This window comes from Eleutherodactylus coqui, chromosome 4 (assembly GCF_035609145.1).
Source record: "Eleutherodactylus coqui strain aEleCoq1 chromosome 4, aEleCoq1.hap1, whole genome shotgun sequence".
Lineage (NCBI taxonomy): Eukaryota > Metazoa > Chordata > Amphibia > Anura > Eleutherodactylidae > Eleutherodactylus > Eleutherodactylus coqui.
This window is the reverse complement of record NC_089840.1, coordinates 34,692,566-34,829,328: the sequence shown is the minus strand read 5'-3', so window position 1 is coordinate 34,829,328 and position 136,763 is coordinate 34,692,566. Positions and strand designations below refer to the sequence as shown.

At 45.7% G+C, this 136,763-nt stretch overlaps 1 protein-coding gene across 3 annotated transcripts; it reads left to right on the top strand.

The window, feature by feature from the left end:
- Nucleotides 1-24,403: 24,403 nt before the first annotated feature.
- LOC136625193 (uncharacterized) lies at nucleotides 24,404-103,072 on the top strand. 3 transcript variants are annotated; one of them, XM_066599211.1, is made up of 14 exons: nucleotides 24,404-24,523; nucleotides 52,376-52,660; nucleotides 55,669-55,923; nucleotides 57,979-58,029; nucleotides 64,418-64,468; nucleotides 65,494-65,544; nucleotides 76,025-76,120; nucleotides 83,833-83,901; nucleotides 86,928-87,179; nucleotides 88,421-88,471; nucleotides 93,174-93,431; nucleotides 94,158-94,220; nucleotides 98,796-99,071; nucleotides 101,088-103,072. In XM_066599211.1, exons 1-14 carry the CDS (start codon nucleotides 24,469-24,471, stop codon nucleotides 101,093-101,095), a joined length of 1,821 nt encoding a protein of 606 aa, XP_066455308.1. In that variant the 5' UTR covers nucleotides 24,404-24,468; the 3' UTR covers nucleotides 101,096-103,072. The 3 variants fall into 3 exon arrangements, with proteins under 3 accessions (XP_066455308.1, XP_066455310.1, XP_066455309.1); XM_066599213.1 differs by lacking the exon at nucleotides 64,418-64,468; XM_066599212.1 differs by lacking the exon at nucleotides 65,494-65,544.
- The last annotated feature ends 33,691 nt before the right edge of the window (nucleotides 103,073-136,763 follow it).

Below are 136,763 nucleotides of genomic sequence, written 5' to 3'. Positions count from 1 at the left end.
CAAGGGAATGCACAAACTGAGACATTTTCATGTTAATAAATCTCCTGCTTTTTTCTATCGCCTCCATGTTCTTTGCTCCTCTCCAGTGCCTGCGGGCTACGATGTCCGACCAAACAATAGTCACCGTGTGGAAACATTCCTGGAAACGCAAAATGTCCTGCTTCATTAAGACCAGAAGGTCCCGGGTCTTCAAACTGCCCAGGTCGTTACCCCCCGCGTGGACGACCAAAACCACTCTCCCGGGGTTACGCCTCCCAATGTCCGCTACCAGTCTTAGCATGTCCGGCCATTTTAGCCCCCGGACTCCGTGCCAGGTTACGGACGTTCCGGTAAGGCCCAAGTCCAATCCCATTGGCCGTACCGCTGCCCTCTTCTGGGCCCAATATACGTATGAGTGGCCCACGATGTGCACCTTCCATGGCTCCATAACTGAGAAAACAAAAACAGTTCCAAGGGCAACGATCTCTTCTTGAGCAAAACCAAAAATTTTTAAAAAAACGCTAACACAACTAACCATGAACGTTCCCAACCATTAGATCCGGCCTAACGTAGGACTTATACGCCTGAGACTTCCACCTCCCCAGTCTCTTTAACCCTTCTTCGCTCATACCGCCCGCATCGGCCGATGTGGCTGCGCCAATTCTAAAAGAGTGCGTACCGAAATCAGCCGCGTCGAAACCTGCTGCCCGTAGGGACCTGCGCAAAACTGCCGAAACCTGAAAACGTGTAAGGGGAAAACCCGACGCGTGGACCAAAAACCGCTCGCCCGGAGGCCTGGACGCCATATAACGTGTTACTGTCGCGACTGGGCACCAACGCGCGCCCAGCGGGCTGATGGACACCCACTCACCTCTGCCGTACACGTCCGTTTTCGACTTTCTTATCCGTACTCGTAGCGCCCCTTCTACTATCATCACGTCGTTGTCGAGTAGCCCTCCCGCCTTGAATCTACTGGCGGGAACGAGCTCGCCTATTCTCAAGGCTGCAAAAAACGCCAGCAAAAATGCAGATCTGAATAGTAACGCTTCCGCCAAGTCCGTGCAAATGCCTTCCAACACCTCCAATAACCTACACAAAACTGGGTAAGTTATAGGACGGCGGGTGTCCACCCGGGCCTTTTCTTTTTTCCACCCCCGAACAATCTGCCGGAAAACGAATTCCTTTGTAACGTCTACCAGGCTGTGGAGTTTTAATAAAAAAGCAACACCAGCAAGATGTTTCTTAACCACGTCGACCGACGCCTTGCTTTTCCGCAACGCCGCTAACATGTCCAGCGTCGCCGCGCACGCCCTTTCACCCTGTACCATGCGGCCCCCCGCACAACTCAACCACTTCTGCCAAACCGCATTGTACTGCTTCCACGTTCCCGCCGCTACGGATGTCTCAACTAGCTTCAGCAACTCTGCTCGGCCAGCTTCCACAAGAAAGGCGGGCAGCGTCCGCCCTCGGCGTCCGCCTGTGGATGCCGCTCCCTGAAACGCTCCATCTGCGAACGAGAGAGTGCGTCAGCTGCCATGTTCTTGTAACCCGGTACATGCTTTGCGCGTAGATATATGTTCCGCTGCAAACATCTCAAAACCACGTGTCTCAACAGTACCAGTACCGGCAGGGAAGCCGCGGACTGCCTGTTAATTATCTCCACCACCGCCGCATTGTCGGACCAAAAACACAACTTATGATCCTGGAGCTCTTCGCCCCATAATTCCAACGCTACCACCAGCGGAAAAAACTCCAAGAGCGTAATGTTTCTGTTCCAACTTTTCTCCAGCCAGGATACTGGCCAGGGTTCCCTGCACCAGTGGTTCCGGAAAATCACCCCAAAACCCACCGATCCTGCTGCATCCGCAAACAAGCAGAGGTCAGGGCCCAACCACTCCTCCTTAGGGCACACCACTTGCCCGTTAAAGGATTCCAGGAAAACTCTCCAAATATGGAGATCCCTTTTGATTCCTTGCGAGATCCTTATGAAGTGATGGGGCTCTTTAATGCCTACCGTTGCAAGGGAAAGACGCCTGGAAAAAACGCGGCCCATGGGAATCACTTTGCAAGCAAAGTTTAATAAACCCAATAAGACCTGCACTTGGCGTAACGTGGCCTTCTTACAGCTCGCAATCTCGTTTACCGTCTGCCGAAGCCGCGCGATTTTTTCCAGTGGTACCCTGAAAACCATTTCCTCGGTATCGATCTCGATCCCCAGGAAAATCAATCTGTTGACTGGGCCCATTGTCTTCTCTTCAGACAACGGGACCCCCGCGAGCGACATCAATTTTCGGAACGTGTTTAACAACAAGGAGCACGCGCCGGATGTTTCCGTACCTATGAATAAAAAATCATCCAGGTAATGCATCACCGATGAGATGCCCGTTTCATACTTAAGCATCCACTCCAGGAAGGAGCTGAACAGCTCGAAGTAGTAACATGAAATTGAGCAGCCCATCGGCAAACACATGTCAAAGAAAAATTGATTGTCCACTTTGCATCCGAGTAAATGAAAACAATCTGGATGTATCGGGAGGAGGCGGAAGGCGGATTCGATATCAGCTTTTGCTAATTGCGCCCGCCTTCCCGCTTTTCTTACCAGCGCTACTGCTTGGTCAAAAGAAGCGTAAACTACCGACGCTTCCTCCTTCGATATCCCATCATTTACCGACTCCCCTTTTGGGAAGGATAAATGATGTATCAAACGAAATTTTCCGGGCTCCTTCTTGGGGACAAGCCCCAATGGGGAGACCCGCAAATTGGGGAAAGGCAGTTCAGCAAAGGGGCCTGCCATGCGGCCCGCTGCTACTTCTTTCAGTACCTTTTCTTTGACTAATTCTAAATTATCCGTCGCTGATTTTAGGTTCGGACACCACGTGGACGCGGGCTGAAACGTAAACGGTATCCCGAAGCCTTCTGCAAAACCCTGTCTAAGGATTCTTGCTTCCTCCTTCCTGTGATATTTGTCTAGCCACAGGGAGAGGTACTGGCTTTTCACCGGTGTTCGGCGCTCCGCTGGCGCCAGCTCCGGCGCCTGCTGCTCTTTGCTTCCTAAAGCATCGCACCGCCGCGTGTTGGCCCCCACAGACAGAACACTCGTGTCTGAACTTGCAGGTGGCATAGAACCTGCAATGGCCCTCATTGTAGAGCCAACAAGTGCCATTGGGTCTTGAGGAGGCCGCAGGAGGCTGTTGCCCACCCCCCACGGCTCCTCCCTGAAATGTCATTTTTTGAGGGCGCTGTGCTAGAATGAGTTGTATCCAGACATCCGTCGCTTTTGACGCCCAACTTATGTGATTAATGCCCGAAACCCTCCGACGAAAATCCTCGTCGTAACGCCACCACGCAGCGCCGCCATGTAACTTATATGCACTAAAAATTGTGTTTAGGTACACCAACATCTCAGGGCCTTTTTTAGGCTGTTGTTGGCATACTACGTACGCCAACACTGTATAGGCCTGTAACCAGTTGGCGAACGTTTTAGCCACTTTCGGCTTCCTGTCCGAACCACGCTCCGTAACCCTTTCCTTGTCAACCATCACGTGGTCCGCCGACAGCAAGGACCATATATCCACGTATATACCTTTACGTATTTTTTCCACCACATCATCCGACAAACCGACCCCCAAAGGGGCGACACCACAAAACAGCGAGTCCGCATATCTCAAACCCTCCATAGGGTCCACATCACCACCGGCTGTTGAGCTACTACCTTCCTGCCCCACCGGCGGGCCCGCGCCCCCTGGGGAACCACAGGACTCTGACACACCATCCTTATTATCCACTCTGCTCAACAGCGATCTCAATACCGTAACTAAATCACATTTCTCCGCCACCCTGGCGGGATCCAACACATTATTCCACGCATTTAAGTAGTTGGACTCACCGGCATGCCTGTCCTCCGGCGTCGCCAAGGGCATGGACCTTGCCGGGCTTCCTACTGGGCTTCTGCCCCCGAGGGCTGCTGATTGCCGCGAATTCACGTGCGGAGCCCTGCGAGCCCTCGTTTCCTGTGTTGTACCAAGGTGGCCCTGCTCCGGCCGCTCCTGCGTAACATCCCGCCTCCTGTGGCGTATGCAATCCCTGCTGCTCTGAGTCTTTGGCAAGATGTCCGCCTGGCGGTAAGTTTCCGGCTGGTGCCGCTGCTCAGGACCGCGGAACCCTTCGCCTACGGTCTCTCTACCTGTTCTTGCCCTAATGCCGCTGGCCTCCGCAGCTAGCCTGGCCTGCTCGCTATCGCGCCTGCGCTGATACCTCTCCCTTCTAGCTCTCTCCCTCTAACGTAGCTATATGATGACTCTCCTCCACCTGAAGAGAGAGCCTCCACGAAACATGGGTTAACGTAGCAGAACCTCTGCGATGTTGGGCGTGCGCAATCATGCTGCTGCTGTGGGGGCGGGTTACTATGCGCCCCGTAACTGTCACGACTACACGCCGCGGCACCGCGTGGGAACGCAGTGGCCGCAACTTGATGCCGCGAGAGTTGTCTGCCGTAGCCTTGCGAGGGTGGGAGATCTGTGTAGCCCCCAGGCGTAGGGCCCTGTGGTGGGCTATCCGAAAACAAACTACCGCTCACATCCGTTTCGAAGCCCCTGCCCCCGCTACCCTGCCTGCTACCTCTCCTGCTATCCGCGCTGCTAACTGCACTAGAAGACGTGCTATAACTCTCCCTCCCCCTCCCCTCTACTCTGATCCTGCTGTGGTCTGCTACCTCGTTGCCTCCCCCCCCTCGCTCCCTTGCACCTCTCATACCCGCCCCTGTCTGTCCTACCTGCGCCTGCTGAACGCTCGCGCCGCCATCTTGTTTTCTCCTGCGATCCTGCGGGGCACCGCCGCGCGCCGCTCTCCTTCCTTGATGACTCTGTCCCAAGTTATGCTCCACTGCCGTGCGCCCTGCCACGCGCTGGTCCCTCGGGCCGGGGCACCCCGACGATGCCGCCGTTTGTAATCCAGATCCCAGCGGACTGCCACTCGGCAGTGACCGCTGCTCGGCCGCGGGCGTTCCTCCCGCCGCGCGATTTGACTTTGGCGCCTTTTTCTGTGTGGCGCGAACTGTCCCTGCTGTCTTCTCGCAGCCTCGGCTGCTCCTCCGGCCGCTCCTCTTTGCCGCGGTGCTCGGGCTGAGCCTCGCCGGGGGATTCTTCTGTGATAGACATGATGATTATTTATAAAATGTCTATCGATTAATATAACCCAAATGTATTTTGTTATTGTAATGACTTTTAGCTCAAGAGTTTAAAGGACACACACACAATCTAATCATGGTATTTGCTAGCCAATGGATGGGTGATGTATTTGCTCTAAGTACATAGGGATTGCACAAGAGACCTCTAAGAGTTAAGGGCCATAGTGTCGTGTATATCCTGTGTTTAATACTGAGTGTTTACTTAGGCCCCCTTCCACTCTCATCCTGAAGCTAGGTAAACAATGATTCATCACTACACGGAGATGACTTCAGCTAGAGGACGAAGTCCATGCTGCCTCAACACTTGGAAGGGGGTGGGCAGAGAGGTGGGGGATTCTATATGATCCGACAAATGAGAATCTTATATGTTACTGATGTAATCTGTTGCACGCCCATTAAAGGGCGGTTGTCATGTGTTATAATAAAAGGCCTGAGCCTCTACACATTGTAGAGACTCTCCCAGTTTTAGACCAGCATTGGTGTCTGATTCTGGTCGACGATGTGTGCACACGATACTCAATTCGGAAAGCGACAAAATACCCCAAAGCCTGCTGGAGAAATCATAATCCAGATCAGTGGAGTCCCTGGGTGAGCGAGTGGATCTGTGAGGTCACAGCCTGGAACGTACAGAGATCGGCAGATGGCACGCAGAACTCAGGGGCCCGAAAATCTACAGAACACGGTAAGATTGCTTTATGTAAATCTACCGATGTGAGCTGGGTTCTGACTGCTTTTCTGCCTGTTCCTGATCCAGACTGGACCTTCACTGAAAGACAGGTCTGTCCACTCGGAAAAACCACCGTTTTTACCTGTCTAGGGGTATTTTGTACGCTGTGTATGCTGTTGTGTCTGAGACGGTTAAAAATTGTTTATGCAAGACCAAGAGATAAATTCTGTGAGGGTTAATGTGTCGGGAGGGCGGACTCGGCTGTTTAAGTCTGAGGGAACACGCCAGTGACACGTGCTCCTAGGTAAAACTAGTGTGAGGTTAGGAAGATTTATGATACGTATACTTAACTTTATGATTGAGCGTGTTATGTTCTCATATGTGGAAAGGTATATACGTATGAAGTATAGTCGTGCTTTGTGACGGCTAATTTCTCCAGAATATTATTGAGGTTTTGGTCATTGAAAATAATCGTCAGTCTCTGTGTATAGCTAAATGTCCTGTCTAGATCGTGTACAAGGAGTGCTCTTGGGGATTACTAGTAGAGGTTGGTTGATATAAAGGTGGATGAGATATATATATACCTTGAGCCGTTGTGGGTATTCTCCAGTAATCCCGTCTGTCTGGTATTATAGAAAGAATGTGCAGTGTTTATTGTTGGGGGGAGGGCTGCTGGTAAGAGAGTGAACTGAAAGCTTTTTCAATTAACCCTTTCTGTTTCCTTTGTCTTTTCTGAGTGGGAAAGAGAGGTTATATGGGAAGGATTTGAAGAAAGCAGATTTTAGAAGAGGAACACTATTGTGTCCAGAAACTTCGAATAGGCTAGAATAAGCAGGTAGCATAGAGTTGAGCAAAGTGAGCAAGGACAAAGGTCATAGAGCTTGTGATTTGGTTGCTGATGGGAAAGGATCAGGAAAAGTTGCAGAAAGAAATGTTAGGTCATGGACAGATAAGCAGAAATGAGTATGGACAGGTAAGATAGACTGTAGAAAGTTTTCAGAAGATGAGCAGGAAGCCTAGCAGAAAGAAAGGTGTTTTTAGATTGCTAGGAGGAGGTATAACGTAGTTGAGAGATTGAAGAGGGGAAAGCATGTAGTGGGGTATGTGTATTGCTAATGAACAATGTAATGTCTTTGTGTTGACTACAGCCCCTCCCTGTAATGGCGGCCGTGCTTGCAATGTTTACAATCCAACATAGTGTGACTCTGCAGTAAATGTAGTGAGGCCTGCCCCCACCCTGAAGTTACTTCCCCCCATGTGCTCACTTTCAGGGTGTGTGATGTTACTTCCGGTCCCTCCCCATCCGGGACAGGACCTGGCCCCGCCCCTTCCTCCTCCAGCGGCCATCTTGCCTCACCTGGAAGTGCTGCTGCCCCTGGCCCCGCCCGGTCCTCCGGCAGCCATTTTGCCTCACCTGGGAGATTTGTAGCCCCGCCCCTTTCTGCCTCTGGCGGCCATTTTGCTGCACTTGGGAGGCCTATATTCCCCAATGCCACTGTATCCAGTGCTAACATCATGATTGTCTGAAGTAAGGTCTTGTTTGACCGGACTTTGTTACACTCCAAGATGTGGCCACTTTGGATGTGTGATAAGTTCAGGGAAACAAACCTTTGTGGAGATGCAGCTTGGGACATAGTAGATGACTAAGCTGGTTTATAGTGCATGGAAGAATGGAGTTGATGCATGGGGGGCAGAGACCAGGAATACATGACAGGGGACGCTCTCTCATGTTTCCAGGGGCTCTGTTTTCCACTGCCCGCTTCTCCAATGGATGCTCAGACAGATGATGTTATGGAAGGCTCCTACAGATGGAATAATTTCCCTATAGTCACCCAGCAAACTTTTTCATGCAATTTGATGAAGTAATTTTACTTTTAATGTGAAGAAAGAGGGACTGAATTGCCCAGAGTAGGATGTTAAGTCATCCGTATTCTTTAGTTTTTCTTTAAGTCTTTTGTATATTCTAGTGTCAGTCTACACTGAAGCTATAATTATATTCCGACAGGAGAGTAAAAGCTAAACGCTGGCCATACCCTGAAATACTATTACACTGGGTGACGTAAAATTTGAATTGTGTGGCGCCCCCTTGTGTTAAAAAATACTAACTGCGACCTGAAAGGGAAAGAAAAAAACAAAAAAACCCAAACATTTTTTTTGTAAGGAGATTTTTGCTCAGACTTCGCTGCATACAATGTCACCTTGACCTACAAAGTGCTTGTTTTTGTGCCTCTTGGTTTACTAGTTTGAACGCAATGACTCTTTTTCCATTGAGTATTCCGCTTCAAAAGGGGGGAGGCATAGGTGATCTGGGCCATAGATGATCTGGGTGTTGTAGATCAGCTATTGGGTTTGAAAAAAATAAAAATAAATGGAATAAGATAACAAGATTCTGAGCCATGTGAAATAGAACATCAGCACGATTATTTAGTACTAATACAGTAAGAAACTGCAGATATGCAAACAGTAACCAGAACCTCTGTTGATAATGCATATGTTGAGCTTTTTGCAGATGGTATCAGGGTGAGGATTGATGACTCCACATCGGATATGCAGTGGTCACACAACAAGATGTCCTAGAAGCAGAAGCTCTGCCTCCGCATGTCACAGTACAAGAAGCGGAATTGAAGGCCCTCACTGAGGCGTGTAGAGTGGCGAGAGGTAAGACGGCAACCCTTTACACTGACTCCTGGTATGCATTTGGCATAGCTCATGATTACGGCCCAATATGGAAGGCCAGACAGTTTTTACCTCAACAGGACAACCAATTGAGAATGGTGCAGCGGTACAGAGTCGCATGGAGGCCCTGCTTCTACCTGACAGAGTTGAGAGTTCGCACCGATTCCTACACTGGAGAGGCGAGAGACGACACCCTCGCTGACAGCGCAGCAAAGGCAGCGGCCCTCAAGCCGTGGAAGAAAGAAGAAAGATACTGACAGCATGAGTCAGTGGTAAAAAACTTTGGACATTTACAAAAATTTGGACTTTGATATGCTAAAAGACTTTTACAGTTACAAGCCAGCAAGGAAGAAAAGAATAAATGGACTAATATGGGAGCAGCAGAAACAGGACAGCGTGTGGTGAACGGTCAACAGCACTTGCCCACCACAGTTCCTGTATCCCATGATGGCCCAGCTGATGGACGCAAAGACCCACCTAGTAAAGCAGCACTGACGACGACGCTTGAAAGAGGTTGGGCGACTTCTGGGTTCTCTGTAGCTGCTGCATCATTTGTCCGGTTTAGCATGATCTATGCCATAGGTGAGTCAGGGCAGAAGTAAATTTGCCACATCACACTTGCCGGGACCACTCTACCCATTTCAGGGATTGCAAATTGACTACGTTCAGCTCCCACTTGTTGGGAAGTATGAATACGTGCTTGTTGTTGTTGATGTCTTTGCAGGTTGGAGGCCGACCCTGTTACCAAGGCAAACAAGTAGGTAACCGCAAAGAAGCTCATGAATGAGGTAAACTGTGAATATGGGGTACCAGAAGTGATTCAGAGTCAGACAGAGGTATAAACTTCACAGGTGAATGTAACATGTCATGTCTGCTCTGGGTGTATCCCAGGTCTTTTACATACTGTACCACCTTTAGTGTAGTGGAAAGGTGGAGAGACGTAGTGGCACGCTAAAAAGTAAGATACTTAAAAATAATGCCACTTTGGAAAGACTGTCATCCAATAGCCTTATACAGTGTTAGATATGAACCTAGGGGGGAATATACATTATCTCCCTACGAGATTGTTTGGGCTAGCCCCAAGGCTAGGTCTTTACTATCCTCAGTAGTTACAATTACAATCTGATGTGTTGACTAAGTATGTGATTTCCGTTGTTAAAGAACTAACCAAAGCCTATGCACAGGTGTTCTCTTCCAGACTCAGAGGCAGACACTGGGACACATATCTTGCAGCCTGGGGATTGGGTGTGCGTCAAGAAGTTCCTCAGGAAGCACCCTCTTGAGCCCCGATTTGATGGCCCCTACCAGGTGCTTCTGACTACTGCCACAGCTGTGAAACTAGCCGAAAGACTTACATGGATCCATGCTTCATACTGTAAGAAAGCTTCAGATCCGGGAGACCAGTCTTAGTTGTGCCAAAGACGTTACTCTGGTTAGGGCTAGTGAGAGAGGAGGGTGGCAACTGGAATCCTTAGTCGGAAGAATATGAGGGTATGGTTACCTTCTAGTATAACTCGTCCAATGCTCAAGTAGCCGCATATTCCTTCGACTATTGTACTGTGGTCCCGTGTCTAGGCGCAAGATCCCACCGCAGGCCAGATTTAGCCCAGTCCGGCTGGTTATATGACTTATATACCCGGGGAATACAATATGTTTGCGCCACTGATAACGTCTGGGGAGAAGACTGCCGTTATTGGGGATTAGTGGGATGGAACGCAGGAACAGACTAGTCCTATAAACCGCGAAGTGCCTTAAATAAGAAAGATAAGAGCGGGAAATCCCTAATTAGTCGTATAACCCTCCTTGAGAATAATAAGGACAGCAGGTATTGGAAGGCTGAACTTAGTATGTTGCTTGGTTTTAATGCGGTTTTTACATTAACCATGGGAGATCCAAGCCCGGGGGACGGGGAGACTTATAGTCTGGGGACATACCGGTACGGGAGGACAGATCCCTTAGGGAAGTTTAAAATAAGGGATATGGTAGATGCAGCCGAATGGAAGCCTTCACTTAGTCCCGTGCCCATAATTAACCCCCTCCGCCGTAAGATAAAGACCTTGACGAACATGATGATCATAGCCGACCCTACTTTTTGAGGACACCTTGACAGTAGCGACTGGCCACTCTGACCAGAATCTCTGGTTGGAGTTGATGAGGTACAATGCTAACAGGAGCAACAAGTCTAACTGTTGCGTGTGCGGTAGTGCCCGACTACACTCGGGGATGGTCCCCCTAAATCTCCCTGTAGATGCTGAAGAGTGGTTTATTAGTCTCTTCACGAACATATCCGCTAATTACACTGTCCGTGAGAAATGGAAGAAGGAATACTCTATAACTACTTAAGTGTTTTGCACCGGAGAGAGTATTACTGACTACCCTGGAAACTACACCTGCCAGGCAAATAGGCAGGGTGGAGGGAGATTTTTGGGGAACTCGCCAACGGGTATTGCTCCTCCTACAGTATGATAGGAGGGGAATAGATGCAGAATCAGGTCCAGTCCTTAGGAGACGTTTACTGGCTTTGTGGAGACATGAGGTAGAGGACCCGCCTGGAGGGTAATTGGACAGGGGAGTGTGCCTTAGTAAAGCCCTTATGCTCCTCCACATCCTGTCAGACACTAACGTTTCCCTTGTTTGAAAAAGATGAAGAGCCAGTTCTGATAATGCCAACCACATACGCTACCAAAGAAAAGGAGAAATGTACTAGTACTGTGCCTGCCCCGATCTCCTAAGATGGATTGTCAGTGGAATTCCCATTTGCCTAGGGATAGTGCAGAAGACCTTAGGTTCCGGCGAGGGCACACCCTGTGGGGTGTTAACTTGTACAGATAGAGGGTATGGATGCCCGGAAATGAGCCCAGGGAATCCATGGCCTCCCTCTGAGGTGAGGTAGGGATCCCCCCCCTCCTAGGAGTAGGGACTTACGGGCAGTGGGAAAACCCTGACGCAAGGGTGAGGCGACTTGGACGTGTTCACCATTAGGACTATCTCCAGGAGGGACATTGGTGTGGGTGAAGATTAGGGAGTCCCACACCGTGCGTGCCTGTGCACACTACTTTATGCTAGAGCGAGAAGAGAGACCCCTGGTGGTAGTTTTGATCTACACGTATAAATTGACGTCATAGGATAGCCAAGGGGGGTACCTGACAAGTTTTAAAAATTAGAGATCAAGTTAAAACTAGATTCGAGTCCATTTTCCTGATCATTATGGTAAATAAACGTTGACTGGATTAATTATGTTTATTATAATTAGCAGTGGTCTATAAATTATACTAGAGACGCCTTATAGGGACTAGTCGACCAATAGGACCTACCTCGACTATGACTTTTTTTAAAAATAGAGTGACCTTAGATATGACTTTAGCTAAAAAGGGGAGTGTCTGTAAGATGATAGGGGAGACTTGTTGTACCTACATCCTAGACGACACGTGACCCGCGGGTAAAGACGCAGTTGTCATTAAGAAGCTGACCGCACTAACTAAAAAGAGCTAACTTTTGGGACCAGCACTCGCCATGGATGAGCGGGTGGTAAAGGATCCTGGCACAGACGGGCGTCGCTGTTGTATGTGAACTGATGGTTACCTTTTCTGTTCTAGTCTGCTGTGTTATCCCCTGTGTCAGAGAGACCTGTGAAACTGATGCTGGAAAAGCCGCTCCCACCATGAGTTTGCTGGATGCATCCCCAGAAGGAGTGGACAAGTCCTACACCCCCTTGAAGACCCTAAAACGAACCTTCAACGCGCTCCAGTTATAGGCTCATGCGCAGAAAACTGTGAAAATTAGATAGAGAATTAGAGGATAGACATTTTAAGGGGGGATTGTGATAGACATGATGATTATTTATAAAATGTCTATCGATTAATATAACCCAAATGTATTTTGTTGTTGTAATGACTTTTAGCTCAAGAGTTTAAAGGACACACACACAATCTAATCATGGTATTTGCTAGCCAATGGATGGGTGATGTATTTGCTCTAAGTACATAGGGATTGCACAAGAGACCTCTAAGAGTTAAGGGCCATAGTGTCGTGTATATCCTGTGTTTAATACTGAGTGTTTACTTAGGCCCCCTTCCACTCTCATCCTGAAGCTAGGTAAACAATGATTCATCACTACACGGAGATGACTTCAGCTAGAGGACGAAGTCCATGCTGCCTCAACACTTGGAAGGGGGTGGGCAGAGAGGTGGGGGATTCTATATGATCCGACAAATGAGAATCTTATATGTTACTGATGTAATCTGTTGCACGCCCATTAAAGGGCGGTTGTCATGTGTTATAATAAAAGGCCTGAGCCTCTACACATTGTAGAGACTCTCCCAGTTTTAGACCAGCATTGGTGTCTGATTCTGGTCGACGATGTGTGCACACGATACTCAATTCGGAAAGCGACAAAATACCCCAAAGCCTGCTGGAGAAATCATAATCCAGATCACTTCCTTCTCTTCGGGCGTCCTCGCCCGGCATCCCCCTCTTGCGCTGCTTTGTCTCCTGCTGCTGGCTCCTGAACTGCTGGCTCCCCCCGCCTTCCGGATTTCGATCCCGACCTGCAGCTGCCTAGGAGTTCCTCCAGCCACCCGGCTCCGTCACGGTCGATAGCCTCCCGGATCATCCTCTGCAAATCCTCCATCTGTCTTGGGACTTCTCTCTCTTCTGCTAACTTACAGCCCTCCGATCGCCTTTCTTTCTTCTTCACCGCTGCACGTCCGATGCTGCAACCGCTTGACTTCTGCTGTGCTGCTTGGCTCTTCACCTGGTCTCTTCCCCGCTCTCGTTCTGCTGCTCTGCTTCTAATCTTTCTTTATCTTCTTTCACTGCCGTCTTCTCCGTTCACAAATCACCTCTTCTCCTCGTGTCTTTCTTCTTCTGCTTCCCTTCTTCTGCTTCCCTTCTTCCGCTCCCTCCTTTCCCACATCCTGTCCTAAGCTCCGCCCCCCTTGGCTCGCTCACTTACTTTCCCTCCCACTCTCCTACCTCCTGTCCCCAGTCACCTGCTGTTTTCTTAAGCAGCTCACAGCATACGATTCTATCAGTAAGTATGGTTGCACAGCGTGTTATTTTCTAATTGAAACGTCCCGCTTTTCCTGTATTTTGCACGTATTCTTGGGCGCACATCTTCATGACAGTTAGTCCTCGGTATAATATATTACTAACCTCAGATCCATGTCACATGTACAGTATAATATAATGTATCCTTTCATGAACTGGGCTGGATTCACCATGCAACTTATAATTGTCCAGCAGTTGGGAAACTACAACCCCTAGCATGTCCTGACGTCCAGTAATATTCTTGGCAGTCATGTCGGTGAATCAATGTACCGTATCAATAAATGTAGTCATGTCCTTCTCCCTCCATAACCCAGACAGACTGTGGAGATGCAACTGAACTAGGGTTGCAACATCACAATTATAACCAGGAGCCTAAGCCAGGCGGTCAGCAGGTCTTCCTTACCAGATCAACAGTGAGTGACTGGCGCCTTCAGATGATCATCTTCTTTAGCCGGGCTCACACAGCCGGACCGGATTCCGCATGTTGGAGGCTCGCAGCGGATTCCAATCTGCGAGCCAGGCGGGCGACCCTGCGTACCTTAGTTTCCTGTAATGCGTATGACCGTGATGGCTCTCCATCGGTCATGTGTAGTAGTTTTTTCTTCAATATTTGTATTTCCTGCGCCATTCCTAAGCAAGGATGTGGGTACCCGCAGCCCATTCTGTATTGCACATAGACAGCATATCAGGCGTGGCCTATACAAATGTTTAGGGCTCACATTGCTACATTCGTAGAGAACTAGAGCATGCTGGGATTTCTTTCTCTTGCATATCAATACGCCGCTTAAATTAAATGATGCTAAAATTAAACTAATTACTTGTTATTAAGGATTCAAATCTTTAATCTATAAGTTAGTATAAATAAATTAAAGTATTTTTGCTAAGCTTTTGCAAAATAAAGACACAATTTGCTTTGCAGTGATACAGATAAACCTCCTCTTTTAGCAGGAAATGCTCTGCGCAAAAACAGACATAAGCCAGACCGAGATCACAAGTTCTATGAGACAAGCGACTGACGCCTCGTTCACATGAGTGCTGCGTTTGCGCATGAGAGGCACGTGAAAAGATCACTTCTAAAAGAACCAATGGTTTCCTATAGAAGCGTTCGCATGACGGAATTTTAGACACACTAAATAATCGCACCTGCCAAAGATAGGACATGCGTAGTCACAATGGCCGCATCTAAGGTCCGTGCTGCAGAAAAGATAGGACCTGACCCATCTTTGGTGCGAGCAGCGCAGGAGTTTCCATTGACTCCTATGAGAGCAGAAGTCTATGCAAACTCCTGTGGCAGGAAAAGAAGATTACAAATCATTAGGAGGATTTCTGCTGCCGGAAGGAATTTCCCAGCAGGACATTTAATAAGTGCTGCCCAGAAGCACATATTAAATTTCCCGCTGTTAACTCCTGTTAGTCCCTGCAGGGTTGAGGGGCTAACAGGAATTTACAGCAGGTCATTTAAAATGTGCTTCTGGGCAGTACGTTTTAAATGCCCCACTGTAAGTAGCTGGGAATTCCATCAGCCCCGCTGCTGGGCAATTCCCCAGCAGTGGGAGGCAGTAGGGGACTCCCTCCACCTATCTTCCCAAGTGATTTCCCTATAGCAGGAAGAGAGGGGCGGGGTTAAAGGGCTTCCCCGAGAGCATGTAAGGAGAGGGTGAGGCTAGAGTGATCCATCCTTTAACCCCACCACCCTCTCTCCTATGGGGAATCCCTGTGAGAAGCCCTATAGCCCGGAGCCCTCTCTAGCCCCGTCCACTCTCTCTGCGCAGAGCAGGGAGAGAGTGGGGCTATGGGGGATTAACCCATAGCAGGGAGTGAGAGAGCGGGACTATGGGTTAATCCCCCATAGTCCCGCTCTCTCTCCCCCTGCTATGGGGAAATCTCTCTGGGCTCCTTCACACTGGCCCTCGGCATCCTTTTTTTCAGCCAGGACTACTGTCCAAGTTGCATCGCACCGCACGAAAATTGGGTTTTCGTTCGATGCAACAGAGAGGAAGGCTCTCTAGTGAAACGTGGGCTACAAAACCTTGCGTGTCCGGGGCATATCGTCGGACCCGCGAGGTTTTTGTGTCAGGAGGTTTCATGCAACAAAACATAGCATGTGTGAAGTAACCCATAGGAAAGCATGAGCTTCCCATACATGCGATTTCACCTATGTGAAGGAGGCCTAAAACTGAGAATCAAATGTGGTGTCTCATAGTTCTGTGAAGTACTTCATTCTATTATGTTAAATGATGTGAAACACCTAAAATATACCTGAGGTGTAGATTTCGCTAACAAGAGTCACAACAACCAGTGATGAAGAGGCAGTGCTTCCCCAACAACAGGTGAATGAAGAGGCAGTGCTTCCCCAGCAACAAGTGACGAGCGACTCTGCGTCTTGTCATTGCTTAGTTTATCCAATGATCTAGCTGTAAACTGGATATTCTGGTTCCCTCCCTCCTGGCAGTTGTCACAGGGTTTAAAAAAAAATGCAATAAGTAGGTCACCCCATAGAGCTGAATAAAAAGTACCAAACTTTATTTATACAAATATAATTAAGATAATTTTAAAACACACACAAGAGGAGATGACATCTGAATGGGCAGAGACAGGATGGCAACTCAATTACAGAGATAAGTCACAGCGTAAATAGTGCATATATTATAATGAGAGATCCGCAATGTCCAAGTAAAGGTTTACATTAAATAATTGAAATATATATAAAAAAAGGCAGTGGGCTCACACAGAAATAATCACAAACTTCCCGTTACCACATATCATCACATTCGGTCACCTGTACCCAAACGCACGTTTCTCGATAGCTTCCTCACTTACTAGATTTTGTGTATTGCTATAGAGCACTTCTGTTTATACAGAGTTATGGCAGACGGTTAAGGCAGCAGAAATGGAATCCCGGATTCTTCCTCACGACTTGAAGGTTGCGGGTTCAATCCCCCGCATGGTTCAGCTAACCGGGTCAAGGTCGATTCAGGCTTCCATCCTTCCAAGGTTGGTAAAATGAGTACCCAGCTTGCTGGGGGGTAAAAGATGACTGGGGAAGGTAATGGCAAACCACCCTGCAAAAACAGACTGCCAAGAAAACTAAAAAACAGAAAAAAAGTCAGTGAAAAAAATATTAAAAATTTAGCCCTATATGTCATGAAAATACAAAAAACGCTGCAAAAATAATTTTGTAGCTGAAGGAAAAAAAAATAGGTCAGATAAAACCACCACGTGGGTAAAATCCCTAAAAAAAAGTGTCTGGTTCTTAAGGTACGAAACAGCATGATAAATTTCCCCAACAAATTTTCAGTTGGAATCATAAACAGAGGGGCACAATTACACACCTCCTAACATTTTGTGGGGGCCAAGAGGGACCCGCGTCATCACCTAGCGACTGCGTGGGAAAAAGAAACATTTAAAAAAAAATCTGTATTATATGTCTGATGGTGTCCGTAATGCAGATGAAGAAGAAAGGAGGCAGGCGCATGCTGGGGGCTCCCACAGAATCAGACCCGTCCGTTTGCTGGCCTAACAGCAGAGCTAACAAGCTTCGCTGATGATTCTGTTCCTCAGCAGGGGTCTACTCGCTGCATTATGGATAGATATCTATGATGCCTTGAGTTTGGGACTGTAGACCCATGGTCATGCTGGGACTCTTGTTTAATACACCTGTGTGAATGCAATTGTAGGTTGGATTAACCCTTTAATGCTACAGAAGGTAAATGTACATCCTGGCTCAGAGGGAACTTAACGCACTAGGATGTAAACGTACCTACTGTGGATGGCCCAGGCTTAGAATTGAGCCCTTGCCATCCTGCAGCGGGAGCCAGCTGTGACTGATAGCTGGCCTCCCACTGCAAAAGCAGGGATCGATGAAAAACGTAATCACTGCTGTTTACCCCCTACATACCACTATCAATGTACATCACAGCATGTTAAAGGGTTCACAGAGTGCTCCCTCTGTGACAACATTGTCCCTTTGTGATTATTGATTGCCATTGCAACCGGACGCCAGGCACTGGTGCCCTGGCCTATAATCACTATTGTGAGCAATAGTGCAGTGCAGTACAGACGTACTGCACTGCACTATCATTGCTTTCATGGTTCAAATTCCCTACATGGACATGAGGAAGAGAGCAGAATGATCCGCACTACCCAACATGGAACAATGCACAAGTGTGAGATAAAAAACTTTACTCACCTGGTGCTAGGCGGAAGCTCTATGGGATAAGGGTAAATCCGTCTGCACCAAAAATCCTGGTTCACCTACAACTAGTACTTGGAGTCTTCTGTAGTCCGGTCAGCAGCAGAAAAAAATGTGACCCCAGAAGGAAAAAGGACTTCCGAGTGGGGAATGGGTGGATATAAAAAAAAAGAAAAATCTGCGCTATTACCGCTGGCTGCAAAAAGGTGGTTCTCCAAGGAGAATAATTAAAGTGCCCAAAGCACGTTTTATTAAAATTGCCAAACTGGCAATTACACAAAAATGAACTGCACAAATTGCAAATTTGGCCGTTACACAAAGAGTACAGCAAACTGCTACGCGTTTCGGCGTCTTAGTACGCCTTTTTCAAGCATGCTTGAAAAATCCAATGCTGTTTCAGTCATGGTTTGCATCATCCATGCAGAAAACTGTATGGGGACGGAACCTGAATGGCGCCAAGGACAGCACGTTTTTGCCCAATGTAAAAGACAGGGACAGGGATATCAAGGTCAAAGAGGTCTCAGTCTCACGTATTCACCTCTATGTTGCCATGCAGTTTCTGTACTGCTTTCTGTCCTCATGCAGTTTTCTAAATGGAGAAAGGAAACCTGGATGAAACTAGCCCTGTGCTCACAGAATGCCAGAAACCAGCCTTACAGACATTTAGTGACCATCTCCCTTTTTGTGTAATGCGAAGAAAGATGACTCTCAGTCTTCAAACTGTCCGTTCAGTTAACCCCAACCACTAAACTCATCAATCAAAAGGAAGAAGAGAGAAGACATACCCTGTTTCTCTGAAAATAACACATACCCTGAAAATAAGACATACCATGATTTTCCATAATTTTTGAAGATGCAAAATGATTTTTCAGGCTTTTTGAGGATGCTTGAAATATAAGCCCTACTCCAAAATTAAGCCCTGCTAACAGTTAATTAAAAAAGTCAATTTAAATAGTGTCCAGGCAGCTATACATGTAGAAAGATTAAACCATTTTAAACAAAAATTAATATAAGACACTGTCTTATTTTCGGGGAAACACGGTAGTAACATAGTATGTAAGGCCGAATGAAGACAATGTCCATCTAGTCCAGCCTGTTTATTCTCCTGTGTTGTTGATCCAGAGGAAGGCAAAAAACCCCAAGAGCAGGAGCCAATTAGCACTTTTGGGGGAAAATTCCTTCCCGACTCCCTAATAGCAATCAGACTGTTCCCTGGATCAACCTCTAATAATTCCTACCTGCCTGTAAACCCGGATTAACAAGTAACCTAAGATTTATATCTTGTAATATCCTTCCCCTCTAGAAAAACATCAAGTCCCCTTTTAAACTCTTCTATGGATTTTGCCATCACCACCTCCTCAGGCAGAGAGTTCCACAGTCTCACTGCTCTTACAGTAAAGAACCCTTTTCTGTGTTGGCGATGAAACCTGCTTTCTTCTGGATGTAGCGGATGCCCTCTTGTTACCGTCGCAGTCCTGGGTATAAGCAGATCCTGGGAGAGATCCTTGTATTGTCCCCTCATGTATTTATACATAGTTATTTGATCAACCCTTAGCCGTCTTTTTTCCAGGGTAAATAATCCCAATTTGGATAGCCTCTCTGGGTATTCCAGTCCCTTCATTCCATGTATTAGTTTAGTTGCCCGTCTTTGAACCCCCTCCAGCACTGTAACATCTTTCCTGAGCACCGGTCACCAGAACTGTATGCAGTATTCCATGTGAGGCCTGACAAGTGCCTTATATAGTGGATGGATAATGTTCTCGTCCTTCGCCCCTATACCTCTTTTAATGCACCCCAAGACTCTATTAGCTTTTGCAGCAGCTGACTGGCATTGGTTACTCGTTTAGTATACAATCCACTAGTACCCCCAGGTCTTTTTCCATCTCACTTTTCCCTAGCAGTACCCCATTTAGTGTATATTGGTGACATCCGTTTCTCCTGCCCATGTGCATAACCTTACATTTATCCACACTGAACTTTATTAACATTTTTCTGCCAAAGAGACATCACTGTTCTGTGGGTCTTAGCAGAGTTATAGCAATACCCACAGTCGTGATCTGACAGTTCTGACCTCTATTATTGCGGCGCTGACAGCGGGCGCCCGCACAGCTGATCGGTCGGGATCCCGAGCAGCGGACCCCAGCCAAGCAACTATGGATGACCTATCCTGAGGATAGGTCATCGAAAGTATTTCCATGGAAAACCCCTTTAAACTGTTGGCGGCTCGTGTGTGGCATCAGAGATTGACTTTGAGATTCACAGTAATTGTGCAGCATCGGTGCGTCACGTGTGTGTATATAGATACAGCATGTATCACTGATGATATACAAGGCAAACTGTGAACAGCCAGAAGTTGTGTTGTTGAAGGTATTTCTCCGTTGAATAGACTCATCGGCAGAGGGTAATCTTACCTGCAAGAAAGGTAGAATCCTTCGTGTTCTCATGCTTTAATATAATAGTTGAAAGCGTATAATCTCTTAAAGATAATTGAATACTTATTGGATGTCAATAAGATAATCATTGCCAACACCTCTAGTGTACTGAGGTTATCTGATATCCCTATACTAACCAAATAATTCCAAATTGAAACATTGTAGCTGTTCTAGGAATAGATCACTCTTCATTTCTACTTTCCTGTTTCGTTTGGAAAACAGGTAAGGGGAATCCTCGTGGCTGAATGGCTCCGTCTCAGGATGCACCCGAACAGCATAGAACGGACCCCATTGATTATGGGGGGGGGGGCCTAACATCACAGCAAGCCAGAGGCAAGTACCTGCGGCTCCTGCAGAACGCCATCGGATCATCCCGAATCTCCTAGATCCCGTCCATAACTTGGGACAAGGAGACAGGATCCCCCTAAAAAGAAAGAGGGGTTTCTTTGGCCTGAAAACTGCCACAGAGGCCCACGACATCTTGAGGCCAGTGCGGCTTATCCAGCCTCGAGCCAAACAACTACTTGAAGCTGCGTTATTGCGGTTGCCGCTACTACTCACCTGCCCGATCGCTCTCTCCCAGTAAACATGGACCTTCCTGACCGCTGCCGATCTGTGGAGCAGGCTCTCCTGCATCCTGAAACCAGCGCTGCCGAATGCAGGATCTAGAGGGGGACTAGTGGGGGAATCGTGGGGCTCCCGCCCATGGTGGCCGGAGTTCACGATTTCCCTGTATCCACGTGGTCTTCCACCTGCAGGAGCCTCCCAGAAAACAGAGAAGAGGTAGCAAGTGGGTAGCAGCATCCATACTACCCAGGAGTGGGTAAGTGTAGTGGACTAGTTCCACTAAGAAGCACTACATAGGACAGGGTTTCCCAACCTTTTCAGCCTTGGGGCACCCGTGAAAATTTTTTTACAGCACGGCATCCACACGGGTTTGTACAGATTGTTTCCACACCATGTGGATGATTTTTTAAAATCTCATCCACTTTGCTGCTACAGCTACTATGGATTCCACAACTAATCCGCCTCGTGTAGTAATAGTGTCCCCCCTCCCCCACCCCCTATATTGGTGGCCTCAGTAGTAATAGCGACCCCCTATATTGGTGGCCCCGGTAGTAAAGGCAACCCCCTGTATTGGTGGCTCAGGTGGTAATGGCGACCCCCCCTATATTGGTGGCCCCGGTGGTAATGGCGACCTCCACAGTGGCCTCGGTAGTAATTATTGCGGCCCTGGCAGTAATAGGTGACCCCCTATTGCGGCCCCAGTAGCAATAGCGACCCCAGTAGTAACAGCGACTCCTCTATTGCGACCCCAGTGGTGATAGCGACCCCCATCGCGGCACCAGTGGTGATAGCGACCCCCATCGCGGCGCCAGTGGTGATAGCGGCCCCCATCGCGGCGCCAGTGGTGATAGCGGCCCCCATCGTGGCGCCAGTGGTGATAGCGGCCCCCATCGCGGCGCCAGTGGTGATAGCGGCCCCCATCGCGGCGCCAGTGGTGATAGCGGCCCCCATCGCGGCGCCAGTGGTGATAGCGGCCCCCATCGCGGCGCCAGTGGTGATAGCGACCAGAAATGAAAGCTGAGCTGTGATTGGTTGCTACTGGCAACAAAAGTTACAGGGGAAGTCTGTGAGTTTTCGATTTTTAATTCTGCCAGTATTCGTCGCCGGGTGCTGAGGAATACTCATGCAAAATATCACTCAAATCGGACCAGAACTGTGGATTTGTATCGGACACAAACAGATAGATTTTGCGTTCTATACATAAGATATGGGTAATATTGTATCTTGTCACCACCAGAAAGTCCTGGTGGAGACAAGAGTGACAGGGCGGTTATGCCCCCCTGTAGCTGATTGGCTACAGAGCAAGCTGGGGTGCATGTCCTGGCAGTCCACTAAGGGTTCTCCCACAGCGGTAGCAGAGGATCCTTAGGGACCTCAGCAAAGCTGGGAGTGGTGGCGGCAGCACCATATGCACAGCCAACTGTGGCAAGTCACAAACTGACATTCCTAATCCCCCTACAACAGCAAGGGTCAGAGCAGATGCGCCAGCGCAGGAGACACCAGAGCCCCTGCCTCACTGCAGGGGGATTGCGGTGGCGGTGGCCTTCAACACCGGAGCAGTGAGTGAGCAGAGCCCCTGCCTCAGTGCTGGGGCATTGGGGGGCCGGCAGGAGACACCGGAGCACTGAGACAGCGGAGTCCCTGCCTTAGTGAAGGGGGATTGCTGCAGATTATTCACTATAAATGCTTCCATGTTACCCCTGTAACATGGAAGTATTTACGGCTATGGATCTAAGCCTAACATGAACACCAACCCCTAACCGTCCAGCCCCGGCAGCAATCTATACAGACACTGCTGCTAGGACCTTACAGAAGTTACCCAATCAGGAGCTAGGGGTGTGACAGGGGAGTTCCTCCATGCAAGCCCTGTCAAACTCCTAGCTTCCAGGTGGTGACAAGATACAATAATACCCAAGATATATTCTTCAATTGTTCTTCAGTGGGATCGGCCCAGACAGACGAGCCTTCACTCCCCATGCACATCAATGAGACTTGGGCGCCCAAGACCCTCTTGTTGCTTCACCGGTCGTCCTTCCTTAGACTACTTTTGGTGGGTACTAACCATTACATGCCGAAAACACCCAACGCATCAAGAACCGTCTCATTACTTGCTGAGATTATATATGGTGAAAGCCCTCACTCACTCACTGACTCGCCACTAATTCTCTAACTTCCCGATGTCATACAAACTTGAAATTTGGCATAACCATTCTTTAGCTCCTAAATAGGAAAATGAAAGGGGTCACAACTCGATTATTCAATGCTAAGTGCAAATGTTAGTGCACCCCTATGTAATGTACCTAATCTAATTCTCTAACTTCCCGATGTCGTACAAACATGAAATTTGGCACAACCATTCTTTAGGTCCTAAATAGGAAAAGCAAAGGGTCACAACTTAATTATTTAATGCTAATTGCAAAGGTAAGTGCACCCCTATGTAATGTAACTTCCCGATGTCATACAAGCGTGAAATTTGGCGCAAGCATTCTTAAGGTCCTAAATGAGTAGGGTGGGAGGGGTGGAACATTCTGCAGTGGGACATCAGTATATGCAGCCTGAGGAGAATCTAATGCTCCTCTATGTCTATACATATTTTATTCCTCGGTCACTCTAAAGTAACCACGACTTCATAACATTTTCTGTGCAAACAACACGTAAACATTTGTATCAAGTTAACTCGGCGAGGCCGGGTATATCAGCTAGTTATATATATATATTACACACACACATATATATCACGCCTCTGCACAGGTGCTACTGTCACCAGATAATGTCATTCACTCCACCGTGGGGCTGCTGCCTGCGCTTTGAGCATGGTGGTGATTTACACACCCATTATACGCCCGTGTGCAGCTCGCCGTGGGCCAGGTTCACCGCAGGGGCAGATCCAGCATAAAATACTAAAAAAGCTTCACTAGCCCCCAGGAAAATGCGGCTGATATGCTGGAAACCATTCTAGTAACCGGTTGTGTCCGGCACACGCCCGATCCGGCACTTCAGTTTTGCCCTTGTTCCACTTCTAGGACAGAGACAACTATAGCAAACATATATCACACCTGTGAAAGGGGCCTGATATATACTGTATACATATATACCAATCTATAGGGTACAGGGGTATAGAATAAGTATCACAAAAGAGGGGATTATAGGGAGGAGGCAGTTGTAATAAATATAATCACAAAAAGAGGATTATAGAGTATAATAAATATATATTATCATACATGGGGATTATAATATACAGGGGTGTAGAATAACTGCAATATCTCACATGAGAGGATTATACAATACAGGAGTGTGTAATAAATGAGGGGATTATAGACTATAATATCAAACATGGGTCGATTATAGGGTGAGGGGGGAGTATAATAAATAATGTCACACATTAGGGGGGGGGGGTTATAAAATACTGGGGTACATCATATTACATAAGAGCATTATAGAGTAACAGGTGTATAACAAGTATATAACATCACACAGCAGGTGGTTAGAGGGTACGGCAGTGTGTAATAAATATATATCACACGAGGGGGATATATAATATGTATATAATATCATACATGAGGTATTCCAGTGTACAGCGGTATATAATAACGGTATAATATCACTCTCGGCCGTTATGCATCCGGTAATTACAAGCTGCGGGTTTCCAGTTTCGTTTTCCCTCAGCGCCACTTCCCCTCCCCGCCCTGCGGCCCCCGGAGCTCGGCTACACGGTGCGGTGATGGAGTCCGCGGCTGTGCTTCTCCTGCTGCTCGTAGTCTTCGGCTGCTGCCGGGGTGAGTGACGGGGTGATACCGGGGAACTGGTGAGAGGAGCGGGGGACGAGGGGCGGCCACACCGGGGAGTTCCGCGGCCATCAGGAGACACGGAGCCGTCACCCCGCGGCCGGAGAGCTGAGCGCCGCTGATAACACGGCGGGAGATTTACCTCACAGCCGCCGGTCATGGCGCCCGCTCCGCACTGTACCGTATGAGGAGCGGCTCCTCGTCGGCCGATCTGGTCGGCTCCTCCCCCGCCGGCTCAGATCTCATCTGTAGTTCATGTTTGAGCGAGACTTTAGTTTTCTTCAGAAAATCTGCCCCGCATTTTACCACAAGACCCGCGGCGGCCATTAGATTACTGCAGGAGATCCGCATGCGGATTACCACATTGTTAGTTATTGGGGCACAACTCAGCATTTTTGCCCAAAATGAGTGGCAACAACAGAAAGCCCCCCGAAGACTCTCCATGCCGCGTCAGCGGGGTGCGGATACCCCCTCACAGCACTGCCACATCCAAAATGGAGGCAAAGTCCACATTTGTTTGGATTTTGACTAGAAATCATCTGCAAATCCGCAGTCAGCAGTCACGGCGCCCCCCCCCCCCCCCCCCCCCCTCATCTCCGAAGTCCTCGGCTGTCAGCGCTGCCCGGCGGTCTGTAGTGAGCGCTGCACTGCTGGCCAGGTGATGCCACCTCTGCGCACCACATGACCAGCTGCGATGATGCCACCTCCGCGCACCACCTGACCTGCTGCGATGATGCCACCTCCGCGCACCACCTGACCTGCTGCGATGATGCCACCTCCGCGCACCACCGAACCAGCTGCGGTGATGCCACCTCCGCGCACCACCTGACCAGCTGCGGTAATGCCACCTCCACGCACCACCCGACCAGCTGCAGTGATGCCACCTCCGCGCACCACCTGACCAGCTGCGGTAATGCCACCTCCACGCACCACCCGACCAGCTGCAGTGATGCCACCTCCGTGCACCACCTGACCAGCTGCAGTAATGCCACCTCCACGCACCACCTGACTAGCTGCAGTGATGCCATCTCCGCGCACCACCTGACCAGCTGCGGTGATGCCAGCCCTGCGCACAACACCTAACCAGCTGCGGTGATGCCAGCCCTGCGCACAACACCTAACCAGCGGCGCTGTGCTTACTACAGACCGCTGAGTATCGGGGAGCGCTGACAGCCGAAGACCTCGGAGGGGAGCGGATACGCAGTCACTTCCGCGCCGCTATAAGGGGTTTTCCTGCTGGTTTACAGTTTTATGTCTGCATTGTTGGGCCGGCTGCACATGGGCCATTCGCATTGCAGAGTCCGCGGTGGGCGCCCGCCTCTGGACTCTGTAGCAGATACCGCCCCATAGCATGCTATTGAAATACAGGATTTCATGTCCACGAACGGAAACCGGTCGCGATTTTCCGCTCGCGGAGAAGAAATTGCGACATGCTGCGATTCTGAGCTGGTTACACACAGATGGCTTCCATTGAAGTCAGTGGAAGCCGTCCATCCTGCGGCATTGCGCAGTGAGTGCTGCAGAAGTACCGCGGATACCCCCGCATCATCCCCCAGCACCGGCGCCTACTGCACACGCACGACGGAGCGCCAGCCGGCACATCCGCAGCACAGGAGGAAGACGCCAGGCAGGTATGCAGGGGTCACCGGCATCGGGTCAAACTGCACTGTGGGAATCATAGAACAAAAATACATGTTTAGTATCGCTGCGTCCATAAAAGTCAGATCTATCAAAATAATGCAGTATTTACCGCGCACGGTGAACGGTGTCCGGAAAAAAAAAATTAAGACGCCAGATATGCGTTTTTTGGTCACTCAGTCTCCAAGAAAAAATGCAATAAAAAGCGATCAAAAGGTCGTATGTATTCCAAAATAGCAGTAATGCAAACTACATGACATCCTGCAAGAAATGCGCCCTCGCACAACTACGTGGACGGAAAAATAAAAAAGATATCGCGGTCAGAAGATGGCGGCCGAAAATAATAAAAAAAATAAGTCGTAACGTAAAATAAACCAACATAAGTTTGGTATCGCAGTAATCGCACCGACCCGTAGAATAGAGTGTTCAGGTTATTTTTGTTGCAGTTTGTGCGCCGTAGAAACAAGACGCACCGAAAGATGGCGGAATTTTTTAATTTTTTTTTTTATTTTACTCCACTTAGCAGTTTTTTAAAGTTTTTTAGTACATTATATGCTACATTAAATAGCACCATTGAAAAACACCACTCGTCCCGCAAAAAACAATCAGCCCTCATACAGCGACGTCGATGGATAAATAAAGGAGTTACGATTTTTTTAAAAACAAAGCAAAAAAATGCTTTGTCACTAAGGGGTTAAATAACTTGCCCACGGGACGTGCCGCTATTATTCAGCGTTACCGGTGGAATCAGCAGGTTTTAGTTTTACAAAAGTTACTTTGTTATGAAAATTTTTTTAAAACGAGTTGCCCGCTGTTATCTGACCGGTGTATTGCATGACCTGTTATTGCATGACCTGTTATCTGCAGGTTTGGTCTGGCGGCCGCATCGCCATATCTGCTTGTTTGCCAGTCACTTATCAGGGACACCAGCCCCTCGCCGACCAGGAAACCACTATGGTTGCTCCACCTTTTCCTCTTTCAGTGTTCACATTATAGCGCGCCCCACGACTGATTACACAGCAGATCTAACACGAAATACACGCATATTCCTCGCCGAAGGCTACGTGAAATCTGTCTACAAACCACCTACCGTTCATGTCAATGGGGAACCCACCTAACTAGTCAGGCAGAGTGTGATTTTGTCACTTAACCCCTTAACGCACAGGCCATAAGTTTACGTCTCTGGCGCATGGTACGTAACACAGCGGGACGTAAACGTACGTCCTGTGGATGGTATGGGCTCAGAAGTAAGTCTGGGCCAGCCCAGCTGGCAGCAAGGATGGATCATGGATCCCCGCTTTTACACTGCTCTTACACATGCAGACAGATGTCACGTCCGAAACCGCAGCGTTTTACAGTGATTTTGCGCAGCGTTTTTGATCACATGTTACAGCCTTTTGACAGCGCTAAAAACGTGAAAATAGCTGGAAAATAGGCGGAGTTAGAAACACCGCATTTGAGCGCTAGTCTGCGAAGCCCCATTTAAATCAATGGTTCTGCATCCAGCTGTTCCCCCGCTCGGAGCGCCCGACTCTTATACAGCCGCGCGCTCCAAGCGGGGTATGAAGAACACAAATGGACCGCTGTGTTCTTCATACCCCGCCTGTGTTCAGGGAGCGGGATACAGCTGAAACAATAGTATCAGCTGTATCCCGCTGTGAACTCCTGATAAGGCTCATCGTTGTCTTACAGCATGCTGAAAGATCAGCGATCAGCGATTGCTTAACGAAAACTGTACGATGTCAGTGCAGATAGACACAACGATTATCGCTCAAAAGATGGCTTTGAGCGATTTATGAGCAAAAATTGTTGTGTCTAAATGGGCCTTTTATGATCAGACCAAATTTTGGAAATCTGATGTGTCATTTGATGTATGCAAAGGTTTTGCATATCCCAGTGATTCTGACATTGTTTTTTCCCCACATGTTGTACTTCATATAATTTGTTAAAATGGACTGATAGAATTTGTGTATATTTATTAAAAGAGCCAAAATTGGGGACATTTTGAAAAAAAATGAATTTTTTCACATTTTCAACTACAATATGTCAAATGTGCGAAACACAGTGTACAAATTTTTGATAAGATATATATTTCCATCTGTTTACTTTATTCTGGAAGCACATTGGAAAAACTTTAGTTTTTTTTCTTTAACCATTTAGGTGACGTACAAATTTAACATTAATTAACATTTAGAGGAACACTTTGTTTTCCTACACCAAGCCAAGATTGCGAAGGCTCGTAGGGATCAGAATGATAGATACCCCCACAAATGACCCTATTTTAAAAACTACACCCCTTAGTATATTCACTGAGGGGGGTCAGGAGTATTTTGACCCCACAGGTTTTTTTCAGGAGTTAATGCAATTTAGAGGAGAAAAAATAAAAATTTCATATTTTTGTTAACATGTCATTTTAACCCTTTCCAATCCATTTATTTTTTCTCACCCATTCTCCCCAGCTCCAAATAAATTGGAGCTGGGGAGAATGGGTGAGAAAAAATACATTTTCCCTGCACCCTCCTGAACTGACAGAGTTCAGGAGGGTGCAGGGAGGGACCTGCTTACCTGTCCGGCGTCTTCATCATTCTCCTTCTGCCTCCCGGCTCGGCGATCATGTGACCGCTGGGGTCAGGTGGCACCTGGCGGTCACATGATCGCCGGGCCGGGAGACAGAAGGAGAATGCGCAAGACGCTGGTCAGGTAAGCAGCCCCCCACGGTGCAGGCTCCCGGCTCGGCGTTCATGTGACCGCTGGGGGTCAGATGACACCGGCGGTCACATGATCGTCGGCCGGAATCTCTGTGCATTACATAGCGCTAATTGAGCGCTATGTAATGTGTAAAGAAGAAGGCAGAAAGGGTTAAAACCCCTTTCTGCCTTCTCCTCGAGGGTCCTTGTTGAGGATCAGTGCAGGAGTGCATCTGCACCCGATGTGTCTGATGATCGGGGGCAGATACACTCCTGCACTGCAGTGTCGGGCCTGCCCCGACATCGGAGCTGTGGAGGAAAATGATGATGTCGGGGCAGGCCTGACATTGGATTGGAAAGGGTTAAAGACAGGTTTTTTTCCTAGGGTGCACATGAAAATGAGGATTTGCACCCCAAAATGGATACTCCAGTTTGTCCTGTGTTCAGAAATACCCATTATGGCCCTAATCTTATGGCTTTATGCACAACGGGGCCCTAACAGAAAGGAGCAGCGGGTGGTTTTCAGAACAGACCTTTTGATTGAAGGTGATTTAGGCCCCATTGCCCACTTGTAGAGCCCTTGAGTGGCCAAAACGACTGAAAACCCCACAAATGAACCTATTTTGAAAACTAGGCCCCTTAACGAGTTCATCTAGGGGTGTATGGCATATTTTCCACCCACAGTTTTTGAATGAATCTAAGCAAAGCAGAAGTAAAAAAGTAATGATTTTCATTTTTTTGGCAATTATGTCATTTTAAAAACTGTTTTTTTTGTACAGCACATATATGGATGACGACTTTCACCACAAAATGGATACCCCTGTTTGTCCCGTGTTCAGGATCATACCCATTGTGGCCCAAATCTACTTGCAAGACAAATGGCTAGGCCTATAATGGAGGGAACACCCATTGGATTGCAGGCACAACTGAATATATTCCAGCCCCCATTGCTCACTTGTGCAGAAAAAAAATTGACTCCCTGAAAAGAACCCTCCCCAATCCCCTTTTTGGCGTTCCCTAAATCTTATATAAGAGTAATAATGTAAACTGTGTGATATGTCTGATAACAGGGGTAATTACGGATGCTGGTTGGGATGGGTACATGGGGCAGTAAAACCGGGTATCCCCCCTCCTCCCATGCTTTTTTGGGGGTATTTCTTGACCTCAGCGGCAGGGATGGGGTGTAAAGTGGCGCTCTGTGAGTCTCCGTAAGCTTGATGAGGTGCAGCGGTCTCACACAGAAGGCGCTCAACAAGCTGCTCCTGGAACTGCAGGAAGGCGAGCGTTCCCGGGGCTTCTTGTAAATTACGGATTACAGGTAGCGGTCTGAATAACACCGAGGTCACACGGCTGTATGTGGGATCCGCTTGCGTAGGCTCGCAGCGGATCCCAGCTGTGAGCCCGATTGTGGCAATGTGTACAGCCACGTAATGTACTGCGCATAACTGCATACTCACACAGGCGGTCATGCGCAGTACAGCTTTTTTTGTTTATATTTTCCCGCGACGGCACTTAGTGATGACACGGGTATCCACAGCCCGTACATAATGTAGTTTTGTATGGGCTACGGGTATATCCGTGACCATGGAGCACAATGGGCTGTATGTTATGGATATCCGCGGTAAAATAGAACCTGCTGCGTTCTGTCTTCTGCAAGTGGATTACGTAATTCCGACCCGCTAATGTGAGCGGAATTGTGTAATCCAATGCAATTGATCTGCGTATTACCGCGGATCAAACGCATGCGGAATCCTCAATTCCTATCCGGTCGTGTGAGACCGGCCTAAGGTAGATCACTACCTTTTTGTCACGTGACCAGGAACTGCTCAACGAGGCCACCGGTCACTGCTCCAGGGTCTCATCTACCTTTGGTAGCCGCGACTAGGGAAATTTTAAATGTCCCAGGCGCTCCCTAGCTCTTGTGCATATGTCCGTCATTTTGCCGGCAGGTGCATGCACAGAAGCCAGGGTAGGTCCATGGAGGATGATCGTGTCGGGGTTCAAATGCGATGGCTGCGATTGGTTCATCGAGCTCTGCAGTGATTGGCTGAGCTGCGACGCTTGAGAACCAATCAAAAGCCAGCGCTTCCTGGAGGAGGGGTTTTACAAGCCTCCTAACCAGGAAGCGCCGGCAGAAGACTGCAAACAAATGTCAGGGACCTGCAGAGGAGAAGTGCGGCGGAGCGGACCGCGCCTGTTAGGTGATGTATTGCTGTTGTTGTTGGGTTTCTTTTAAAGGCACCTAGGGGATATTTTAGGAGAACGGTAGGACTTCCTACTGTAAAAGTTGCATCGCACCACATGAAAACTGCGTCTTCGTGCGATGTGATGCAACACAAAGGAAGGTTCCATAGCAAAACATGAGCTACAAAACATCGTAAATCGCGGCTGTATAGAGCATGCTGCGGTTTTGTATTCTCGCAATGTAGCAGCCTACAAAACATCACTAATGTGGAAGAACCCATTGGAAAGCAGGGGCTTCACATACATGCGATTTGTAGCACTTTCGCATAGCGAGATAATTGCGCAATTTTGTCACCCATATGAAAGCGACCCGACCCAAGACCATCACAGTCAGTAGATGCTTAATACATCTCACACAGCCCCCTGCCAATCAAAGCCCTCCAGACGGCGAGGCTCCTTCAACCAGGCGACCCCCCCCCCCCCCAAATAGGTGTAAAAGTTGACCGCCCGTCACTGGCATCATCCCTCGTACCTTCCACCAATAGTATGCATGAGATGTATAGCGGGCAGAGGATATCCAGCATATTTACATTTATCATCCATCAATGCTTCAAACGAGTGGGCAGCATTACTAGAATGTGTGAGCAAATACAAATGAGTGTCTTCTGTCTCCTCAGATTCCCATCCCTTAACCCTTTCCTATCCAGTGTCGGACGGACATCGTCTGACATTGAGATTCCCCTGCATAGCTCCCATGTCGGTTGTGTTTATAAGGCTTCCTTCACATGGTGACCTACACGTGTGATTTTTGCAACTTGCGGCTTTTAGAACCAATGGTTTCCTATGGGAACGTCCAGATGTTTTTTATCCTTTACCTGAACGTCCCCATGGGAAACAATTGGTTCTAATAGCCGCAAATTTTTTTACATTCATGAATAGCTAAGCGCTGGCTGTAATTGGTTGAGCGCTCAGCCAGTCAGCACAGCCCTTTCAGCAGTGCCGGGGAACCAGCCAGAGGACGCGTCTGAGCGGTGAAGAGGTGAGTAAAGGTTTTTTTTCCAGCTAGGGATGATTTTCAGAGAAGGGCCTATATTTCAAGCCCTTCCTCGAAAATCATGCTGGGGGGGTTGCCACAAAACCACTGCTTTCAATGGGGCCAGCGTCAGCGGCGACCCCATTGAAAGCAATGGGATAGCATGCTTGACTGCTGTCACAGCTGTGATAGTTGTGGCAGAGGATTTCTTCATCCCTGCGGGGATGAAGGAAACTCCTGCCACAGCTGTGGCAGAAGTCCGCAATATTCTCCCTATGTTTTCAGTGGGGCTAACGCTGCTGCCGCCGGCCCTATTGAAAACACTGGCGATATCACAGCGTTTTTCTTGCGCTGCGAGGCGGTTGTTTTCACTTGCTCTCGCAGCGCAAGAGAGAAAAAAAACACAAGTGGGTGTCAGCCCTTAGGGTTATTGACAGTGATTCAGCCTGGATATAGGTAACGTCTGAATGTAGGTCAGACTGTGTGTCAAAAAGTCCTGTGGTATCATATGCAGATGGGACCCATAAGGCCACACACCACTTTTTAGCGTGATTAGCGCGGAGTACAACGCTCCCATTGGTTTTTAATGGGGCTTCTTAGACCTGCGCTTGAACGTGATGTGATGCGGGAAAAAAAATTCGCTCCAAAGAATGGGGTTCATATTTGTGTGATTTTCCCTGTGAAAACAGCCTTACACCATGAAGAGAGCTCCAATGTCGGAGCTCTCTTTTGCATAGTGTAACATAGTGTAATATACATATTAATGTGTATAGTATTCAAAAAAATTGCTAACAATGACTGGGAATTAAAAGCAAAGCCAGACTCCATGTACAGACAGCTGTTTCAGGGTATTTGCCCTTCATCAGTGTCCAATAGGAGTCTGGCTTTGCTTTTAATTCCCAGTCATTGTTACAAGGCTTGTATAAAGAGTCCAACTTTGGCTTGAAGGAATGCTGCCTTCCAATAGGTGGCACTGTTGAGGTATTATTCCATCTCCCTTATTTGCATATTACCCAGAGGAGCATGAATGGCCTTTTGAGTCTCCTCGCTCACCATTTAGATGTTCTCCCTAAGGAGAAAAGATAGCGTTTCTGATCTTGCTTAAGAGATATCAGTTTGATTGGCACACATCATTGGTTTTTGAGAGGGACTTTGGGAAGTACCGCTCGCCCGACCCTTACAGAAATTGTAATATGTCAGTGACTTGTAACATCATAGCGGGACTGATAGTAGTACAAGATCCCTGAATAGGTTCAGATCGGTGATCTTGGCGGTCGTCAGATCCTTGTACTCACATCTTTTGAGGAGGAAGGAACTAAATAGCGACAGGATGTTGGCTTTCCTGGCTGAGACTGTCTCTGAGCCGGGAGTAGATGTTTTGACTGGAGTAATTATGGAAGAGGAAGTGAAGTTGGCGATTGATAGGCTTCGGCTCAAAAAGTCACCAGGTTCAACATCTGAGTTTTATAAGACCTTTATGGCCATTTTGGTTCCCTTGTTGATGGAGGTTTTTAATGAGTGTCCAACCTCGGGCGTTGTGCCAAAGTCAATGAGGAGGTCAGCCCTAATCATCTTGTCAAAGATTGTATTAAGAACTGGCGTCCCATATCGCTCCTCAATATAGAATATCCATATTGAAGAGCCTGCGCAATATCCTCTGGTGTCAAAGTCCCGTGAGATTATGAAGTATATCTTGCGCAGGCGCAGTGTTGTCTGAGTGATCGTGGAGTGCGCAGCATTTGATACCAGAATAGGCAATCCCTCGAGATTTGTGACGAGTCCCACACATGCGTGGTATGCTGCGGTAGACGCCGGTTCTCGCGTTATGGACACACAGACCAGCGGCATGTAATTTGCATTTGTATCTTTTGAAAACCAGTTCATGGACTCCTCTATATACACAACTGCTGTAAGTAGGCGTGGTTTAATGGATTAATGGTATGTGATTGGTGTTGGTTTGATATTAAAGTATCTGTCTACGTCTGTTCATATATGCTTGACAAAGACTGGGGACGCCAGGGGAATCGTGGCTTGTGATGTAGTGGAACCTTTTGCAATAAACAAAAAGATGAGACTTTGTCTGTGACTCTTCATCCTGTTTTGCCCCTCTTCTGCTGCTCTGTACTCATTGCTCTTTTGGGACTACGTTGATGCTGATCTAGAAGTCCAGATCCAATCTAGAGCATGCAATTTTTTCAACAGCTCTCCCAGGGAGGATTTCTTTGTGGTGCTGCAGAGATACTGGTTTTTGAGGTGCTGTCAGCACCGCCGCGTCTTCTCTGCAGGTCCCCTGTTCACGCAGACGACGCGATATCGCCACGAGAAACTTGCAGGGAAATCGCATCGATGGTCTGTGCGATATCGCGATTTTGTGACACAATAGCGTTTTTTGGCTAGGGGTTAGAAATATAAGCCCTATCCGAAAATAAGCCCTAAAGAAAACAAAACAAATACACTACCTAAGAGGCGATGTCAACTCTGCTGCGTCTTTCTGCAGATCCCCAGCACTTGTCTTCAGGCAATTTTTCCTGGTCAGGGATTTGAAAATCTCTGCCTCCAGGAAACGCTGCCTCTAATTGGTTTTCGAGCACCGGGGCTCAGCCAATCAAAGGCAGCACGCGGTGAACCAATCACAGCCATGAATGGCTGTGATTGGTTCATCAAGTGCTGCCTCTGATTGGTTATCGAGCTCCGGGTTTTGCCAATCATATTTCGCAATGCAAATCCGTTTCTGTTCCACCGGCCTAATTCATGTATTTTTTTTTTTTTTTTTTTTTTTTCCAAATAATTTTTATTGAACATTTTCAACATGAACATTACAATACTTTCTCACAGAATTTGTTCAAGTCTTCATACACAATGTATTCTAATCACTCTTATGGTTACATATCAGAATATTATCAGTCAAATAAACTCCACTTCAGGTCATTTACGATTATTTATATTCGCTCTATACGTTCAACTGTGCCTGGATGAAGATTTACTTTGTTAAGTACTTTAACATTAATAAAGAGAATTATTATTTGAGCAGATAGTTTCAGCATTTCCACGTTCTGTTGAAAGATTTGAGTTCTTTATTAGACTGCAAATTCTGGATCAATGCGTTTCTCCAACATTTAGAACAACTTTAAAACTTAAACTTTTGCCAGAGTTCCCAAACTTCGTTAAACTTATGTAAACAATTGTTATTTTTTGCTTGGATTTTTTCATAGTAATAATGATCTGTTATCATATCCAATACCTCTGCCACTCTAGGGGGAGTAACCAACCTCCACTTCTTTGCAATCATATTTTTTGCAGCTAACAAGAAATGGCAAATCCATTTTCTATTTTTTGGGGGTATAGACTCGCACTCCACAAACAAGAGAGCCACTTGTGGGGACCTCGTCACCCTCACTCCCGTTATGGTCTGTATCGTATTAAAGACCTCCCTCCAAAAAGGCTGGACCAACGGGCACGTCCAAAATATATGATACAGAGAGCCCTCACTCCCGCATCCTCTCCAGCAACCACCGTCCACCCCTCCAAAGCATCTAGCCAGCCTTGCAGGCGTGTAATACCACCTGGATATGATTTTTTGATGGGTCTGGAGTAGGCTAGTTGAGAGGGTGGCCCCGTTCGTCCACGTGAAGGCTCTCAGCCACTGATCTGGGGAAAAACACTTATTTATGTCTCGTTCCCAGTTTATTAAATGCATCTTTTTCCCATTATTCATATTTCCAGAAATGCTATCATAAATTGTTTTGGTCAATAAGCGCTTACCGGAGCTAGCTCTTTGAAGCAATGTTTCTAGTTGAGTAGGCATGAGGCAGTTCTCCAAATGTGAGCTGTTTAGGAAGGAGACAACTTTTATGAAGGTAAATAGCTCTGAATTCGGTAAATCAAACCTCCCTTGAAGTTTATCAAAGGTAAGTGTCTTACCCCTTTTCGAAAAGGTCAGCTATCTGTTTAATTCCCCTTCTGTTCCATTTCTTTATGTTAATGTCTCGAATGTAATACAAAAGAATTTCAATAGGAAGTTGAATGGCGCTTGTTCTGGGAGCAGATCTGTAGTTATGTGCTAGGTCTTTCCAGCACTGCACGGTCTTAGCCATCATTGGAGAAAGATCTCGTGTTAATGAGTGTGTGCCAATATGGGGGTAGAGTGTGTCTATTATGGATGCAATGATGAGCAGCCCCAGAGGTCTATCGTGGTTTATGTATTTTTCTATGTGGCCCCAAGGAGGGAACAGGGGTTCTCTCAACCACACCCCAGCCTGACCAGCGACTATTGCTTGGTAGTAAGTCCAGAGATTTGGGACACCAAGACCGCCTTGATCTCTACGCAAATACAAAATTGATGCTGCAACTCTAGGTCTCTTTCTCCCCCAGATGAATGATAAGAGTTGTTTCTGGAAACTTATGACTGACGATTTTGGGATAGGATAAGACAGCGTTCGAAAGAGGTACAAAACCTTCGGGAGGAACATCATCTTGTACAAAATTATTTTTCCGACCCAGGAGAACTCCTTCTTTGCTAGATTTGTCAAATCTGCATTCAAAGAATGAAATAATGGATCTACATTAGATGAGATAATATCTGTTTTAGATTGGCATAACTTGATCCCCAAGTAAGATAGTTCCGCCGTCCATTTAAATGGGAATTCTTTTTGAATGTCCGTTTTTAATTTCTTGTCAATGTTTATTCCCAGAATCAACGACTTATCTGAGTTAAGCCTATAGTAAGAGGCAGCGCTGAAACGCGCAATGCTATCTCGTACCTCCCTCAACGAGTTTAAGGGATCCTCCAAGGTCAGCACAACGTCATCAGCAAAAAGCCCTATTTTATGTTGTCTTATGTTGTTAGGTATGCCTTTAATTTTCAAATTTGTCCTAATTGATTCCGCTAGAGGCTCAATCACCATCACAAACAGTAAGGGGGAGAGGGGGCAACCCTGACGGGTGCCATTTGTTATAAAGAAAGGGGAGGACAAAGCCCCATCAACTAATATCCTCGCTGAAGGTCTCGCATAGAGGGCCCGAACCGCCTGTGAGAAATTGCTTCCCACACCAAACTTCTGGAGAACCGCGAAAGCGAATTCCCAGTGGACTCTATCGAACGCCTTCTCCGCATCCAGGGAAAGGAGGAGAGAAGGCGTCCGACTCGAGTCCATGATCCCCAACAGGTCCTGGGTTCTACGCGCACCGTCAGCTGCATTCCTACCTTTAGTGAATCCTGTCTGATCACTGTGTATAACCTCTGGTAGGACCTCCAGCAAACGCAAGGCCAAGATTTTTGAGTATAGCTTAACATCTGTATTCAAAAGCGAGATGGGTCTGAAGTTCGCTGGAACTGTAGGATCTTTACCTGATTTTGGTAGTGTTATGATAATTGCTTGTAACATTTCTTCGGGCATCTCACTTTTAGTCATAGCGTCATTGAATACAGAGGCCAGCCGAGGTGACAGAACAGGAGCGAAGGATTTATAATATTCGTTCGATAGGCCGTCTGGGCCCGGGGACTTATAGCTTTTAGAAAGTGTAATTGCTTTATTAACCTCACTCACCGAAATAGGTTTATTTAGCTCAATGTTTCGTGAACCCAGCGAAGGCAGGGATACACTATCCAGGAACTCTTTTATGATCACAGGGGTCGGTTGAGGAGTCTCTCCACAGTCCCTCAGATTATAAAGATTCGCGTAGAATTTTTGGAATTGTTCCGCGATTTGTTGTGGATGAGATATGCGCGTGTTGGGGTTAGCTGGACATTTTAGGAATGGGATTTTGGCTTTTATTTGTCTTTTCTTGGCCAACTTTGCCATCAATCTCGAAGGTTTGTCTATATTGGTATAGTAGTTAGCTTTTGAGTATCTCTGACCTCTATTATAGTTTTCTAGGAGCTCATTCCTTAATTCCTTTCTCAGTGCGATCAGTTCTGAATGGCTATTCTGGGAAGGGAATTTTTGCTCTTTTTCTTCCTGTTTTTGAATCTTCTCTAAAAGGGATGTTATTTTGGTTTGTTTGTTTTTTCTCTCTATTATTTTTAATTTGATCAAGACTCCCCTGATCACCGCCTTATGGGCGTTCCAAAGAGTAAAATTGCTTGTTTCAGGGTTCTCATTTAGGTTAAAGTATTCTAGTAGAGCTTGCTTTATTTGTTCCTGGACGAGTGGAGTTTTAAATAAATTTGTATCGTTTCTCCAAATTCTTGTGGGGTTAAAGGGGGGGCCCACTTTGAGAATTATACTGGTTGGGGAGTGGTCAGACCATGTAGTCAATCCTATAGAAGATTCTGTTACAGATGCGAGGGTCCACCTGTCAACTATAAATAGATCGATACGGGAAAAGGTTTTATACCTGGGTGAAAAGAAAGTGTATTCTCTAGAGGAAGTGTTAAGACATCTAAAGGTGTCGTACATACTTTCTTTATGCAGCCATGTTTGCAAGGTAGGTGCTGTCCTATGACTAGCTGTCGAATCTATTTCTCTGTTTGGTATGATGTTAAAATCCCCACAAATAATTAACTTCCCTGACTGTATTTTCCTTATTTTTTTCATTGTTTTATTTAAAAAGGAAATTTGGGAGCTGTTCGGAGCGTAGATGTTAGCTATGGTAAGGGGGGTCTCGTTGAGCGTACCTTGGAGGATGATGAATCTCCCTTTCAGATCACATAATTGATTTTCTACTGAAAAGTGGAAGTTCTCCCTAAAGGCTATAACTACTCCCGCATGTTTTTTGTTTTGGGCAGTAGCTGAGAAGACTTGGGGGAAGTCCCTATTTGTAAATTTGGATGCTGCAAGTTCGGTGAAGTGTGTTTCTTGCACACATAGAACATCTGCTTTGTTTATTCTTGCCTCCCTCCAAATCATTGCCCTCTTAAAGGGAGTGTTAAGCCCCCTGGCATTCTGTGATAGAATTTTAATGGACATGAAATTGTGTTACCAAAAGCTTATTGTAAGGAATGTTCCTGGCAATACAAACATCAAACATAACATATAATGCATATCGTAGAAAAACAGTAACACGTCTCCCCCTGTGTGCCACTTTCTTCAATTGGGCACTGTCAGACAGGAAGAGAACATGCAACATAAAACAGAAGAATATCTGTAACTTATCAGGGTTAACCTGGTGAATAATGAGGGGGGGTAAAAGTCCGCCTTATGAAACAGAGCCCTCAGTTACTCACGTATTTTGTGAGCGCAGTCCCTTGAGACATGACTTTTATTTCAGATTGGTGACCTCTCCTCCTGATGGGGTCGACGGCAGCGCTCTTCTGTTGAGACCTTTGTTGGAGATAGGATGCTTGAAAGAAGACGCCTCCTCTAGTAGTGGAATATTCCACTGCTGTAAAATCTTTTTCCCTGCTTCCGGGGAGGAAATGACATGCAAGGCATTACTTCTGTGAATTAAGATTTTTGTTGGGAAACCCCACTTGTAAGGAATGTTCGCAGATCGTAGGGAAGTTGTTACTTGCGAAAGGGCTCTTCTGGCTTTTATTGTAGCTTGTGACAAATCCGCAAATAAACTTATGTTGGTGTACGCAGGTGGTAGCGAACGACTTTGCCTGACTGCTAGCATCAGATCTTCTTTTATGTGATAGAAATGTAGCCTAGCGATCACATCTCTTGGTACGGAATCCGGCAAAAAGCTTGGTTTAGCTAGCCTATGAATTCTATCGATTATACAATCTTGATCGTTGGCATTGGGTAGAATTGACTTTATTAGGGTGATGAAGAACTGTTTTAATTCTGATTGAGGAACACTTTCGGGAATACCTCTTATCTTTAGATTATTCCTCCTACTTCTATCCTCCAAATCAGCCAATTTACTTTTAATAGCCTCCACTTCCTCTTCTACCGTGTAATGGGCATCAATCAGGCTATTATGTGACGCAGTAATTTCGCCCATTTTTGCTTCAACTTGGTCAGTGCGTGCTCCCAGCTCGTGTATAGACTTATTTGCTGAGGTTGACAAGACTTGGATATCTCTTTGTAAAGAGCTGTGTAGGGCTAATATCATGTTCTTGATAAAATCCTCTGATGCCGGTGCACCAGATGATGGAACATTTAAAAGGAGCTCCTCTCCAAACTGTAGTTTTTGCTGACAGGCGTTTGGAGAAGGGGAAAGGCAGGGTCTTTGCTTTTCAGGGCTAGTGGAGGGGGAGGAATGTAAGGAGATAGATGGAGATTGAGAAGAACTCAGCGCCATCTTGGGTGAGCCTGCTGTTGTAATGTGCGGTGCTTCACTTTCCTCACTCACCCCCTCTTGAAGTGGATCTTTCGGGTGTCTCCTCCGCATTCTCTCTCCGCCGACAGCTTGCTGGCTCTCTCCCTCCGAGATATGCTTAGGGGATTGCCGCTCTTCCCCGCTAGCGCCGGAGCATGTGAGCGGAGCGGCGCCATCTTGGGAGCTCCGCTGTGGCCTCCCCGAGCTCCGGGAGGAGAAGAAGTCAGACACCTTGGTGAGTGACGTTTTAGAGTTTCTTCTCTTCGGCATTTCTTCTGCCAGATGTAAGTAGCCCCTCTGTGCAGTCTCACCGGGCTGCAGTCGCTAGAAGTTGCTTTTAAGGGCTTGTTGGAGCGGAGCTGGTCCTCACACGACTTTCCTCCGCTGCATCAGGCCACGCCCCCCCCTAATTCATGTATTTTAATATTGAAAGATATTCTTCTTGTTCTGCATTTTCACAGTTTTTGTTTATTGCTAATTTTTGTACATATTGTTTTCATTGTTATGTTTTATACATTTAAAATCAAAAACATCTACAGCATGTAACTCAGGATCAGTACAGCATAAGTAATGTAATGTAACTCGGGATATAACTCAGCATAAGTAATGTATGTGCACAGTGACTCCACCAGCAGAATAGTGAGTGCAGCTCTGGAGTATAATACAGGATGTAACTCAGGATCAGTACAGGATAAGTAATGTGTGTACACAGTGATTCCACCATTAGAATAGTGAGTACAGCTCTGGAGTATAATACTGTTACGATCATGTGGGCAGACAAAGCACGGGGCCCACACGATCGTGACCAAAGGGGGACACACACGGGTTTCAAGCAAACTGACCCTGTGCTACCGAGAGGTAGACCTGGCCCTACCTAAGCGGGGACATTGCCCCAATAAGGGCAGCCCAGCGGTCTTCGGATCTGGGCCCTAGCTAATCAGCCACGCACCAGAACAGGATGCATTCACATGCCACATGACAGACCCAGAATACACCGCATACAACATGCAACCACTAGTAACAGATAGGAAGCTGAATATAAATACCAGGTATTAGTTGACATGTTGTACAATATGTGGAAGCTAGCAGGCCACTTCACGGCTCCTGGTTATACTGCTAGTCCCTACACTAACCAGGAGTCTAGCAGAACGTGACAGAGTTCACACAGCACGCTGCAACAGGACACAGATTGCAGGTCACACAGCAAGCTAATACAAAACTGACAGAATTTAAACGTACATAAACCAGGTCACACTGCAAACCTCACCAGACAAGCATTCATGACTGCTCACCTTAGGGGCCATACAGACTGACCAGGAGCTGGGTTTATATGTGAGCACAGATCCAGGGGATTGGCTGGCAGTGTGCTGGATTACGGTTTCTCCAGCAGGCTTTTGGGGTATTTTGTCGCTTCCAAATTGAGTATCGTGTGCACACATCATCGAACCAGAATCAGACACCAATGTTGGTCTAAAACTGGGAGAGTCTCTACCATGTGTAGAGGCTCAGGCTTTTTATTATAACACATGACAACCGCCCTTCAATGGGCGTGCAACAGATTACATCAGTAACATATAAGATTCTCATTTGTCGGTTCATATAGAATCCCCCACCTCTCTGCCCACCCCCTCCAAGTGTTGAGGTGGTATGGACTTCGTCCTCTAGCTGAAGTCATCTCCGTGTAGTGATGACTCATTGTTTACCTAGCTTCAGGATGAGGAGTGGAAGGGGGCTAGACAAACACTCAGTATTAAACACAGGATATAAGGATATACACAGAGACTATGGCCCTTAACTCTTAGAAGCTGGTTGTGCAACTTGTGTAACTTCTATGTACTTAACTAACATTAGATCAGACATCCATTGTCTAGCAAATACTATGATTAGATTGTGTGTGTGTGTCCTTTAAACTCCTGAGCTAAAAGTCATTACAATAGCAAAATACATTTGGGTTATATTAATCGATAGACATTTTATAAATAATCATCATGTCTATCACAATCCCCCCTTAAAATGTCTATCCTCTAATTTTCTATCTAATTTTCACAGTTTTCTGCGCATGAGCCTATAACTGGAGCGCGTTGAAGGTTCGTTTTAGGGTCTTCAAGGGGGTGTAAGACTTGTCCACTCCTTCTGGGGATGCATCCAGCAAACTCATGGTGGGAGCGGCTTTTCCAGCATCAGTTTCACAGGTCTCTCTGACACAGGGGATAACACAGCAGACTAGAACAGAAAAGGTAACCATCAGTTCACATACAACAGCGACGCCCGTCTGTGCCAGGATCCTTTACCACCCGCTCATCCATGGCGAGTGCTGGTCCCAAAAGTTAGCTCTTTTTAGTTAGTGTGGTCAGCTTCTTAATAGCAACTGCGTCTTTACCCGCGGGTCACGTGTCGTCTAGGATGTAGGTATGACAAGTCTCCCCTATCATCTTTCAGACACTCCCCTTTTTAGCTAAAGTCGTCTCTAAGGCCATTCTATTTTTAAAAAAGTCATAGTCGAGGTAGGTCCTATTGGTCGACTAGTCCCTATAAGGCGTCTCTAGTATAATTTATAAACCACTGCTAATTATAATAAACATAATTAATCCAGTCAACGTTTATTTACCCTAATGATCAGGAAAATGGACTCGAATCTAGTTTTAACTTGGTCTCTAATTTTTAAAACTCGTCAGGTACCCCCCTTGGCTATCCTATGATGTCAATGTATACGTGTAGATCAAAACTACCACCAGGGGTCTCTCTTCTCGCTCTAGCATAATGTTACAATACTAGTAGCGTACACAGGTACGCACGGCGTGGGACTCCCTAATCTTCACCCACACCAATGTCCCTCCTGGAGATAGTCCTAATGGTGAACACGTCCAAGTCGCCTCACCCTTGCGTCAGGGCTTTCCCACTGCCCGTAAGTCCCTACTCCTAGGAGGGGGGGGGATCCCTACCTTACCTCAGAGGGAGGCCATGGATTCCCTGGGCTCATTTCCGGGCATCCATACCCTCTATCTGTACAAGTTAACACCCCACAGGGTGTGCCCTCGCCGGAACCTAAGGTCTTCTGCACTATCCCTAGGCAAATGGGAATTCCACTGACAATCCATCTTAGGAGATCGGGGCAGGCACAGTACTAGTACATTTCTCCTTTTTCTTTGGTAGCGTACGTGGTTGGCATTATCGGAACTGGCTCTTCATCTTTTTCAAACAAGGGAAACGTTGGTGTCTGACAGGATGTGGAGGAGCATAAGGGCTTTACTAAGGCACACTCCCCTGTCCAATTACCCTCCAGGTGGGTCCTCTACCTCATGTCTCCACAAAGCCAGTAAACGTCTCCTAAGGACTGGACCTGATTCTGCATCTATTCCCCTCCTATCATACTGTAGGAGGAGCAATACCCGTTGGTGAGTTCCCCAAAAATCTCCCTCCACCCTGCCTATTTGCCTGGCAGGTGTAGTTTCCAGGGTAGTCAGTAATACTCTCTCCGGTGCAAAACACTTAAGTAGTTATAGAGTATCCCTTCTTCCATTTCTCACGGACAGTGTAATTAGCGGAAATGTTCGTGAAGAGACTAATAAACCACTCTTCAGCATCTACAGGGAGATTTAGGGGGACCATCCCCGAGTGTGGTCGGGCACTACCGCACACGCAACAGTTAGACTTGTTGCTCCTGTTAGCATTGTACCTCATCAACTCCAACCAGAGATTCTGGTCAGAGTAGCCAGTCGCTACTGTCAAGGTGTCCTCAAAAGGTAGGGTCGGCTATGATCATCATGTTCGTCAAGGTCTTTATCTTACGGCGGAGGGGGTTAATTATGGGCACGGGACTAAGTGAAGGCTTCCATTCGGCTGCATCTACCATATCCCTTATTTTAAACTTCCCTAAGGGATCTATCCTCCCGTACCGGTATGTCCCCAGACTATAAGTCTCCCCGTCCCCCGGGCTTGGATCTTCCATGGTTAGTGTAACAACCGCATTAAAACCAAGCAGCATACTAAGTTCAGCCTTCCAATACCTGCTGTCCTTATTATTCTCAAGGAGGGTTATACGACTAATTAGAGATTTCCCCGCTCTTATTTTTCTTATTTAAGGCACTTCGCGGTTTATAGGACTAGTCTGTTCCTGCGTTCCATCCCACTAATCCCCAATAACGGCAGTCTTCTCCCCAGACGTTATCAGTGGCGCAAACATATTGTATTCCCCGGGTATATAAGTCATATAACCAGCTGGACTGAGCTAAATCTGGCCTGCGGTGGGATCTTGCGCCTAGACACGGGACCACAGTACAATAGTCGAAGGAATATGCAGCTACTTGAGCATTGGACGAGTTATACTAGAAGGTAACCATACCCCCATATTCTTCCGACTAAGGATTCCAGTTGCTACCTTCCTCTCTCACTAGCCCTAACCAGAGTAACGTCTTTGGCACAACTAAGACTGGTCTCCCGGATCTGAAGCTTTCTTACAGTATGAAGCATGGATCCATGTAAGTCTTTCGGCTAGTTTCACAGCTGTGGCAGTAGTCAGAAGCACCTGGTAGGGGCCATCAAATCGGGGCTCAGGAGGGTGCTTCCTGGGGAACTTCTTGACGCACACCCAATCCCCAGGCTGCAAGATATGTGTCCCAGTGTCTGCCTCTGAGTCTGGAAGAGAACACCTGTGCATAGGCTTTGGTTAGTTCTTTAACAACGGAAATCACATACTCAGTCAACACATCAGATTGTAATTGTAACCACTGAGGATAGTAACGACCTAGCCTTGGGGCTAGCCCAAACAATCTCGTAGGGAGACAATGTATAATCCCCCCTGGGTTCATATCTAACACTGTATAAGGCTATTGGAGGACAGTCTTTCCAAAGTGGCGTCATTTTTAAGTATCTTACTTTTTAGCATGCCACTACGTCTCTCCACCTTTCCACTACTCTAAAGATGGTAGAGTATGTAAAAGGCCTGGGATACACCCAGAGCAGACATGACATGTTACATTCACCTGCGAAGTTTATACCTCTGTCTGACTCTGAATCACCTCTGGTACCCCATATTCACAGTTTACCTCGTTCATGAGCTTCTTTGCGGTTACCTACTTGTTTACCTTGGTAACAGGGTCGGCCTCCAACCTGCAAAGATATCAACAACAACAAGCACGTAGTCATACTTCCCAACAAGTGGGAGCTGAACGTAGTCAATTTGCAATCCCTGAAATGGGTAGAGTGGTCCCGGCAAGTGTGGTGTGGCAAATTTACTTCTGCCCTGACTTACCCATGGCATAGATCATGCTAAACCGGACAAATGATGCAGCAGCTACAGAGAACCCAGAAGTCGCCCAACCTCTTTCAAGCGTCGTCGTCATTACTGCTTTACTAGGTGGGTCTTTGCGTCCATCAGCTGGGCCATCATGGGATACAGGAACTGTGGTGGGCAAGTGCTGTTGACTGTTCACCACACGCTGTCCTGTTTCTGCTGCTCCCATACTAGTCCATTTATTCTTTCCTTCCTTGCTGGCTGGTAACTGTAAAAGTCTTTAGCATATCAAAGTCCAAATTTTTGTCAATGTCCAAAGTTTTTTACCACTGACTCATGCTGTCAGTATCTTTTCTTCTTTCTTCCACGGCTTGAGGGCCGCTGCCTTTGCTGCGCTGTCAGCGAGGGTGTCGTCTCTCGCCTCTCCAGTGTAGGACTCGGTGCGAACTCTCAACTTTGTCAGGTAGAAGCAGGGCCTCCATGCGACTCTGCACCGCTGCACCATACTCAATTGGTTGTCCTGCTAAGGTAAAAACTGTCTGGCCTTCCATATTGGGCCGTAATCATGAGCTGTGCCAAATGCATACCAGGAGTCAGTGTAAAGGGTTGCCGGTCTTACCTCTCGCCACTCTACTCGCCTCAGTGAGGGCCTTCAATTCCGCTTATTGTACTGTGACATGCGGAGGCAGAGCTTCTGCTTCTAGGACATCTTGTTGTGTGACCACTGCATATCCGATGTGGAGTCATCAATCCTCACCCTGGTACCATCTGCAAAAAGCTCAACATATGCATTATCAACAGAGGTTCTGATAACTGTTTGCATACCTGCAGTTTCTTACTGAATTAGTACTAAATAATCGTTCTGACGTTCTATTTCACATGGCTCGGAATCTTGTAGCACAAAATCATTTATTTATTTTTTTTTTCAAACCCAATAGCTGATCTACAACACCTAGATCATCTATGACCCAGATCACCTATGCCTCCCCCCTTTTGAACCGCAATACTCAATGGAAAAAGAGTCATTGCGTTCAAACTAGTAAACCAAGAGGCACAAAAACAAGCACTTTGTAGGTCAAGGTGACATTGTATGCAGCGAAGTCTGAGCGAAAATCTCCTTAAAAAAAAATTTTTTCCTTTTTTTCCCTTTCAGGTCGCAGTTAGTATTTTTTTAACACAAGGGGGCGACACACAATTCAAATTTTACGTCACCCAGTGTAATAGTATTTCAGGGTATGGCCAGCGTTTAGCTTTTACTCTCCTGTCGGAATATAATTATAGCTTCAGTGTAAACTGACACTAGAATATACAAAAGACTTAAAGAAAAACTAAAGAATATGGATGAATTAACATCCTACTCTGGGCAATTCAGTCCCTCTTTCTTCACATAAAAAGTAAAATTACTTCACCAAATTGCATGAAAAAGTTTGCTGGGTGACTATAGTGAAATTATTCCATCTGTAGGAGCCTTCCATAACATCATCTGTCTGAGTATCCATTGGAGAAGCGGGCAGTGGAAAACAGAGCCCCTGGGAACATGAGAGAGCGTCCCCTGTCATGTATTCCCGGCCTCTGCCCCCCATGCATCAACTCCAATCTTCCATGCACTATAAACCAGCTTAGTCATCTACTATGTCCCAAGCTGCATCTCCACAAAGGTTTATTTCCCTGAACTTATCACACATCCAAAGTGGCCACATCTTGGAGCGTAACAAAGTCTGGTCAAACAAAACCTTTGTTCAGACAATCATGATGTTAGCACTGGATACAGTGGCATTGGGAAATATAGGCTTCCCAAATGCAGCAAAATGGCCGCCAGAGGCAGAAAGGGGCGGGGCTACAAATCTCCCAAGTGAGGCAAAATGGCTGCCGGAGGAACGGGCGGGGCCAGGGGCAGCAGCACTCCCAGGTGAGGCAAAATGGCTGCTGAGTAGCAGCACTTCCAGGTGAGGCAAGATGGCCGCTGGAGGAGGAAAGGGCGGGGCCAGGTCCTGTCCCGGATGGGGAGGGACCGGAAGTAACATCACACACCCTGAAAGTGAGCACATGGGGGGAAATAACTTCAGGGTGGGGGCAGGCCTCACTACATTTACTGCAGAGTCACACTATGTTGGATTGTAAACATTGCAAGCACGGCCGCCATTACAGGGAGGGGCTGTAGTCAACACAAAGACATTACATTGTTCATAAGCAATACACATACCCCCCTACATGCTTTCCCCTCTTCAATCTCTCAACTATGTTATACCTCCTTCTAGCAATCTAAAAACACATTTCTTTCTGCTAGGCTTCCTGCTCATCTTCTGAAAACTTTCTACAATCTATCTTATCTGTCTATAACCTGGCATTTCTTTCTGCAACTTTTCCTGATCCTTTCCCATTGTTCAGTAACCAAATCACAAGCTCTATGACCTTTGTCCTTGCTCACTTTGCTCCCCATTCTCTAAACAACCTGCGTCTATGCCTGAACCTTCTCAATCTGCTCAACTTTATGCTACCTGCTTATTCTATTCTATTCAAAGTTTCTGGACACAATAGTGTTTCTCTTGTAAAATCTGCTTTCTTCAAATCCTTCCCATATAACCCCTCTTTCCCACTCAGAAAAGACAAAGGAAACAGAAAGGGTTAATTGAAAAAGCTTTCAGTTCACTCTCTTACCAGCACCCCTCCCCCAATAATCAACACTGCACATTCTTTCTATAATACCAGACAGACGGGATTACTGGAGAATACCCACAACGGCTCAAGGTATATATATATCTCATCCACCTTTATATCAACCAACCTCTACTAGTAATCCCCAAGAGCACTCCTTGTACACGATCTAGACAGGACATTTAGCTATACACAGAGACTGACGATTATTTTCAATGACCAAAACCTCAATAATATTCTGGAGAAATCAGCCGTCACAAAGCACGGCTATACTTCACAGTATATACCTTTCCACATATGAGAACATAACACGCTCAATCATAAAGTTAAGTATACGTATCATAAATCTTCCTAACCTCACACTAGTTTTACCTAGGAGCACGTGTCACTGGCGTGTTCCCTCAGACTTAAACAGCCGAGTCCGCCCTCCCGACACATTAACCCTCACAGAATTTATCTCTTGGTCTTGTATACACAATTTTTAACCGTCTCAGACATAATATACACAGCATACAAAATACCCCTTGAGCAGGTTAAAACGGTGGTCTTTTTTCCGAGTAAGAAAGAACTATATTACCTGCCTTTCATTGATTTATCACTCTGGATCAGGAACAGGCAGAAAAGCAGTCAGAACCCAGATCACATCGGTAGATTTACATAAAGCAATCTTACCGTGTTCTGTAGATTTTCGGGCCCCTGAGTTCTGCGTGCCGTCTGCCGATCTCTGTATTTTTCCAGAATGAAAGAAATCAAAATCTCTTAACTCGGTCCACCCAGGAGACGCCAATTGTGCTGGATTACGGTTTCTCCAGCAGGCTTTTGGGGTATTTTGTCGCTTCCAAATTGAGTATCGTGTGCACACATCATCGAACCAGAATCAGACACCAATGTTGGTCTAAAACTGGGAGAGTCTCTACCATGTGTAGAGGCTCAGGCTTTTTATTATAACACATGACAACCGCCCTTCAATGGGCGTGCAACAGATTACATCAGTAACATATAAGATTCTCATTTGTCGGTTCATATAGAATCCCCCACCTCTCTGCCCACCCCCTCCAAGTGTTGAGGTGGTATGGACTTCGTCCTCTAGCTGAAGTCATCTCCGTGTAGTGATGACTCATTGTTTACCTAGCTTCAGGATGAGGAGTGGAAGGGGGCTAGACAAACACTCAGTATTAAACACAGGATATAAGGATATACACAGAGACTATGGCCCTTAACTCTTAGAAGCTGGTTGTGCAACTTGTGTAACTTCTATGTACTTAACTAACATTAGATCAGACATCCATTGTCTAGCAAATACTATGATTAGATTGTGTGTGTGTGTCCTTTAAACTCCTGAGCTAAAAGTCATTACAATAGCAAAATACATTTGGGTTATATTAATCGATAGACATTTTATAAATAATCATCATGTCTATCACAGCAGGAAGTACCACACCCAGCCGGCTCAATCAATTAACCCTCCACCTCCTGTGGAGCTGTGGTGCTAGGAAGCCTAGAACTACAGATCCCAGCAGCACACGCAACAGTACCTCCCCTTTAAAAAAAGGGGCCTCTGGACCCTTTAAGCATAACAAAAAAAATTATGCAACTCCTCCAAACCGCGCACGTGTACAGGATTTATCTAAAAAGGACCTGACACCAAGGCAAAGATGGCAAAATGGGAGAGAGAGTAAGGAAATTACCAAGCAGGGCCACTGCGCCTTATGCAAAAGGCCATCGAACAGTAGCCTACATAGAATATGCACAATCCAGAGGGAAAATATAGCTACCCTCCATACTGACATAGCGTAAACAGGACTTATCACTACGGGCCTGATGCGGACGCCAGCCAGTCAGCAGGAGAAGGCAAAAGGCTCAGGTAGATACCAAACAGGGGTCTACAGCAAATTACGTCCACTGGGCGCACCACGCCACAAAACAGACACCGGAACAGGAACACAGACTGAGATGGAACTCAGACACAACATGCATGTCATCAAAGTTGTATGGAGCCACCAAACCCACCGTACGAAGGGAAGGACCGCCAGAACACCTATCTGGCCTATAAGGAAAATTGTGGCCGGCATCACCAGCTCGCACCACACACAAAATCAGATGTTCGGAGGCCGCACCTTCCAAGGGAAAGGAGAAACCTGCGAGTGGCTACACTTGCGCGGTCACCGCACCACACATACTGAGTGCACCACCCCAGAACGCCAGGAGGGCAGGAACAGCAGGTGTCCAAACCATCTGCGGGGAAGTACGGGGAAACTTGCTCCAACAACCGCATGCAACAGACACTACAACACAGAGTGTCTACCATACATATGAACACCAACATCCTCAGAACAGGACTATCCACACCTGATATCTGACCACCTGCGCAGACACTGGACCTGTCACTGTTCACACACCACTTAATGCATACCAAAATAGAACATACTAACAGATGTTGCATAACATAACATACAACATAATGCACATAACATACTAGCATAGCAACATATTAACATCCTATACCATACCAACATAATGCATACAACATAGCAACATAACATACTAACATAGATGCTGTACAACATAGCTAAAATATAGCATACAACATAATGGATACAACATAATGCACCCCCTTTTGTAAGTTGGGGGGGGCATTATGTTACAATCGTGTGGGCAGACAAAGGACGGGGCCCACACGATCGTGACCAAAGGGACACACACGGGTTTCAAGCAAACTGACCCTGTGCTCCGGGAGGTAGACCTGGCCCTACCTAAGCGGGGACATTGCCCCAATAAGGGCAGCCCAGCGGTCTTCAGATCCGGGCCCTAGCTAATCCTAGGAGCCACGCACCAGAACAGGATGCATTCACATGACAGACCCAGAATACACCGCATACAACATGCAACCACTAGTAACGGATAGGAAGCTGAATATAAATACCAGGTATTAGTTGACATGTTGTACAATATGTGGAAGCTAGCAGGCCACGTCTCGGCTCCTGGTTATACTGCTAGTCCCTACACTAACCAGGAGCCCAGCAGAACCGGACAGAGTTCACACAGCACGCTGCAACAGGACAGGACACAGATTGCAGGTCACACAGCAAGCTAACACAAAACTGACAATTTAAACGTACATAAACCAGGTCACACTGCAAACCTCACCAGACAAGCATTCATGACTGCTCACCTTAGGGGCCATACAGAGACTGACTAGGAGCTGGGTTTATATGTGAGCACAGATCCAGGGGATTAGCTGGCAGGAAGTACCACACCCAGCTGGCTCAGTCAATTAACCCTCCACCTCCTGTGGAGCTGTGCTGCTAGGAAGCCTAGAACTACAGATCCCAGCAGCACACCTAACAAATACAGGATGTAACTCATGATCAGTGGGGGATAACTAATGGCCTGTATTTCCGTACAATGGTATTATTGTATCTTGTCACCACCAGAAGTGTGGGTGGTGACAAGATACTTGGTGCTGGACAGGGGGGTGATGCCCCCTGTTTCTGATAGGCTGTTTTTTCTGAGGCTCACAGTAGGCCCTGGCACTCAGCACCGCACTGCGGTCTCCTCATACCACGTGTGCTGCTGGCCCCGCTGTGACTGTAGGCGACGACTGTGGCCTCCCCCCAGCAGCACTGCAGTGGGTGTGGGCTCCCCTTACCGGGGGAACTGTCATTCTCCCCTGCGGCTGCAATGTGAAGATGATTGCCTCCACTCCCTTGTAGCGGGCATCAAGGAGGAAGCGGAAAGGCGTTGGTCCGCACATGTAAGCATTGAAGAGTGGGCCCGACTCACATTTGTTTGCCGGCATCACTGTAAGTCCCCCCACATAAAGAAGCAGGCTGTTCCCCTGGCAAACAGTGCAGTGATTTTTGCCTTGCCTGGAGGGTTAGGGCTAGTGTTGTTTGGGTGTAAGGCTTAGATTATTTGTTCTAATAATGTACGGCTAACAGGTACACTAATCCCTAACTGTCCAGCCAAGGCAAAAATCACTACACACTGTGCTGCTAGAAACTTTGAGAGTCACCAATCAGGAGCTAAGGGTGTTACAGGGGCGTTCCTGCATCCAAGCCCTGTGAAACCCCTAGCTTCCTGGGGGTGACAAGATACAATAATACCCTGTACAATATGCAGCCTTGGGTTCACTCATCACTTTCATCTGTTGGGGGTTGTTAGAATTGTTTTTTGTTATATTTGTGATCATTTGTATTTTTTTTCAGGTTTGGAGCCGATTAAGGAATGTCCTGGCAACATAGTAACATTTACAGCAGCAGCATCTGCCCGACCCTTGGAGATCAATTGGTTCAATTATAGCAGTAAAATCGTAGAAGTGGAAGAGGGGAGGGATCCATTCTACTACACTTGTCAGGGCAGATGTATCGTAGATCTACCACAAAGGACACTCATCGTCAAGAATGTGTCTCCGGCAGACAGTGGAACATACAGAGCTGCGGTTTTAGTCGGGGGTACATTAGAGGACACAATCTTCAGACTACTTGTGGACGGTGAGTGCTGAGCTGGCATCTGTTCATCACTTTTACTAATAGTTGGTGCGCCCCTTCATGATTTCTGTATGGCTCATCAGACCATAAGCACACTGATCAGTTTACTACCGGTAGGAGCCATCCAATGGATACCGGTGATCACGGAAAAATTAAAAAAAAAGTTTAAAAAAGTTAAAGTTTCAGCTGCCCTCATAAATCAAATCCATGAAGGTAGCTGAAAATACTCACCCCCGTCCTCCGTGATGTCCCGTGGCGATCTGCACCTGCCGCGGGCTTCTGCGCATGTGCAGAAGGATGGAGAGCCCGGCAAATTTAAAATCTGCCTGCACCCAGCTGTAAAGATAGCCAATTGCAGGGAGATGTCTGTATGCGGTTTCCGGTCAAATAATTACTGTTATCCATCAGATAACGATGATCATGGAAAGTTAAAAAAGATAAAAGTAAAAAGTTCAAGTGTCATTTTCCCTTCGGATCGTATCCGTAACAGAAGATGAAATTACATAACTAAAGTCCCCGGATTTGTCCCCTGATGGGATCTTTATCCGCGGATCTTACCCCAGCCCTTACCACATGTGCCCTTAGCAGGAATTGCAGTCAGTAGGACAGGGAGCATATAAGCATATACTCACCTCTCCCTGCTCTGCTGTGGCCCTCGTCGCTGTTCCAGGTCTCCCCTCTGCTGTCACATTTATAGGCTTCCCCAGCCTATTTATGGGATGTCTATATGCCCATCTATTTACATCAAGATCTGTGACTATAAAAGGGGGCATTCTTTATGTCTTTCTTAAGGTTTCTACACCGACATAGAAAGGGGGTTCTTTACTGTAAGAGCAGTGAGACTATTGAACTCTCTGCCTAAGGACGTGGTGATGGTGAACTCGCTAAATGAGTCCAAGAGAGGCTTGGACGCCTTTCTTTAGTGTAATAATGTTACATGTAATTGTCACTGATTACTTCAGAGGGGTCGATGATCAAGAGATGATTCTGATTACTAGATTAGAGTTGGGAAGGAACACTAACATAAATTAGAAAATACTCACCTCTCCCCGCTCCCAGCGTGTTCGGTGTTGGCGTTTAGGGTCCTCCCTCCTACGTCATATTTACAGGCTTCCCCAGCTTGTTTTCGGGACGTCACAGGCTCTGCAGCCAATAATGGAGTTGAGTGATTGATCGCTGAGCTCTGTCATTGGCTGCAGTGCCTGTGATATCCCGTAAGCCGGCAGGTCTGCAGCCTGTAAACAAGCACACTGCTGCTGGACACAGCGGGAGCCGGGAGAGGTGAGTATATACTTATATGTTATATTCGCACAAGGAGAGCTGGGTTTTACAGAAGAGCTACAATTCAGAGAACCCCATTAGGTTCCATTGCTGTATACTGTAGATAAGGAGCATCAGCATACTATACACATAGATAGTACCGCTGGTCACCTAATAATGCCACTACACCATGCACCCAAACAGTGCCTCCACCAAGGAGTTCCATATCAATTGTACTGCCATACCATTCACACAAATTGTACAATAGACTGTAGATATAGGGAGTGTGTATGTGTATGTATGTATATATATATATAAAAAGATGGGCAAATTGGTTGTAAATGTTTTTGCCGTTCGCAAGATTTGTGTGAGCGGACATGCGGATGCTGCATGGGTTTGAATTGATGCGGAATGCTGCGGATCGTACGCATGGAAGATGATCGCAGATTACGCAATTCAAACACTGTTGTGTGCAGCTGGTCTGTCTCTCTATCTCATTTCTATCTCTCTCTGTCTCACTGGCTGTCTGTCTCTCTGTCTGACTGTCTCGCTGTGTGACTGGCTGGCTCGCTGTCTGTCTCTCTTGCTGTCTTTCTTTGTGTCTCTCTGCTGACTGTCTCCGTCTCTATTCACTGCTTGCCATGTGCCGCTGTTTCTCTTGTCCCCTCACATTCAGTTGCACTCTTTGCCTTCTCTCCCCTCCCTCTTGTAGCGGTACTGACTGTCCCTCCCCTGTGCACTGATTACCATCTCACTGTTTGCCGGCGACGGCTTCCTATCAGCATTGTTTAGCAACGCAACGCTAAACACTCTCGCGCGCGCTGACACAGCAGCACTGCCATAGACATTACAATGTAACTTTCACCTCGCCGGACTGCTTGGACTGCTCGCTGGAGCTATTAAACTGAAATTTAATGATTTTACGGCGCTGGTGAGCCTGTTCCTCATCTAATGACACTAAAATCAGACACCAAAGTTAAAGCAAAGGGATCAAAGTGTGGTGTAAGAAAAAGCATGTAGGCTTATTTATCCAACTACTAACTTGTCTGTGTGTGTGTGTGTGTGTGTGTGTGTGATTCATCCCTGGTGATGTCATTGCTGCGGCCCCAGGTGACATCATTGAAGGTCCTACAACATATATAAAACACTGAGTCTGACCGACAGAAGAACAACACAGTTAGGGCTCTTGAAAAGGGGAGAACAAAAATAACAAAATGAGAATACAACTAAACCGCTATTATGTCAGACACAATTCAGCAGTCCTGACAGAACACACTGACCTACCTCCACCACAGAGATCCGGTGGGCTGAAGGACCTGTGGTGATGTCACTGCTGTGGGAGGAGCCAAGCTGTGTTTGTCTTGTGTGGTAATCAAGCTGCTGTGTGTGTGAGGTGTGGGGATCATAATGCATGTACCATGTAGCAGAGCTGTGTGTGTGTGTGCACGCATGTACTATGTAGCAGAGCTGTGTGGGGTATTACGCCACAAGAAACACTGGTACTATAATGTCCTAATAATTACTAGTATTAGATATAACAGATTACATGGCGGAGGACTGCTCGCTGGTAGCGCCATTTTTTTCTCCTCACTTGAAGCCCCTTTGCTATGTTTGTCATATTTACACAATCTTGTGAATGTTGTTTTATGAAACACAGATGGGGGCGCATGTGAGCAGTGGGGAGGGGTTCACATAGTTATTTGTGCAGTTTCATGCTCTGCCAACATTATTAATGGATTATTCTTCTACAGATCCTGTTTGTAGCGTCACGATCGGTAACACGACTGTCGAGAATAATGTTACGCTGCAGTGCGTCTACTCCTGCTCTGGCGCCGCTCCTGCAAAGTGCAAATGGTATAAATTGGACAGTGGAAATTACCGCAATGTGTCTGACCGGTGCAACATCACCGTGCATAAGGAGGAAAAAACACAACTATACAAGTGTGTCGCCTGCAATGAGGCCTTCAACAGTTCTGCCACCTTCACAGTGCCCAGTAAAGAACCAGGTGGGTGCGGCTGGTGTCCGTCAGTCTAGGGGTGGTCTGCCTGCAGCTGTGACTGGTCATTATTATTAATGAGGAGGAGGGATTCTCATTATACCTGCAGTAATGGAGTATTTATCACAGCACTCATGTGCCAAGTCAATGTGCCAGCTGTGTGCCAATGTGTTGGGTCCCTCAGACCAAGGTTATTTACTTGAATAGGAAATACAGGGCAGCGCCAGTCTGTATGCAGGAGAACCCATTTTGTAAAGCAGAGACACCGGTGTGTACAAGAGAGCTGTAGTGCAGCAGGCATGGATCCAGTGTGTCACTGACTAACGCTTCATGCCCACGGGCGGGTCAGATTCCGTGCAGGGAATTCCTCATGGAATCCAGCGTGACCAGCGAGCTTCATTTACCCGCATTTCCCCGGCAGCGGCATCCGCATGGATTCCTCCACTTCCAGGTTCGCTGCACTGCACATGGCTCCCACGGCTCGCTGTCGGACATGCGCAGTACAGGATTTTTTTTTTCAAATCTGCTTTCCCGCGAGATCCGCGGCACTTCATCAATGGAAGCCGTCCCTGCAGGATCCGCAGTTTTGGGAGATGAATGTTGTCCCATTCTTGTCTGATGTAGGATCCCAGCGGCTCAGCAGTCCGGGGTCTTGTTTACCAGATATTTTTTGTTTCATAATGTGTCAAGTGTTTTCTATTGGTGAAAGGTCCATCATCTCCGACTCTTACTGCCGGCGGCCGGGTCAGAACCCAGACTTTTCTTCCCGGAAGTCATGCTGTTGTGATGGGTGCACTATGCTTACCATTGTCTTGCTGAAATATACAAGTCCTTCCCTGAAAGAGATGTTGTCTGGATGGAGCAGATGTAGTTCTAAAACCCCTATATACTGCTCAGCACTGATAGTGCCTGTCATGATGTGTAATCTGTAGTGCCGCTGTACCACATACATGAATAGTCCTGTTCTATCCCATTCCTGTATTCTATGCATAAATAGTACTGTTGTATGGTACATATGCAGTAAATGGTACTACTGTAATGTACATGTAAATAGCACCACCATACCTTACTCATAACTAGAACTGTCATACCGTGTGCCTGAATGGCACCACTATACTGTACGCATAAATAGTAATGCTGTACTGTGCACTATACCACACATGTAAATAGTGTTGTCACATGGCACACAAATAGATCCTCTGTGCACTTAAAGGGGTTGTAGTATTTCTGTAAAACGCAGCTCCCCATGTACTAACATAACATATAATCATATACTCACCTCTCCCCGCTCCCAGTGTGTTCCGCATTGGTGCTCCGGTTCTTCTCTCTGACCTCATATTTACAGGCTTCCCCAGCTTGTTTTCGGGACGTCACAGGCTCTGCAGCCAATAATAGAGCTAAGTGATCGATGGCTGAGCTCTGTCATTGGCTGCAGCGCCTGTGACATCCTGTAAGCCGGCAGGTCTGCAGCCTGTAAGCAAGAAGAGGTGAGTATATACTTATATGTTATGTTAGCACAAGGGGAGCTGGATTTTACAGAAAAGCTACAATTCATAGAACCCCTTTAGGTTCCATTGCTGTATACTGTATATAAAGAGCATCAGCATACTATACACATAGATAGTACCGCTGCTCACCTAATAATGCCACCACACCATACACCCAAACAGTGCCTCCACCAAGTAGTTCCATAGCAATTGTACTGCCATACCATTCACACAAATTGTACGATAAACTGTAGACATGAGGAGTGTATATGTGTGTGTGTACATATATGATGTATCTATATGAATACTCACACTGTTGACTTGCTGCACTTTTTTCTTTTTCTCCATTTTCATAAATGTATACCACATTGCGTGGTGGAGGACGGATCGCCGGTACCACCAGTAGTTTCTCCTCACTTGTAGCCCCTTTGCTTATTTTGTCATATTTACACAATCTTGTGAATGTTGTTTTATTAAACCCAGATGGGGGCGCATGTGAGCAGTGAGGAGGGGTTCACATAGTTATATGTGCAGTTTCATGCTCTGCCAACATTATTAATGGATTATTCTTCTACAGATCATGTCTCTACCAGTCCTGCCACCTCCACAGTACCTACTACAACGCCAGGTGAGTGCGGCTGGTGTCCGTCAGTCTAGGGGTGGTCTGGCTGCAGCTGTCATTGGTCATTAATGAGGAGGAGGGATTCTCATTATACCTGCAGTAATGGTGTATTTACCACAGCAGCCATGTGCCAAGTCAGTGTGCCATCTGTGTACCTATGTGTTGGGTCTCTCAGGCCAAGGTCACTCTGTTTAGGGGTGCCCTGAATAGAGGATGCCACCTTCCATCAATTAACTGACAGGGACCATCTAATGCAGACAAGCCCGGTATATACAGGGCAGCGCCAGTCTGTATGCAGGAGAACCCGTTCTGTAAATCAGAGGCACCGGTGCGTACAGGAGAACTGTAGTGCAGCAGGCATGGACCCAGTGTGTCACTGACCAACTTGACTTTGGTATACCCTGAGGGCTTCACTAACAGGTTCCCTAGTCTCCACCTTTTACCCCCTTTTTAGAGGGATCTGACCCTCGCTGCAGGAAATCTCCTGGTCACTTCCCCAGAAGTAGTCTCCGTACACTGCAGACAATTGGAATGGCAACAGCACACACAATACCTCTATCAATAGGAGGGAGGAAACCACCGGGCAGTATATGCACGCTTCTGTAACCGGTTCTTGATCCAAAGTCCCGGAGAAAACGTAAACTAATGTGATGAAAGTGAAGCCGCATCCAAGGAGATGATTTCAAAGAGAAAGCTTTAATCCACCCAGCACATACAACGTTTCAACCACTAAATGTCTGTGGTCTTTGTCAAGTTCAATGACATAGTGCACATACACATCTTAATATACAGACAAGACACACCCCATAACCAATACAAACATACCATCTAAGAGCATAATTAGATAAAATCACATTAATGTATAGAACGAACCTGGTGATTGGACGGACCGGGATGGGGGCCCTGGCACACATTCCGCCCCTCACGCTAACCTGGCAAGGTAAATCTATAATTGCCGCCTGAAATCTGCGTCCCTGCGTGAGTAGTGCGCAGGCGTGGGAGTATATCGCGGTGATTCGGGAAGACTAACAGGAAGGAAGCTCTTTATTTATATTAGGAGTGTAGCTACGCCAGATAGGATTTGCACTATTTGCATTTTTTGAATGTAATAAAGTATTGCATTATATTTCGGGCCCCTTTACTCCTTTGATTGATTTTTGAATTGCTGCAGCGTTGGCTTGACATGTAATTATATACTAGAGGTTTTTGATGACAGCCGAAGTGGGATGTAGTCTATATAGAGAATTTTCACTTAGTGCTATTTATCTAGCTGTGCTATTTAACTGTACATTAGTACATAATAAGGTTGTAGCCTGCCCGATGGAGGGAGATTGCCTTTTTCACATGATATGCTAGCCCAATTCTAGCGCTGGGTGACCTCTACAGGGGCGTAATCTTCCGTTCACCTTATGGTGACGATCCTGCTAGTCTTTTATATAGACGCATCCATGCTGCAGGATAGAGACTTCTGGTCCCATTCATTAGACTGCTTGATGGGACTGTCCACGCATGCGCGGGCATCGGCTGGTTGTCATAGTGATCCTACGTAGGGGAGCCGTACGGACGTACTTGCCGTGCATGCGCATTGTAGACGGGCCTGCGATGGCGAGCTTCCTTCCTGTTAGTCTTCCCGAATCACCGTGATAGTGCGATATACTCCCGCGCCTGCGCACTACTCATGCAGGGACTCAGGTTTCAGGCGGCAATTACAGATTTACCTTGCCAGGTTAGCGTGAGGGGTGGAATGTGTGCCAGGGCCCCCATCCCGGTCCGTCCAATTATCAGGTTTGCTCTATACTTTAATGTGATTTTATCTAATTATGCTCTTAGATGGTATGTTTGTATTGGTTAAGGGGTGTGTCTTGTCTGTATATTAACCCTTTGCAATCCAATTTTAGATTTAGAGTTTCCTAGGGGGCTTTCTCTTTCTGCCATTTTACAATGCCGCCACCTGCTGGCTAGAGCCAGTACTGCAGTATGTGACATGCCGGAGAGGCCCCCGACAACAGAGCGGCCAGTAATATACAGTAAGAATACCCTGCCGGACGTCTTCCGACATCAGAAGCTGTACAGCCTTCAATCAGAATGTCTTTAGACATCAGTGGATTGGAAAGGGTTAAGATGTGTATGTGCACTATGTCATTGAACTTGACAAAGACCAGAGACATTTAGTGGTTGAAACGTTGTATGTCCTGGGTGGATTAACCCCTTGAGTGGCACGCCCGGAAATTTTCCGGGACGAGCTCCACTGCCGATAGTGATATAGCCCGGAAGATTTACGGGCTATGTATCACTATGGGAGCTGCAGAGCAAAATGCCACAAGCTGTGACAGTGTGCTCTGCCTGCACAGACCCACAGAGAACAAAGCAAGGGCTTTGAAAAACCAGCAGAAGATATTGCCGATATACCGGCAATCTCCTGCTTTGTTTACAGGTTGCCATAGAGACCATCGGCTTGTCAGAAGCAAGCCGATGGTCTCTGTTGCAGGGAGAGCTTGGTGCTTGGCTGTCAGAGGACAGCTAGGTACCAGCTCTTACAGCAGAGATCAGAGAAAACCTCCGATCTCTGCTGTGTTAACCCTTTACATGCGGAAGTCTATGTGACTGCAGCATGTAAAGGGCTGTCACTGCAGCATGTAAAGGGCTGTCACCATCGGACCCCCAGAATGTGATCAGGGGTCCTGATGGGTCCCTGTGGAAGTCCCCTAAAGGAACAAAAAATAAAAAAAATAAAAAAATAAAAAATACAATCACACATGTGGTATCCATGCGTCCTAATGACCCAGAGAAGGAAGTTAATACATTATTTAACCCCTTAATGACATGGCCCCTTTTTTTCCTTTTTCATCCTCCCTGTTTAAAAAATCCCAACTTGTCCCGCAAAAAACAAGCCCTTATATGGCCATGTCAATGGAGAAATGAAAAAGTTATGGCTCTTGAGACGCAACTGCAAAATTAGTTGAAATTCAATGATTAGACCATTTTAAAAAACCTACCCTGGTGGGCACGACAGGGTGGTAGGAAACCCGCCACTCAAGGGGTTAAAGCTTTCTCTTTGAAATCATCTCCTTGGATGCTGCTTCACTTTCATCACATGTTGAAGTAGTCTCAGTACGGGGCAGCTGACCCAGACGGGTCCAAAGACAACAAAACAAGGTACCGAAGGTAAAGGCAAGTATAACAGGCCATGGTCAAGGCAGGTGGAGTTCATGTAGTATGGTAAACAGGCAGAAGGTTGGGGCAGGTGGCAATTAGACAAATTATAGTCAAGAATTAAGCCAAGGTCAGGTTAAGCAGAATTTAGGAAAGCTGGGTACAAAGGCAGAGGGTCATAACGAGAGTCACGCAGATACAGAACACCTTCACTTTTATCACTAGGGACCTTAGTATTTCGGCCCACTCCTGTGGGGGAAGGGTGCTTTAAAGGGGTGGTCTGACTCTTTTTTTTTTTTTTCACATACAACCCCCGATTCAAAAAGGTTGGCATGCTGTGTAAAATGTAAAGAAATGCAAAGAAAAAAGATGCAAGGATTCAGAAATCTCACATCACCATGTTTTATTCACAACAGAACATATTACACATATCAGAAGGCAAAAGTGAGACATTTGTGCATTTCATTAAAAAAATAATAATTTAAAAATTAATGGCAACAACACATCTCAAAAAAGTTGTAGCATCGCCTCCTCTTTTTACAACATTCTGTAAGCGTCTGGGAAGTGCAGAGACCGATCGCTGGAGTTTTGGGGATGAATGTTGCCCCATTCGGTCTGATGTAGGATCCCAGCGGCTCAGCAGTCCGGGGTCTTGTTTACCAGATATTTTTTGTTTCATAATGCGCCAAATATTTTCTATTGGTGAAAGGCCCATCATCTCCGACTCTTACTGCAGGCGGCCGGTTCAGAACGCAGACTTTTCTTCCCAGAAGTCATGCTGTTGTGATGGGTGCAGTATGTTTAGTATTGTCTTGCTGAAATATGCAAGTCCTTCCCTGAGAGCGACGTTGTCTGGATGAAGCATATGTTGTTCTAAAACCCCTATATACTGCTCAGCATTGATAGTGCCTGTCACAATGTATAGTGCCACAGTGCCACATACATGAATAGTCCTGTTCTATCTTATTCCTGTATTTTACACATAAGTAGTATTGTTCAGGGGCGTGCCTAAAGGCTCAGGGTCCCGGGTTACAAAAGTCCAGCGCAGGCCACACCGTCCCGTACCCATACATAAACCGTGCTGCATACATCTGCAAAACGAATTTCCATATATGATCTGCCCCTTTACGTAATCTTCGCAAACATGACTCATTTACTACAATACATGAAAATTTGTTTGTAGCCCCGTAGGCCATTCTCATACAAACACCGCTTTTTACTGCTATTAGCACGGCGTCTTGAGCGCCGGGCTAACCGCCATACAACGCTCCTAATGGTTTTAATGGGGTTACTCATACCTGCGCTCAAACGTGGTGTTTCTAACGCTACGATTTTTGAGAGCTGTCTGTTCTATTTATGCTTTTTTGTGTTTTTTATTGCACCCCCTCACCCATCACAATGATGGGGTGCATTAAAAAGCGCTGTCAAACTGTGTACCATGTGTTCAAACTATCATTCAAAATTTTGGTAAAAATGCCACGATTTCAAACTGCGTTTTCTGAATACGTGTGAGAGTGGTCTTAGGGTGTGTTCCTGTTTGTTGTGGAACTTTTTAACCACAATTAAGAAAAACACATGTGCTTCGGTTGGTCGCTCTGTTTGCCGCACCAAAGCAATCACGCAGCTGCCCGGGAAGGCACTGCATGTGCACTTGTATATGGCGGAAAGCAGCCTCTGGGCCCCCTCGGCGCAGGGGCTGGGACGCCATTGCGACCTCGGCGACCCCTGACAGGTCGCCTATGGTACTGTTGTATGGTACACATGCTGTAAATGCTACTACTATAGTGTACAGGCAAATAACACCACCTTACTCATAACTAGAACTATCATATTATATGCGTGAATGGCACCACTATACTGTATGCATAAATAGTAATGCTGTACTGTGCACTGTACCACACATGTAAATAGTGTTGTCATAAAGCACGCAAATAGTTCCTCTGTGCACTTAAAGGGGTTGTAGTATTTCTGTAAAACACAGCTCCCCATGTACTAACATAATGTATAATCATATACTCACCTCTCCCCGCTGTATTCCGTGCTGGCGTTTAGGGTCCTCCCTCCTACGTCATATTTACAGGCTTCCCCAGCATGTTTTTGGGACGTCACAGGCTCTGCAGCCAATAATAGAGCTAAGTGATCGATGGCTGAGCTCTGTCATTGGCTGCAGCGCCTGTGATATCCCGTAAGCCGGTGGGTCAGCAGTCTGTAAACAAGCACACTGCTGCTGGACACAGCGGGAGGCGGGAGAGGTGAGTATATACTTATATGTTATGTTCGCACAAGGGGAGCTGGGTTTTACAGAAAAGCTACAATTCATAGAACCCCTTTAAGTTCCATTGCTGTATACTGTAGATAAAGAGCATCAGCATACTATACACATAGATAGTACCGCTGCTCACCTAATAATGCCACCACACCATACACCCAAACAGTGCCACCACCAAGGAGTTCCATAGCAATTGTACTGCCATACCATTCACACAAATTGTAAATTGTACAATAGACTGTAGACATACAGAGTGCAGGTGTGTGTGTATATTTTATATATATATATATATATATATATATAGCAGTGCAGGGGGAAACACACCAGGCCACAACCAAATGTTGAGTGTCTTGTCTTTTATTCAGCCTTGCAGAACACAGCAAAGTACTGATAGTCTCCAGATAGCAAAAGATAGAAGGACAGTCCTTTTAAATCAGCAGTCCAGTAATAATCGACACAAAAGTCCTTTGGTTTCAAATAGGCATAGCCACAGCAAACCTTCCCTGCAGCGAGGTGCAGTGTCTCCAGCTCAGGGCTCTCACACAGGACCTCTCCCCTGAACTGGTCAGCTGCACCAATTTATATCCAGCACCTGTCCTGCTCAGGTGGAACGCCGCACCAGATTGAGGAATGGAGCGGATCTATATCACGGATACTAGTAACCTCCGCGATATATACCTTCCGTCCCTCACTTCACCTCTCACCCTGCTACAATATATATTATAAATAATGTATCTGTATGAATACACACACTGTTGACTTGCTGCACTTTTTTCCTTTTCTCCATTTTTATAAATGTATAACAGATTACGTGCCGGAGGACTTTGCTTATGTAGTCATAGTTACACAATCTTGTGAATGTTGTTTTATTAAACACAGATGGGGGCGCATGTGAGCAGTGGGGAGGGGTTCACATAGTTATATTTGCATTTCATGCTCTGTCATCATTATTAATGGATTATTCTTCTACAGATCATGTCTTCAGCAGTACTTCTACCTCCACAGTACCTACTACAATGCCAGGTGAGTGCGGCTGGTGTCCGTCAGTCTAGGGGTGGTCTGGCTGCAGCTGTCATTGGTCATTAATGAGGAGGAGGGATTCTCATTATACCTGCAGTAATGGTGTATTTACCACAGCAGCCATGTGCCAAGTCAATGTGCCAGCTGTGTACCTATGTGTTGGGTCCCTCAGACCAAGGTCACTCTGTTTAGGGGTGCCTTGAATAGAGGATGCCACCTTCCATCAATTAACTTACAGGGACCATCTAATGCAGACAAGCCCGGTATATACAGGGCAGCGCCAGTCTGTATGCAGGAGAACCCATTCTGTAAAGACACCGGTGCGTACAGGAGAACTGTAGCGCAGCAGACATGGACACAGTGTGTCACTGACTAACTTGACTTTGGTATACCCTGAGGGCTTCACTAACAGGTTCCCTAGTCTCCACCTTTTAGCCCCATTTTAGAGGGATCTGACCCTCGCTGCAGGAAATCTCCTGGTCACTTCCCCAGAAGTAGTCTCAGTACACTGCAGACAATTGGAATGGCAACAGCACACACAATACCTCTATCAATAGGAGGGAGGAAACCACCGGGCAGGATATGCACGCTTCTGTAACCGGTTCTTGATCCAAAGTCCCGGAGAAAACGTAAACCAACATGTGATGAAAGTGAAGCCGCATCCAAGGAGATGATTTCAAAGAGAAAGCTTTAATCCACCCAGCACATACAACGTTTCAACCACTAAATGTCTGTGGTCTTTGTCAAGTTCAATGACATAGTGCACATACATATCTTAATATACAGACAAGACACACCCCATAACCAATACAAACATACCATCCAAGAGCATGATTAGATAAAATCTAGCACCTGTCCTGCTCAGGTGGAACGCCGCACCAGATTGAGGAATGGACCGGATCTACATCACGGATACTTGTAACCTTCGCGATATATACCTTCCGTCCCTCACTTCACCTCTCACCCTGCTACAATAGTTATATTTGCATTTCATGCTCTGTCATCATTATTAATGGATTATTCTACAGATCATGTCTTCAGCAGTACTTCTACCTCCACAGTACCTACTACAATACCAGGTGAGTGCGGCTGGTGTCCGTCAGTCTAGGGGTGGTCTGGCTGCTGCTGTCACTGGTCATTATTGAGGAGGAGGTATTCGCATTACTTCTGCAGTAATGGAGTATTTATCACAGCACTCTTGTGCCAAGTCAATGTGCCAGTTGTGTACCAATGTTTTGGGTCCCTCAGACCAAGGTCACTCTGTTTAGGGGTGCCCTGAATAGGGGATGACACCTTCCTTCTCCAAATAACTCACAGGGACCATCTAATGTAGATAAGCCCGGTGTATACAGAGCAGCCCAGTCTGTATGCAGGAGAACCCATTCTGTAAACCAGAGACATCGGTGCGTACAGGAGAACTGTAGCGCAGCAGGCATGGACCCAGTGTGTCACTGACCAACTTGACTTTGACCTACCCTGAGGGCTCCACTAACGGGTTCCCTGGTCTCCACCTTTTAGCCCCTTTTTAGAGGGATCTGGCCTTCACTGCAGGGAATCTCCTGGTCACTTCCCAAGAAGTAGTCTCAGTACAGTGACAGCTGACCCAGACCGGTCCAAAGGCAACAAAACAAGATACTGAACATAAAGGCAGGGACGTAGTCGGTATAACAGGCCAAGGTCAAGGCATCTGGAGTTCATGCAGTATGGTAAACAGGCAGAAGGTTAGGGCAGGTGGCAATTTGATAAATTATAGTCAAGAATTAGGCCAAGGTCAGGAGAAGCAGAATTCAGGAAAGCTGGATACAAAGGCACAGGGTCATACTGAGAGTGAAGCAGATACAGAATACCTTCACTTTTATCACTAGGGACCTTATTACTCAGGCCTACTCGAGTGGGGGAAGGTGCTTTAAAGGGTTGTCTAACTCATTTTTTTCACATACAACCCCAGGTTCAAAAAGGTTGGGATGCTGTGTAAAATGTAGTGAAATGCAAAGTAGAAAGATGCAAGGCTTCAGAAATCTCATATCACCATGTTTTATTCACATATAACACATATCAGAAGGTGAAAGTGAGACATTTTTGCATTTCATTTAAAGAAAAAAAAAATTTTGAAATTGATGGCAACAACCCATCTCAAAAAAGTTGGCCTAGGCCATGTCTACTACTGTGTAGCACCCCCTCCTCTTTTTACAACAGTCTGTAAGCGTCTTGGAAGTAAGGAGACCGATCGCTGGAGTTTTGGGAGATGAATGTTGCCCCATTCTTGTCTTATATATTACTTCAGCAGTACTTCTACCTTCACAGTGCCTACTTCAATACCAGGTGGGTGCGGCTGGTGTCCGTCAGTCTAGGGGCGGTCTGCCTGCAGCTGTGACTGGTCATTATTATTAATGAGGAGGAGGGATTCTCATTATACCTGCAGTAATAGAGCATTTATCACAGCTGCCATGTGCCAAGTCAGTGTGCCAGCTGTGTACCAATGTGTTTGGTCCCTCAGACCAAGGTTACTCTGGTTGGGGTGCCCTGAATAGAAGATGCCACCTTCCTTTCCCGTATAACTCACAGAGACCATCTAATGCAGACAGGTTCGGTGTATGTATTCTGTAAAGCAGAGACACTGGTGTGTAAAGGAGAACTGTAACGCAGCAGGCGTGAACCCAGTGTGCCACTGACTGATTTGATTTCAGGCTACCCCTGAGCGCTGCACTAACAGGTTCACTGGTCTTCACCCTTTAGCCCCTTTTTAGAGGGATCTGACCTTCACTGCAGGGAATCTCCTGGTCACTTTCCCTGGTGTTTTCTCAATACTGTGGCAGCTGACCCAGATGGGTCCAAAAGCAACGATAGAAGGTACCAAAGGGAAAGGTAGGGACGTAGTCAGTATAATAAGCCAAGGTCAAGGCAAGTGGAGTTCATGCAGTATGATAAACATGCAGAAGGTTAGGGCAGGCGGCAATTGAACAAATCATAGTCAAGAATTAGGCCAAGGTCAGGACAAGCAGAATTCAGGAAAGCTGGATGCAAAGGTAGATGGTCATACTGAGAGTCAAGCAGATACAGAACACCTTCACTTTTATCAGTAGGAACCTTTTGCTCAAGCCCCCTCCAGTGGGAGAAGGATGCTTTAAGGGGGTTGCCTGACTCATTTTTTCACATACAACCCCAATTTCAATAAAGTCGAACACTGTGTAAAATGTAAAAATGCAGTGATTTGGAGATTTGATATTCCTAAAATCACCATTTCAGAATTTGAAAGTGAGATGTTTTTCCATTCCATAAAAAAATTTCTAATTAAGAAATTGATGGCAGCAACACATCTCAAAAAAGTGGGGACCGGGTTATGGCTACCATTGATCTACAGTCCTGGGTCATGTTTGCTGGATTTCTCAAAATTCATCACATGTTTTCTATCAGTGAAGGGTCTGAATTGCAGGCAGGCCAGTTCAGTACTCGGGCTCCTCTTCTGCAAAGCCATACTGTTGTATTATACAAACTATCTGAAGTTATGTGATAAAGTTGCCGGCTTCTGCACGAGATTTCTCCTTTAATTCTTTACTTCAAATGTTCAACATCGGATACATGTTAAAAGACGCAAATCTCTGCTACCTGCTAGCAAGCACTTGCGTCTTTTAACATGCGTCCGATGTTGAACGTTTAAAGTAAAGAATTAAAGGAGAAATCTCGTGTAGAAGCCGGCAACTTTATCATGTATTGGATTTATTGTCTGTTGCTGCTGAGACGTGCAACTGGCCAAGACCCCACGCCAAGATCTCAAGGAGCAGGGGTATACTGAAGCCCAGGATGATGGTGAGCCTTTTAGATCTTTTTTGAGATACAAAGTTCAAGTTTATCTAAAGTTATGAACTTCAAGTTCACTAGTGGGGCAAAAGTAGAAAATTTAAAAAGAGTAAAAAAATTAGTATAGAATAGAAAAATTTTTTTTTATAAAGTCTAAACCCCACCATTCCCCCTCCCTTAACATGTAAAAAAAAAAAAAGAGTACCACAAATTTTGTATCACCACTTTAGTAATGATCCACATAAAATCTTATATTAGTGAACCCACATGTTGTAAGCAGTAAAAAAACCAAACATTCAAAATAGCTAGTTTTGCATATTTCGCCTCACAAAAAAACATCATATGGATCACCAAACGGTACCATCAAAAAGTATAACATCCTGCAAAAAAAAAAACAACCCAGCACCACTGCCGAAAACATTTTTAGGCTGGGTTCACACAGGGCGGATTTGCCGCGGAAATTCCGCGCGGAATTTCGCCGTGGCAAATCCGCTTGCGGCCGCTAATCTCGGGCTTAGCCAGCCATGTGGACGAGATTTCTCAGAAATCTCGTCCACACGGGATGGCCAATCCGCTGCGCTAAGTCAGGCAGGTTTCAGAATATGCAACATGTCTATTATTTTTTTTATTTCCGGCACGGCCGCGCTCTCCTCTATGGGAGCGCTGGCCGCAGCGGAAAAGTGAGCGGCCGGGCCGCTTCAAAGCCGCCGCGGGTTTTTCCGCGGAGGTTCTCCTGGCGGAAATCTCGCAGTTTTTGCTGCGGCCAAACCGCGGGATTTCCGGCGGGAATACGCCCTGTGTAAACCCAGGTCTTTGAATTCAGCAATAATAAAATACATCTTGTTTTTAAATAGTGTGAAAAAGTAGCAAAAAAAAAAACCCCTATAGAATTTTAGTATTAAAGTAATCGTACGGACCCGCAGAATTCATTTAATATATTATATATACCGCACGGTGGACAACGTTAAAAAAGAAAGTAACAGAATTACTGATTTTGTTAATCGAGAAAAAAATGGAAAAAAATTGACCCAAATGCTCCCAAAAATTGGGTAAATGAAGACTAGAGAGACGAGAACTGATCCCGCAAAAAACACCTCTTGATAAAGCTACTTCAGTAGAAAAATAACATATGATATGGCTCTTGGAAAGCGACAATAAAATAAACATTATACAATACATTATATGTACACATACAACTTGTCCCTACTATGGCTTTGTCGATAAAAAGGTTATGGCACTTTCAACACGGCGATGAAAAAATACCTCGGCCATTAAGGTGTAAAATAATTCCAGCACTAAGAAGTTAAAGGGATCTTCCCATTTGAGACTTTTCTAGCATATTCAAATAAGGAAGATGGAACAATACCTCTGCAGCGCCACCTATTGGATGGCAGCATTCTTTCAAATCAGTGTCCAACCCTTTAACCCCTTCCCGCTCCATGACGTATAGGTACGTCATGGAGCGGCAGGGTATGTATAAAGAGAGGTTGCAGGGCAACCTCTCTTCATACAGTGCGAGCATCAGCTGTTTATTACAGCTGACACCCGCGGGCAATAGCCGCTATCGGCCGATCGTGGCTATTAACCATTTAAATGCCCCGAACGATGTTCGGGGGTCCCGCACGTCCCCCCCGCGGTGAGATCGGGGGAGCCGTGCAGGTGTCATGGCAGCCGGGGGCCTTCTGAAAGGCCCCAAGGCTGCCTTACCAGACTGCCTATCAAGCCATCCCCGTGGGGTGGCTTGATAGACTGCCTGTCAAATCACAGCTATAGCATTACGTCATACTGCAGGAGCGATCAAAGCGTCGCATGTTGTAGTCCCCCAAGAAGGGCTTAAAAAAATAAAAGTGAGAATAAGAGCAATAAAGTTTTTTTAAAATTATAAATAAAAAAAGTTATAAACGTTTAAATCACCCCCCTTTTGCCATATTTATTATTAAAAAATCTAAATCACTAAATCATAAAATAAAAATATGTATTCGGTACCACCGCGTCCGTCAAAGTCCGATCTATCAAAGTAGCGCATTTTTTTTCCCGCACGGTGAACGGCGTCCGAAAAAAAAATAAAGAACGCCAGAAATGCACTTTTTTAACCCTGTCTCCCAGAAAAAGCGCAATAAAAAGCGATCGAAAAGTCGTATGTATTCCAGATTGGTACTATCGGAAACTACAGGACCTCCCGCAAAAAATGAGCCCTTGCTCAACTACGCCAGAAAAATAAAAAAGTTATCGCGCGCAGGAAATGACGGCAGAAAATAATTGAAAAAAATTAAATGTCTGAAAAAAAAAAGGAGTATGGTAAAAAAAAACTGTACAAGTTTGGTATCTTAGTAATTGTACTGACCCATAGAATAAAGTTATCGGGTCATTTTTGTTGCAATTTGTGCGCCGTAGAAACAAGACGCACCGAAAGATGCGTTTTTCACTACATTATATGGTACTTTAAATGACACCATTGAAAAATACAACTCGTCCCACAAAAAACCACCTTCAGACAGCGACGTCGATGGATAAATAAAGGAGTTATGATTTTTTTGAAGGGGGGAGGAAGAAAAAAAAAAGGGGGGGGGCCGCGTCATTAAGGGGTTAAACAAGTCTTTAAGACAAATGATTAGGAATTGAAAACCAAGCCAGAAATCCATACACGCACATGCACACTTACACATGCACACTTACACATGCACACAGACATGCACACACGCATACACATGCACATATTAAAATAATCAGTTCTTAAACCACTTACAACCATTTCTCCACACATTTTATGTTTGCTTAGCAAACATCGGGTTAATCTAGTACAGATAGTCCCCTACTTGCGAACAGGTTCCGTTCTAGGAGCCTGTTCGCAAGTCTATTTATGGAGCGGGATCGCAGGTGGATCACGCTCCATACAATGTCGGGTGCCGGCTGTTCTTACAGCGGGCACCCGGCGGCAGCAGTTCCGACGAGCCGCGCCGCTTGTCGTGAAAAAAAAAATGGCGGTAGAATTTTATGGACTTACCCTGGTACTCGGTGAGGTCACAAGAATCCCTCACCGGTACCTCCAAGTCCAGAAGAGCCTGTAAGATTGGAGGATCTTTAATCCCAATCCTTAGTGAAGAGCTGCTCAGGTCTTTGTGTCCTCCCAAATGTGGGGGACCCAATGGTATGTGTTCCAAGGGTAGAAAAAGAAAAATGATCCAAGCGCTACCCGGGAGAAAAGTAGATCCACTCAATGGATACTAAGTCCTAAAATTTATTGCAATGTGTTTCAGCCCCTCAAAGGGCCTTTATCAAGCATACAACATATACAAATCAATCATTTATATAGAGAAAATAAACTTGTAGCTTACAATTGTGTATCAGATTGCTCTCCCATGGCGGTCGCCATCTTTGGGGCGGAGTTTCACATGGGAGGGTTAGTGCGTGATGACATCAGTGCGTCCTGATATGTCCGATGGTGAAATGATTATGAATAATATGATTTGAAGTACCAGTACTCAATGGAAGATACTATTGGAGATAGCTAAAGTAGTATACCATACCTAATAATGGGTATTGTATGCCTATGTATATGACTGGCATATTTACGTCAGTGCCATATCCGATATATGTTGAAACGTCATGACGTACGGCGTCAAATACGTAATGATGTTATCAACAACCAGCTATCAGCGCGTCATTACGCAATCACAGTAGATGTGGGTAGCAACGTCATGACGTGTAACGTCATACACGTCATGGCGTTACCAGCACCAAACAAACACCACGGCATTACGTTGGATGTACGGCAAATTATACTCTTTTAGGGCTCCTTCCCATGGACGGATTTCCGCCACGTAATACGCGTCGAAAATCCGCCGCGTTGCCCGCAGCTATTAGGTTCCATCGCGGAATTCCGCACCATTAAATCACCCGACCTCACCCGCGGCATGCTCTATTTGCCGCGGGTGTACGCGCGGACGGCTTCCTTTGCAGTCAATGGAAGCCGTCCGTCTCGCTATCTTCCGCTGTAGCACAGCGGAAGATACCGTGAAACCGCTTCCCCGCCAGCCGCGTCATGTGACGGTGTGGGCATGTCATATGACACGGCCGGCGCGTCACACGCTCTATTGCCAAAGCGTCATGCGGGACGGAAGACGCTGGATCCGGAGGTAAGTATTGGGGTCTCTGGGGGGCGCCGTGATGGGCTCCGCTGTGGAATTCCGCGGCGGAGCCCGTCACGGCCGTAGGAAGCCGGCCTTAAACTGGCCATATGGGACGTTGATTTTCCATTTCTTACGGTGACAGCTATAGAAGTTCAGGTAGCTGTTGGTGTCAACATGTTTGAAATGTGTCCTAGTGATCATCTGTTTACCATTTTCAATGGATAATTCCAAACCTAAAAAAACAACACTATTGTCACTAATATGGTCAGTAAACTTGAAGTTAAACTCATTCTCATTCAACTGGTTGATCTAGTTAGTCAGGTCCTCCTTACTACCTTTCCAAATGATGGGAATATCATCAATGTATCTTTTAAAAAGTTTGATACGCGGATGATTGTACCTTGTCCTTTCGAAAACCCCCGTAACTAAATTAGCAAAAGAAGGGACACATGTAGTGCCCATAGCGGTCCCTAGTATCTGTAAATAGTATGTAGAGTTGTATAAAAAAATTATTATTTCGTAATATAAACATGATGGCTTTAATAAGGAACTCTTTTTGTTGAATAGGCATTAATGGATGTTCCTCAAGAATGATTCTCACGGCTTCAGTTCCTTGTTGGTGATCAATATTCGAATATAGCGACTCTACATCTAATGTGCACCATAAATAATCAGAGTCCCATGTGGGTTCTTGTAGTATTTCCAATATATGACCTGAGTCTCTCACATACGATGGTAATGTTGTGACATATTTTTGGAGTTGTATATCTACATACTCTGATAATCGGTTGGTTACAGACCCCATCCCGGCTATAATCGGGCACCCTGGAGGGGGAAACAAGTTCTTATGGGTCTTAGGGATGTGGTAAAAATAGGGACTATCATATGATAATTTCACAAATGTATTTATAGTCAGCAGTTGTGAGACTATTGGATGAAGATGCTTCCATCATTAATTTTCGAAATTCAGAGGATTTTTCATCTATGGGATCTTTGATTAATCTTTGATAGTATTTTTTATCATCCAATATTCTCAGGGATTCTGAATGATATTGTTCATAATCTAACACCACAACCCCCCCCCCTTTATCGGCCGTTCTAATGACTATATCCTCTCTTTGGTGCAGTTCTTTAAAGATGGCTCTCTGTGACTTAGTTAGGTTGAATTTCACAGGAACATGTGTATAACACATGTTTCTAAGGTCTTTTAGACCATTATGATAGAAAAGCTCCACAAATTCTCCTTTACTATCGGTTGGGTAAAATTTATTTTTTAATTTCAAGTCTGTGGGGATAGGATCATTTAGTGAAAAAAACATCATTCTGTGTGCCATCAGAATGAGTAGTTTCAGACTCTATTGGTTGTTTCCCTTCTTTATCTTTTATAATGTAGTACCTATTTAAGGTTAGCTTCTTAATGAATGAATTCAAGTCAACAAATAGATCAAATAGATTTGATCCTCTCCTCGGACAAAAAGATAACCCCTGTAGGGGTGTGCTACAGAAGATGGCCTGTAGGCGGCAACAGACAATCAGTCTGATGCCTAAAGTAAGAAGGAAAACACCCACAGGTGTGGTCAGTGCTATAAAAAAGGGGTTGTTCCCACTGCAGCAGCAGAGTGCAGGGCTGCCAGGCCCAGAGTGCAGGGCTGCCAGGCCCAGAGTGCAGGGCTGCCAGGCCCAGAGTGCAGGGCTGCCAGGCCCAGAGTGCAGGGCTGCCAGGCCCAGAGTGCAGGGCTGCCAGGCCCAGAGTGCAGGGCTGCCAGGTGACAGCTCATCAGAGTGTTAGGCTGCCAGGCCCAGTGTGTGGATAAGAAGGCCAGATGTGGACAGGCAGACGCCCCTCACCTCAACACCAGAGACAGTGTGACAGCTCAGGGAAGCTGGGGCTGCTAGGCCCAGTGTATGCCTGAATGCAGTTAACCAATGATTCCCTTTGTGAGCGGAGAGGCGCTGTGGACAAGGCGCTGCGAGAGGTAGCAAGACCCCGGAAGTACGCCTGCCCTAGGACTAAGGGTCTGAAGGCACGACAGTCTGAGGACCAGCTGCGCTCTGGACATTCACAGGTCTGTGCAATACCTATGGACTTATATGGTCTCCTCAGCTGAGGATTTACCTGCTTGCCCTACGGACTGTAAAGGGTTAAAACTTGAACAGAGACTTTTTGTTGTTGCAATCATTTATTATTTATCTGGAGACCCAGTCGTTTATGTTGCTGTTAAAGATTGTGTGAATAAAGTGCAAGTAAAGAAGAGAAGTGGCCGTTTGGCGTGATATGTAACCCCGTGTTGTCACACCCCTTTGATAGACGTTCTACCTCATTCTTCTTTAATAAATGTTTGGATATATTAAAAATGCCATATGTTTTGGCCTGCTCAAAATCCATTAGATCTTCTTCTGCAAGATATTCCTGTCCTTTTGTTTTCAGTATTTTTTGTGATGTGTTTCCCTCCTCTTTTCCCGTGTCTCTTCCTCCTGGTGGTCTTTGTGTTCCCCTTTGGTAAGATCCTGGGGTAGAATTGAGTTATCTTGGATCTGATCCCTGGGAGAGGTTTTTCTTTTCTCTGAATCATGGGGGAGGGGTTCGAGATATTTAAATCTTTTCCGACCGGAGTTGGAGTGGAGATAGCTCCCGGTAGGCAAGGGTTGGGGGGCGGAGTCCCTAAAAAAACTGATCTACTTGTATTTTTAGAATTGGAGATGGTAATGGAGGTATAAGAATTGGATATACATAAATCTAAAATATCGGGTGGTGAGTCTGCCATGGTGGTATTGAGTAGGGCTTTTTCCACCTGTTGAGGCATTAATTCTGGGGTAAAAAACATAAATTCCTGTGTGGTGCTGGTAACGCCATGACGTGTATGACGTTACACGTGATGACGTTGCTACCCACATCTACTGTGATTGCGTAATGACGCGCTGATAGCTAGTTGTTGATAACATCATTACGTATTTGACGCCGTACGTCATGACGTTTCAACATATATCGGATATGGCACTGACGTAAATACGCCAGTCATATACATAGGCATACGATGCCCATTATTAGGTATGGTATACCACTTTAGCTATCTCCAATAGTATCTTCCATTGGGTATTGGTACTTCTAATCATATTATTCATAATCATTTCACCATCGGACATATCAGGATGCACTGATGTCATCACGCACTAACCCTCCCATGTGAAACTCCGCCCCAAAGATGGCGACCGCCATGGGAGAGCAATCTGATACACAATTGTAAGTTACAAGTTTATTTTCTCTATATAAATGATTGATTTGTATATGTTGTATGCTTGATAAAGGCCCTTTGAGGGGCTGAAACACGTTGTAATAAATTTTAGGACTTAGTATCCATTGAGTGGATCTACTTTTCTCCCGGGAAGCGCTTGGATCATTTTTCTACCCTTGTTATATCATTATAACTACCCATTCAGCATATGTTATATCAAAAGGTTTGGGTCCTGTCATATTTAAACGTGTATATATTTGTGTCAGGGCTTATTCAGGTCTGATATTCCAAGAAGGTCCTCCAAAGACAAAGTTGTGGTGTTAAACTATGAGCCGTATCATATTAATATACCGCAGTATGAAGCATCTGACCGCTGTCTGCTTTGTGTCATCCCACAGAACCAGCCAGCCGGGTACATATTTATGTGCTTATAGCTATACTCATCCTCGCTGTCATCATCATCGGTGTCATCCTGCTGCTCAAGAAAACTAATAGTAAGTACATTATACACCTCCAGTATCTGCTCCCTGTAGTGTATATGGTAATAGTAAATACACTATACATCTCCAGTATCTGCTCCCTGTAGTGTATATGCTAATAGTAAATACACTATACATCTCCAGTATCTGCTCCCTGTAGTGTATATGCTAATAGTAAGTACATTATACAACTCCAGTATCTGCTCCCTGTAGTGTATATGGTAATAGTAAGTACATTATACACCTCCAGTATCTGCTCCCTGTAGCCTATATGGTAATAGTAAGTACATTATACACCTCCAGTATCTGCTCCCTGTAGCGTATATGGTAATAGTAAGTACATTATACACCTCCCGTATCTGCTCCCTGTAGGGTATATGGTAATAGTAAGTACATGATACATCCCCAGTATCTGCTCCCTGTAGTGTATATGCTAATAGTAAGTATATTATACATCCCCAGTATCTGCTATCTGTAGTGTATATGGTAATAGTAAGTACGTTATACACCTCCAGTATTTTCTCCCTTTAGTATATATGGTAATAGTAAGTACATTATACATCTCCAGTATCTGCTTTCTGTAGTATATATGGTAATAGCAAGTACATTATACATCTCCAGTATCTGCTCCCAGTAGTATATATGGTAATGGTAAGTACATTATACATCTCCAGTATCTGCTCCCTGTAGCATATATGGTAATAGTAAGTACATTAGACATCCCCAGTATCTGCTTTCTGTAGTATATATGGTAATAGCAAGTACATTATACATCTCCAGTATCTGCTCCCAGTAGTATATATGGTAATGGTAAGTACATTATACATCTCCAGTATCTGCTCCCTGTAGTGTATATGGTAATAGTAAGTACATTATACATCCCCAGTATCTGCTTTCTGTAGTGTATATGCTAATAGTAAGTACATTATACATCTCCAGTATCTGCTCCCAGTAGTATATATGGTAATGGTAAGTACATTATACATCTCCAGTATCTGCTCCCTGTAGTGTATATGGTAATAGTAAGTACATTATACATCCCCAGTATCTGCTTTCTGTAGTGTATATGCTACCTGTAGTGTATTTGGTAAGAATAAGTGCTTTGTACAGAGTCGAATTGCATTATAATGACCACCAGCTAATATCCAGAGTAACCACCATGTGGGGCTCTGGCTGAGAGTGACTCAGTGAGGTGCTGGTAGGTGTTTTAATGTATCTGAAGCCATGTTGACTACAATGCTGGAGAGTACATGCAGGAGGATCCATAGAGTGAACACAATCATTGAGGTGTCCCACAGATGCTCAGTTGGGTTCAAACCTCAAGAATAAGAGGACAGGGAAGTACTTGGCTGTCTTGGTCGTCTCTTCCAACCATTGTTGGACATTTGTAGTCATGTGACGTGTTGCATTGTCTTGCTGGAAGATCCCATCTGCCCCCGGGAAGACAAGCAGTATGTATGGGTGCATATGATCTGCAAGGATAGATTCATAACCAGATGGGTTCAGAGTAGGGCTGGGTGAATAATCAAATTTATTTGTCCTTTAGAAGCTTTGCGGTTCTGTTATCATTTTGGTTGTCCTGTATGCTGCTTACAGTATATGAGATACCTCAAGTCCCCAGAGCGCCGGCTCCACTTCAGCAGCGTCAGGATGCTTCCTATGTACAATCTCTATAGGACAATACTTGAAGGTGGGCTGGAGCCAATCCAGAGAAGGACCCTCTACTTCCTGCCCGCCCCCATGCCCAAAGCAGCAGTGAGCTTCCATTCATCACTGCTCTGCAGTTAGTCTATCCGCCAGCACCTCAGGGCAACCCCAAGCCTAAATATGCGGAGGCCAGTATGCAAAGGAGAATGGGGGGCAGGGAGGTTGCCAGCGGAGTAAAAAAAGAAGCAGCAGACACAGCACTATAGCTACCTGGTCCTCACACTTGGTCATTATCAGTATCGACTGGGCAGCATTCTCACATCTTACGGATGAGTAAATGGCAGCTTTCACATAAGTTCATTTCTTACATAAATTGAGCACTTCTGTAAGTGTAAAAAATGAACTGATGTGACAGGTGCTCTACACATTTACCCATCCCTAGATGAACCTTTCACAGCACAGAATGTAATCTGACTGAGCTAGTATATAAGCCTTGTGTAATACAGAACTACTGAGCCTTTCACCAAAGCTTACCAGTTCCTTTTATCAAATTACCTGCTTTACTGTGAAAGATTCCTCTAGGGCCGGGTAAGCGGCTAACCACACTGTCCTTAGCTCCGTTCTTTTCACGTACGGAGTTACAAAGGGTCCTGGCCTGACCCCAGATCGCCGAACCCAAATTTTAAACATCATACGTATGTATGATGTCAAGAGTTCAGGTCCGGAGATTTGCGATCAGGCTCAGACACACTTCAGAACTCCGTACGTGAAATGGACAGAGCTAAAGGCAATTTAGATTTAGCCTCTTCATTCGCAGGGCCACATCAGTTCATTTCTTACAAGAAAATGGCTAATGTAACAGCTGCCACCTGCTGTCTCTATCTTCAAAAAATATCTGTTTGGGATGATTTAGTGACCCAATGACCATGGGGGAACCTTTCAACTCTACCATTCTATGATTCTATGTTCCCTGTTACATCCGTACAGCGCACTATAGCGCCACTCCTCAGTACGGACGCAAGATTGTGTTTCTAATAAAACCGCAACACACTTATAGTAATTGTATGGACCAATTACACCTCTCCAGGCAATGATGAAAGGACCCCTGTCCCTTACTAATCAGGGAAAGTGGGGAGCCCCTGCCTAAAGGCAGGGTGATTGTCCTGATAAGGACAGCCCTGGAGAACCTGGAGATATGTACAAAACCCAGGACACCACACTGTTCACACACTGAACACAGAACATGACAGTTCACACCTCATGTTTGTCCACCTGCACAGAAATACAGAACACATCGCTGTATTGCATACCACACAGAACAAGACTGCACATAGAGCTGACACGGCTCCGTTGGTGGAAAAGTAAAAATCTCATAGGTCTTGGAATGCAGTGATGCGAACAAATACATGAAAAGGCCCATACATTTGGTATCACCATAATCTAAGTGATCTAAAGAATAAAGGTAGCATGTCATTTACGCTTTAAAAAAAATATCGGAACTTCCTTTTTTTTGTTCTTTTTTTACCCATACCCACCGAAGCAAATTTAATAAAATCTAAACAATAGATTATATTTATCCCAAAGTGGTGCCATTAAAAAGTACAACTTGTCCCACAAAACACAAGGCCTCCTATGGCTGTATTTGTCAGTTCATTTAGCAAAAAATAAATAAATTGAGATTAATATCAAGAATCTGCTATAAATTTTGAAAAAAAAAATCGAGATTTTAGTTTTTGACAAAATCGTCTAGCCCTAGTTAAGAGCGGCTTCCACACGGATGAAGGAAAAGTGAGAAGGACGGCGCCTCAAATAATCGATAAAATAAACTGTGATAAATGCCAAAGAGAAGGACTCACCTGGTGTGAACAGCTGGAGCCAAGGTGAAGGGGCCAGTTGTCACACCTGCAGCGTATGCCGCACAACTTCTTATGCCCTGTGAGGCATCCCGAAAAACTGGAGAGCAGCAGGAAGATCCCAAGCTCCAAAGAGGATTTTGTGTATTGAAGAAACCATAAAATATTGTAAAGAGAAAGTCTTTCTGCGCTCAGAAGGATAGGCATAAATGGAATAGAACGTACGGTAGTTGCATTTACTCAGAGGAGGCAGTAAAAAACTCTTCCTGAAGGTACGTCCGGATGACCAGAGGATCTCAGGTGAACATCAGATAAAACAAATGCAGGACATCAAAATGGGAGGAATGCAACGCGTTTCAGTGTTCAGACACCCTTTTCAAGCAGTAGGATTGGCTGAACTGTTTTCTGGTAGCCCCCTGGTTCATTTCATGTTGAGCTGCTCCGCTGCAGAGTATCTGTTGACCCTCACGCAACTTCGTAGCCGATGGTCACCTCTGACATCAGTGGCACGTGATGCTCCGCAGTTTCCACGTCGGTTATTCCCAATGGTGCCATTTGTCCGCTCACGATACACTTTTACCACAGCAACACACAAACAGTTCACAAACTGCGCTGTTTGAGAAATACCGCCACCCTTGGCCTGAAAGCGATAATTGTCCCTTTTTGCAACTCTTATAAATCACTCTTTACCCCTGACAACGAGTGACATGTGAGCAGACAGTCTATCGCATACCTTATATACCCACCAAGTCAGCCCACGGCACATCATATCCTTCATGGGCTACACGCTGCTGACGTCAAATATGGAAGGTGGCCATAATAAAGTGACTCGACTGTGTACATCTTAAGTATCTGCTCTCTGTATCAGTCTTTTGTCTGATCATTTGTCTCTTCTGCCCACTACTATGCCCTCGAAATGGTGAGTCTGTGCCATGCCCCAGTGTTGTCGCCCCTGGCATCTTGCTGGGAGCCACACATGACGTGGATAACTTGTTACTGCATTATCACTTAACCTCCCATTGATTGCATCGGTAAAAGTTTGGCAGAAACCGCACAATGTTCACCTTGAGCTGTGGCCCCCGGACAACGCACGCTCACCATCCACACCCATTATTCCCCGCTTTCCTGTTTATAGGGTCCCACACAATCTTGTTGCTGTAGATATGTAATGGAGGGCAGGAAGCATCTGGTTCCTGTTTATAAGGATCCATACAGTTTTGTGCCAATTAATCACCAATTAATGAAAAGTTCTGCAGCTTTTATCAGACTTTTTTGTTTCGTTTTGTTTTTTATCGTTTTCAAGATTTTTGCCTTCTGTCGGTGTAAAGGAAAATCATTGTTGACGTTCAGAGACTGAAAAATCTGGCCTGATGTAATCTAATGGGGTTGTTACAATGTATCCAGACCACACAATCCTCTGTGGATGACATAGTTTGCACTGCTACATTGTGGCAAACTCTCAGTACCAGGAACGTTTCTGATGCTTATTGCAGGTGATTGTCTGCACTGTAACACGCTGGATCTCCTTTGACATTCAGGACCGCAGCAATTCATCGTTGCGTGGATTCCACATGGTGATGAAATCGTTCTGTAGGGATATTGGCCCCTGCGGACAGGAAGCCCTTTGTAGTTGCTGCAAATTAGATGGAGTTCCTGACATGTTCTGACCAGCTGATGGCGGTTCATCGATTCATGCTGCTTGTGCCAAATTCTGACTTTCCTACCAGCATGGTGCCACAGAAATCTGGATTCATCTGTTTTCACACAGAATCGCTCCAAGTGATGTTTTTCCGCTGCTCAGTGATATAATTTTTATGTGCCTTTTCCAATGAAATCTCACCTTTATGTTTCTCTTGGATATAATGGCGCTGCAACCGGTCATCTGCTGTTATAGCCCATCCATGCAAAGGAACAAGGAGTTGTGCGGTCGGATATGTTAGGTGAAGCAGCAACGTTTCATTCTGCTGCATTTTGCTTGATAGCACCTGTTTATCAGAACAATTCTTGACATCCTTCTCTGACCCCTTTTGGTGGCGAGTTGTTTACCTCCACGGATCCTTTATCAGTGGATGTTTTCCTCGATCACACCATTCTCTGTATACTCTCCACACCTTTATACGAGAAAACCCCACAAGGTTGACAGTGACATCCCGGCCCCGGCTAGTCTACCTCTGATGACCAGGCCTCGCTGGAAGTCGCTCAGATTGCTGGATTTTCCTATCTAATGTGGATTCACACCGAAATTGGTCCCCGAAAAACTTGTCAATTAATTTTCATTCTGCACTCATGGCTTTTATTTCAATAAAGGGAAGCGCTAATCATGAAAGGGGCCATGTCTCTATTAAGGGGGCCAGTGGATATACTCGTAATAACAAACCCATCGGTGTAGACTATGTGTGATATCAGCCCAGCCCTGACAGTATCATTGTTAGAACCCACATGGAACACTTTAGCAGCAGCAATTACAGTAATGCACTTCCTATGTGTCCTCTGTAAATGTAATCAATCCTCACTATTTATTAGACCTTAAAGGTGTTCTCTGGGTTATAGAAATGGATGACCTATCCCGAGAACAGGCTATCAGTATTGTATTGGTGGGGGTCCGCTATCCAGGACCCTCGCCGATCAGCTGGTTGGAGGGGCCTTCTGGAGAGAATCCAATTATCTGTCCATAAGCTGAAATCTGCTGCTCGAAAAATAAGGGATAAATGATGTTTCAGGCAGCACAATGATCACCGCGGCATCTCCAGACACATCAGTCACAAGTGTTCAGCATGAACCTGCTGTCATCTGTGAAGAGAGCGAGGCGCCAGTGGCGGATCTGCCAATTCTGGTGTTCTCTGGCGAATGCTAATCAAGCTGCACGGTGCTGCGATGAGAGCACGGGTCCCATACAGGACATCGGGCCGTCATGTAGGAAAACCTACATTACAGCAGAGGAAAAAGCTGAAGGGAAACCAACGACTGAGATGACATTACTGAGGTTAGCGTGAAGAATTGGGATCGCACTCTTGGATCTCTGATACAACATAAAATTATCCACGGCTCCCAGATTGATGCAAAGATGATAAGCTTCCCTTCTGGGTCACTTGGAGCCCTTTTACACAGGATGATTGATTAGCACTAGAGATGAGCGAGCGTACTCGCTAAGGCAAACTACTTGAGCGAGTAGTGCCTTAAGCGAGTACCTGCCCGCTCGTCTCAAAAGATTCGGGTGTCGGCGGGGGAGAGCGGTGAGTTGCGGGAGTGAGCAGGGGGAGCGGGGAGGAGAGAGTGAGAGAGAGAGATCTCCCCCCCCCCCCCCCCCTCCCTTGTTCCTCCATGCTCTCCCCTGCCGGCACCCGAATCTTTAGAGACGAGCGGGCAGGTACTCGCATAAGGCACTACTCGCTCAAGTAGTTTGCCTTAGCGAGTATGCTCGCTTATCTCTAATTGGCACTAAAGCACCCGGCAGTCATCCCAGCGCTAATCGCCCCTGTACTTTCACACAGGATGATTGCTCAGTGAGTGGAGGTGCAGCAGGCCGGAGATCGCCCAGTCCGCCTGCCTCCATTCACAGTAAACAGGCAGTTGTTTGTAGATGACTGACTACCTGTTTGCACCATTGTTTGATTTTCATGCCTGCTGAAAACGAATGACGAATGATAAGCAAACGTATTCTAATTCATCGTTCATTCGCTGGCAGCATTTATACTGGAGAATTATCATTCAGGTTCCAGCGATCCAGTGAGAATCTGAACTATAAGCGTTCCTTGTAAAAAGGCCCTTAATCTTGTTCCTATGTCACATGTCAGATGAGCAATAATAAGTGAAATCTGGAATACTTTTTAACATAACTGTATGTGAACGTTAATACTGCCCCCCTCCCCCCACCAATTCTACCCCCTCCCCCCATCTCCTAAACCCTGACTGGATGAATAATGAGTCCTTTAGTAGTCATTACAGTCCAGATCTGCGTTCCCCAAACTCTGCTCCTCATGACCCCCCCAACGGGTCATGTTTTCAGGATATCTTATAGAGGGAACACCTGTCACGTGTTCTGAGCTGCCGACAATAATGACATCACTGGTGCAATGCTGTGGAAATCCTGAAAACCTGACCTGTTGGGGGATCATGAGGAGCAGAGTTTGGGAAATACTAATGTAGAGAATTTGTTGTACTGTGGAATACTGGATATTTGACGCGGGAAAACTTGTCATTTACCAGCGAATCTTCATGTTTATCTAGTTCTAGGAGCGCAGCGTCCTAAACCTGAAGATGAAGAATGCAAAAAACTTACCCAAGGAAAGTCAGAAGGTAAGTGACTGACAGATGTCACCCGGCAGCAGACTAGTGAGTGGTATGTGATCTGTATGTCCTTATTATATATGTGTGATATATCATTATCACATGTAGCACTCTACTTGTTCTGAACCAGATCTCCCACCTTCCCATCTGATTATATGGAATGTACCCCCATAGTCATGTACAGGCAACAGAATAAAACATTCTACAATCAGAAAATAAAAGAAAAATGGAAAATGTTTCTTCATCTGGTTTTAATTAATAAACAATGTTGTAGAAGGCCTTGCTCTGGATACACTGCCATCGCTCCGTTAGTTAACCCTTCATTCACGGAATATGCAGAGGAAGTAAATATACACTGCGTATTTGAACATCAAAACAATGGGCTCTTCTGCAAATGTTTTTGCACACATAAATGCCCTGCATATTTACACGTGCAATAAACAGCAGAAGGGCCAAAAACTGCAGGGAATCAGTGTTTCTTGGTCACTTAATACACTACGTATTAAATGACCAAAATAGGCATATGCCCATGTGAATGAGCTCTATATAAGATGTTTATGTCAAACATATTTTAACTTTTTTTCTGCTTTTACATGTCACTTTCTATATTTTAACCTGTTAGTGAGAGTCCTACAGTGTTTTTACGTCCTGCAGATACAGGACATGTATGAAGGGAAATCTCGGGTGCCGGCTGTTTCTTACAGCCGACAACCGGCGGCAACAGCTCCAATCAGCCGCGCCTCTGATCGGGGCTGTTAACTCTTTAAATGCTGCTGTCAATTCTAGCAGCATTTAAATCCCCCGAATGTTGTTTGGGGGTCCAGTACGCTCCCCCCTTCCTTCCCAAGTAGTACAGAAAGAAAACTATATAAGTTTTGTATCATACGCCTTTTCACTGAAAATAAGATCTTCCCCAAAAATAAGCCCTAGTTGCACTACATAAAAAAAAAAGAATACATTACCTAGCAGGCTCGGTCCAGGTCCGTCCTGCTGCTCTCTATAGGTTCGGCGCGGTTCCCGTAGTCCTCAGCCGCTCGTACAACATCACTTCCTGGTTATGTAATTTTTAAATCCCACCTCCAGGAAGCGATGGCTCTGATTGGTTCTTAGCCAATCACAGCCATCGCATTGGTTCATCCAGCGATGCATTGATTGGCTGACCAATGGTCAAAGAACCACTCACAGCCATCGCTTCCTGGAGGTGGGGTTTATGAATCACGTAATAAGGAAATGATGCTGTGTAAGCGGCCGAGGACTACAGGAAGTGCATCGGAGCTGTGGAGAGCAGCGGAAGGGACTTTGACCGAGCCTGCTATAAAAGTATACTAAGACCTCCCCCAAAAATAAGACCTACCGTAGTTTCTCTTTTGGGGCAAAAATTTATATAAAACGGGAAACACAGCAGTAATCTTACTAACCCATAGAATAATGTTATTGTGTCATTTTGTTGCAGTTTGACACACCGAAAAATGGCTGAGTTTTTTTTTTCATTTCTCTCTACTTAGAATTTTTTAAAAGTTTTTCAGTACATTATATGGTACTTTAAATGGCACCATTGAAAAATACAACTCGTCCCGCAAAAAGCAAGCCTCATACAGCGACGTCGATGGATAAATAAAGGAGTTACGATTTTTGTAGAAGGGGGGAGGAAAAAATAACAAAATTAACAAAAAAGCTCTGTCACTAAGGGGTTAAAACAATCCTGATATCTTGCAGTTTTCACTTGAGGGGCCTTTTACACGGAACGATTATTGTTCAGATTATCACTGGATCCTGTGAATCTGAACAATAATCATTCAGTATAAACCCTACCGGCGCCTGAACCATGAACAATAATTTGCTCGCCTATCGTTCATCCAGTTTAGGGGGGCATAACAATCCAACAACAATCAGCTCTTGTAAACAGTCGTTCATCTATTAACCCGTCTGCTTACTATGAATGAAGCGATCTTCAACCAAATCCACTTCCATTCACTGAGTGATCATCGCTCCTGTGTAAAAGCAGTAGTGATAATTACTGGAAGCACTGTTGGGCACTTGTGCCATGTGAAAGGATCCTAAGCCTCATAATAGTCTGCGGCCTCCAGTTCTGTAGAGATTTCTTTTCTGCAGTCATCTTATTATCATCACAGGCAGGATTACAATGAAAGGTGACACTTTTGTATAGATAACGCAGGATCCATGTTTCACAATAGACGATGTTCACACCTCACCTCCTCTCCCTCCCTGCACAATGACTTCTGCACAAGTCACAGAGCATGCCTAGAACACTCTCCCATAGAAGTAAAATAGTTAGGTCCTGTCCATATATGATTGGCCCATGAGGCTGCTGTAAAGCAAATCTCTGAATGCAGTCAAGAGCAACTCCAGCAAGATGTCTGCCCCTATTGGCTCGTTCAGACGAGCACTGTGGGCGCACAATAGAGTCGCGCACAGGACGCACCTCTATAGGAAACAATGGGTTTCACATGAACGAATGTTAGGCGCGCTAAATTTGCGCACCTAACAAAGATAGAACATGCGACTGCAAGTCGCATGTAAGCTCCGTGGTGTGTGCAATGATAGGACCCGTCCTATCTTTGGTACGTGCTTTCCATAGACTCCTATGGGAGCTAAAAGCACGCAACCCGCACTACGGACCATGTGAACAGGCTACGTCAAGTATCTTGTATTAGCCCATTCACACAATCTTTAGAGCAGTATAGCCACGTTGTAAAGATAATCTAGCTGATAAATTAATCCCGTCCCAGTGTTCAGGTTCTCAGTAATGAGCTGATTTCAGACCTCTGCTGATTTTATGGAGTCCTCTGCACAATGAATGCCCATGATGTACATAATCATCAGTATCCACCTCTGAGAGATGCTGTCAGTCCTCCTCTCTCGCTGGTGGGTAATAGTGGAGGGTCCTGACCTGCAAATCTCCCTCCACCCTAATACACAGTTAAAGGGGCTTCTTACATGGGGTTGTCTATAGCCGGAGATCTCTTTACCCGTGCCGTTCCTCCTGATGATCCTCCATCTTCTTGTTTCATCAGAGTCTCTTACTCCTTGTGTCCGCCTTGACTTTCATCTCATCAAGGAGAACGCTTCAGAAATCCTCTTTAAAAAAGCTGAGAGCCACTTGATGAAGATTGTCCCACATCTACCATCGTTATGTCTGGAGAAAATGAGTGTTCAGCAAGGGACACTGAAGATTATGGATGTGAAGGAGGAAGACTATGCGACATACACTGCGCAAGTCCATCCACCCATACAAAACTGTGAAACCTTTACATTCCGTCCGAGCGGTAAGTATCTGATTCATTCCTTCTATAGAACTCGCTGTCAGGACTTCAGATGTAACAACTCACCTGAAAACGTCTCCAGTTCTGACTGCTGCACCCTCCATTCTTTCCGGGCTGTTGGGACCTCACGTTCATCAGGCCTCTGACTGTATGTAATCCAGCTGAACTGATGAACGGGCCTCAACCGAAAACGCATATTTTAATGCTGGTTGTCTAAATTTTAGTAGAGGAGAAGTTATACCTAATGGTTCCAGTAATTTGACTGCTTCTGGAGTTTTGCACCAAACCACCAGTATTTCTCTCTCCATTTACCCACATCCACTTATGAGGAGCAGTATCCGGTCAGCAGAACCTTCATAATAACTTGTACACTTAAACCCATAAAGCCCTTGCCTTTTCTTTTGGGCCACTCCTACCATACGGGTTATGCACCACCCATTTTTCTGTTCTGCATCTTTTTTCTCAGGATAGGTCATCAATAGTTGATGGGTAGAGATGAGCGAACGAACTCGTTTCGAGTAATTACTCGATCGAGCACCGCGATTTTAGAGTACTTCACTACTCGGGTGAAAAGATTCGGGGGTCGCCGGGGGGCGGGGCGTGGTGGAGCTGGGGGTAGCAGCGCAGAACAGGGGGGAGCTCTCCCTCTACCTCTTCCCCCCCCCCCCCACTCCCCTCTGCAACCCCCCGCTCAACCACAGCGCCCCCCCGAATCTTTTCACCCGAGTAGTGAAGTACTCGTAAATCGCGGTGCTCGATTGCGAAATCGGCCTTACCGAGTACGTTCGTTCATCTCTATTAATGGGCTGGGGTTAAGCATTCTGGATCGCGGCAGATCTAATTGGGTACCCACTGTCAGCGCCACAACACACATGTATTCAGAGTGGAAGTAGTTCACTCTGACCCCTGTTTAGTATCCAGAGCTCATTATTGCAGGCCCAGCTGTCACTGACTTTAATGAGAGCTATGCTTGCAATTACCAGCGCTGGTTACAACACACAGATTGGAGCATCAGCTTCCACTCCATAGCCCATATGGGTTGTAGCGCTTACAGTGGTTGCCCCGATCAGCTGATCAACAGGGTCCCGAGCGGTTTACCCCAGCCAATCAACTATTGATTGACCCATCCTGACCATAGGTCATCAATAGTATTTGCACAGAAAACCCCTTTAAGATTTGATCAGCATCATGAACAATGTATAAGTCTCAATGTCTGACTTATTTTCTTTACCTTTATTTTTAAGAACTGGCACAGAATGGGGATGCTGGAGCACATGATGATCAGTCAAAGAGAGGTGAGTGCTTCCCATTATAGTACATGTTATGATGTCAGACAACCCGCTAATTCAACAGAGCTTGTAAGTGCAACATGCATCCAATATGTAGGGACCGCATGTTATATAAGGAAGCCAATTAAAGCATGTCCTAAAAAGTGCACAGGGATCAGCTGCACTGTGAAAGTGCGAATCCGTCATGTCTGAATAGAATGTATCAAAACTGGTCCCCTGAACAGTTCCCAGGCTATGTTTACACAGAGGAAGAAAGAACATAAACCACCACCGGTAACATGTGGAATAACAGATGGAGGGAACTTTCCCTATATGACTCAGAATTAGAGACCGTACCTGCCTATAGCGCATGTCCCGTCCTGATAAGAACGCACCCAACCCACATTCCTCGGCCACTCACTTTCCCTACCTGGGACAGAAGTAAACAACTAAGTAAGAATACTACTAGTAACCACAATACTTAGCTTGAGATGAACAGGAAAAACAGGAGACCAACATCCAGCTCTGATTCCAACAACCAGCAGATGAAGACTGAGAATATTCAGCACAGGTCCACAGCCAAGACAGGAATAAAAGCCCTCCCTAATTGCTAGGTAGGTGCAACAGGTAGCAGAACACTCCTATACACACTCTCACCAGTAGTAGAGGAAGCAGATAGCAAAAACCAAAACAGCACTAGCATAAACCAGACCTTCGTAAACAAAAACCAACGAAAATTCACTGTCATGTAACATTTGGTCACTGCAGTAATTCACAAGAAATGTGGTGGCTGCACCAACATGGCTCAGCTACACTGCGCATTCTTCCTACAGAGATCTCGGTGCCAGAATTGTGTGTTTTTGGTCACCCCAACTCATAAAAAAAAAAAAGAAAATCAATCAAATAGTCATATCCACACAAAAATGTTAACAATGGAAACTACAGGTCATCCCACATAAAATAGTCCTCACATACTAGACCATTTCCAACTGCTAACCTTACAACAAACAGCCCTCCCATACCACACCAACATCTCGGTGACAACTTTTCCGGATGAGGTCCTTTTGATTGTCAAAAACTCAACTAACACTCTCCCGCTGGTACTTCAGGACCTCCAAAAATTAGGACCCTTATTGGGATACACCCTCAACTTGGAGAAAACAGAGGCCCTATTAATAAATGGCCCATCACAAGCAGAATGGACCCTTCAATATCCTTTTCAGTGATAGACAAGTTACATCATATACCTAGCTCTATGCACGATTAACCTCAAACCCTGTATTACATTATTGGAACAAACCCTATTAAAATGGCGCCAGCTCCCACTGACCTACATAGGCAGGTGCCACCTGATCAAAATAGTGCAATTCTCTCGTTTCCTATATATATTCTATGCTCTTCCAATATATCTCACTCCCAAAGATAAAAAGAGAATAAACACTTTGATACTTAAATTTATCTGGAAGGGAGGTAGAAATCGGATACCCTTTAACATTTTAAGACAACCGAAACCCAACGGCCGGATAAACCTTCCCAACGTGCGGATATATAGCATATACAACATAGCAGCAAGAATAATAACTGATTGGACGCAGTAAACATCTGTATTCATAGATACACATATAGAACAAAAACTAATTCCATAGATCAGTCTTCCCAATTTCTTGCATCTTCCATACCCGATGATGCCAGATGAATGCAGGGACATTCCCTTACTAATACCAAAGTGGAAGGCATGGCCAAAACTGCGGAAAGCAACCTCCCTGCACCCCTACTTCTCAATATACACTACCGTTCAAAAGTTTGGGGTCACATTGAAATGTCCTTATTTTTGAAGGAAAAGCACTGTACTTTTCAATGAAGATAACTTTAAACTAGTCCTAACTTTAAACAAATGCACTCTATACATTGCTAATGTGGTAAATGACTATTCTAGCTGCAAATGCCTGGTTTTTTGTGCAAAATCTACAAAGGTGAATAGAGGCCCATTTCCAGCAACTATCACTCCAGTGTTCTAATGGTACAATGTGTTTGCTCATTGGCTCAGAAGGCTAATTGATGATTAGAAAACCCTTGTGCAATCATGTTCACACATCTGAAAACAGTCTAGCTCGTTACAGAAGCTACAAAACTGACCTTCCTGTGAGCAGATTGAGTTTCTGGAGCATCACATTTGTGGGGTCAATTAAACGCTCAAAATGGCCAGAAAAAGAGAACTTTCATCTGAAACTCGACAGTCTATTCTTGTTCTTAGAAATGAAGGCAATTCCATGCGAGAAATTGCTAAGAAATTGAAGATTTCCTACAACGGTGTGTACTACTCCCTTCAGAGGACAGCACAAACAGGCTCTAACCAGAGTAGAAAAAGAAGTGGGAGGCCGCGTTGCACAACTAAGCAAGAAGATAAGCACATTAGAGTCTCTAGTTTGAGAAACAGACGCCTCACAGGTACCCAACTGGCATATTCATTAAATAGTACCCGCAAAACACCAGTGTCAACATCTACAGTGAAGAGGCGGCTGCGGGATTTTGGGCTTCAGGGCAGAGTGACAAAGAAAAAGCCATATCTGAGACTGGCCAATAAAAGAAAAAGATTAAGATGGGCAAAAGAACACAGACATTGGACAGAGGAAGACTGGAAAAAAGTGTTGTGGACGGATGAATCCAAGTTTGAGGTGTTTGGATCACAAAGAAGAACGTTTGTGAGACGCAGAACAAATGAAAAGATGCTGGAAGAATGCCTGACGCCATCTGTTAAGCATGGTGGAGGTAATGTGATGGTCTGGGGTTGCTTTGGTGCTGGTAAGGTGGGAGATTTGTACAGGGTAAGAGGGATTCTGAATAAGGAAGGCTATCACTCCATTTTCACAACGCCATGCCATACCCAGTGGACAGCGCTTGATTGGAACCAATTTCATCCTACAACAGGACAATGACCCTAAACACACCTCCAAATTGTGCAAGAACTATTTACAGCAGAAGCAGGCGGCTGGTATTCTATCGGTAATGGAGTGGCCAGCGCAGTCACCAGATCTGAACCCCATTGAGCTGTTGTGGGAGCAGCTTGACCGTATGGTACGCCAGAAGTGCCCATCCAACCAATCCAACTTGTGGGAGATGCTTCTAGAAGCGTGGGGTGCAATTTCACAAGCTTACCTCAACAAATTAACAGCTAGAATGTCAAAGGTGTGCAATGCTGTAATTGCTGCAAAAGGAGGATTCTTTGACGAAAGCAAAGTTTGATGTAAAAACAATGTTATTTCAAATACAAATCATTATTTCTAACCTTGTCAATGTCTTGACTCTATTTTCTATTCATTTCACAACGCATGGTGGTGAATAAGTGTGACTTTTCATGGAAAACACAAAATTGTTTGGGTGACCCCAAACTTTTGAACGGTAGTGTACCTAGCGTTGCTGAAAAACCCGAACTTTCAACACAACATGCCCCACAGAGAATTCCATCAATGGCAGACGGGATGAATAGTTAATAGTAAATGTCTGCTAAATGAAAACACCCATGAGATGCTATCTCTCCCAGATCCTCAAAACAAATACCCCGAAGCCATTATAACCTTTTCTCCCTATCTACAAGCAAAACTTATGTAGACAGTATCCTGGCCAACATGCTCCCATATGAATAGTCAAAACTAAACCATGTATGCGTGACGCACCCCTCTGATATATGAGGTCCTACAACCAGAGTCTATATTCCCGAGTTAACCATCCCGTGCCTATTGAAGGCCTTGAAGTACAGATGGTGCTGCCTCCCCTCGAGTCGCTACGTTGAAATGTCTCTGCAACTCTATCATAGGGCGTATATCACTCCTCAAAGAGGATTCGAAATGGGAATATACCCATACGATAGATGTTCCCGATTTCTGGAGTTGGGGGAAGGTATTCTCTAATGTCTGTGGGACTGCCCTTTGATATACAACTTCTGGAACAGGATACACGGGTTGACCAGCACGCATCTGACCTCGGCTGATCGCCTCAATCCCGTCTGGGCGATCTTTCGTTACATAGACCAAGATACGCAAAGATGTACACCAGGAAGTTAAAAACTCCTGCATATGGTAGCCACGGCCGGGGTCAAAATGACCCTGCAGACATGCATTGACGCAAACCCACTTTTCTCCACACTCTTTTTAGAGAAACTTCCATTTCTAATGCAGATGGACTGGATGGAGGATTCATTAGCAAAGGAAACCCGGGTACAGAGGTTTTTTTTAAAAGCTGGGAAACCTTTATTAACATATTGCCCTGACGAGTAAGGGAGGCTATTAATGAATCCTTTAACCCCTTAATGTGATTGTACCCAGCAAGAGAAACCGCGTAATCTTGTAGATATGATACTTTTTAATGGCTAACTAAAATACATGATGTAATAGCGAAATTGCGAACCTCCTCGGTTCTTCTTCGGGCTAAAATGGAATACATCTGAAGAGGCATGAATATTTATACACCCTTATGACATACATACTTATGACAAGGCACAGATATGGATGTAGGTCATAAGTGTGTATAAATATTCATGCTCAATCATTTTTGACTTATCACAACTCGCTAGTGCACTGGGAGGCGCCTGGTCTCCTGCAGACCAATAGATTGATTGTCACTTATGCCAGAAACAGGTGAAAATTATAGCGCAAATCTACTCCTGCACATCACTATATTCAGTGTTGTGTGTCCCCCAATATAATAAGCCTGTGTCTCTTCCTCTCCTCAGGGGCTGAGCTGGTTTATCCCGTAGATGGAGAGCTGAAAATGCAGATCCTCAATGCGAAGAATGCTGAGGAAATAACCTGGAAGAAAGATGATGACAAAATCCTAACCCTGACCTGCAGTCCCGATCCTCTGCTGGACAGACTGGAGTTATCTAGGGGGGCTCTCAGGATGGATCTTATACCCGGAGATAAGGGGCCGTACTGCGCTGAGGTCTCTCTGTCTGATGGAAGTTCTGACCAGTATAAGTTTGATGTAAATGGTAAGTATGTATATATGTGCTGGAAGCCTGAACTCTTACACAACCGTTCCATTGTCTTCATTCGGCCTTATATACTATGTTACTATGTTATTTATTACTTGCCATTACCGGACTAAATAAAGGAGATAATTGGAATAGTTTGTGTTAAATGTATTAAAAGGTGCATTATTGCTCAACAGGAAACAATAACTCAACCTGCATCGAGCAGACATTTATGAGATTTATGGCAATATGTGTGCCATTTCCACCTTTTATAGTTAAAGGTGGAAATGGCACAAATAAACAAAGTAATAGTGCTGATATGGCCGGTCCTGAGGAGTTTGAGGATGTAGTTTTTATACTCCCTTGGCTCCCCATGTCTGTGCTGCCAACCGTGGAAGTTGGCACCAGGTAAATAGCAGTCAGTCGTCCCGCATATATGATCATTGTGTCAGTAAGACATCATGGAGATGTGCAGCCAATAATGATGGTTGTTTTTCAGCTGCACAAAATATGCAATCAGCCAATGAACAAGCATTCACTCCTTCATCAGCCGATCATGTGAAGCTATACACGGCTGACAGTTGGGCAGACAAGTGTTCATACAAACGTTTGTCCCTGATTGTTGGCCCGTGTGAACGGTCTCCGCTCCCTCCCAGCTTCTCATGCAGTTCTGTCCTGCATTGCTCTCCTGTGTTCTTTATATGACTAGTCTCTAATTCCTCTTTAATGCCGATTGTTTTACAGTGAATAGAAAGGGGAGAGAAACTGATCTCACGCTTATGATTTCCGAACCGACCCAAGGGAAGGGTAAGTGTGCCAAGCTTAATGTAAGATCCGTAACTAGAGCAGGCTCATCCTAGAAGATGTGTTGGGGCGTCTCAGAGAGCAACATCATCCTATGTGGACACAACCTGATCCAGAGCCGGTCTCTATCTCCCTCAGTGCTGGATTCTGTCCCAGCAGGGACTACATACACTGTGCTCCAAACTACTATGGAGGGTAAATATGAACAGGATTTCTGTAAAATGAGCGTTTTGGTTTTTAACATAAAGTATTTGTTTTATTTCTCATCTCCTTTGAAGGTGCCTTTACACGGGCTGATAGTTGCCCGAAAACTTCGCTCAAACAAGAGATTTGAGGTGACTGCCAGCTCATGTACACATGGCCCAAACAGAGCACTGAGCTAGAAATCACTCAGTAGTCGCTAGTTGTTCATTTTTAGCTCATTGAAATGGAACGACTACTGAACAGCTTCTGGCTTAGTGTAAACATGTGTCATTCAGTCTATGGCCGAATGCCCATGGGCGGATTATCCATGCAGAATTCATGGTCAGACACCTGCCGCGAATACCACAGCAATGGCCGTACATAGTCGTGCTGTTGTAAACGATTCTTCACTCCCCACGAGCGAAAATCAACTGCGATTTTCTGCTCGCGGAAGTGAATCGCAACATGTTCTATTCTGTGCGGGAAATCGTGCGGACGGCTTCCATTGCAGTCAGTGGAAGCCGTCCGTACCGTGATTCTGCCACAGTGAACACTGCAGAAGTACTGCGAAAATCCATATCACAGACCAGCGCCAGCTCGCTAGGCGAGACACTTGCGGTGGATCCGGAGAGGTGAGTATAGGGTCTCTGGTGGGCGGCAGGTCTGATAACGCTGCTATATTTGGCAGGCGGAATCCTACCCGGCCGTGGGCATGAGGCCTATGAAGGAGTGCTATTTACTATGAATGGAGCAGGCGGCTGGAAGAGCTCCCCCTTCTCTGACAGCCTCTCACTCCTTTGTAAATGTTCAGTGTAAAAACACCTTTGAATGTGTGGTATTAATCTCCGTCAGCTTTGGGGTTTTTTCAAACTATTTATTAAGTTTTTCAACAAGAAAACAAAATTCCAGAGCTCAGGGATAGATAACTTTGCAGAGCCAGAATGAAAACGTGTTGTAGAAACAAAGGAGACTTAAGGCCTCATGTCCACGGGGAAAATCAGGCCCGCCGCGGATTCTGCATGCAGAATCCCGCAGCGGGTCCCTCCTGCCCTGCGGACATGGGGCTAAAAATAAGAATAAACTCACCTGTCCTGGACGCTGCGGATCTTCCCTTCGTCGCGGCCGGATCTTCTTTCTTCGGCCCAGCGGATGTGCTCGGCACGCCGGCAGCGTGCCACTTGCATGCGCCGGGCACATCCACAGGGCCGAAGAAAGAAGATACGGTTGCAATGGAGCGAAGATCCGCAGCGTCCGGACAGGTAAGTTTTAATTCTGGTATGGGTGTTCTGCAGATCCGGACGGCTTCCATTGGTTTCAATAGAAGCCTGCGGGAGACCCGCACTAAAATGGAGCATGTCGCGTTTTTTTTCCCACACGCGCAATCCGCGCCTCAAGGGGAAAATGACATCCGCAGGTATTTAACTACCTGCGGGTGTCCAATGCATCTCTATGGGGCGTGGATCCGCGTGCGGGAAAAACGCTGCCGATTTTAAATGATCTTTTCCCCATGGACATAAGGCCTAAAGGGGAACAACATAAATAGAGTCACTCATTAGATGGGAATATCCAAATAATAACAGTCAATAACAGCTGCACAGCTGATCGCGGTTGTTAGTGGCCCTTAAATCCCCCAAACAATGTTCGGGGGTCCTGTCTCCAAGGAAAAAATACAATAAAAATCTATCAAAAAGTTGTTTGTATTTCAAAATGGTACCAACACAAACTGCAGGCCGTACCGCACAAAATGAGCCCTCGCACAACTAGGTTGACGGAAAAATAAAAGTTATTGTGCGCAGAAAATGGCGGCAGAAATAAATTAAATGTCTTTGAAAAAAAAATAAAAGTAGTACAGCAAAAAGAAAAAACTATACAAGTTTAATATCGTAGTAATCGTACTAAACAATAGAATAAAGTTATTATGTCCTTAAATGGCACCATTGACAAATACAACTCGCCCCGCAAAAAACAAGCCCTCATACAGCGACGTCGATGGATAAAGGAGTTACAATTTTTTTAAAAGGGGAGAGGAAAAAATGAAAATGGAGAAAACAAAGGACGTCATTAAAGGGGTTGTCCCGCGCCGAAACAGGTTTTTTTTTTTTTTTAACCCCCCCCCCCCCCCCCCGTTCGGCGCGAGACAACCCCGATGCAGGGATTAAAAAAACAACCCGCTCAGCGCTTACCTGAATCCCGGCGGTCCGGCGTCTTCATACTTACCTGCTGAAGATGGCCGCAGGGGTCTGCTCCCTCCGTGGACCGCAGCTCTTCTGTGCGGTCCATTGCCGATTCCAGCCTCCTGATTGGCTGGAATCGGCACGTGACGGGGCGGAGCTACACGGAGCCGGCATTCTGCACGAGCGGCTCCATTGAAGAGAGCAGAAGACCCGGACTGCGCAAGCGCGGCTAATTTGGCCATCGGAGGGCGAAAATTAGTCGGCACCATGGAGACGAGGACGCTAGCAACGGAGCAGGTAAGTATAAAACTTTTTATAACTTCTGTATGGCTCATAATTAATGCACAATGTACATTACAAAGTGCATTAATATGGCCATACAGAAGTGTATAGACCCACTTGCTGCCGCGGGACAACCCCTTTAAGGGGTTAAATGTGCATGCGAGTGTGATTTTTGGTTTTTTTTTACTATTGGAACAATGTGATTTTTCACCTATGTTGTTTCACGTGTGTGAAAATTGCCCGTTCTGCTGCAATGCGTTTTTCTCTCAACATATTGCACTCCGTATACATCAGACAGCGGCTCTGGGAGGCGATACTGGCATCCTCTAATGAAAGACAAGCAGAAACGTAAATCGTTGCGGGAGTTCCGCAGCGTTTTACAGCAGTGGAGCCGGCTATGACCCTGCGTATGGTGACGAAATAGTACTGCACATGATCGCGTACTTACACAGTCATACGCAGGACACCTGGGTTTTTTTTGTTTATGGTTCCCACGCCGTCGCCCCCGTTTACAGAGGTGTCATGAATGACAAAGCTGGATGCTACGGAGTGGAACCCGATTGTCGTCGGCAACTAATCTTAGTTTAGTTTTGGGCCCTACAAAGGCTGTGTTGGTTTCTGGAGACCTCGGGGTGAGCATCTCAATCCTGCCTTTGTTGTTGAGCGGCACACTGCCCCCTGCTGGTGTGATGGTGTGGGGGGGCATTGCATACAACTGTCGGTCTGCCCTAGTAGTAGTACGAGGGACAATGACAGCTCAGTGATATGTTCAGGACATCCTGCAGCCACATGTGTTCCTCTCATGGCGGCTTCCAGCAGGATAATGCTCGGCCGCACACACCAGGGGGTCACAGGAGCCCCCACAACATTGTCACACTCCTGTGGCTGCCCGGTCACCAGATTTATCACCATAGAACCTGTATGGGACCGTCTGGGACACCGGCTTCGATAGGCAAAAGTTTGCATAATCTAGAGACTCAGTTACAGCAAAGGTGGAGTGATCTACCGCAGGATATCATACAGAACATGTATACCTCCATGCCTGCCTGTATCACATCCTGTATCCAAGCTGAAGGAGGTACAACAGGGTACTTTATCCTTCCTCCAAGTGTTCAGTTTTTCACAATAAATTCTCCTTTCGCTCTGATATTGTTATCACTTACACCAATGTTACAATCACACAAAGTTTCATCTGATTCTGACAACTTCTTCCAGGTTCTTGAATTTTTCCTTTATAATGAGTGTATCTGCTAAGGATATAACATTTCTTGCACATGCCGTCTGTTTTGAAAAAGCAAACAAAAATAGCACGTGCATAATAAATTGGAACACGGCGTGGAGTTTAGCCACTTTCAGCACCGTACATTGCTATACGTTTCTTGTTAGAATATTATACAGAAATTGTATTTTCTTACAGTGTTCAGAAATGCCCCAAAATGTTCCAGTTTCGCTCTCTCCATTCTTAATAACACATCACACTTGTTGACGCTGTATTTTAGCTAAATTTCACTTATATGCCGGTTAATACCTTTTATGTAAAGCTATACAGCGGCATAAACGTACAACAATGTAAAAAGAAAATTGTTACACATTTTTTGTAGTAGCCCATTTTATAGAAAAGTGCAGTCTGCTTCTCTTTTCTATACAGTTAAAAAAAATAGCATGCCTTTGCATATCACCCCGATAAAGAGCAGGAGGACATTCTTTTGGCCCCCGTCAGGGCAGTCGGGGACTACGGCTACATTGGGCCTGTGCATTGACAGCTTACCCGACGCACAGCCGAACATGTTTACCAAATGCAGTATGCACACAGTCACAGACTATTCTGATGTTTGACATGACTAGTTTTTGGTGGTTGCGCTGCTGGTTGTTAGTGGAGTCCAGTGTGGTTATATGTATATATTTGGGATCTTGCTGACATTGATCATCTCACCCCCAGGTGCAGCTCTTGGTTTTGACGTGACATTTTTATCTGTAAATGTCAGAGAAGCAGAGAAGATTACCTGGAAGAAGGATGATAAAACCCTGGTGGAGTGGGATACGACCACCAAGGATCCGAAGTATCTTATCCAAAACAAGGTTTCCCTGGATTGTGTGTCCGGTAACCTGACTGTAAAGAATGTAGAAGAGAAGGACAAAGGAAAATACATTCTGGTGGCCAAAGGTGACCGGACAACAACGGAAGAGTTCAGCCTGACTATCAGTAAAGATACACGTGAGTAACACTGATGGCAGCAAGACCCGGGCATAAAGGTCCATTTAGACAGGACGAATGTCGGGCAAACTATGCCCGACACTTGTTCCCGCATACACTCGCTCCCGTGCTGCTGCACAGGAGCTAGTATTACTGGTTCGCTCACAGAGTGGCCAGCAGGGGGCGGGGTGGCTGCAGGAGATTTCTTTCCTCTAGCTCACCCGCCCCTCTCCATTGGCTTAACATAGTGGTCGATTAGTACTGAATGGTCGCTATTTACACTGAACGATGTGCTGATCGCTCAGTGTAAATAGCAGCTGCTCAGTACTGAACTGCCGCTATGTTAAGTCAATGGAGAGGAGCGGGGGAGCACGAAGAGAGAAATCTCCAGCCGCCCCGCTGTGAGCCAGCGATACTAGCTCCCGTGCAACAGCACGAGTGTGAGTATGTGCTGGGACGAGTGTCTGGCATTGTTTGCCTGACACTTGTCCAGTGTAAACGGGCCTTTAGACATAATGAAACAACAGGATACTTCATAGCTGGTTTGTTACAATGTATCAGAGCAGACAATCCTGTGAGCTAAAGGCAGCAGCACAAATCTTGTTCCTGTCCTCTAGACCCGGCTGATAACTGTTATCTACACTGATAACAATCCCTTGGCTTTGGGAGAACTGTTAGGTCAGGACAGGTTTCCAGCTTCTGGAGGTGATCAAGATTGTTTTTATTCACTGACAACACGCACAGATCTCAAACTGTGAGGTTGAACTTTTACAACTTTTTCGTGGTGCCCATTCACACAAGTTTTTTTAGGGCCCAAGTCACCCAAATTTCTCAGGCACAACTCGGATCGGGCAGCACACGGACACCGTGCGGGCAGTGAACATTGCAAGTCCAGTTGTCTTCTGTGATACGAACCAGAATAGGATATGGTGCAAATTTTTTTCACACAAACCATCGGTCCTTGTGTGATAAACACACCTGTGGAAATAGTCTAATTGGCTATAATGGATACGTGTGCTGTCTGTGAAATACATGGACAGCACACGGATGGGAAATACGCCTGTGTGAATGGGCCCTCAGTCAGTGATTAGTCTGCCTTAGTGATTAGACTGCCCTCTAGGATATTATTTTGTCGACTGGATTAGATAATTAGGTCGGGACATCTAAGCTTCCAACGTGGAGTCGGCACAAACGTCTAGATGAATTACTACAGCGTGCTGCACTATTTTGTCTGGGAACATTTCAGGTAGCGTGCCGCAGCTGGATGTGCCCCATTATAGTCTACAGGTTTTTCTTAGGTATCCAGGTAATTAGTTGTTCGGTTCCTATAACACCTGAAAATCCAGATGAGCCGTGAATGCGGCCCGGCCAGTAATGTGCGCACACGCCAGATGTGTTCTGCTGAGATGTGCTGCATGCAAATGTTTTCACAGACGTCGATGCAGATTTCATCCTTTACAAAATTTGCACTGGCTTTTTTTCCTTCACTATAATAACAGGATTTTGTAACACTGGTGTAAAACAAAGAAGAACGCCAACACCCCTTCCCAAGGTCCAGGACTGCAGATCTGGTCCCCACAGATCCAACCCTGGAAGTGACTACAGTGGTCACATGCCGTTCATCTCTCACATGACCTCTCACCACTCACAGTCTTCTATGCATGAATGACACATGACCATTGAGGCCAGTGATTGGCTAAGCGATGAACTGTACTTGACTATTGCAGTCACTTCTGGGATTTGACCGGTAAGGACCAGAGTGGCAGCACTAGACAGGGCATACCATTAGAAAGGTGAGTATGGCAGAATTTTCTATACTCCACTATTATCTGCCCCAGTCATTTTTCTTTTTTTATTTTAGGAAAACCCCTTTAAGGCTCTTTTAAACTGGCCGATAATCAGGCATTAGAATTCTCTTGAACGTTCGTCTTCCAAATCATTCCAGAGGAGGTCACTGGTCCCCAAATATAAGGGGGTGGGGGTGTTATTGAAATTTTACCCCAGGGCAAATTCTAATTGTGCTTGTTTTCTTTCTAGCTTTCTGACCGCTCTTCCCTGGAAGAATACTTCTCAGCTTTTCGGACTGGACCCGCAGTCATGCACTATGTACAGTATATTACCGCCTGCTACAGTTGCCACTGATCTGACTGCTCCTATTTCAGGTTTTGAACCTCATCAGTTACTTTTCATGTCCTCTCCCAGTTATGCATCCGGCTATCAATCACATCCATGTTATCTAAAGGGCTTACATACGCACAATCTTTGTATGATACCATTGTACGAGACAGGCTCCGCGTTTCCATCGCTACATTAGCCCATGTACAGAAATTCAAGCAGTGGTACAAATTTTTTTTTTTTTTTTTTGATGTGAAGACTGGGAAGACTCTATACAAGAAATCACTGTCCTCTTTGCACAGGATTCTCAGATATCAGTGGGAAGTATTTATCATCAGGGGAATTCTTGGTGCCATTTCTCTGGCAGCTTTTTTTTCCTTCTCCCGTTTAAAATGCAAAATATTTATCAAATATCGCCAAATGTTGCTGAATTTGTCCCATCGTTAAATAGGTTTAGAGATGTAGAGTCGCTTTGTACACCGCTCAGCTAATACAGTGAGATCGTGACAACTTGGGAGAGGTTTCCTGAACTCTGGGTGAAATTTTCAAAATTTTCCTAACATTTCCACTAATTGCTATTATTCCAAATGCCCATCTAAATCATGTAACTGAACTACAGTACTGCCCTGTACCACCGCTGATTTCTAGCCAGCTTTGGATTTCGACAATGTTATTTTGCTTAAAATACATAAGGGTCTTCACCCACTTAAAGGTAGGACTGTTGTCTCAGGGATAGACTTCTTGACCCAGAGAATCTGCGAATACATTGATATTATCCTCAAACCGTTTGTAGAATCCCTACCATCGTATGAGAGACACAACGGACGTGCTGAAACGTATTGAAGGGGTATCTGTCACTGACAATGTCTTTCTAGCCAGCTTCGATGTAGGTAAAGTCACTGTAGAGCAATATCCCGCATTCAGGTGGGATACAGGAAGTCAGATATTTTCTTAATCAGAGAGGAATACATTTAAGAAATCACAATGACTTTCTCAAGTACTGCTATTTGTTCTAGAACACAACTTTTTTCTATTTGATGGCAAGTTCCTCCACCAGCTCAGGGGGACCACAATGGGTAGCCCTTGTGCCCCCACGTACGCAAATCTTTGCCTGGGCTGGTGTGTGTTTGAGGAACAGAGTGATCTCTGGACCAACTTCATTGATCTTTGGATCAGATACATTGATGACGTTTTCATTTTGTGGTCTGGCACAACAACCATTTCCATCATTTTGTTGAACATCTCTTCTTCACCACGGAGATAAATCCATAAAACCATCTCAAAACCAGTCAGGGAGTCTGCAAACAACCATTTTTCGCAAACCTACCGCCACTAACAATCTCCTTCACTGAAACAGTCATCACCCGGTCCCATTGAAAAGGAGAATTCCGAAGGGACGGTTTATAAGAACGCGAAGGAACTGTTCTGATGAAATGGATTTTGAAGAAAAAGCGGATGCAATGACTAGAACATTCTAGGATAGAGGGTACCCAAATGACATCCTCACCAGTGATAGAAGATGAGCAAAGGAAAGGATCAGGAATGATCCACTAGTGGTGAAACCCAAACTAGAGGAGAAGCAGCCCATCAGAATGGTAGGGACATATGATGACCAGTCCCTGAATGTCAGGAAAGTGGTGGAAAAGTATTGGAACATTCTGTTAAAGGATTTCTTGAATGAGAAACCAGCTAATTTGCAGTCTGTCTGTACCCCTTTTTGTGTTGGCTCCATGCATGTCAGGACTGTTGGAAACAACATAGACTGGTATTTTCTCTTATTTTGTCTCTTTTTGTTTTATACTGTTAGTTTGTACTTGTATGCGCCTTATCTTTTATCTAAATCATCTCTTTTATATTTTTATCTAAGCACTGCTAACTCTTTTTGTATAATAAAGATTTAAACTTTACTAGTCTTCCTTGAACACTTTAAGGGCTCCATAACTTCGAAGTGTGGTGATTGTGTGTGCGTTGTGGCTGACCTACCTGTTAGAAACGGTCAGTGGTGGCAGCGAGGTGTGTTGGGGTGTATTAGGCCATGCAGGGTGTGATTTAGGCTCCATCTTGCGTGAGTGCAGTATCCGTGGAGCTGGAACTCAATCGACCTTACAGCTCTACCCCAGGTGTTGACATCTCAGAATGGTGACTTTCGGACCCATAAACCACCATCCATGACAATTGTGAAGCGTATAACTTTTACTTTGAATCGCCGGAAAACCCCTTTAAATCTGTCCAATAATTCACTGCATTTAGACCCTGCCACGTTTTCTAGACACTTTTGAAAAATGTAGTGAGAGGAGTAACATCTGTTCTTTTCGGTGCATAGAATAGTAAATTTGACTAAAATTGATTTTGGCCAAAAAAAAGTGCAATTTATGCTATAATTCTGGTGTACCCCTCTTCCAAGAATGGGATGAACCTCAGACCTGGATTCTTGCATAAGTGGAGAATATGGTCTGAAGGAGGTCAAGAGGTGTGTCCTCTTCCCAATCATTGTTTTTTATTTGCTTTGTTTTTTTGTTTTTTTCTAAACTTCATAAAAATTCAGAAATTGATTTGTAAGAATGTTGCCATCCAATAGGTGGTGCTGCAGAGGTAGTGTTCCATCCCTTATGTGCAGTTTTTTAAAGGAGAGATAACAGATATCATAAAACTGCCACATTCCTCAGCTCAGTTGACTGATAAAGTAGCACCAGACAATCTGAGCAAAGATATAATTACTTAGTCTCAAATGTCTGTGTGTGAAAATTTATTTAGATCAAGAGGGGTGTCCCCCCTCCTCTCTTCATTTGTATGTTTCATTTGTGCCCCATCCAAACCAGTTTCATCAGTCTGATGAAGGGTCGATAGGAGAACCCGAAAGCTTGCTGTAACATCATGTATTTTTGTTAGCCATTTAAAGGCATCATCATCTACAAGATTACTTGGTTTCTCTTACTGAGAACAATCACACTTTCCTAGATGGATGGCATGTGGTCCGGAAGTGAAGAATCAGTGAAACCTGGAGGGATTCCCATTACAAATGCATGCTGCAGTATACACATTTAACCCCTTAGTGACCACACAATACTCTTTTTACGTCCTGCAACGGCAGGACGTGTATGGAGGCAGATAGTGCTGCTATCTCCCTCCATACATCGCAGGTGTCAGCTGTTTATTACAGCTGACACCTGCAGGCAACAGCCCCGTTCGGCTGCCCGACCGATCGGGACTGTTAACCCTTTAAATGGCATTTAAATCCGTACGCCCCCCCCCCCCCCCCCCCCACTGCGGTGAGATCGGGGGAGCTGTGAGGGTGACACGGCAGCTGGGGTCCTTCTGAAAGACCCCAGGGCTGCCTGTCAGAATGCAGTATGATGTAATGCTATAGCATTACATCATACTGCATAAGTGATCTAAGCAGCGCTAGTTGTGGTCCCCCAGGAGGACTGAAAGAAAAAGTAAAAATAACAACAATAAAGTTTTATTGATTTAAAAAAAAAAAAAAAAGTAATAAAAGTCCAGAAAAAACCCTTTAGCCATATTTACAATAAAAAAATCTAAACAAAAATGCATATTTGGTATCGCTGCGTTTGTAAAAGTCTGTTCTATTAAAGTAATGCATTATTTACTGGACATGGTGAACGTCGTCCGAAAAAAAAAAAAAATGCACTTTTTTGGGCACACTGTTGCCAAGAAAAAAATCCAATAAAAAGCGATCAAAAAGTCCTATGTGTTCCAAAATGATACCAACAGAAACTGCAGGACGTACTGCACAAAATGAGCCCTCACACAACTATATTGACGGAAAAATAAAAACATTATTGTGTGCAGAAGATGGAGACAGAAAATAATTTTAAAAAATTAAATATCTTTAAAAAAATATATTAGTGCAGCAAAAAAAACAAAAAAACTATAGAAGTTTGGTATCGTAGTAATTGCACCGACCCATAGAATAAAGTTATCATGTCATTTTTGTTGCAGTTTGTGCGCTGTAGAAACAAGACGCACTGAAAGATGGCGGAATGTCATTTTTTTTTCTATTTCCACTTAGAATTTTTAAAAAGTTTTTCAGTACATTATATGATACATTAAATAGTACCATTAAAAAATACAACTTGTCCCGCAAAAAACAAGCCTTCCTACAGCGACGTCGATGGATATTCAAAGGAGTTATGATTTTTTAAAAGGGGGGGGGGGGAGGAAAAAACGAAAATGGAAAAAAGCAAGAAACTGTGGTCACTAAGGGGTTAATATACTATACCAACAAGTATTACTACACAACTGTAACTTCATGCTTGCTCTAAATACCACACACCGAGCACCGATTTACATCATGTCATGTGAAAAGACTCAAAAACAAAACCTGAGATGCACAATAGGCAGAGTAAGTGTGAATTCACATGTAGTGGAATTGTGGAATTTCAGTCGCAAAATGTTCATCGAAATTCCTTAGCCAAGTACAATACAACGTAAGGGCGGTTTCAGATGAGCATGTTCAGTCGGGTTTTTTGCACCAATAGGTTTATTCTCACTCCTTTTTTTGCACCCGTGGTTATAATACAGTAATAGCACAAGAAGCACTACTACACCTATCATTCCCTGCATAGAATATCACAGCTCCCTTGGAGACTAGGGGCGATCTCCCTATCTCAGCTATACCTCCTAAATATTACACTTCTCCCCACCTGCCTTCACAGTACATAATACCATCAATAAGATAAGGGACTTGAGACCTCAATTTGGATCCATTCCTACAAGGGAGGACATAGAATCTTATATCGCGAGGTTGGAGTCCCCCTATAATGCAGAGCTAAACTCATCCAAAAGAGGTACTTAGTATTGTAGAACAAGAAACAGAGGGGATGGTAGATCTAGACCCAGAGGCAGAGGAAGGAGAGCACAATCCCCCAATGAACATTTTTTCGGGCTTCCAATTTCAAACTATATGTTGAGAAATCGTCCAGGAAATCAAAAGTAGGACAAAACCATCAGGAGCTGCTGTGTCTGATCAAGAGCAGATTCCAAGTACATCTAAAGGACCTGTAATATCTACAGATCTGGTTACTAATGATGAGTTCCAAATCATCAATCTATCAGGAAAAACTCTCTGAGGCGGAGTTAAATGTGCTCAAAAAATGCCCTTCCTTTATACCAACCAAATTAATTTAATGCCTTTGATTGGATTAAGGACATTTTACTTTTTCTCAGAAAACTGAGATGGATAAAGTTTTTTGCCATAAAAGGATACAACAGGTACATTGAACTCTGCATAGACCCTGGCGAGTTTGATACACTACATATGTGGGAGGATTTATACGCTGAAGGTCAGAGACCCCTCAGCAAGGGTCCATTCAACAACTTAAAACCCAAAAACATCAGTAATCATCCATCAAGGAAATGCCCATATTTCGACATTTTTAAAGCCATGGTCACGGAGGAATTTAAAACATTGCCTGAGTTCAAGTCTTACTATCCCCATAACCTATCCGGTGCAGAGAAGCAAGCTTTGATCTCCCTGGAAAAAAAATCATAACATTATTATTAAGCCATCAGACAAAGGGGGAACATCGTTATTTTGTATCGCCAAAGCTATAAAGAAATGTGTCTATGGATTTTATGTAAATCATAAGCATGAGCAGCACTCTTATATAGTCTCACAGTGAAGCAGGACTGGAAAAATGCACGCCACTACAGGGAATCCGGATCCAAGGATTCCAGCCAGACACAGGAAAAAGTAGTTTGTGGCAGCATAAAGTGATGCAATAAAAATCAAAGCTTTATTTTACCTCCAGAGTAAAAGCTGCAACGTTTATATTATATATATATTTAAATCAACCAGTAATAGTATTAGTTTGGCTTTTTTTTCTATACGAAGTTTTAAGTTGACTTCTAATAGATTGAGAATCGGACACCCAGTATTTATCCAAATTGGGACACGACCAAAATATATGGGTGAGTGTGCCCCTCTGCCCGCATTTTCTCCAACAGTCGTTTTCGTTGTTATGGAGTCTAGCGGCTAGTAAGCAGGGTGTGTAGTACCATCTCAAATTTATTTTCAGTTGAGCTTCCAAGATACCCAATCCCCTGGTGGAGCCATATCTCAAGTGGCAAGATGGGTTTTTTACAAGTGTCATATGTCGCCACTTTTCCAGTATACTCTTTCCAGGAGTTTAAGGAAGCTGTCACTGTAAGGGGTGGGTTTGTTAGGACGATTTTTATTTCTGGGTGTTTTAACATAGCTTCAAGAGAAGCGGCAAGTAGTAAAGAATTACCCTTATGGGAATTTATAAAGTTAGTTTCCATGCCCACCCAAACTATTGTATTATCCTGTTTTGTCCAATTTCTTGTTTGGTTTAGAATGATTGCTTTAAGGTATGATTCTAAGTTAGGCAGGTCTACTCCTCCCTTTCTGCGGTGTAAGGCTAAGATTGGTAAGGTTAACCGTGATCTCTTCCCCTTCCAGACAAATTGGGATAATTGTTTTTGTAGTTTATTAAGAGTGATTTTTGATATGGGGATTGGGAGCACCCTGTAGAGGTATAACATTTTCGGGAGTATTTTCATTTTATACGTCATGATCCTGCCCAACCATGACAGGTTTATGAAAGATAGGTACTCAAGTTCTTTTTGGATTGTTTCCAGGAGTGGGATGAAGTTAGTTGATTCTAATTTGGCGGGGTCAGTTGTCATAAGTGTGCCCAAATACGGAATGTTCTCTGCTCCCCATTTGAAGGAAAACTCCGACTGTATTGTGTGTTTTAGATCCTTTTGGATGTTTATGCCTAGTATTGTTGACTTGTCAACATTAAGCTTGTAATACGAAGTCTCGCTAAATTGATTAAGGATCAAATAAGCAGCTCTCAAAGATTCAAGAAGGCGTGTCAGTGTTAGAACAATGTCGTCCGCATTTTATGCTGACGGGAGTTGAGAGAGACTCCCCTCATTTCAATAGAGGACCTAATTAATTCAGCTAGCGGCTCCACCATGAGGACGTATAAAATTGGGGACAGTGGGCACCCCTGGCGTGTTCCATTTGATATAAGGAATTTGTCAGAGAGGGCCCCATCCACCAGCACCCTAGCTGTCGGGCAGGAGTACAGGGCCCGGACAGCGCGAATAGCACTCTCTCCCATACCAAATTTTTCCAAAACCTTAAATGCGTAGCTCCAGTGAACCCTATCAAAGGCCTTTTCAGCATCCAGTGCTATCAAAATTGACGGGGCTCTTGTGTTTTTTAAAGAGTGGATGATGTTAAGGAGTCTTCTAGCGCCGTCCGAGGCCTGCCGCCCCTTTATAAAACAGACTTGGTCAGAGTGCACGATAGTCGGGAGAATGTCAAGCATTCTATTCGCCAGTATTTTTGCATAAATCTTGATGTCCGTATTAAGTAAAGATATCGGCCTAAAATTTGCTGGGCTGTCCGGTTCCTTACCGGGTTTGGGCAAAACTACCACTGTGGCTTGAAGCATTTCTTCAGGGAAGTCCCCTTTACTCATGGCTGAATTGAAGATTTTTTCTAGATGAGGGGCTAAAGTAACTGTGAACAACCCGTAATACTCGGCCGAAAAACCATCAGGTCCTGGAGCTTTTTGATGTTTCATGGAGGATATTGTCTTCGTTATTTCATACCTCGATATTGTGCAATTAAGCGCGTCGGCTTGAGTTGTACTTATTGATGGAAGATTAATTTTATTTAGGAAATTTTCTATGTTTTCGTTTTTTGGGTGGAAGATTTGGGGGTCATCCTTTAGATTGTATAATTTGTTGTAAAAGGAGCGAAATGTTTCCAATATTTGTTTTGGGTGGGTCAGTTTACATTTTTTATTTTTTGGGTCTCGAATGAACGGGATGCTAGCTTTAGTCATTTTTCTTTTTATCAAGTTAGCCATCCATTTCGAGAGTTTATTAAGGGAGGCGTATATATTAGCGCGGTGAGATGTTATTTCCCTGTCGTGATCCCCTTGTAACACTTTGCGGAGCTCAAGTCGTGTTTTGAATAGGTCGTTGAAGAGCTGTTGATTTGCTAGGGTTTGGACCTGTTTCTCTAGGGATTGGATCTGGGACATCAACGCCTCTGTTTTTGATCGTTTTTCTTTTTTGTATCTAGCTCCTATTTTTATAAGGATGCCTCTCATGTAGGCCTTATGTGCTGTCCAAAGCACTTCGGGGCTGACATCTGGTGTACTGTTCAAGGTGAAGTAGTCTACGAGTGCATCCTGAATGACTTTACGATATTTTGGAAGTTTAATTATAAAGGTGTTGTTTTTCCACAATTTGTTGGAGTGGCGGTTACTTTCAAAGGCCAGGGATGTTAATATTGGGGCATGATCCGACCACGTTATTGTATCTATTTCAGCCTTAGTTACCGAGGTAATTAGAGATCTGTCCACTAGGCAAAGATCTATCCGAGAAAAGGATTTATGGCGAGCAGAAAAAAAGGAATATTCCCTAGCAGAGGCGTTGATACATCTAAATGTGTCAAATAGGGCGTTGTTTTTTCCAATCGCCCAGGGACGCCCCCCCTTTCTCTCGCGATTTGTGGTGTCAATGTATCTTTCCGACACTAAATTAAAGTCACTATTTATGATGATTGATCCTTTGGCTGCTTTTTTTATTGTCCTTATCATTTTGTTTAAGAAGTTGATTTGCTTGGAGTTTGGGACATACACATTGACTAGTGTTGTTAGTGTGTTTCTTAGCGTGCCTACCAGTACTATGAATCGACCTTTTGGATCGCATATTTGTTTATCTATTTTAAAGGGGGATGAGCTCTTAAACGCCACCAAAACTCCTGCATGTTTTTTGGGAGCGCAGGCGTACACAATTTGGGGGTATAGTTTGTTAGACATTCTCTGACTGTCTGTGTGTAATAAGTGTGTCTCCTGTATACATACAATTTCTGCGTCTAGACGGCGCGCCTCCTTCCATACCGAGCTTCTTTTGAAAGGGATGTTCAGACCATTGGCATTTAATGACATCACCTTTATAGCCATCTTTTTGTGGTTGGAAGAGTACAATGGCTGGCGGGGAAGTGGAGGAATCCAAGAGTATCTGCCAAAGAACAAATAATACAAAAACAAACAACAACAACATAGCGATCAATTATAACAGCCTCGCTTTGAGAGAAGCATCTCTCTTTTTTCAGTAGAGGTGCAGTACAACTTATGACCCAGCAAACCAGGGGCATTCTCAGGTGGTTAGGGATTTGGTGCATGAACAGCGAGGCAAGGAAACAACTGTGAATAATTGGCAGCACAAGCTTATGCCTGTGAGTTCGGTTGGGGTGTAAAGTCACTGTAATGAGAGGGCTCAAAACATCTTGTGTTAGGACGGGTTAGGTAGGATGTTATAGTGGGGATCTTTTGCAGCCATTTCCAAAACTGGAACTTCCTCTGCTTTTTTTTTTTTTTTCAGGGACTGTCTTTTCGGAGGCGGTCATAGCACGGTTTGGAATTTTGATACCCCTTGTGCTTAGGGTTTCTGCGGCTGAGTTGGGGTTGTCGAAAATGTAAGTAGAGTTTGCTTTTGAGACTATAATTTTGAAAGCCCCACTTGTAAGGAATGTTTGCATGTCTCAGGGCTAATGTCACATCTACAAAATTTCTTCTTGCTCCCATAGTAGCCTGCGAGAGATCAATGTAGACACGGATGTCTGCGTAAGGGCTTGGGAGAGTCTTTAGTTTCCTGACGGTGTTCATGAGGGCTTCCTTAGTGCTATAGTAATGTATGCGCACTATAATGTCCCTAGGAGTATTTTCTTTGAGAAATTTTGGGAGAAGCAGTCTGTGGGCTCTGTCTATTTTTAGTTGCTGTTCTGGAATGTCTGGGAGGATCTTTCTGAGAAAACGACCCACAAAGCTTGTTATTTCAGCGTTTGACACTTTCTCAGACACTCCTCGCAGTTTGACGTTATTACGTCTGTTTCTATCCTCTAAGTCTGTCAGTTTTTGCTGTAGTTTGGCGACAGACTCTTCTAGATCGTAATGAGCATCTATCAAAGAGTTGTGGGATTTGACTAGTTCTCCCATTTTAGATTCAGTTTTTTCCATGCGGTTGTTAACATCTTGGATTGAAGTATTAACATGGGAAGTTAGGCTTTTTAAATCTGCTTAAATAGTTTCATGCAGTGCCAGGATGATCTCCTTTATATAGAGCTCTGAGGCTGGTTTTGTTAGAAGCAGAGAGATTTGCTAGTGTGCCTTCTTTAGCATTGATGTGGTCCTCCAGGCTGGCTGGGCTAGTATCGTCGGACATCTTTTGTCTTTGCTTCTCAGGGCTGCTTGTGGGGTGGGGGTGCACAGTGATAGCGTGCTCAGCGCCATCTTATGTCCCTCATTGTGCTTTATGTTGTCCCCAACCTCTGGGAGCTCTCCCTCTGCAGCCCCTTGGATGTTCTTTGCTGCTGTTATTTCCCCCTCCGCAGCCCTCGGCTCACCTGGCACTGCAGTGACTAAAGTCTCCGGCATCTCCTCCCGTGCTGAGCCGCGTCCGGCGCGTCCCCTGTCTCCATGTCAGAGAGGGGGCCGTGTGCCGAGAAGAAGTCCTCTAACCTGGCTAGTTTCACTTTGGTTGTCCTTCTTCTTGACATCGCTGGGTCCCTTGTAAGTTCCTACACCTTGTGGTGCTGTTTTTTCCCTTCTTCTGTCATTGTGGAGTTGCTATAGAGCCTGAACTGAACGGAGCCTAGCGGGATGCGTCCGTCCTGGTGCCTCTCTTAGCCACGCCCCCCCCCCCCCCCGTGTTCTCTGTGTCTTGATGATATGTTGTCTGTTTTGCTATAAGATAAAATCAGTATGATAATGCTGGATATTTAGTCATAGCAGTTCTAGATTTTAGGTAGAAGTGTCAAGTGGTGTCCGCACTGAGGGGACAGGTTGCTATGGGTGACAGTAGCACTCATGAGGATCAGGGATAGTAGGCAGCAGTACAAACATTTTCAGAGAAAGAAGGGATTATTACGTGATGCAGATAGACCTGAGATAAGACAGTGAATGAATAAAAGCTACAGTAGCATTAAATGAAGTTGACAGGCAATGGCTTGAGTGCTGGCTCTGTGTGGTAAGGTTAGCTTACAAATAGGTAAGGAATTTTTTTTTTATTGAATACTTGGTCTATGTGAAGCTGCTTCCTCCCTTTCCTCCCCTCCAGACTCACAGAATATGTTGTATATGGGACACACAAAAAAGGCAGGGGGTGGGGAGTGTGACTGACCTTGTAATGTAGGATTCTGGGAGCGGTGCTCGCTCGCTTGCATAAAATGAATAGAGACTTGTAATGATGCACCAGGATTTAGTGTCACAGCAGTTAAATACACACAGGGAGGGGGGCGTGGCGAGCCAGCAGCGGGAAAAGACGCAGCCACCAGAGCTCCAGGCCGCGCGCTAGAAAAAGCGGACTTTGACCCGTTATAAGGGCTTCCCCGGGGCCGAAAACAGCACTGCGGGCTCCACCAGACCCGGAGCTTTATAACGAGACCCTCCGCGGGACTCTAACCGACACTACAAATCGCGGCCTACAAGAACCGGCACATCCCCGGGCTAAATTTGTAGACGCGACTGGCCGGAAGTGAAGGCCGACCGCGAGAAATAACAGTGAGCTCCTTCCAGGGAGCACCAGAGACTGCAGCGCGGACCCGTGGACTGATCGGCCAGACAACACCGGCGCACGGCGACATCCGAAGGGGACCGCACCTAGGGCCGTAAGCAGAGGAGTGAAGAGCAAGGTAACCCCCTTAAGTGAAGTGTGGAGGCCCTGACACTCCGGAGATCGCGCTCCTGCTGCGGCCCCCACTGGCCACACCACCGCTGCCAACCCACATCCCAGCAGTGCCCATACATTCATCAGGGGCGACCCCCCCCCCCCCCCCCCCCTCACAGAGCCTGAACAGCTGCTCTCCCCCTCCCCGCTGCCGGTACACAGCGCAACTGAAGAGACTTACCGGGGACAAGATAAAAAGAGAGCAGTTTGCCATCTTGTTGCAGGCCAGTCGGGGTATACAGCTCAGACAAGATTAAAAGCACAATAGCACGACCTAGTGGACAAAATTGATAACTGCTGTTCCTGAGCATTTATTCACTCCTTCTCAAAAGTGAACCAACACAATAAATAGGCAAATTAATCATAAGGGGTACAACACCGCCCAAGCCCCACACGTGCGCCCACCAAGCGACAAAGGCCCAAGAAGATCGCAGGAAGAAGCGGCGATACTTAAGGGTCTTAGCGCCCTAATTTTTTGGGAGATTAGAGTTCTATTCTCCACTTTTCTCAACCTGTGCAACGAACTGACCCACAGTGCATTTAGATAAGCTCCCAACCTATACATATCAGGGTATTTATGCAGTAAGGGATGGATTGGAGAATGCATCCCTAGTCCCTGCTCCTGCTGGAACCGCACATCGTGATATGCAATAATAACCTACTTAAACCACTCTAGCACCCTTTGGCGCTCTCTATAAATCCTTACACAACAATGGTGAAAACCAAAAGCAGGTCCTCGCAATATCAACAGACCCCTTCTAGAACAATCCTACCGAGAATGTTCGCCTCACAATCTCAAACTGAAACTCTCTCCCCAACAACCTCCCAAGCTTCAATAGCAATAGAGTCATCCCCACCAAGAATACAGGAGGATCTCAACATGGAAGCCAGCTGTGCTCACTGTGACCAAACCTCCCTTCTAGAGCGGATGACAAAGGTCTTTAAAACCGAACTTTCAGCCGCAGTCAAAGATTTCACTGAACAAATCCAAGATCTGGGTCAGAGGACAGACGAATTGGAAAAAAAACAGACGACATAGTGGAAACTATAGAAGCAGACCGCCAACATGTGTCCGACCTGAAAGCTAAAGTTGAACTATTAGAATCCAAATACAAGGACTTAGAGAATAGATCTCGTCGTTCCAACATACGAATTAGAGGTCTACCTGAAACCATTACAGCTCTAAAGGAAACAGCAATCAACTTATTCTCAGCTATCCTTCCGCAAGTTGACCAGTCATCCTTTAGAATAGATAGGATCCACAGAGCTTTGGCCCGACCACCCAGCCCAGACCTCCCAAGAGACGTAGTTCTTAAACTACATTACTACGAGGTCAGGGACCAACTGCTGCTGGCGGCAAGAAATCTGACCTCACTACCTGGACTACCCACATCAGTCCAACTATACGCGGATGTGGCCCCATCAACTCTGGCTAAGCGAAGAACCTTTAGACCAATTACACAGGCTCTGAGCTCAGCCAATATAAAGTATAAATGGGGGTTCCTATTCGCTCTCCATTTCCAGCACCTCGGGAGGAACTACACAGCTAAATCTATGGAAGAGGCACTGGGGGTCCTAGAGAGGGCTCAAATACCGATAGACAGATCAGGGGAAATCGGCCCCTCTCGTCCTCGTCCAGGAAGGACCTGGAGTAGGCCACTCCCTCAATCAGGAGGCTGGAATCGGCACACGTGACGGGGCGGAGCTACGCGATGACGCGTAGAAAAGGGCGGAGCCAGAACACTGCTCGTGCCGGACCGAGCTGAAGGCAGAAGACCCTTCTGCGCAAGCGCGTCTAATTGGGCGATTAGACGCTGAAGTTAGACGGAACCATGGAGACGGGGACGCCAGCGCAGGGAAGGTAAGTGAATAACTTCTGTATGGCTCATATTTAATGCACGATGTACATTACAAAGTGCATTAATATGGCCATACAGAAGTGCTTAACCCCACTTGCTTTCGCGAGACAACCCCTTTAAGATGATAATAACAAAGGCCCAAACAGGAGGTCTGTTTATTACTATGTTGTGGGTTATAAAGTTAAGAAAGCTACAAGATTAGAGATGCGAGTCCAAGAAGGATGGATAATTTCCCTGATCATTCAAAGTTAATCGACTCTCCCTTAAGGAGGGCTGTCTTCAATCTTGAAGAACCTGGTCCTAGGACCTGTAACGACTTAAAAGTTGTTTTTTTCGTGATGCCTCCTCAAGGGGAGACATCAAAAATGTGCATGTTTGTTTGTTTTGTTCTTGTTTTTGGAAATCTAGGTCTCCCATTCTATAAAGAAAACCGTAGAAAAACTAACCGCACCAAATTAAGGATTAGGGGGAAGAGAGAAGTAGAACACCCATCCAAGACTACAAATTGTATGTATAGTCTCCCATAACGTACGGGGATTCAACTCTCCCAACAAAAGAAAGATGGCTTTCCTGTCATACTTAAAACACAAACCTGATGTGATCTGTATACAGGAAACCCATTTCTCCCACACCTCGGTCCCTAAATACTTCCACCAACACTATTCCAGACATTTCACAGCAACGGCACAAAAAAAAACACAGAGGAGTCCTCACCCTACTACACAATTCTTTTCCGTTCCAAGTGGAAGAGACAGATATAGACCAGGAAGGAAGATTTTGTATCTTGGTAGGAAAAATACACACACAACAGATGGCCATAGTTAATGTCTACGCACCCTCAGAAAATCCAATCCCAACCCTACTGGTGGTCTTTCAGAAGCTTCTCAAATATACGCAACATAAAATCATATGGGCAGGCGACTTCAACTTCCCTTTCTCGGCAACCCTAGACAGATCAAACAACAACCCAGACAGATTCTCGATCTATCAGAGGAAGGAATGGGGAAACAAACTAGCTCTACTGATGCTAGCGGACAGCTGGAGAGAAATACACGGCAACAGGAGAGGATACACCTTCTTCTCCTCAGCTAATCCGACATATTCGAGACTTGATTACATCCTAATGTCCACATCCCTCTTACCCACACTGGTAACATCAAGGCACTATCCATGCTCATGGTCAGATCATGACTTGGTATTATCAGTGATACACAGCGACGAGACCCCCAAACCCATCTATAAATGGAGACTAAACAAAGCCCTTATTCGAGATCCTAATATCTCAAACCAAATCCAAAAGCAAATTACAGATTTCTTCAGTCTGAATTCTACCCAAGAATCACACCCCCACTGGATATGGCTCGCTCATAAGGCAAGCATTAGAGGACAATTAATCCGATTAGCATCTCAGAGAAAAAAAGAAAAATCACAATCTTACTTAGCTCTAGAAAGGCGATTGTTCCTGCTTGAAACCTATAATCAAAGTAACCCCACAAGGGCCACGATTAAAGAAATTAGAGATATTAAGATTAAACTAAACATCCTACTATCTGACAAGGTTGAGCGAGCACTCCAGTGGACAGGATATAAATATTACAAATACGCTAACAAACCAGACAGAATACTGGCCACAAAATTGAGAGAGAAACAGAAGACGAACTCGATATTCAAACTATACACCCCCCACAACACGACCACATCCAATCCAGACAAGATATACAATGCATTTGCCACATATTACGCATCCCTGTATAAAGAACATAAAGGGAACATCAAGGCAGCAGGACCTTCCTTTATAGAATCCCTCCCACTTCCTACCCTAACTCAAAATCAGCGAGACCATCTAAACGGAGATATCACGACAGAAGAGATAAGGGAAGCCATAGACAACCTAAAGTTAGGAAAGGCCCCTGGCCCCGACGGCTACACGGCAATCTATTATAAAAAATACAAAGAATCTCTAATAGGACCACTACTAAGCCTTTTTCAATCACTGCTGAAGGGTGATACCCCTCCCCAAGAATTTTGAAATTCTAATCTAACAGTTATACCCAAGGCCAAAAAAGATCCTCTCTCCCCCAAAAGCTATAGGCCTATCTCGTTGTTGAACATCGATTATAAAATCTTCACATCTATCCTGGCGGCCCGACTGAACCAATTTCTCCCAAATCGTATACATAAAGACCAGGTCGGATTCATCCCATCAAGACAAGCCCCAGATAACATTAGAAAGGTACTAAATATAATTGACCATTCAAAAGACACAAAAATTTCTGTCACCTTGTTGGCCCTAGACATAGAAAAAGCTTTCGATTCATTGGCCTGGGACTATCTATTCTTTATCCTGCAGCGTATGGGCTTTGAGGGAGCCTTCGTACGCTCGTTAGCAGCATTGTACTCCACTCCCTCCACCTTATTAAAACTACCTACAAGCAAAGAAACCCCTATCCCAATCAGGAGAGGTACACGGCAAGGCTGTCCCCTCTCACCTGCTTTATTTGCACTAGCTGTTGAACCCCTCGCAATAGCCATTAGGCAAAACCCCAATATAAGAGGAGTGACAGTGGAGGGGGTGGAGTACAAATTAAGCTTATTCGCGGATGACCTTCTACTTACAATGACCCAGCCATTAATTTCCCTCCCCAACTTAATGGGATTATTGGACAAGTGGGCGGTGCTCTCGGGACTAAAAATCAATCCAGATAAATGCGACATTACATATTTGAACTCCCCGTCCTCACTAACAAAATTAATAGATTTAAATTTCGGCTTCCAACATCAACATCACTATATCCCCTACCTGGGTATCAACTTAACCACATCCTTAACCACCTTATACAAATGGAACTATCCCCCCTTGATACAAAAACTTATGGCAGACCTGACCAAATGGGATGACCCCCTACTATCTTGGGTGGGAAGAATCAGCGCAATAAAAATGAACCTACTACCCCGCATACTATATTTATTTAGGACACTACCTATCCCAATCCCCCGCCCAGCGATAGCAAATCTACAGAGACGTGTCTTTCAATTCATCTGGGCCTCAAAAAAACCAAGAATCAAAAACACCCTTATGTATAAGCATAAAAACAGGGGAGGTCTCTCTGTCCCCAACCTTTGGAAGTACTACGTGGCGGAACAAACAGCCCAAGGGCTAACGACACTGGGGGGAGAAAAAGCTCCATTATGGGTAAAGTTAGAATCATCCAGAATATCCCTACAAACTTTTCCTAATCTAATATGGTCTAACAACCCCCTAAACCCAAACTTACACATCAGATGCCCCTTCACCTTCCACACCATGAGAATCTGGAGAAGTATCCGATTTAAATATAAGCTCTCCAATAAACCCTCTAGGATGATGCCTATTATACCCAACATAAGATTCCCACCGAGTATGGACTTAATCCATTTTCAGTGGTGGAAGACAAATGAACTAACAAATCTTAACCACTTTTTAATGGGTTCCCAGATAATAACACTAAACCAACTCCAATCTAAATACAATCTCCCAACAGCAGAAAACTTCCGAGCCAACCAAGTATTCCACTTCCTACATTCACTGGACTTACCTAGGGTGATACCTGAACTGACAACACTTGAAAGATTATGTAAAAATGACTGCTTGAGGAAAGGAACTTTATCTTTACTATACAAAATGTTAAACGAGCCTGACACAGAAAGCAAACTTCCGTTTATGCATAAGTGGGAAACGGAACTACAAATTCACATGTCAGTGGAAAGATGGCAACATTGCTGTGAAACTATCACTAGAGGTAGCCACCAAGTCTCCTTAATGGAAACGTCCATTAAAATCTTACACCGCACCCACCTAGTCCCAGTAAGAATAAATTAATTTTTCCCCTTGACTTCACCACTCTGCTTTAGGCGATGTACAGAAGTAGGATCCCAAGCCCACATATGGTGGAGTTGCCCAGTGGTAGCCAGACTATGGTCTCAGATACACAGACTATTGCAAAGACTATTTATTGGTCCACTCCCAAAATCTCCAACACTATTCCTACTAGGAGATCATCCGCCAGGAATAAAATACAAAGCGCATAAATTGATCCAGCACATATGCATGGCAACTAGAATCCATATAGCAGCTAGGTGGAAACAGTCAACCCTCTCATATAATGAAGTCCAAAACCGGATCTCCCAGATTGGCCTATATGAAAGACTACATGCTATACAAACTGACACTCTAACGAAATACAGTGAATTATGGAGACCTTGGATTGAAATGATGGACATCCCAGGCCTTAGACATAACTTGCTCTCAACCTAAATCCCCCCCGATAACCACACAAATCCTAGAAGAGCTAAGCAAAAGAATTACCCAAAGTTGGTAGCGAATGGAAAACAAGAAGTGAAGACTTACCTTTCCATGTTCTTTTATGTTTTTATGTTTCCTTTATAATTTTGTAATTGCTGAAGCCTGAATACCCAGAATTCACCGAAAATGTCAGAAACAGGCGATACAATAGAATTCAGCTCGTTAAAAGAAAGGTTATGTAAGAAATGTACAAAAATGTCTGAAAATAAACCTTTGTCATTCCTTCTATTAGTCTCATCTCCCCCTGCGTGGGAAATAAGAAAGCATGAATGACTACTGTATTAACTTTCTGAACTTTAATAAAATCTGTTGAAACTAAATACACACAGGGCTGCCTGTACAGACCCCCATGCAGTGCACCCCATGTCTTGACTACCCATTCCAGCATCTTCAAATAGACTACATCTTACTGCCAAGGGTGGGCAGGTACGAGTATGTTCTGGTCTGCTTAGACCTGTTTTCAGGGTGACCAATCTGGCCTACCTGCTCACAAACACCACAGCCAAGAACTGATTTCTGAGGTGGTATTCAGGTACAGTGTACCAGAGACAATTGAGAGTGACTGAGGCACTCCCTTCACCGGAAGAAGTGATGCCGAAAGAAATGAAAGCGTTGGAGGTAGAACAGGCCTTTTAACTTTGTTTTCTTTATTAAGGATAATTGCACAGTACATAGTAAAATCATAATGAAATAAACTCAGTGTTACATAGATTACATGCTGTGCTATAGCTTGCTGGATCATAGTGGTATAACTACATTTTCCTTGTATATTTTCCTTATAATTAACAATAAACTATAACAGATAAACTTGGACCGTCTGTGTCGATTGTTTAGACTCTTTGTGGGGTAAGGCTCTGCACTTGCCATTTGGAAAGGGGATGGGTACCGGGGCACCCACAGTGGGGAGGGGGGGGGGGAGGGAGGATAGGGGATACTAGACTGGGGATTTAGTCCGTGGATAAGGTGGAGTTGGTATCCAGCCAAATATCCCATATTTTTTAAATTTATTTGGACATCCTCTATTTTGATAGATGATTTTCTCGTATGAGATTACTGTGTTTACCAACCGAACCCATCCCGAGATCGTTGGGGTTCCCGCAGCCATCCAGTGAGTAGCTATTGTTTTACGTGCCAAGAACAAGGTCTTCTGTAGAAAAATGCGGGTGTGGTGCGGCCACTCTTCCTCCTCCAATAGGCCAAACAGAGTTACTTTGGGGTCCATTCCAATATTAAGGGGGATGGTAGTAGCGAGTTTATGAAGGATACAATCTCGGACCAGAATCTGTTTATCAGGGGGCAATCCCAGATCAAATGCCAAAAGTTGGCCTCTGGTTGACGGCATCTATGGCAGGAGTTAGAGGAAGAGTTGCCCATTTTATATAGTCGGTTGGGTGTGAGGTACGCTTGGTGAATAATGTATAGCTGAATCAGTTTATTGTTGACTGCGGGGGAGACTGAGAGGTGGGATTCCGATATATCTACCCAGTCCTCCGGAGATAAGGACGGGATGGCAATTTTCCATTTATCGTAAGCTGAGGGGGGGTTATGGTCGGTTTTGGCTGAAAGGAGATGTGTGTAAAGGGCCGAGATTAGACCCTTAGGTCCTTGGGATCTGAGGATGCCAATCGTGGGGAATTTGGATATGTTTGTAGAGGTAGGTGGAAATTGGGAGTTCAGGGCATGTCTCAGCTGGAAATATCTAAATAGTTGAAGTTGTGAGGACTGTATTTTTTCGCGTAGTTGATTGAATGTGAGGAGGTTCCCGTCCGTATAGACGTCACCCACCGTCACTACCCCCAACAATCTCCAGTATTGGGGGTCCGGAACCGACTGCAGGGCCTTAAGGCCAGGGTTGTTCCATAAGGGAAGTTCACACATCACTCCTTTGTATTGTTGGATGGCCCTGGCCTCCCTCCACACCTTTAAGGCGAGTTTGTGAAGTGGCAATGTATCGGAGGGATTGGTATGTTCTGGGAATTCCAGGAAGCTTAGAAGGTTGTTGCCTTTCACTTGTTTTGCCAGGTATTGGTCAGCGATGGGCATTTCCCGTTCCAAGAACCAGCTCCGAACATTACGCAGCTGCCCGGCTAGGTAGTATACGTGCAGGTCTGGAAGCGCCATTCCAGCTTGCTCTTTAGGTCTTTGTAGGGTCGAAAGACTGAGCTTTGAGCGAGTGGAGTTCCAAATGAAGGATCTGATGAGGGAGTTGAGAGTTTGCAAAATACGTTTGGGTACGGATATTGGCATATGCTGCAGTATATATAGACATTTGGGTTGCGTGGCCATCTTTACCAGGTTTATGCGTCCGGCTACCGAGAGTGGTAATTTCGACCATCGTTCGAATTTATTTTTTACGTTTTCCAGCAGTGGGACGATGTTATCTTCTATAGCATTGTTTTGGTTTTGGGACATATACATCCCCAAATATTTGAATGTAGAGACCACGGCTAGGTTATATCTGGCGACGCAAGGGTCTGTTATTGGGTTGAGATTTGTATATAGGATTGTGGACTTGGGCCAGTTAACATGTAGTCCAGATAGGTGGGAGAATTTGTCAATTTGGGACATAGCGTGGGAGAAGGAGGTTATAGGGTCTGACAAAAATAGGATTGTATCATCCGCGTATAAGCCCACTTTACTTTCAAGTCCTGCCCATTTAATGCCGGTTACTTCAGGGGTGCTTCTCAACCGAATTGCCATGGCTTCGATGGCCATGGCAAATAAAGCTGGGGACAACGGGCATCCCTGCCGGGTGCCTCTTGCGAGGCGGAACTCGGTGGATGGGATGCCGTTTACTATTACATTGGCACTTGGGGATTTGTATATGGTTTTGATCCATTGTGAGAATTGAGGGCCAAACCCGAAACGGGCCAGGCAGGCCTCAAGGAAGGTCCACTCCAGCGAGTCAAAGGCCTTCATCATGTCCAGTGAGACTAGTGCCCAGGGCATGTCAAATTGTTTGCCCAGTTGGATCGCTGTCTGGACTCTCCGTATGTTGATTGTCGTGGATTTTCCTGGCATAAATCCGGTCTGGTCAGGGTGTATAATAGATAGGATTACTTGGTTTAGTCTTGTAGCCAGGAGTTTTGTTAGGATTTTATAGTCGGCGTTTACCAGGGAAATGGGCCGGTAAGAGCTACAGTCTGTAGGGTCTTTATCTGGCTTCAAAATGGCTATGATAGATGCTCCATAAAACGAGGGTGGGAGGGAATTATCTAGTTGGGCCTGTTGTATCGTCTCTAGTATCAACGGGGCCAGTTGTTCGTCGTATTTCCGGTACACCTCTATCGGGAGGCCGTCCGGGCCCGGGGCTTTATTGGATGCCATGTCTCGGATTGTCTGCCGGATTTCGTCTAGGGTGATTGGGGCTTCCAGGAATTCCACCTGTTCTTCAGACAGTGTTGAAAAAGTCAAATCGCTCAGGTAGTTTAGGATGTCTGCCTTAGTGGCATTTGTGGGTGAGCTATACAGGTCAGCGTAAAATTCTTTGAAGCGATTTGTGATGGCTGGGGCGTCGGTCAGCTCATTGCCGTGTTGGTCTTTTATTTTAAGGATCGTGTTCGGGTGCTTCTCGTGCTTAATCAGGTTGGCTAGCAGATGGCTGGATTGGTTACCCAGCTCAAAATAATATTGTTTCACAAAGAATAGCTTGCGCTTGGCCTTAGCATGAAGTTGGTGTTTGTAGAGGCGGGAGCAACTGAGCCATGCTTCTTTGTTAGAGTCTGTGGGGTTATCAATAAAAGTCTTTTCTGTCTCAAGTGTCTTGGATTCTATCTCTCTGTCAGCTTGGGAAGTCGTTTGTTTGATGTATGCAATGGCTGATTTGAGGAACCCCCGGAGGTATGCTTTACGGGTATCCCATCTCAGAGCCGGATGGGTGTTGTTGTTATGGGCATCTAAAAAGAGAGAAATATGGAATGGGGTTTGGTCATCTGGACCTAGAAGTTTGAGGCAGAAGGGGTGTAATTTCCAGGTAGGAAGAATTTTGAGTTGAGGGAATTTCAGTGTTAGGAGTACCGGGCTGTGGTCAGATATACCTCGCGGGCAGTGTGTTATATCTGAGAGGTACACCGCGACCTCCGCAGAGCTGAGTATATAGTCGATTCTTGAAAGGGCATTATGACCGAGGGAGTGGCAGGTGTACTCCAGGGTGTCAGGGTGATGCAACCGCCAAAGGTCGACCCAGCCCACACTTTCAGTCATCTGCCGGAGGGGGGAGCTGGTGTTTGTGGCTGTGTTAGTTAGGACGTGAAATTTGTCTCTGGTCGGGTCCATCACCTGGTTAAAGTCGCCCATGCAGAGTACTCCTGCTGAGGGGTATTGGTGTGCGAAGGCCATGGCCGCTTGTAGAAGAGAGAGATTATTATGAGGTGGGTTATAAATACACAGGATGACGTAAAGCTTGGAGTCTATTTCGGCATGTACGAATATTGATCTACCTTCCGGGTCTCTACGAATGTTAATGGGATTCCATCTTATGGAGCTATGTATAAGTAATGAAACGCCTCTGGAGGAGGAGGTGTGGAAAGAGTGGGCCGCCCACTGCACCCACGGCCTCTTAAGAGTGTCCGCTCTGTCCCTGGTAAGGTGGGTCTCTTGCAAGCACACGATGTGGGGGTTGGTTTGTTTAATAAAGGAGAAAACTTTTCTGCGCTTAAGGGCTGAGCCGAGACCGCGTACGTTCCAACTAAGGTATTTTAAGGTCATTGGTATTGGTGTAAATGTAAAGCTCAATCAGCGCGCTTATAATTGGGGGAAGGGGAGGGAGAGGTCTCTGCACATACAGAGCAATAGGGATCATCGGCATCGACAGTCCAGAACAAATAACAATAATTGTCACAAAACAGATTAAACTTTTAGTTGTTGACATCCTGTCTGAATATAAACACAGGAATCCTAAATTAGGGTTCCGGTAAATCTAGAGACAGGAGACAATAAACAAACTTAAGCTATAAACTATCAAGTAGGTAGCTGGTGTTACTGGAGGGGAAAAGATTCCAGTGGCCTATGGGTGGCTGGTTTAACCTATTGGACTTAAGTTGTTAGGTTAGGGTAGCATTGAGACACGGAAGGGTCCCGGGCTACAGGTTCGCATCGTTGGCGATCGGCCCACCACCCGTAGGTCAGGGGGATAATGAGGCTCCTCAGCCCCGATTTCCGCTAGCAGGCATATTTATATATGTTATGGATTAGCGCCTCTTGGTGACGTTGGATGCATTCTGAGCCATTCCAGAGCTTCAGTAGGAGAGTGTAGAAATGTCGCTTTTCCTTCTGCGACTATGCGCAGGCGGGCCGGATATGCCATAGAATAAGGAATGTTTCTATCTTTAAATTTCTTTTTGACCTCCATAAAGGTGGCTCTTTGTTTTTGCAAGTCCGCAGAGAAGTCGGGGAATATAGATATTATTGAATTGTTGTATTTGAGTGGACCTTTTAATCTGGCTTGACGCAGGGCAGTGTCACGGTCTCTGCAGTTTAGAATTCTGGCTATAAACGGGCGCGGGGGTGCTCCTGGTTGTGGTGGTTTCGCTGGGACTCGATGGGCTCTCTCCACGGCAAAGTGGGTGGAAAAAGCGTCGTCACCCAGCAATGTTTTTAGCCAGTTCTCCGTGAACGCTTCTGGTTGTGAGCCTTCTGTCTTCTCAGGTAGGCCGATTATGCGCAAGTTGTTACGGCGTGTGCGGTTTTCAAGGTCGTCAGTTTTTGCTTGGCAGTATTCCGCTGTTTTTATGGCTTTCTGTATTGCTGCGGGGATTGGGCGCAGGGAGTCCTCTACATTCGAGATGCGGTCTTCCATTTCTCGCACCCTGCCGCGCATATTTTGTAGGTCTTGTCTCAGGAGGACTACATCTGATTTAACTTCTTCTATCTTGTCTGTAAGGGCGGACTTACAATTGTTGATTGCTTCCAGGAGTTGACGCATTGTTGGTTCTGGTGGCTGCTCGGAAACATCTTCGGTTTTCTTTGTTTGGGCTGGTTGCGTCGCTCGAGGAGTGTGGTCTGGAGTTTCGGTGCGTGAGAATTCTTTTAATCTTTCTGCCGCAGAGCCGCTTTTTTTGCGTACGCTCATGTTCACGGGTAGATAGTTGACGTGTTTAACTGGAGACGTAAGCGGTTTCTTTGGTGGTGGGAGCGTATGAGTGTTTCTGAGGGAAGTTACTTGGTTTGGGCCTGGTTAGCCGGTCAGATAGCTTGTGGGGACTCTGCTGGGAAGCTTAAATTGTTAGTGACTGCGGGAGTCTCGCTGTCGCCGGGCCCCGACCTTTGTTCCGCTTAGTGTAGTATAGTATAGAAGGTATCAGGGCCGTTGCTTGTGGCAGAAGCCGGGTGGTGGATCCAGCGGTTTGATGCGACTTTTATGGGTTTTAGGTGTTGTTGACTATAGAGTCCTTGTATTTATGCGGTTACAATAGCTGTTAGAAGGTAGAGGTCCCGCAGCCTGGGCCGCAACTATGCAGGGTTTGTTCAGATCTGAAATTAATTATGGTGAGAAAGGTGGGGGGGTGACGCCGACCCCACGCCGCGACTGTTTGCTGAGGGCAGTAACGTTCCGTCCCAGCGCTCCAAAAGCGCAGAATGAAGTACAGGGAGCACTTTGTTTCTTGTGGGTCCTGCTGCTTGTCAGTTAAGTGGAGCTATATGTTAAGGCAGTCTATCTCCCGTGGACTCTCCAGGGCGCTATTATATGGTGGCGTAGGCAGCAGGGGGTGCTTCCCAAGGGGAGGTAAGGGTTCTTTCTATCTTTATGGGCTGCTTGCCCGGTATACAGTCCCAGGGGGGTCAATGTCTTCTGACAGGTGTATTGTCCCTCAGCCTCCGCTGGTTACTTACAATTTTGCTGCCGGCTCTGCAGGGCCGGGTCCGGAAGGCAGGATCCGTGCAATTCAGAATCCCTGGGGCCGTTAAGTGACCCGTCTGGCCGTCACAGGGCGATTCCCGGGTGGGTGATGAAAGGTGCGGTCGGGCCGACCGTGGTTCCGGGCGGACTGGTACCTGTGTCCCCCGCAACTGTGCAGGATGGAGGGACGTCCCGCTCGTCGGCCCGCAAGCGAGCCGGCTCCTGGGGCTTAGGTCGGCGCTCTGTTGGATGTCTGGCGCCGCTGGCAGGCGGCGGCAAGAGGTTGTGAGGCGGCGGGACGGTCGGGAGAGCTGCGGCTTCCGCGCAGCCCTCACAGTGGAGGATGAGTTCCGACGGCCAGGAGGCAAGGAGCACGCCCCGTCCGGGAAAGGATGAAGCGTCCGTCAGCCGTGGAGGACCTGTGGATGCACGGAGGACTGGTGGCAGAGTAAACCGCGGTCCTGGCCGGGGCCCCGCGGCAGGTAATCTTCGTCGGGGGCTGCAGAGCGGGCTTCTTCGCCCGCGGGGTCAGATCCAGTGCGGCTCGTTCCGGAGTGTAGGGCGGCACAGGCAGGCGGCTGCAGGGGGTCTCAAGACGGCGGGGCGGCCAGCCGTGATCCTCCCTCTGGGCTCGCCATGGCGGCTTGTTCCAGGGGTAAATCGCTATGTCCCGCCGGCTGGGGTCCGGCCCGGGAGGCCTCCTTCTGTCTAGGTCGCGACCGGTCAGGGCAGTGCGGGGGGGGGGAGAGGACTGGCACAGACGAGGTGGCTGGGTCCCGGGAGATTTGCCGGGTGAGCTGTGTCTGGGTAAGGGGAGGGGGGCAGACTCACTGGTCCCAGTCGAGCTTGCAGGCAGGGGTTAGGGAGGTCGGCGTCAGGCTAAGCGCGGGAAAGTAGCAAGGCGTTGGCGCCGCTCCTCTTCCTCCTCGGCCCGCAGTCCCGTTATGGGTGTCAGGAGACTAAAATTGCCCCCAGCTGCGGTCCAACTCTCCTCTCAGGATCTATAGGTCCTTAGGCGGCGTTTTGGATCTCAGGATTCTGATGAGGCCAGGATTTTGTAAGGATTTTGGGTTATCCCCTGGGGAGCTCTCCTCACATGCGACTCTCCATGTTGGTCGCTGGCCACGCCCCCCAGAACAGGCCTTTTATGCTCTGTACCATCCACAAAGCAGTGGTAGAGCAGAGAGTTTAAATGGTACTTTAGAAACCACAATCTAGAAGACCATGGCAGAGCTCAATAGACCATGGACTGAGTGCCTCCCCCTGGCACTCTAATCCATAAGGTACACACCTAACAGAATAGGCCTAATCCCTAATGAGGTCTTTTTTGGGTCAGCCCCAAGGTTAGGATTGTATATTCCACAATAACTCTATACACAGGATGGTAACTTGACAAACTGTTATTGCTCTCACAAAACGCTTAACTAATGTATATTCTTGAGTGCTTCCCTTCCAGATCCTTACAGCTTAGAAGGAACTCATTCTGTGAAGCTAGGATATTGGGTGGTTACCAAAAGACAGATCCGCAAAGCTCTAGACCCAATTTGATGGTCCATAACAAGAGTTCCTGACCACCACTACAGATGTTCAGCTGAAAGGACAAAATCCAATTGGATACACACGTCTCATTGCAAGAGAGTCTTCCCACCATGATAGACATATGCTTCAATCCCTGTCCACAGCTATGGCTCCATAACTAAAGCTCTAAAGGCTGTAACTAGCCTCTCTAAAGAACTAGCCTCAAATTCTGGCATCTCCGACCCCTTTCGTGACTGGTGGACTGATACTTTCAGGAGATGGAGCCACTGGATTTCATCTTTTTCTAGAACTTTAGTGACTATTCTTGCTACTATTGCTTTTATTGACTGCTGCGCTATTCCATGCCTTTGAGGATTCATCTCTAAGACTATTGACAAAGCTGTCCCTGTTATGTATTATGAGGTTTTAGCAACTGACTTTGATATTGAATCTTCTTTATATCAACTCTCCATTCCTACAGCACTATTCCAAGATACTTTTACTTGTGAGTGCTAGGGGTGCATCAATCGGGGGATCTGGGAAAGTTGTGTAGGAATTCCAGCTTATGTCACAAGGGCATTTGTAAGTACCTGGCTAGCTGTTCTCCTAGCTGCTCCAAGAAACAAAAGGAGGGACTGTTATAGTAATAATATATGCATTCTATTGTACTAGTACTAGTATTGGTGCAGAAGTCAAGAGTTGTTTTTTTAAAAGCATCCAGTGCCTCTGAGGACCATAAAAATGTTTTTGCTTTCTTAGTAAGCGAAGTAATTGGTAAGATGATTTTTGAGAAGTCTTATGAATCTTCTGTAAATATTTGCAAACCCTATAAAGCATTGAACATCTTTTAAATTTCTCGAGGAAAGGCAATCAAGCAATTTTAATTTTACTAGGATCCATACTCAGACCATTTGTGAAGATGACATATCCAAGGAATTTAATAAAGCAAAGTAGGAAAAAAAGATTTTCCGCGCTCGTATGGATCAGATTGCAATGGTCGGTCTCTTTAAAGTTTCTTCATACGGTTTTTATTATCATAGATCATGAGCAATGCGTTTCGGACAATATAGCCTTTCGCAAGCTCAAATATACATACATTAAAACAACACAGACAAATATAAAGCTTACATTTTCCATGGATTTGCTGCGGATGCCGTGGGTGGTTCTCCGGCATCACAGATGGGGGAGGAGCCCGCTGTGTAGAATGTTGCGTGATAGCACGTCGCATGGAACGCATGTAGCGTTCCAAATTTGAAACAAACTTAATTTCACTTTGTCTTAAAAGACACAAGTGTCCGCAAATGATTGTATCGGAGAGACGAGTATATTGATGTATACTAATTAGCAACAACTATTTTAAATACATTAAAACCTCTTCCTTAAACATTATTCATATATTACCTTATATGAATAAATTGACAAAAAAATTGCTTAATAATAATTACATTGAAAATATAAAAAAACCCATTATAATAAATATATATATCAATCGTTTATTTATTATAGAGGTGATCTATCCTCAGTTTCCGTACCAATTGGCATGGGGTTAGTGCTACTTGACATGTTTAAGTCCATAAAATTCCCTCCTGCTGCAGAATCTAACATAGCAGAGTATTGTATTTTATGGCTCCCAATTATGACCTGAGTACGAATGACAAAATAAAAGGATGGAGAACGTATCTTGTCTTTATCTTGAATTACAGATGGAACGGCCTGCATAACAGAATCTGACTGTCTAGAAACATCCGAATTGCTTAAAGGGGTTGTCCCGCGCCGAAACGGGGTTTTTTTTTCAACCCCCCCCCCCCCATTCGGCGCGAGACAACCCCGATGCAGGGACTTAAAAAAAAAAACGCGCAGCGCTTACCTGAATCCCCGCGCTCCGGTGACTTCTTACTTACCGGTTGCAGATGGCCGCCGGGATCTTCTCCCTCGGTGGACCGCAGGGCTTCTGTGCGGTCCATTGCCGATTCCAGCCTCCTGATTGGCTGGAATCGGCACGTGACGGGGCGGAGCTACACGGAGCCGGCATCCTGCACGAGTGGCCCCATTGAGAAAACAAGAAGACCCGGACTGCGCAAGCGCGGCTAATTTGGCCATTCGACGCCGAAAATTAGTCGTCTCCATGGAAACGAGGACGCTAGCAACGGAGCAGGTAAGTGAAAAACTTCTTATAACTTCTGTATGGCTCATAATTAATGCACAATGTACATTACAAAGTGCATTAATATGGCCATACAGAAGTGTATAGACCCACTTGCTGCCGCGGGACAACCCCTTTAAGTCTTAGCACTTGTAAAGGCGATAGTCTTTTGGAACTCGTTGGGACAGTTAATAGCATAATGTCCTGAGCCCCAACTAAGAAACACAGATGTGTTCAATGTGGATTGTGTTAGGTTGTGCATCTGGGACCTGTGGTTTTACAGGCTTCCTGGTGCACAGCTTCACAGGTGAGAGATTAATTGAGCTGGCTGGGTGTGGTTGCTCAGGTCAGCCAATCCCCTGGGTCTGGGTGTAGATATATACTCCAGCCCCTCTGCAAGAGGAAGCTGTATCTCCTCAGTCATGTCTGCCTGTGTATTTGGCATGTCTCCCTGCAGCTTGCTGTGTGTGTAGTGTCTAGACATCTTGCTTTGCAGCTTGCTGTGTGTTTTGTGTCCTGTGCTGCCTGATTATGTGTCTTGGTAGAGTAGGGACCGCAAGATACGAGGACCCTTGACCGTTGGGCTAGTGTATGAGGTTGAGTCGTAAGTGTGTTTGTCATGTCAGTTTCCTGTTTGTGCTTTTGGATTGTCTGTACTTGTCCTGGTTCCATGTACCACCTATTCTGGGAGAGCCAGGGCCAAGATTCCAGCGTGGGGCGGCCTTTATTGAGGCAATCACTCTGCTGTTAGGTAGGGCCATGCCATCTTCCCTTCAGCACAGGGTCAGTTTCCCCTTCCGTGTTCTGAGTGCCAGCTTTGTCTTTTACCTCACGGCCTCTCCATCTGTCATTTGTCTGTTGGTCCCCATTCTGTACTCTTAGGGTCACGTTCGTGTGGGCTCGGTGCTTGTTTGCTCACATGAACATAACCTAATGCACCCCTTTTGAAACTGGGGGGCATTATGTTGCTATGTTGTGTTATGTTGGTATGCATTATGTTAGTATGCATAATGTTGCTATGTTGTGCTATGCAGGCTACTGTTCAGGGGCCCTTTTGTATAAGGCGCAGTGGTCCTATGTTGTATGTATAATGTTGCAGCAATATGTGGATTATGTTGTATGTAGTATGAATCCAGTTCCCGTGTCCGTGCTGCGGCGAGGTATGCCCAGCGGACATAATTTAAAGTCTTTACTGTTTGCTGCAGAGCCTTGTGTGTTATGTACCTGAGCTTTATGCCTCCTGCTGACGGGTTGGCGTCCGCATTAGGCCTGTAGTCATAAGTCCTGTGCACGCTATGTCAGTAGGGAGAGTTTCCATTTTTCCCCTCTAGACTGGTGCATTTTCTGTGCAGGCTACTGTTCGGTGGCCTTTTGTATAAGGCACAGTGGTCCTGCTTAGTTGTTGCACAATATTCTTTCTCTTTCCTGGTCAGGATATGGTGGGTGTTTGCGTTAGGCCCCTAGGATAAGTTCTGTGCTATGCCTATTCTGGTAGTGACATATGTGTGGTCAGTACTAGGCCGTTGGATAAGTCCTGTACTGCGTAGGTGTCTTTTGGAGGAGTTGGATATATATTTTTTGGTTGCTCAGGTCAGCCAATCCCCTGGGTCTCGGTGTAGATATATACTCCAACCCCTCTGCAAGAGGAAGCTGTATCTCTTCAGACTTGTCTGCCTGTGTATTTGGCATGTCTCCCTGCAGCTTGTTGTGTGTGTAGTGTCTGGACATCTTGCTTTGCAGCTTGCTGTGTTTTGTGTCCTGTGCTGCCTGATTTTGTGTCTTGCTAGAGTAGGGACCGCAAGACACGAGGACCCTTGATCGTTGGGCTTGCGGCTTAAGTTCATTGGCCAATGCACGAACTAATCCCTCATTTTCATGTTCAGCTTTATCATCTGCTTTAGCGTGTGAGATTGAGTGGCAAGTATGTTTGTCATCTGTCAGTTTCCTGTTTGTGCATTTGGTTCCATGTACCACCTATTCTGGAAGAGCCAGGGCCAAGATTCCAGCGTGGAGCCGCCTTTATTGAGGCACAGGGTCAGTTTCCCCTTCTGTGTTCTGAGTGCCAGCTCTGTCTTTTACCTCATAGTCTGTCCATCTGTCAGTTGTCTGTTAGTCCATATTCTGTACTCTTGGTCTAAGATCAAAAGAATGAAGACTTCTACATAAAAAGAGACATTTGTATTCCCAGACAGTTATAACAGTTTTTGCTTTTTGTTTTGAACTCAGTTTTGACCAAATTGGTTTTATGTTAGTAGCAAATAAAAATATAGGGACCAGTGTAATAGATGTGACAGATTCATGAGCAGGTTTAAAATCCAACTCAGTCATTCATTGATAGAACTCGAAAAGCCAACTATAGTTTTAGCAAGTAAAATTCAAGCAGAGACTATATGGTCTCTTACTGCTTCCTAAACCATAAATTGGATGCTACATCCTATGTTAATTGTGATTTTATGTATTTTACTCATTGTTGTATAACATATAAGTTGTGTAGTCGTAAGATCTGTAGTCATAGGATCTCTCCCATGATCTGTTTATACCCAGGACTATGACGGTAACAAGAAGGCATCCTCTACGGTTAGAGGAAAGAAGGTTTCATCACCAACACAGAAGGGAGTTCTTTACTGCAAGAGCAGTTAGACTGTGGAACTCTGCCTGAGGATGTGGTGATGGCAAAATCCATAGAGGAGTTTAAGAGGGACTAGATGTCTTTTTGGAGCCCTATGACATTACATGATATAGACAATAAATAACTTAAAGGGTTGTTGATCTCAAATGTTCATCCAGGGATAATTCTGACTGCCATTATGGGGTCAGGAGGGAATTTTCTCCTCCCCAAAATGAGGGTAAATAGGCTTCTGCCTCACTGGGGTTTTTTTGCCTTCCTCTAGATCAACAAAGTGTGTAAATAGGCTGAACTGGATGGACATTTCAGCCCAGCATACTATGTTACTATGTAACCCAGAAATGATTCTAGTTAGTTACTCTATGTATTCTAAATAATCAAAGAATATGTTGATTGTGTGAACTGCATTTTGCTTTTCTCCGCCATGCATGAACTTAAAGGAGATGTCTCGAGGAAGCAGTGAATTTTTTTTTTTGCCCAGTCCCCCTAATTAAACATACATTACTAATCACCCCTGTAAATGACTTTCCTAGCTGGTTTCTACTTACCGTTCCAGCGTTTCAGCAACTTATAAAACTTTTTCCCAAGATGGCCGCCAGCTCCTTTCGCATCGCTTGCTGTAGCCCGACGTGCGCGCTCCCGAGACGCTGCCAGCTGTGTCTCCATGACAACACGACGCCCCGCAGCCGCCGACCGGACCCCTGGAGTGAACACGGCCGACCAGTCACCCACCGCCAGGCAGAAGGTAACCGGCGCAGCCCCCCCCCCCCCCATCACAGCGGCAGCCCCCCCCGGCCCAGCGCTAGTTCCCCCGGCGCAGCGACAGCCCCCCCCGGCCCAGCGCTAGTTCCCCCGGCGCAGCGACAGCCCCCCCCCCCCGGCGCAGCGACAGCCCCCCCCCCGGCGCAGCGACAGCCCCCCCATCGCAGCGGCAGCCCCCCGGTGCAGCCCGCCCCCGGCGCAGCGGCAGCCCCCCCGGCCCATCACTTACCAGGACGGCGGGACAGCTGGACGGCGGGACAGCTGGGCGGCTTCTCCGGACAGCTCGGCAGCTCTGCACCTTCCTCTAACAGAGGAAGGTACAGAATGGCCGCTCCAGCGCGCTCCCGAGCAGTGACAGCTCGTCTGCACATGCGCAGAAGAGCTGTAGCGGGGAGCACACTGAAGCGGCTCGTGCTGAATGGAGAAGACCGGACTGCGCAAGCGCGTCTAAAAAAGCAAGCTGCCAGCGAATTTAGACGGAACCATGGAGACGGGGACGCTAGCAACGGAGCAGGTAAGTGAATAACTTCTGTATGGCTCATATTTAATGCACGATGTATATTACAAAGTGCATTAATATGGCCATACGGAAGTGTATAACCCCACTTGGTTTCGCGAGACCACCCCTTTAAGAGTTAAGGCCCATTTACACGCAATGATTATCGCTCAAACAGATGTAAGTGAGCGATAATAATGTGTAAATGTGCAGCCGATGTGCACCATTTGTTCACTTGTCGTTTAGCATTTTGGCCTGTTTCAAACGGGCAACGCAATGTCACTGCAAGAAAATTGAAACAATATCGCATTGGTGGTCCTTGCAATATCGCTGCGTTTTCTCGCGACTTTCTAACACTCTTTTGGGCTTAGTTTAGGGCTTTTACAGTAGGATTTCCTACTGTAAAAGTTGCATCGCACCGCAAAAAAAAACATGTTTTCGTGCAATACAATGCAACAGAGTGGAAGACTCCATAGGGAAACATGGGCTACAAAACATCGCAAGTCGCAGGCATATCGCGAAATCCGCAAGGTTTTTGTCTCACAATGTTGCATGCTACAAAACATTGCAAATGTGAAGTAACCCATAGGAAGGCATGGGTTTCACATACATGCAAATTGTCATAACGCAAGAAAATCGCTCAACTTTGTTGCCCCTGTGTGAAACAGGCCTTATTTTAAACCTGCATAAAAAGAGTCGTTAGTAGGGATGAGCGAGTATACTCGCTAAAGCACTACTCGCTCGAGTAATGTGCCTTAGCCGAGTATCTCCCTGCTCGTCCCTGAAGATTCGGGAGACGGTGTGGGGCGGGGAGCTGCGGCGGGGGAGAGCGGGGAGGAACGGAGGGGAGATCTCTCTCCCTCTCTCCCGCCCGCTCTCCCCTGCTCCCCGCCGCGACTCACCTGTCAGCTTCGGCGGCTCCCGAATCTTCAGGGATGAGCAGGGAGATACTCGGCTAAAGCACATTACTCGAGCGAGTAGTGCTTTAGCGAGTATACTCGCTCATCCCTAGTCGTTAGGTAGTTCGCTTCATTAAAATGGCATTTGTTCTGTCTTTGAAAGACTGAAAGACTTGAGGGGAGGGGTGATTGTTTGCATAATGATTACTTGTTTACTCATGCAGCAGAAGGCAATGTTTTTTTCTTCACACTAATTAAAAATCTGCAGGCCAGCGTTTTCCTTGCATAAACACACACCCACCCACCTGAGCAAACAACAGTCTACTTTAGCTAATGAGGGAAATGGAGAGGATTCTAGATGTAATCTGTACGTTTAAATGTTCAGCGTAAAAGGGCCTTATCTTCTGTCCTGGACAACGAGCTAAAGTCCATGATTATGCAGTATCTGGAAAGAGGTATGTATGACTGTATCATAAAATGTGTAAGTTGGCATACAATGAAGAGTCTTGTCATAGTGTGTCTGGGAGGAGGATCAGCTGTGTATGTTTTAGATCAGTGTTCCCCAACTCCAGTCCTCAGGGACCGCCAACAGGTCATGTTTTCAGGTTTTCCTCAGTATTGCACAGGTGATGTAATTATTGTCGGTGCCTCAGACATTGCCACAGGTGTTCTTACTATAGGAGAGCCTGAAAACATGACCTGTTGGTGGTCCCTGAGGACTGGAGTTGGGGACCCCTGTTTTAGATAAAGACTGCACACAAAGTATTGTGCATCAGTGAGAATTAGCATTCATGATAGTATAATACAATGTAACTGTATGTTTAGATTAAAGGGGTTGTCCCGCACCGAAACGGGTTTTTTTTTTTTCAATAGCCCCCCCGTTCGGCGCGAGACAAACCCGATGCAGGGGTAAAAAAAAAAAAAGGATAGTACTTACCCAAATCCCCGCGCTGCGGCGACTTCTTACTTACCTTGCTAAGATGGCCGCCGGGATCTTCACCCACGGTGGACCGCAGGTATTCTCCCATGGTGCACCGTGGGCTCTGTGCGTTCCATTGCCGATTCCAGCCTCCTGATTGGCTGGAATCGGCACACGTGACGGGGCGGAGCTACGAGGAGCAGCTCTCCGGCACGAGCGGCCCCATTCAGAAGGGAGAAGACCGGACTGCGCAAGCGCGTCTAATCGGGAGATTAGACGCTGAAATTAGACGGCACCATGGAGACGAGGACACCAGCAACGGAGCAGGTAAGTGAATAACTTCTGTTTGGCTCATATTTAATGCACGATGTATATTACAAAGTGCATTAATATGGCCATACAGAAGTGTATACCCCCACTTGCTTTCGCGCGACAACCCCTTTAAGTTTGCATTCAATGTTTGTTTTTCTGCCTTATGACAGAATATGATGTCATTGTGTAATGAAGACTAAAGAAAATTGACATGTAGGCATTTTGTGCGAAGATACTTAGTATAAAAGTTCTACTTTCCAGAACTAAGACAGAAGCCATTCAGACAAGTGAGGGGACGCCCTACTTGTGTAGTTCCTGGAGAAAATTTCTGTCTTGGCCCTGTTTAAAAGTGGGCTCCTCCAGCTGCTGTTATACAAGTAAGCTAATGCTACCTCCCAGTGATTTGATGTAAGTTGTATCCTTTATATATATATCAATGTGATGTAATTTGCAATCTTTATACTTTGTGATTTGATGTAAGTTGCAACCTTTATCTTTTTGTATATAGATATCCTTTGCATATAAATAATTTACAAAAGAAGGTCAATTGCTCATCATTATGCTTGATTATCACTTAAAGGGGTTGTCCCGCGCCGAAACGTTTTTTTGTTTTTTTTCAATCCCCCCCCCCCCCCCCCCCGTTCGGCGCGAGACAAGGGGTTAAAAAAGATCACCAGACAGCGCTTACCTGAATCCCCGCGCTCCGGTGACTTCTTACTTACCCAGTGAAGATGGCCGCCGGCATCTTCTCCCTCCGTGGACCGCAGGGCTTCTGTGCGGTCCATTGCCGATTCCAGCCTCCTGATTGGCTGGAATCGGCACGTGACGGGGCGGAGCTACACGGAGCCCCATTGAGAAGATAAGAAGACCCGGACTGCGCAAGCGCGTCTAATTTGGCCATTAGACGGCGAAAATTAGACGGCAACCATGGAGACGAGGACGCCAGCAACGGAGCAGGTAAGTGAAAAACTTTTTATAACTTCTGTATGGCTCATAATTAATGCACAATGTATATTACAAAGTGCATTAATATGGCCATACAGAAGTGTATAGACCCACTTGCTGCCGCGGGACAACCCCTTTAATATTAATAATAAATTATTGTTAAACCTTCCATGTAGTCTTAATCTCTTTAAAGCCCTATTCGA

What these genes read in the sequence shown, in the direction of transcription:
- LOC136625193 (XM_066599211.1), top strand. Translation starts at nt 24,469, where the DNA reads ATGGAGTCCGCGGCTGTGCTTCTCCTGCTGCTCGTAGTCTTCGGCTGC. An exon ending in GCTGCTCAAGAAAACTAATA is followed by an intron (nt 76,121 to 83,832) that starts GTAAGTACATTA and finishes ATGTTTATCTAG; the next exon opens with TTCTAGGAGCGCAGCGTCCT. An exon ending in TACCCAAGGAAAGTCAGAAG is followed by an intron (nt 83,902 to 86,927) that starts GTAAGTGACTGA and finishes TTGTTTCATCAG; the next exon opens with AGTCTCTTACTCCTTGTGTC.